The sequence below is a fragment of the Daphnia carinata genome, chromosome 8 (assembly GCF_022539665.2).
Source record: "Daphnia carinata strain CSIRO-1 chromosome 8, CSIRO_AGI_Dcar_HiC_V3, whole genome shotgun sequence".
Lineage (NCBI taxonomy): Eukaryota > Metazoa > Arthropoda > Branchiopoda > Diplostraca > Daphniidae > Daphnia > Daphnia carinata.
Genome location: NC_081338.1, coordinates 2,276,673 through 2,387,983, shown reverse-complemented (window position 1 = coordinate 2,387,983; position 111,311 = coordinate 2,276,673). Strand labels below are relative to the sequence as shown.

At 39.4% G+C, this 111,311-nt stretch overlaps 11 protein-coding genes and 1 long non-coding RNA gene across 17 annotated transcripts; 4 read left to right on the top strand and 8 right to left on the bottom strand.

The window, feature by feature from the left end:
* Nucleotides 1-3,774: 3,774 nt before the first annotated feature.
* On the bottom strand, nucleotides 3,775-25,900 carry LOC130703837 (uncharacterized). Its single transcript, XM_057525289.2, has 7 exons — nucleotides 25,472-25,900; nucleotides 14,631-14,902; nucleotides 12,067-12,208; nucleotides 11,814-11,900; nucleotides 10,742-10,866; nucleotides 7,560-7,878; nucleotides 3,775-3,965 (listed from the first exon to the last, which is right to left on the bottom strand). The coding sequence occupies exons 1-7, from the start codon at nucleotides 25,635-25,637 to the stop codon at nucleotides 3,832-3,834; spliced, it is 1,245 nt and encodes a 414-aa protein (XP_057381272.1). The 5' UTR covers nucleotides 25,638-25,900; the 3' UTR covers nucleotides 3,775-3,831.
* A 7,046-nt stretch (nucleotides 25,901-32,946) lies between these two features.
* LOC130703834 (rab proteins geranylgeranyltransferase component A 1-like) lies at nucleotides 32,947-35,316 on the bottom strand. The gene is made up of 8 exons (XM_057525287.2): nucleotides 35,157-35,316; nucleotides 34,720-35,096; nucleotides 34,395-34,638; nucleotides 34,112-34,334; nucleotides 33,855-34,052; nucleotides 33,672-33,787; nucleotides 33,351-33,583; nucleotides 32,947-33,292 (listed from the first exon to the last, which is right to left on the bottom strand). The coding sequence occupies exons 1-8, from the start codon at nucleotides 35,203-35,205 to the stop codon at nucleotides 33,116-33,118; spliced, it is 1,617 nt and encodes a 538-aa protein (XP_057381270.1). The 5' UTR covers nucleotides 35,206-35,316; the 3' UTR covers nucleotides 32,947-33,115.
* Nucleotides 35,317-35,987: 671 nt separating this feature from the next.
* LOC130703844 (DCN1-like protein 1) lies at nucleotides 35,988-37,784 on the bottom strand. Its single transcript, XM_057525293.1, has 5 exons — nucleotides 37,624-37,784; nucleotides 37,107-37,329; nucleotides 36,865-37,033; nucleotides 36,585-36,798; nucleotides 35,988-36,518 (listed from the first exon to the last, which is right to left on the bottom strand). The coding sequence occupies exons 1-5, from the start codon at nucleotides 37,624-37,626 to the stop codon at nucleotides 36,354-36,356; spliced, it is 774 nt and encodes a 257-aa protein (XP_057381276.1). The 5' UTR covers nucleotides 37,627-37,784; the 3' UTR covers nucleotides 35,988-36,353.
* A 332-nt stretch (nucleotides 37,785-38,116) lies between these two features.
* On the bottom strand, nucleotides 38,117-41,479 carry LOC130703830 (DNA replication licensing factor mcm7-like). The gene is made up of 15 exons (XM_057525281.1): nucleotides 41,329-41,479; nucleotides 41,167-41,267; nucleotides 40,841-41,100; nucleotides 40,702-40,772; nucleotides 40,522-40,631; nucleotides 40,326-40,463; nucleotides 40,084-40,266; nucleotides 39,806-40,026; nucleotides 39,633-39,709; nucleotides 39,349-39,560; nucleotides 39,111-39,292; nucleotides 38,857-39,008; nucleotides 38,693-38,793; nucleotides 38,523-38,632; nucleotides 38,117-38,457 (listed from the first exon to the last, which is right to left on the bottom strand). Exons 1-15 carry the CDS (start codon nucleotides 41,363-41,365, stop codon nucleotides 38,256-38,258), a joined length of 2,157 nt encoding a protein of 718 aa, XP_057381264.1. The 5' UTR covers nucleotides 41,366-41,479; the 3' UTR covers nucleotides 38,117-38,255.
* A 469-nt stretch (nucleotides 41,480-41,948) lies between these two features.
* Nucleotides 41,949-42,675, top strand: LOC130703847 (single-stranded DNA-binding protein, mitochondrial-like). Its single transcript, XM_057525295.2, has 3 exons — nucleotides 41,949-42,169; nucleotides 42,231-42,350; nucleotides 42,413-42,675. The coding sequence occupies exons 1-3, from the start codon at nucleotides 41,998-42,000 to the stop codon at nucleotides 42,616-42,618; spliced, it is 498 nt and encodes a 165-aa protein (XP_057381278.1). The 5' UTR covers nucleotides 41,949-41,997; the 3' UTR covers nucleotides 42,619-42,675.
* On the bottom strand, nucleotides 42,576-54,170 carry LOC130703832 (solute carrier organic anion transporter family member 74D-like). Of its 5 annotated transcripts, none has more exons than XM_057525283.2 (13): nucleotides 45,644-46,143; nucleotides 45,423-45,537; nucleotides 44,866-45,080; nucleotides 44,685-44,768; nucleotides 44,523-44,618; nucleotides 44,173-44,421; nucleotides 43,938-44,102; nucleotides 43,768-43,860; nucleotides 43,584-43,692; nucleotides 43,302-43,469; nucleotides 43,093-43,230; nucleotides 42,848-43,027; nucleotides 42,576-42,793 (listed from the first exon to the last, which is right to left on the bottom strand). In XM_057525283.2, the coding sequence occupies exons 1-13, from the start codon at nucleotides 45,912-45,914 to the stop codon at nucleotides 42,676-42,678; spliced, it is 2,001 nt and encodes a 666-aa protein (XP_057381266.1). In that variant the 5' UTR covers nucleotides 45,915-46,143; the 3' UTR covers nucleotides 42,576-42,675. The 5 variants fall into 5 exon arrangements, with proteins under 5 accessions (XP_057381266.1, XP_057381268.1, XP_059352539.1 ...); XM_057525285.2 differs by having other exon boundaries at nucleotides 45,484-45,537; nucleotides 45,644-45,719; XM_059496556.1 differs by lacking the exons at nucleotides 45,423-45,537; nucleotides 45,644-46,143 and adding an exon at nucleotides 54,116-54,170.
* LOC130703829 (multiple C2 and transmembrane domain-containing protein-like) lies at nucleotides 49,227-57,852 on the top strand. The gene is made up of 19 exons (XM_057525280.2): nucleotides 49,227-49,434; nucleotides 52,098-52,480; nucleotides 52,644-52,810; nucleotides 52,899-53,130; nucleotides 54,471-54,618; nucleotides 54,679-54,821; nucleotides 54,883-54,962; nucleotides 55,029-55,140; nucleotides 55,240-55,382; nucleotides 55,449-55,622; nucleotides 55,689-55,884; nucleotides 55,956-56,152; nucleotides 56,231-56,444; nucleotides 56,516-56,661; nucleotides 56,770-56,899; nucleotides 56,980-57,075; nucleotides 57,142-57,248; nucleotides 57,311-57,518; nucleotides 57,594-57,852. Exons 1-19 carry the CDS (start codon nucleotides 49,428-49,430, stop codon nucleotides 57,672-57,674), a joined length of 2,964 nt encoding a protein of 987 aa, XP_057381263.1. The 5' UTR covers nucleotides 49,227-49,427; the 3' UTR covers nucleotides 57,675-57,852.
* A 78-nt stretch (nucleotides 57,853-57,930) lies between these two features.
* LOC130703827 (uncharacterized) lies at nucleotides 57,931-61,956 on the bottom strand. Of its 2 annotated transcripts, none has more exons than XM_057525276.2 (9): nucleotides 61,799-61,956; nucleotides 61,585-61,655; nucleotides 61,401-61,527; nucleotides 61,216-61,342; nucleotides 59,056-61,159; nucleotides 58,816-58,993; nucleotides 58,470-58,760; nucleotides 58,279-58,405; nucleotides 57,931-58,208 (listed from the first exon to the last, which is right to left on the bottom strand). In XM_057525276.2, exons 1-9 carry the CDS (start codon nucleotides 61,831-61,833, stop codon nucleotides 58,017-58,019), a joined length of 3,252 nt encoding a protein of 1,083 aa, XP_057381259.1. In that variant the 5' UTR covers nucleotides 61,834-61,956; the 3' UTR covers nucleotides 57,931-58,016. The 2 variants fall into 2 exon arrangements, with proteins under 2 accessions (XP_057381259.1, XP_057381260.1); XM_057525277.2 differs by having other exon boundaries at nucleotides 61,401-61,524.
* Nucleotides 61,957-62,377: 421 nt separating this feature from the next.
* LOC130703848 (small ribosomal subunit protein bS18m-like) lies at nucleotides 62,378-63,156 on the top strand. Its single transcript, XM_057525296.2, has 4 exons — nucleotides 62,378-62,527; nucleotides 62,585-62,676; nucleotides 62,734-62,884; nucleotides 62,959-63,156. The coding sequence occupies exons 1-4, from the start codon at nucleotides 62,485-62,487 to the stop codon at nucleotides 63,108-63,110; spliced, it is 438 nt and encodes a 145-aa protein (XP_057381279.1). The 5' UTR covers nucleotides 62,378-62,484; the 3' UTR covers nucleotides 63,111-63,156.
* A 562-nt stretch (nucleotides 63,157-63,718) lies between these two features.
* Nucleotides 63,719-65,745, top strand: LOC130703838 (magnesium transporter NIPA2-like). Its single transcript, XM_057525290.2, is given in 11 exon segments — nucleotides 63,719-63,927; nucleotides 64,002-64,124; nucleotides 64,190-64,219; nucleotides 64,292-64,383; nucleotides 64,459-64,479; nucleotides 64,545-64,569; nucleotides 64,647-64,730; nucleotides 64,818-64,866; nucleotides 64,928-64,953; nucleotides 64,956-65,128; nucleotides 65,212-65,745. Coding segments are annotated over 11 exon segments (993 nt in total). The 5' UTR covers nucleotides 63,719-63,857; the 3' UTR covers nucleotides 65,512-65,745.
* Nucleotides 65,619-90,297, bottom strand: LOC130703828 (protein O-mannosyl-transferase TMTC2-like). Its single transcript, XM_057525278.2, has 10 exons — nucleotides 90,154-90,297; nucleotides 76,465-77,341; nucleotides 71,406-72,450; nucleotides 71,214-71,328; nucleotides 71,038-71,123; nucleotides 70,696-70,940; nucleotides 70,034-70,174; nucleotides 69,716-69,797; nucleotides 66,971-67,149; nucleotides 65,619-66,891 (listed from the first exon to the last, which is right to left on the bottom strand). Exons 1-10 carry the CDS (start codon nucleotides 90,237-90,239, stop codon nucleotides 66,700-66,702), a joined length of 3,048 nt encoding a protein of 1,015 aa, XP_057381261.1. The 5' UTR covers nucleotides 90,240-90,297; the 3' UTR covers nucleotides 65,619-66,699.
* A 14,500-nt stretch (nucleotides 90,298-104,797) lies between these two features.
* Nucleotides 104,798-105,299, bottom strand: LOC130703852 (uncharacterized). Its single transcript, XR_009004830.1, has 2 exons — nucleotides 105,102-105,299; nucleotides 104,798-105,032 (listed from the first exon to the last, which is right to left on the bottom strand). It is a non-coding gene; the product is annotated as an uncharacterized LOC130703852 (long non-coding RNA).
* Nucleotides 105,300-111,311: the final 6,012 nt, after the last annotated feature.

Here is a 111,311-nt window from a genome sequence, read left to right as displayed (position 1 = left end):
CCCCCCGCCGCCGTCCATTCACGTTGAACGAACGGCATTTTTCACAGCATCTCATCAACGTGTGTGCGTGTGTATGCGCGCTGTGTCTATACAAAGAGAAAATGCCTGTGGTGGAACATATGCCTATATAAGAAAACATAGAGCTCAGTTTAGAGGGGTGGAAACAAACGTGAAATCAAAAGGAAAAAAAAAAAAAAAAAAAATTCGGTCGGGTTCGTGCGTTCCACCATTTGTGGCATTGCGCCAACTGAAGGCAGACAGTTCCAAAACCTTCTTTTATTTTATTATTATTATTATTATTATTTTCTTTTTTTTTTTCAAATACATGTCCATATATATTTTATATGCATGTATGCAGCACTATCTCCGAGACTGGGTCAACTCACGCCAATCCTTTTACGTTCAAAAAAAAAAAAAAAAAAAAGCCGATAGCTATGGCATATACAGAAAAAAGCCCTAAAGCGAAAAAAAAAAAAATGTTTTTCTTTTTTCAAGATAAAAATATAGAAAGAGAAGGTTGTTGAATAAAGTTCAAGCCGCACCCCTTATCTTCCTTTTTAGTAGGTGATGAAATCGAGAAGAAGAAGAAGAAGAAGAAGAAAATGGTTAACTATCTATCAAGCTTCTTGGCTTCGTTTTACTCGAGTGCTGCTCTGTGAGGGACTGCGACGAGCACACGCGTCCGAATCGTGTTCCACGGCCTATGGGGAATAGTGGGAAACGCAGCTGTTTCGCCACATGTGCCTAGATGTACATGGCTGACATCAATGCATCGAACTGCATATATTTCTGTGCGTTTAATAACTACCACACCAGTTCACAACCGTCTCGCGTTCGACTTCTAACGATTCAGCAATGGGGGAAGGGGGGGGGGGGAGGAGTGAGCCTTCCATCAACATCGGTCGTTCTTTTGGAGTGGCAAATGGTTTACAGCCAAAAACATTTTTCAAGTGCTTTTGAAAAAGGAGGATTCCCCTTTATTTATTTATTTATTTATTTATTTTTCATGGACTTTCCAATTCTAGAAAATAGACCCGTGTGGCCTGTAACCGGTTCGAGCACCATTAAGCAGATCGAAAATTTTGATGGGTTCTCAACAGTTGCGACCTCTATAAAAGGTCATTGAAATGTACTGATATTCGTATGTAAAATCGTGTGTATTTCGGATGAAATGCATAAGCCAAATGGAGCCCACGTCGTCTTGATGAACGCGGCTCGTCGCTCTTGCTGCCATTTGAATGGGGAAAAAGGCCACAGATACCTGAACCTGAAAAACAGAGAAAGGAAAAATCATTACATATTCATGGCTATACGTTATACCGCACACATAGTTACTCTTACCGTGGGTATAGAATGTAGGCGAAAAAAAGAGAGAAAACGTTTCCCTCTGCTTAAGGTGAAAAACAAAAAAAGAAAAAAAAAAAAAAAAAGATCTTTTTATTCTTTTTTCTTTGGTTCTTGTTTCTCTCTCTCTCTCTCTCTCTGTTTAACTCTCGAGTCTGAGCGCATGCATGAAAATAAAAACGAATGTTTACAGCATCAGGAAACGATCAGAAAAGGGAGGGAAAAACATTCAGAGAAAGGAGGAAAACAAAAGCAACACCATCACATGGAAATCTTTTTTTTTTTTTTTTTTTCTTCTCTCTTTCTAAATGGGCCCTGCCTGGAGACTATGAATCGAACGAGATGAATCGATAAAAAAAAAAAAAACGATCGTATAGCAGGCGGACTTGTATCGGAACATTCCCAGCCTTTGCAATGGATTCGTCAATGGGCAGGACAAAACACAATCGCCTATTGAATCAATGACACTTGCCTATACATGCCCTCTATACGTTACACAGAAACTGTATTTTGTTAGGGCAAAAATGAATAGGAAAAATAGAAAGAAAGAAGAGCACAATATATATATATATATATATATATTTTTTTTTTCATTTTCAAGGGTATATACTTTTCCTTTTAAAATTGAGGTAGCAAACTCTCTTTCCCTCCCTTCTCGTTCCCATATAAACATGGGGTGGCCATTATAAGGCTCGTCACCCTCGTGTTGGTTTTCCCTAGCTGCTTATTTTTTTTTTTTTTTATTATTATTATTATTATTATTTCTTTTAATCTATTATCGAGTGAATGACCGTTTGCTTGTACATCCGCAGCAGCATTCAATTGGAAAAACAGACGGCGTGGCAGCCTGTTCGCTTTCGTGACGTTCACACAATACGCCACCCTCCCCCACCATTTCCCACCTCCCCTCCCCCTCTCCGTGTTCCACTCGATCGAACCTCGTTCCTCCTACCTTTACGCCGTATACAACATCAGCTCGTCCTTACCTAAACCTAAACACACACACACACACACGTTCTTTTGCCCAGCTCTTGCGTGAAAGCCCCACATCGCCCTTGTAGTATTAGTTACCTTTTAATCTGTTCATGATTAACGACGAGGCACAATTTTTTGAAAAGCGTTCGTCAATAAACGTCAAACCGCATTAACGACGATATTATAATCCGCCTTTGGTATATCCACTAGCCACAGTTTCCTGCACGCTAAATCGTCCTTCTCCGATAATAAAATTCACAACTCCCTGTAGAGTTAATGTGTTTGCATTTTATCTTACAATCGCATCATCGATAAGAATATATGAAAAAAAAAAAAAAAAAGAATTTTAAACAAAAGGAGAGTGGGGGGGGGGATTATTTTTGACTCGTTTATTCTTCGTCTTATGTACTTGGTTTGATCCGTTCAACTTCGATCCCATTTCGAGTTGAATTCGACATCTGATTATTGAACGACCGTGGCACAGACGGTTTGCCTGTTCCGCATAGGTACGACACACACGTCCAGCACACATCACGTTCACGCACAGACGCACATCAGTCACAAAGGGAATATGATTGTGTATAGGGGGTTGATATGGACACATTGTGACACTGAACTAATTAAACCATATACAAAACAAAGAAAGTGTTAGACAATCTTCTATGTTTTTTTTGTTTTTGTTTTTGTTTTTGTTTTTAGTTCACCATCATTTCCGGTGACGTCAAAAGATAAATGATGTCCCTTCAAAACGAAAAGGAAAATCCGCAAAAGGTTTTTTTTTTTTTTAACACAAGTTATCGATCAACGACGAAAACAATTAAAGAAGATTACAAGTTCTTCGCGCTCGACTAATGATGGCTCTCAAAATGGAAAAAGAGTTTTTTTTTTTTTTTTTTTTTTTTTTTTTTTCGTTTATTTGCCCTCCTCCCCCCCCCATTTTCCTGACGTTTCTTGCTGTGGGGGGCCTCATTCACAAGCGTCGCAATGAACGTTAAAGTATCTAGATTTCATTTTTCTTTTCAATTTAAACTATAGTACAGTCAACCTAATATACCACCCAAAAATGCAATGCAAATACGGAACCAATCTTATCCTATGGCCGAATAAAATTAGCAAAAATCACGCCGGCAATTCAAGTGCACACGCAGAACACAAAAATGAAGGGAGCCGAATCGAGTCAATGGAGTTATTGAATAATATACCTCGTCGGATGTGTGTATAGACTTGACGTGATGATGCCGACCCAGTCATTCAAATATATACGTTTTTTTTTTCTGTTTTAGATAATATAATAACACGATATTAGATAGTGTGAAAGGAACACAATACGCACACACAGACACACACGCGTTGCTTTATATATCTCACACCACGCACGCACAAACGTTTTTGATTCCCGAAGGATTTTTTTTTTCATTTCTTTCCTTCTTTCAAAAAAAAAAAAAGGACAAAAAAAAAAAAAAAAAAATATGAAAAAAAAACAAAAAAAAAACGGTACGCGCCTCTCAATCATCACGCCAGCAGGGCGGCCGGAGGGACCAGGTATCGATGAATCACACAGACACTCAAGGCGATCCAGCCGGCTAGAAGCGGATGATGGAAAGACGAGGCCGGATTCCCCCGTTGCATGGCTGCCGGCTGCTCATCTGCATTTAGACAACAAAAACCATCAAGACGTGACACTCGCATTTGACCCTCCGCGGTATACATATTCGGAAGAGAATATATATATATATATATACTACATTTATTATGCATGCTTTTTAAAGTGATGTATAAACTCCACGTGTATAGTTGTTAGTCGGCATTGTGAATTTTGACGGGCTATGTAAACGTAAGTTGGGCTATAAAAACGCGAAAAATCGCAGACGATTTTTGCATAATGCACGGGAGTCAATGAAACATTCAAACTCAGTCGAGTCAAAATGGAGGATCAACAGCAATTCACAGATTTTGCACGGTAACTTCGTCGGAGCTCATGCTCATACTTAAACTGCAGTTTGAATCATCGATCATGGCGTATGCGTAAACGAGCGCTATGCAATGGTCGTCTGAATAACGTCTATTGTTCTGCATAATTGGATAGGCCCAAATTCATGTTTAGATGTTTGCATTTCATGTACATACTATCCAATTACGTAGGCTGTAGTATTCTTGCCAGTTTGTTTCGGCAAACAAGCTGAAAGGAACGGACATATTGACATTTTTATTTTTAGTACTACCAATTTCAAAGCCAAATTTGCTATTCAGACCTATTGCTGGTCGAACAAATTCAATTGTTTCCAGACATTTTTCCTGTTAGCCTTCGACCCATTTTCTCGGCCCTCAAGGTCCACTTTTAAAACTAAAATTGCACAGTTCAAAGAATCAGGTCTTAATGCCATTTCATTCAAAGCTGCAGGACATCGGTTACGTTCAAGTTCGTGAACATCCAAACGAGTCTAGTCTTTTATTTTTTAAACAATATTGGCCACTAAACTTTTCACTTTTCGGTGCAAACTGTAAACCCTTGCCTGTTATAGATGTATGCAGGATCATGTTATTCCAAAAGTTGGCTCTCGAAGGCCTGGTACGGTAGCATGGCTAATCGACGTTGGTCTTGATTCAAGCTCAAGAAGCTGTACTTTTTTTTTTTGTTGAGTCAAATAGCTGACGTTGTCACTTTTGGCCTCGTTTTTTTTCCCCCTTTTCTCGCGAATATTCCATTCGCATTTCTCATGACTTTGTAAAACAGTCGAGAACACACGCTGTTTATATATACATCTAATTCCCCCCCCCCTTTTTTTTTTTTATTTATTCCGAATACATTACATAGATACAGTAGGGCCTTATGCCAACTTTTTTTTTTGCTAACGATCGTCGTGCGACACCCACAGTTTCAGTCGAGTATCTTCCCTTTCCCCCCTTCGAAGACATTCTTGCATCCAAACTTCAAATGATTTCAAAGTGGTGGATGTGCGCTTTGAAACCATCGTCCTTTGCTGAAACGTGCCCATCGCATTGGTCTATGTACACATGTACACGCGGCTCATCTTCAACGCAAAGTCTCTGCTGGATCGTTACTCTCCCGCGCCCGCCGCTTGAAAACCCTTTCGGTGCGTACACATCAAAAGATCCATATCCGTTCAATCACGAACGAACGTTTGAGACTTTACTGCCGCCAATGTTTGCTCCCGCGAAACTAGACCGCAAGTTGACAAACTCAAAAAAACATGCAAAGTCGTGGACGTTTAGAATCTTATCCACAAGCGTGTGCTGAATTTTTAAATGTTTTTCTTTCATCGTCCCGCCCTTACAATTTGATATGTACTCGCGAAAATAGGGACGTAAATCTTTGTTTTATCATTATGCAATTCATCCTTGCAGATGGCCAAGTTTCCCATGCGTCCCTCTTTTTGTTTCCTCACTAATTCCTTTTCACAAACTGTAGAGAAAGAATTGAAATGAGACGAGTTCTTCGCTTGCGTTTTCAATTGATAATCATTTCGTCACGCCCGTAAACGAGTTTGATGATTGTCGGCGGGATGCGCGCCTCGAAAGATTCTTTCAACTATCGCAACCAACTACTGGCATCAGACACCACCCAGCAGCGCTGGAGCCCGTTCACGGAAAAAGAAAAAAAAAAAAAAAAAAAAAAAAGGCTTTTGAGGATGCATGCACGCAGGCATAACGAGATGGGCTGGCACCGTGGGAAACGTCGCACCACACCCGGACACTTCCATCGGCACGCATCCCTGCAGAGCGGGGACGCTTATTCCGCCAGGCCGAGCCGGGCGCGTTCTCTCTCTTTTTTTTTTTTTTTTTTTTTGCAGTATAATAACGATCCAGGCGGGCTCACAGCAGACTCAACAATTCATCTCCTACAGCCTCGGCTTCGTACATACACATCAATTGTATACGGCGTCATTTATGTACAGTGCCGCGTTGTCTACGCATTTCATATGCGTATCACACGCGGCACGCAAGGCGAGTAAATCTTTACAAAATGGACTATTGGAAAAGTTATGGGGGTACGTGGCGGCGCAAGGAGAAAAAGTTCCGGAGCTCTTGGAAGCTGATTCAACCAGCTAGTTGTCCGAGCATTTAAACGGAGAGAAAAAGAAATGCAATATTATTGGCAAAAATTCCCTCGATAAGAATGGCATAAAATTTGTGTTTTTGCAATTCAATGGGACGTCTCCCTGTACGCTGATTGTTTGGCTTTTCATAGTCTATTCAACTGGTGCCGACTGTATTGATCTTCGTTGTCCGTGGCAACCCGTAAGAAGCGTTACGGTCAACTGCCCTCCCCCCCCCCCACCGTAATGTAAACCAAATCAATCGATAGCCCCCAAAAAAATGTTATTTTCATTTTTATTTATTTATTTTTACCTAGACTAATTCGTAGGGTTGCTAAAATTGGAACCAATTCCATCATCCATTCATCCCTCAAAATCATTTGCATCTATCTCGATGTATTGCAGCTATAGATCTCGATACGTTGGATACGTGCCCGTAAGTAAACGCCCTACTTATTGCACGTGCAAATATCAACAGCTCACTATTTGTCCAGCTTCTCATTCATTCATTGATTTCCAAGCGAATCACGATGTGTTTCGGCCGAACGTCACTGGCAAACACTACACGACTCTCCGTATGGCTTGTCTTTGTGTTGGCGAACGCCATACATATCTAACTTCAATCACCGCCCCTTAGGTGTCACCTTCGATTCGTAGCGAACACCACAAAGATCTCGTCTCACTTCACAACGACGCCCTAAAACATCGAAGATGCACATCAACCACTAAATGGCCGAATGGCGAGCATCTTCACATATCGGTCGACAAAACGTTTGTTTTACTCGTCTTCGCTTCCACATGTCTTCCGATTTTTTATTCGAAACCGATGTAAAGCAAAATAATAAGAAAACGTTCTAGGAAGGAGGCCCTCAATGGAGACGCAGGCGGAAAAGGGGCGACATCGGCTTAACTCTTTAATGCAAACCAAAAATCGATAGCTGATTAGCTGCGTGTCAAGTGCATTTGCCCGTTGAAGAACGACCGCTTGAAAAGGTGCACACACTTGCTACACACGCAACGAAAATATAATACACACAGTTTTCCTAATTTCAATTGCCTTGCTGTGTATAGGCCTATACACGTGTGGACCCTTCGAGACGAATTAGCTACCGCGTAAATAAAACCAAAGAGGCCGCTAATAATAAATAAATTAAAGGTAAGAAAAAGAATAAAAAACATTACCGGCTAGGATGTGCACCAATGTCCAGGTGCCGGAGGCTCCGAGGGCCGAGCAGACGTAACGACCGGAATGAAACATTTGCGCTTTGTCTACGAGCAATTGAGACATTGTAGCCGTCGATAAACTTTCCTTTTGTCTTTGATTTCTCCTCTCGGCATCCGTTTGGCCCTGATCGCTGACGACGGCCGCTTCGTTTTCGGCAGTCCCTTCCGCATTGCCTCCGCCGCGATCCACCCACAAACGCCCGTCGTAGACGTGGATCTTAGCGTCCAATTGTCCACTTCCTCCGGCTTCATTCGACTGGTATAACCAATTCAGTATCTGGCAAAACAAAACACAACTAATTAGTGTGATTGAATTTTCCTTTCTTTTTTTTTTTTGTTTTTTTTTTTAAACGCAGAGAGCACGAGGCTTTACAATATAAATGAAGGACCCCTAACAAAACACTGTATCGACAATAGACTTCTTGATACAAATATTTAGTCTGCCAATAAAATCGTTCCAAACGTCTTTGAAGAGCTTAACAAAGCCCACTTAATTAACAGAAGGAGATTTTCAAAAAAGTTTCTTTTTTCTCCTTACTTTTTTTCTTCGTCTTCTTCTTCTCCTGTTTCCTCTCACAATCGTTCAAATCGCTTGGATATAGAGTGTTTGTTTGGGCGGGGTAGGGGGGGGGTGAAGAAAACTAACAAACGAATTTGGTCTCTAATATATATATATATATATATAGATAGAAAGAATAATATATACATAGAAAGAAGAAAAAAAATCAAGATGGCTAAACAATTTAAAAGGAACGGGGCTGCCGGCTGGGGCGTTTCATTTAAATAATGCGGATGAGCAGGCACGAAAGAGAGAGAGCTAGAAGTCTTCGACAAAACCTGATGCAAATTGCACAGCAAACGGTGCAGCTTTCTACACAAGACTTTGTTGAGTGTGTGTCTGTGTGGAAGATAGAAGACGGAGTAGTAGGAAAAAAAGAAGTGCAGACGCGGGAGGAAGCATCCGCTCGGTAGAAACAGAAGAGATGGATGGGGCCAACCCAAACTTTGATGCATTCTGTTCACCTCATATCCTCTCTCAACGTGTGTGTGTGTGTCGTTTCTCGATCAAAGGCCACAATCTACCCAAACTATTCTCCATCCATTTCACTTCGTTTCGCTGTTTTATGTTTTTTTTTCTTTTCCACCTTTTCACTCCGCACAAAGTTTATGGAGAGAGGCAAACGTCTATGTCTATGCCAACATCCGAAACGTGTCAGGTGGAGGCTATAGGAGAAGAGCGGAAAGGGGTTCTTATTGACAGTCGTAGAACTTTTTTGAATGAATGCCACATGGCAAATGGAATAGATGCATCCATTTTAATCAAACGCACACATCTAAGTAAATGTTCCATCTGCTATTTGGCGTATATAGGCAGCAAGGTATATACATTACTGAATCAAACGTTGCTTCTATAGTCTTCATTGCATTGTTCTCCCTGATAGTTTTGGCATATTCACTATACGCTTTAGTGCCATTGGCTGTTGCGAGGCTTTCAGCACTTTTTATCTCTCTGTTCATCCGCAGCACATCGCACAGATATTGCGCCTGCATTTATAAGGGAAGGTGCCAGGGTACTCTGTATGTACACAGGCTATACAGTTTCCGCTGATATCCAGCCTCCCCAATTCGTGGGCAGCGTGTACACAATGTAAACTGATATCACTTTAAAAAGCGAGCCGATCGCAAAGAGGAAATCGTGAAGATGAAGAGGAATACCATCAAAGTTGGGATAGTAGTGCCTTGGTTTCCATATAATGGATATGTAAAAGCACTCGGCAAAAGGCCTCCGCTTATGAATATCTACCTATATATTGGGAAGTGGGGATGTGACCCACACTATTTAAGAAGCTATGCAGCCCACATTTTCTTTGGATTTTTGTTTTTCCCCATCGCGGGGTGTGTATAGGGGTAGAGCTAAATTAGATAATGGGCATAATGAAGCCCCTTTTGATGTAAATTTACAGTAGCGATCTTCTGTTTCTACACATTTTTTTAATATAGGATCTCGACAGGTGTTTACGTATTCCGCGCCGTCACAGACAGTTGAGTTCGTTTACGTCATCTTGCTGCGGCATAATCAAGTAGATTTGTAGAGCTAACTCGAAGTAGACAGTTAAGACAGTCTATATGGGGTGAAGGCAATGGAATTAGTTTGTCCATGCAGCCGATGGCAAAAGCGGGTCGGTTACGGAGCTCCTGTGTATTCAAATTCGGAAAGATTACGAACGAGATATGCAATGGGACATACCTCCAGTTTAATCATAGCAATATCTGCTGCCTACTTTCTATTTTACATTATTACATCGCATTCTTTACTGTAGGATTATTTTTGACTGCGTAATATCAGCCGAGGGCTTATATTGCAGTATTGAAGAATTTTCTATTCAGTCTGCGTTTTAAAAAAGAATGAATACAGCCGAGTCCCTTGAAAATGTACCGATTTACTGGGTGTACTTCTAATAAATCAATTTCGGATCGAATAATGCAGAGTAATGAAAACGTACCGAAAAACTGATAGAAGAAAGACAGGTAATCAACGGAAAATGGGAAACTCCCGCATCCGATATTTAGAATACGCGGCAGTCGAATTGAAAGCATTCAAAGTTAATTAATACTTTGTGGCGGCCTTTTATCGGGAGATGCTTTAGCAAGCCAACACACTTTGCACGGCAAAATTGAAAATCACCTGAGGCCCTCAGCCAGGCTCATTGTTGCTAATCGTTTCCCGATAATATATCGACCATCAAAAGCTTTCGTTTCCTGTTTCGGGCTCGTTCAATATTGAAGGCAATGAACATTCTGCGTCAGAGAATGGCTCCTAGAATATCCGACACTCAGAGGCCGAATTTTAAACTACGCAAAGGCTAATCAAAGTGAACTTTGCCATGAATGATGAAGGTGATCGCAGATTGGCAAACACGCTCTGATGCCAAGCATTCCGTTTGTTCGGCCACATTCGATATTCGAACATTGCACAATTAATGCATTTCAGTCAATAGAAACAAGGTCTACAGTATGTGATGTTATCATTGTTTTTGAGAGTAATTCACGTCTTTTGTTAGCTACACGAGATTCACCACACGATTTAGACGGAATAAACTAGTAGTAAATATAAGTTGAATATGAAATGACGAACTTACTTGGCCGTTACGACTCCATAAGAGGAGGGAAGCGTCAACTGCCGGCGAGATAACGCACGTCAAGTTCAACATTGATCCTTCGTGAACGTAGACTTCGGGTCCATTTAAAATCTGGATATGTGGCTCTATTGACGTCCGAGTGCAAAAAAAAATGAAGAAAGAAAAAAGAAGGGGAGTGGAGAAATTCATTATTCATATTTTTTTTTGCTTTCTCAATTCAGATTTCAATGGCAATAGAGAAAGCATTTCATTATTATCAAGAGTCATCATTGATCATTTATAATGGCTTAGATATTTGACATTAAAAACGATCGTTCCAGATCCTATTTTTTATCGGTTGCTATTCGAAAGGCATTTTCAACGATGTTAAAACTTTCGATCTGGAAATTTCAAAAAGAAACAAGAAAAACGGTTCGGAGAAAACAAGGAAAGCGTAAGAGCACGTTTCTTTATTCATAGCGCCAAACTTTTCCTAAAAATAATTGTACCGATTCGTAGAATTGTGACAGCGATGCCCCTTTGGGAAGAGACTCACAAAACTGGACAGTGCATAACAGAGATATACTTCCCCCGCCGTACAGCATGTAAAGCCTACCTATAAATAATGCTACATACACACACTCATATATAGGCCATATATGGACGTGTGTTTTCATTAAGCTCGCGTTTCTACTTGAATTCTTGAAAACGGCTAAACAAAAAGAAAGGATTCAACCGAGCATCAGCAGCCCGCTGGGCCACAAAAGCGCTCCTCAGCGGGGATTATATGCAACGTGACTCGTCCGTGCAAACGATATCGGTATAAATGTGCGTCTATACAGTATAGCGCCGCGGGAGAAGAAGGAACATCGATCGGCTTTCTTCTTTTTTGAGCCTTTGTCAGTGCTGATGGCGATTGTCGTTATGAAACGAAGAACATCTCCAAGAGGGTCATAATAGTCTGCGCCCTACACACGTGTAAGTTGAACGCTTTGAAACGCAAACGAGAAAAACGAATCGAAGAACTGATCAACTCAAAGCACGGCGGTAGTTCGGATACGATGTAAACTCTTGTGTAAATGACGGCACTTACCTATGATGTGAAGCCGAACGACGTGCGTACGTAATGGGGTGCTGCTTAATTGGCATTCGTAATTTCCCGCATCATCCAACGTCGTTGCTGCGTACAGAAAAATGACCAGAACGTTTTGAGGCTATACTAACAGTTGAATAGATTTCTAAACCTAATTTCGACATACGTATATACTACCTGGGTATTCGTTAGGTTGTAACGGACAAGAGTCGTTGAGATTCATATAATTATTAGTGGAATGTTTCATGTGTACCTTTAATTTGCAATGTCCATTCGGGTGAACTGGGCACGTGAAGTCCACGGAATCGTCGGTCGGGCGTGTACGTGTCCGTGCCGACCGTGAGGAGATTGACATTTCGGTTGTCATGCGGATGATCGGGGCCTACCCACGAAACCTGCGGGAAACGTAACCAGAATTTCATGTAAACCCCAAAAACAAAAGTAGGGCGTATATGTAGATGGAAAAGGTAAAGAAGAACGTGAATACAAGTCGTGATGAACGCTGTAAAAAAAAAATAAAAAATACGAACAGGCCGCGTGTGTGTACCTACAAACTTAAACATACACACACACACACACAGCCCAAACGCAAACGTAACATTGTTATTTGTTAGGTTCAAACAAGATTGACCTGCTCACAACTGCGCTTCACGATTTGCTGTAGCTTCACCACCATTCGTTTTCTGTTGTACACATAGGTCTACACATATCGACGACGACATGAAACGAAAGCATCATGTCAAAGGAGCTGGTCTTTTTATGTATAGTAGGTATACCTTACGGTGCATTATGCTGTGCGTTCGGTTTGTTCGACATCAAAGTGTGGCCTGTGCAAATATTATGTACTTGCAGGAAATAAAGGAAGCCAAAAAGAGATGCCACCTTCCGATCAGCGACTATAAGCCAAACGGATTTCTTTAGATCAAAATTCCCTTATGTTTATCCGTACGCTCGGTTCGCTCAAACTCGAATGGCATTAGCGAGAACTTATTCTTATTAAAATAAAGGTGAACTTCGATTGGAAACCCCACCCCACGAGTGTCGCAATTATCGTAAGTTATATTTTTCAAAATGGAGCCTAACTTGCCCGTAGTCTGTTGTAACGGCATCGTTGAACGTAATACGGTTATGCGTCACTATTAAATGCGCTCGCATGACAGTAGAGAAATTTTGCTCTTATTTGCATATCTATAGTCTCTTATATATTTGATGCGAGAGCTGCACTGCGTAAGCTGTATTCAACAAAATGCTAAATTCAAATTGAAAAAAAAAGGAATGCGCATTGCCAATAGCATAAGAAATGTCGCAGTTGTTTTTATTCGTTGTGCCTAAAAAATCGAAAGAAAATAGACTCTCTCTCTATCATAACGCATACTGTAATGTAATCGACTTTGAACTTCATGAATTGTTTCTACTTTTTTGTTGGCGGAGAAAAGTTTTTCGCCATTCCAGAACGCGAAATGCCATTCCCGATGATGTCAACCCAAGAAAGGGGGGCGCAGTCCAGCGTGAATGCGTTCCGCACCACTAAATAAACATCGAAACGTTTTAAATGGAAAACTGAAACAATAAATAGCAAAAAGCGACGTGAAGAAGTTTATGTTTCAGCATCGCAGAGCATTTGAACGCAACGTCGATATGCTGAAACAACGAAAATCGCGCGTAATAACGTCTCTCTTATAAGCAACCCTAGCGCGTATCGATGTGTGAATGACTCATCGTTTTACCTTGCATAACGCTCGTAAGGAACCTTAGAACATAAGCGACACGCAATAGAAACGCAGAAGAGTCAAGCGATCCCTAATGCATCGGGTGTGTATTAGAAATACGATCGATGCGTGCACTTCTGCGAATTGGTGCGTTATATGCAACTAACGAATGGTTAAACAGGAGACGAGACACAAAGTTTACGTTGGATTAGGTGACATTTCGATTTTTCCACAGGCATATCATTAGAGTACTTTCACCTTTTTTTCGGTATTAGAATGCGCCGGTGTCTGTATGTTCTTTACTTCTACTGGTCGCCATTACAGATTGCGATGCTGTGGATTAAGGGATACTAAATCGTAGCACGGCAGGATTCTCATACATTCAGGTACCTTTGTAACAAAGTGCGGGGGAGGGGGAAAAGGGTTATGAGGTTGAGAGAAAAGTTGTGCGGTACACGAATGAGAACGAACTATGAATCGATGTCCAAAAGAGAGGCTCATTTAAATCCAAAGCAACACTGCGATTAAGCGACGGAAGTTTGCCATTGGCAACGACGATGCGATGCAACTGTTTATCTCGGAGGTTGTTGTGCGAAGGATTGTCCTAATTTCGCAGCACTACTGGTAATCCATACCTATACATTGTAACTCGCCCGTCTTAATTGTGCTTAGCTATTAAGCCCCATACGCATCAGTGATTTCGAGACTAATTAATTGTTTAAAGAGAAGGCGGATAAACTTAATGATTTTGCTCGCACGCTTGCCATCCCCGTCTTTAAATCTACGTCGTTTCCAAGAAACCAAATCATTCGAGTGCCAACGCAAACAACTAAACACTATTTTCCAATCACGAGCGTGCAAAAGTAAGAACAAACTGATTTTTTAAAAAAGAGAGAAACCAAATCTTTCGATGCATCTTCTAAAAATGACTCCCCTGATTGCTATGCAAATTGCCAATAGTCACGTTGAAAAATGAGCCGATTTCTATTCGTGATGAATCATCTTTATTACCCCACTTCATAACTGATGTTGTACCAGTCACGACTACGCTAATAGACCATCGACGGAAAATTTAAAGCAAATAATAAAGGAATACAGGTGGACTTACCGTCCAATTTCCAGCGACGGCGACTCGGCAAACGAGGAAGGCCGTTTGGCCGACGACGACGGCCACGTCAGAAGAGGCTTCTAAGTCGAAATAGGACTCGGGCCAGCGGAAATCAGAAGGGTAATCTTCTTCCGCAGTAGCCGCAGTATCGCTTTTCGTCTTTTCTTCGGCATGTTCAGCTTGTCCAACAGCTGGCAAGTCGTCCTCTTCTTTCGCGCGGTAACGATGATGGAGTCGTCTGGGAAACGAGGACGTCCCATCGCTGCCATCAGCTGTAAATTATCAATAAGACAAACACAAAGTCAATTTTTTTTTCCTCTACAAATCTTGCACTACCCACACGCAATCTATTTTTACTTAAAGCGAAATCAATTTGCGGAACTATTGCCAATTTGTCAACGTGCTGTGTTCGACAGGGTGCGCACTAACAGCGAAAGGCCATCATCGGCTGTTCTTTTATTCACTGGGCTCTTGAAATATGCAGCCCAAATCGATTGGGCGAACACACGGGATGACAAGAACCTTACGAAGGGAATGAAAAAAAAAAAACCTCCCGCTCTTTTTTAAAGAAAAAACTTCAAGTAAAAGACTGCACAAATGCGGCATTTCTTCTTGTCCCCGACCTTTTATTTCGTTGTTATAGAATCTCAAAGGATCTACGTGACTCTAACGAGACGAGAATCGCGTCGTCGTCATCATCGTTCCGTACGTACGCAACCAACAAAGAACTGTCCTTTTTTCTTCCTCCCTTGGTTGTTGTTACTGTTCGTCTTCGCTTCGACCGCATTTTGCCAATTCTTCTTCTATATCCAGGCCATTATAAAAAAAAAAACGAGAAGGTTGTATATAAGAGCAAACGAGAACCAAAAGAACGTAACAACACAAAAAGAAAGATAACAAAAAGGGTATAAAACAAAAGGCTCTTTTTCCATAGTTCAAGTTGTCATCGCATTTGCTGAATCATTTTCTATCGATCGCAAACGGGACTATATATATATATTTTTTTTTTTTTTCAAAATAATTTATTTCTTGTATCTAATTTCTAGCCTGTCATCAGGTTTTTTTTTTTATCGTATGGAAGACGTAGAGAGAATGGCGGATGAGGGCAATCAGGTCACAAATATTGATACAGCCAGCAGTTTTTTGGAGGGGTTTCCAATGTTGCAGAGGGCGACAGAAAAGAGGAGGCATCTGCAGGGTCGAAAGAATGATGATTCATAAAGTTTGAACAGTTTTTGCCAGCCTTTTGTTTCGATATGCGTCGATTGCTTTTTTAGCTGTTGATGCCTCTCTTATTTGCTGTGCTGCTTCTGTTATTTGACACGTACAATCACAATGGACAATAAACCCCCACTCAACCACCCACCCGCCCCCAAAAATAAAGGACGAGGCAGAGCTATTTGAAGATGTCAGGCGAAATTCAATTGACCCTTGTGTTTCTATGGAAAGCGATGAATTAACATTTGTTGATTTCCAGATTGTCTCGTCCGATTTCTGCGCGTTGGCAAAAAAAATTTGGCTCTACGCTTAACTCTGTGCGTTATACCACTCGATCAATCCGTAGCTTTACCTACTCATTATGCTCAACTCAAGTAGACGGCGGAAGTTCAAACGCAAGTCACGCAGAAAGTTCTTATTCTTATTCGGAGAATCATGAAGACGGATGAGTTATACGAGAACCTGCGTGGCTTGTTTGTCAAATTTGATTACGTTGCATATCTGTTTGCATTAAAATTCACGTTTCTTCCTCTCTCTCTCTCTCTCTCTCTCTCTCTCTCTCTTCGCATTCACCGGTTAGGGCACTTCCAAAATGACGGATCTCCTTTAACGTTCGTTCCACCTCATTTGCAACGAAATCTATAGACGCTAGTGAACCGCCTACGTGTTGCGTGGCCATTCTTCTTCTCCTACCGAACCTTATTATAGAAATGCGGTACATCCCACAATATCAAAAGAGCCCCGAAAAATACGAAAACAAAAAGAACGTGCGCGGTGTAGGAGTAGTCGAAATTTTCACGGCTGGATGATCGTGACAGAATGCCAACGCAACAAAGGTTTTCGAAACTGTGTGCAAGAAGATTTTCCAGCGATGACCGTACAGGCTCAAAGTCGACCAAGTAGAACGACTTAAAGACAAACCCTTAGATGCTGCTGGTATATAGGGAAAGAAGTGAAGCGTTTCATGACAGGAAAATCTAGAGGCAAGTACGCCCCTCATTTGTATACGGTTAGAGTCTATACCTGACTCGCGTGCGGCATGTCAAGAGCTGGTGAACACGCCAGAAAAACAACGCCGGAATACACACACTTTCTTTCTTTTTTTTCCAAAACTTGGTCTTTGCAAACTTTGAGGGAGTAGGGGGGAACGCTGTCACGGCTACTGGTCGCACTACCCAGCCGGTAAACCTTTAAGGTCTCACCTTTTCCCTTGTTTGGGGGGGAGGAAATCTGCTACGAACGCGATATAGTTTTAGCCCGTGGAAGCAAAGCGTCGTATGTAAATTTGTTACGGCTCCGTGACGTATGCGTTTTGCCTAATGCGTATAGGAATGTCGGCATGAAAGATATCTGAATTTAAAATTTCCGATGTTATTTCTTTCACATGGGAATAGCTAATCCAGTGGAAAGTTTTAACTTTAAGTCGACGGCGTTTACCACTGTCCAGTTGATTCTGAGCACGGATTTATAATGCATACGGCACGTAATAGGAAACGATGTGATTCACTACCCGGTGACTGGGATTACGGATTCCATGAAAAGTGACAAAGAGATAAAGGTTAAAGGTAAGACTTTGCACTCGTTCATGCATAATTTAAAAGTATGGAGGTCGCATTTTCCGGCGTTCTACTTGTGTCTTTCATTTTGCACTTTGAGTCCATTTCTACTCGGCCATCAATTTAGGTTTCAAGTTGAGCTTTCCCACTGTCACTATACTCCAGAAAGTGAAGAGGAAACTTGACTTCTAACAGTCACACACATAGGCCTGCAGCTTTTCTAGACTTTCAATCCACTTTTACAAACCGTCGCCTTACGTTTCGTGTCCTTAACGCGACGCACCATGTCTAACGACACGCACGGCCGTCGCAGCTTCCACGACCGCGTTGCAACTCTTATTTCCAAAACTGTCACACTCTTTAGTGCAATGAAGCAACCTGCTTAGTACTTTCAGCTCAGCTGGAGCAATGACAAAAAATAATCTCCGAGTTTGCAACGCCGTCCAATCGCGATGTGAAAAATGGCGAACGGGCTTTAAATCACGGTCGATCGATCGCAAATTGACTACTGCAAAACTTACTGCAAAAGTTGCTTTGCTATTGCGATTGAATGTGTAGCACACTAGCTTACGCATTAGTTCCGTGACGTTATTGCTTTAGCATGCACCCTGTCCGTTCAAGTTGTAACACATTTCTCATCCGCCCATACGAATGGCCTCGACGCGTCCCACCTAAATAACAGTTGGAACTGTCTAGTTTTGACCATTGGCCGGCCGGCCGGTGTCTTCGACACGTCATCAACCCTCTGTCAGTTTTAACCGGCTGCTGTACATACATGCAGGAAAAAGGGCCTTCTCCGCTACCACGAGCGCGTATAGAACGCACTGAAGCCCGAGATGATGGGTTGACGGCTGTTGTGCTCGCCACACAGCCTGTTGTTGTTTTAGCGCCCCGTGTTTGAGCAGGATGGTTTGGGCACAAGTCAACAATCCAGCTGGGATGAATCTTTTCGTCGTTCGATCTATTAAGTCTTTCCCAGACACACACACACACACACACCAAATGTAAGGCAGCACCGTCAATCGTTTAGCAGACATTTATTGATGATGAGTTTCATGTTGCTTAAATTCTCTATGTTCTTCTCTCGCCCCATTTTCTTTTTACGACCGTACCCATTTCAAGCCTTTTGTTCTTTTCTTTTTTATCGTGTGTGTTCAAACAGCTCGAAAGCAGGGAATAAAAGCGATAAGTCTATACGCATAGCTTAAGAGCAACTATAGAAATCTAGGGGAATCGTTGAGTATAAGGAGCTCATTATTCACTCACGCTATACGGACGGTTCATACAAAAATATAACTAAATACATTCTATACGGTAGGCATGGCGACGTGACGGAAATGAAAACAAAAAAAAAATACAAAAATAAAATAAAGAAAACAAAGAAAACAAACGTACGGCAATCTATGGATACAAAGGTCAATAGGCTAAAAGCTTTCCGTTGTGGCCCCTCTCCTATAGGGCCCGCTCTGATTTCTTTGAGCTACGTATGGCTGGAACTGTTCTCTTACTGCATTCCGGACACTCGGATTTCCTACGTATTCTAACTGTAGGACTTGATAGGCAAACGAGCGGCCATTGGCTGTTAGTCGAGCAATCCCTTTTCCATCCATTTCGCCTTTTCTTTTTCTCGATACATCGATATAGTTGACGTATAATCTATAAAAGGATGCGCTCAGAATCGCCCTTCGTCTCCAAAAAAGCGGCAAACCGACTACGAAGTTCATTGGGAGCACAACGTACAGGACAGGGCATGACGTTGAAAAATAATAAGCACATGCATAGCTTCAATCGTGAACTACTTCAATGATGAGCACGGATCCATTTAAAGGAACACTGTTGGTACAGTCTTGTTGAATTCAAATGTTTTTACCTTTTGCCTGTATGCTGAGATCACCTCCGTGAACTCCAGTAGTCAAGGCACCACCCACTTGCAAACCAAACTTTTTGAAACCCTCGCCATCAACGAAACAAGCTCGACTTTTTTTGGTACGAAAAATCGGGTTTTAAAAATTTTCACTTGGAATTCGATGAATCCTCACCTCCGCCCACTAAAATCGAATTCTGTTTCCAAATAAAATTTTAGCTGCCACGCCAACAACGCGTTTTTTGAATAAAATGGAATCAAAGGGGCTTTCTCGCAACCACTTTCAGTTTAAATAACTCGTGAAACTGCAAATCTCAAGTCATAACAAACTTGACTTTGGATATCCTAAGTTCAATGCTAAATTTAAATCAGATATTTTTACAGCAAATAAATAAGTTTTCGAAAAAACAAAATTAAAAAATAGAAAAAAGTTGGACTTGCTTTGTCGGGCTTATTTTTTTAAGCGCACAACTGGCAATTCATCCGAAATATTTGGTTATTCCGGAATTTGGTTTTAGGATCTCAAGTAGATGGGCGGCGACAGACAAATGTCTATTTCAGCATTAGCTGGAACTCAGCCCAAGAAAAAGCAAAAAAAAAAAAAGAAAAAGGCCACCCTTTTGTTATTAATTCAGATTCATTTAATTTCGATTATCAAGAAATTTTTTTTTCTTTTGGAAAAAAACGAAACTATAGCCCCTTGGCGTTAAAGATGTTATCGTGAATATACAATATACATTATGGAGCCTAAATACGTGCGCATAACGAACTGTGCGTGTTTGCCCTCATACACATGAAATACTTAAAGCTTAACAAAATAAAGACGATTGAATCCCCGGTTGGGTTTCTCTTTCTGTGTGGCAGCAAAAAAAGGCTGATGCTTTTAGTATATTATAAAAATCAACAATGAAGAAAAAGATAAAAAGAATCCTGGAAAGGGCCGTATAGTACATTTCAAAGAGGCTTTTTCTTCAAGTTTTTTTTTTTTATCTTTACTGCAGAACAACGCCATAGTACGTCATATAGAAAAAGGGAAAAAAACTGGATCATTTAGAGGACACGGCACAAAAACGGACGTTTTCCAAATCTCCAGCTTTACAAATGGAGATCGCGTGCAGGTGTCGGGACTCTTGCCGTAGTGCGTCAAGTTTTTCTTTTTGTTTGGTTTTATTTTGACGACTACAGTCGACCAATGGCACGTTCCTCTATGTATGTAATCTAAACCGTCCGTCAGCTGTGTTTGCGCTCAAAAAGGAACGGGGGGTATTTACACCCACATATTTTGAAACGATCCCTTTTCTTCTTGATTTTCGTTCAAAGTTTCAAATTCAAAACTTATAGACAGATGATACAGACAAGACACACATCGGCAAATAGTCTCTTCCCAGTGTGAGTTTAACTGGACAGGCAAGCACTGCAGCCCCCGTTATAATGGTGCAACTCTTATCTCTCGCACACGCGTCGTATACGTCTGGATAATATACTTTTCTTACAACAGCATTTTCAATGTACACCCATTCACGGAATAAAGGGGAAGAATAGAGCACCCAGAAGACGAGCAATTGATGTGCAGTCCCTTTTTTTCACCCATCGACACATATGCAGGAAAAAAGGCCAGTAAAGAAAAGTGCACTAGATGTAGGGCCACCATACAGTACGTGTGTTGTCTCTTTTGTTCTCGGTTTTCACCGTTGTCGCGACAGTCCTTTCGTCGGGCAAGTGTTGGGGAAAAAAAATCGCTAACGATAACTATATAATAGACTAGCGACTAACTACCGTGAATAACGAGGCAGCTAACCGTTAGAAGGAAAGTTTTCAAGACGCAAGCATATAAGCAGTGCTGCATATAGTAAACTAGTCAACCGTTAAAGATAAAAGGCAAGGAAAAAATCGCCGAGAAGGATTTCATCGTTAGACGTAGATCGCGTGCTACATGTAGAGGGAAACCGACTAAAAGAAAACGATAAAACAGTGCGCTGTATTTGTTTTTCTTGCGTCCGCTTTCATGTCTAAACAACACAATGCGATGTACGCAAGTCGGACAGGTCGAGAAAGAGATTACTCTTTGACCGAAAATCCCGTGACCTTTCGCTTCTGTCGCCATCGTCTAATTAGGAGCCAAATGGAAAATAAAAGGCAAGTTTCTACCTTCAAAGATCAATACGTATAGCGACATGTCATGCTACCACACCCTGAATGTGTGTGCAGACTTCCGTTACGTCCACGTGTCCTAGGCGTATTATGAACATGATCGAAATGATGGCGATCCAATCCGCTTAACTCGGTGTCACTTGAAAATTGAAACATTCAAGCGTGCATTTTTTTTTTTCGTTTAAAAGCTTATTCGATATTCTAAACGGTTGGTTTAGAAAAACGTACGGTAATGTGCAGAGCATGAAAAATATCTTGGTGTATGTCCAACACATCAACAAAGTCAGGTGGAAATTTGTGTTTGCAATTGCGCACAAACTATAAGCCCCTCTATACTTTAAAATGCCATTTATATTCGTCCACATTGACCAAAATAGCAGAGAACAATCCATTGAAATAAAACTATGTCGCCAGTTAGCTGCTGTATAGCTCTAGCTGAAAGGTTACGTGGACCTTTCGTCTTCTATATATGGACTTGTAGTGGTGATTATATGCTGCAAACGCTGTCTAATGAACCGAGAAAGTGGATGACGAACTTTGAGCTCAAGCTCTTTGCGTCAACAGGATTTCGCCTCCATCGTGTATAGTACACCATGTGTATTATATCAAAATATTTTTTTAAAGCTATTACAGTTCAAGCGCTTTGTTTGTTTCTGCTAGCTCACCTGTACCCGTCATCGCCCGTCAGTCTCAAAGATGTAGGAGAACTTATCTAGAGCTTTCTATAATCATTATTAGCGAAAGAGAAACTTCATATCTCGTGCACGTCATTAAAGATCAAACGAATAACAGCCTTAGGGAAACAAGGCACGAGTGTATGTGTAGGCCATCCGACGCGTTACGATCCTTATATTATTTGTTTTCACTAATTTTGATGAATTATACACGTACGTGTATATATAGTTTTCTATAACTGGCAAGAAACTGCGAAGGCCTCCACTCACTAACTAACTATCCTTATGTTTCCATGGGTGGGACTCATAGCTTATAGACACCGTTAACATAATTTCAAAAAGCTATGATGTACGAGGTCATTTACTCGGCGAGGATGGCATGATATAAAGAGAGTATTACGAAACACTATTGTGAAAGTCTTACTGAATTTCAAATGACTCTTGAAATGAATTTTTAAGGGTGGCCAAGTTCTACGTTGTTTGGTGTGAGCTGCATCCAGTTTGACTATACTTTCACATGAGCCGATATTATCTGAATGTTCTACCGTCTTGCTACCATAGATCTACACCAGTCGCTCTGAAACCATAGTGTCAAATCAATCAGCCTACATCCCATCTGAAGGACCGTATATATTAATAAATACAGCGAAGGTTAGACACTCCGACTGGAGAAGGCTTTATTGGTTGCTCTGTTTCTTTCACCAATGGTAATGTGTGTGTGCCAATCTCATAATTTTACAGCCGGAACGATTTGCAACAGCAAGAAATACCTCTGCCATCCAGCTCGTGTTCACACACATACACAACAGTTGCAAATTTGAGCAAAGTAGTAAGATATACAAATGGGCTTTATATCGCGCATCGCTGATGCGAAGAAGAAAGCTGCGCTTTCATACGAGAGCTGATGGATGGATTATAGGCTCGTATGTACTCTTATTACACATCTAAACGCCATTTCCACTTTGCTGGCGAATTGGCCACCACGACCGTGTCGAGACGGGCACATGTAAGAGTCCAGGAGATCAGACGGTGCAATGTGTCTGTTATCCGAACTTGCTCCTGAAGAGGGGGATGTATTACCGGGAAACTCTGTGAAGCTTCCATGTTTGTTGCAACGCCAAATTTATAGTACGCTGTGTAGTATTAAGTTAATTGGTAGACAAGACCCTCTTGGTCTCGTCCAATTTTTCTATTTTTTTCTGCTTTACATTCTGAGATAAAAAAGGGGGAAAAAAAACAAGGCTGAACGTAAAGAGCTAGTGTATAAACCTTGTGTTGGTATTAACAAAAACTGTTGGGTATAGAAGAAACAAGGTAAATAAGTATATAAAACAGGAGATTATTCATAGTCTCATAAAAGCGTATGGCCGATCGTGCGGGTTGCGTGAGCGGCTTGGTTCTATAAAGAAGTATCGGTATGGGCGTTGAGGTTTACTGTGAAACTGTTAAACACCTCAAGACTAATAAATATACAGAAACTGTCGAATTATACGGTCAAGAAAAAGTCTTTGATTTTTCTTTTTTTGTTTTAGATCTAGCTGTTAAATCCCAAAGAGTAGAATCCCTTTCAGTTGACACGACAGGTCAGCATATATATTTCCGTCATGAAGGTGAAAGTATAAAAAAAGGCAATCAAAATGTTAACGACAGTAATTCACGAAATGACGAGCATATACACAAAGGCTACGCAAAAAACCGAGCCTCTTGAAAAGAATGTGACCGGAAAATGCCTCCCACGAAAAAAAAAGAGGGACGTTGAAGAATCATGCGCAAACATATTGTGGTGAGATATTGTGATTTAGTAGCTCCTATAATCGACGCCAACTGCGCCATGGCTTCATAGTAACGATTTTTTTTCTTTTTGATCCGTATTATATATAGCTGTATTTAATAGCATACGGACCAATACAATCATAATAACGTAAACCATTAAACGATAGACGAATGGATGGACAATTAGAAACGGAAAACAACAGTTTCTTTTGAGCTACCTTATCCGTCTCGTATAGTGCGCAAAGCAACGTTATAGTAAACTAGAAAAAGAACGGGTCGAGTTGTTTTCAAGAGGTGTTTATTCCCGTTAAGAAGTTCCAGCCAATTAGATGCAAATTTTTAAAGCGGAGGTGACAACATACTACATGTGTCCAAAATACAAGAGAAAATATTTGCTTGCCTGTGGCGCGCTTGCATGACAGGGAAAAAGGCTTCAGAAAAACCAACATCAACAGCTACATCTGCCATAGCAGCTGTCAATATTTAACGCATGCATTTGTTTTGTTATTTTTTCTTTTTTCAAAATTAGCCCAACTGGCGAACGCATAATGACTTGTAAATGCGCGTTATCCTTTTCATAAGTGCACAGTTTTTTTCTCTCCTATGTTGTCGTTTAAAAAAAATCTGCTTTTAAAAGAAATAAAGTGAGAGACGCGAGAGTGTATTACATTAGGCCTATAGGCACAGCCTTTTTCGACGTCAAAACGTCTTAAAGTTACATGCATGCATAATGGGTTCGATATAAATCGTCTACCGTGCGGCGGCTCTGTTTGAAACTCTATACCTCATTTTCCTCAGGTGGGTTATACCATCCTACATTGCATCAACATAAAAATTCGCCTATGTCCCAGTACGTGACTCCAGCAGTCTTAAATCAATGCAGTTTATCTTTTTTTTCTCGACGCGTAGCACACTAACAATATCTTGTTGAGCTCCCTGCACGTATCGACTTTGCATTTCACAACTAACAACATTCATAACTATGCGTGAATTCGGTACTTGATGTACATTCGAATTCGTTGGATTTGAATCAGCCACACAAAACCCTTTTAAATATGGGCTACTCTATGCAATTTTTGAAGATGGAGATTTATTGTAGAATAATGACGTCCAACAAACCGCTAGCGAGTCGCTATTACTGAAGAGGAAAACCACAGGAAAGAAAAGGAGAGGGATGTCATAGGATACATGCAGCCTACATTGGAAGTCGAATTCAATTACTAGCCAACCGACAGCTATATACTCCTGTACAATCTATTCAGGGGCGAGCAACGATCGAAATCCTAATGGATTAGATTGATAGCCATTCGGGGTATAGCCTCGGGCTGCCATATCAGTCGTGCACCAGCATTTTGCGACGAATGGCAAAAGCTCAAAATATTTCTGGCTAAAATTAAAAACATTTACGCAAAACCCTCAGTCAATAAAGTGCTAACTACCGCTCAAAATGGAATTGTTGCTCATTTTTTTCTTTCTAGAATATATATTTTTAAAAACCAATCAGCCCTAGTATCCATCAAACTCGATTAAACACATTACTTAAACGGAGTGGGGAACAAAACTGAATAATGTAAAAGACAAAGCAGTTTGAAATGGGAAGCAAACCTTTGATGACTTTGTTATTGGTCGTGCGATGATGGTGATTTAATTGGGCGCTGGTCGTTTTGGCACTGGCAACGAGGATTGTGCTGCTCACTAGCAAGAAAATCCAGTAACATAAGCAACAGATCCTCATTGTTTGCCCGGTACGAGCCGTCCATTTGCAAATCATTTCTCTAGAAAATTCATCACTCAGAAAAACGGTACAGCCAACAAAAACGAATATCAACGTCTAAACTAATTTTTGAATATCGCACAGGAGGCCCATTCGCAATTCAGCTTAAGTGTCCCATATATTACAACCTTTAAAGCCAACCCCCGTGTGAATGTCAATGTGTGAAAAAGGTCAATCACGAAATTGCGGTAGGCGTTGAACGCGCGGGATTGTGACCTATACAAGACACAGCAGCAAACGTGTTTCACGGTCGAGCCACTAGTGAATACTGACAGTCAGAGCAACACAAGCCACTATATAGGCGGCCATCAACTGGCGCCCTCCCATTCTGAACGTTATACTCGTCGCATTCGAAGACGAGGGAAACGCCCTAAGAAGAAAGAAGAAGAAACGGCGCAGAGACGGACGCTGAAGGCTCTGCCGGGATGATGAAAATGACGACGGAGATAACGACGGCCAGTTCTATCACCGACGTCGATGCAATAGGAAAAAGAGTGGGAAAATTATTGGGAGAGAGTTATGGGGCCACACATCTAAGCAGGGCGAGCGTGAAAATGTCTGTATACTGTATTATATAGCATCCGTACCCATAACAGTGTTGCGAATAGCTAACATAAGAGACATGGCCGTCTTCTTTTGTTTTATCGATCATTTTGATTGCGATGTGCGTTCCGAAAGTCGGGCGAGCAAAGGGCTCGGCATCCGCGGATGCAACTCACCGCCGCATTTGCGTATACAGCTCTGCGTATGAACATCGGTTATATATATATATATATATATAAATATATGTATATTGTTATTCAGTTGCTTCTGTATTTTGACTCACACACCCCATGAATACTTTAATCGGAGGTTTGGTTTTCTCTGATGCTGTTTTCAAACTGATGCGTGGATTCATCCTTTTCCCTTCACCAATAAATGATGCGTACAAGCAGACTCTTCAACGGAATACGTGATTTGCAAGAGAAGTATCCAACCTACATCGAGAACTCCACGCTAACATAAACATACTAAGGTAACAGTATCGATTCACGATTGACTATATAATCAATAACCTGTCGTTTTTTTATAGTGTATCCAAACAAACTAAAATGAATCATTTAAAAAATAGAGATGTTTCAGTTAACATTGCGCTCAATAGTTTTCCAACAGAGTTGCTAGTTTTTTGCACATGGTCAATAGACCTTTGTTTGCATTCTTAGCTTTGCATTTGGATTCTACACCGCTTCGTTTGAACAATGTATGTTCCCTAAATGCCACATACCTTGTGGTTGGAAGCGTCTAACTTTATAGAGTCCGGCACTGATTCAAACAGCAGACCATACAATTGTCAGTGCATAACGGCGATATTCCTTATTGTTGGAAGACTTTTCCTCACTTCATATCAATGCTTTCGTCCATTTAATAATTGCCAATAAGTTATGGATGAGAGATATTGCGGGCGTGCCACAGTGAAACGTCCCACGCAATCATCGACCGTCTATTCAACTCCTTTTCGTTCGCAAACAACGTACGGGCCAACGACGAATGATGATTACATCTACTAATGTCGTGTCGACCGCAGGTGCCGTTGACGTTCACATTTTTGAAGAAAATCAACAACAGAATTGAAAAGAACAACAAACCAAGATAATATAGGTGTACATGTCTTTGGTTTCGATCCCAACAAATCTGTTTTCGTTTTCGTTTGATGTGGCAAAAAAAATTTGCAGCATAGAGACCTGCCTTTTTTTTTTTTTTAACCATTTACGTGTTAAAAATATTCCCAGATACCACAAATCAATGGGATTTAATAATCGATATTCGGGTGGTGAAGAGAACGCCTACGAAGCAAAATCGTGGTATGCAAATGTATACTGCTTTCAACGTCCTTTCAACGTAAATATGTAAACGGGAAAATATAGGGAGCCATCCATTTTATTTAGTATAGACACGAATGTGTAGGGTCCTCTAAGCTAATATACAGAAACCTACACAGAACATGTCTGGTGTGCAGCAATGCACTAATACGGCATAACACCCCTCCCACCCCCCCCGTATGGGGTGTATACGTTAGGGTCTTACGTGTGTTAACAAATGATTTGTAGAAAGGAAGCCCATGGCGTTAGCTGGTGATAAATGATCGTTCGTCACCGGAATAAAACAAGAGACACCTTACAATAATTTTTTTTCTCTGTGGTCGAAGTTGTTGTCGCAAAGGGAGCCGAAGAAGGGTGTGAAGAAATAAAGGAAGAGTATATCAGTTCAGGGAATATTTTCTTTTGATGTTCGTTCTGACCTTCGATCGGCCACTCGCGTCGAACAGCAAATACAACATGCAATCTATCGCCTACTCTGTAGAGGTGGGCTGAATAAACTAAGCTAAAATGTACCCTGTGTGTGTGTGTGTAACTTCAGGGATGTACTGTACATACGCACACACTGCGGGATTGGTCTCACGCTTTGAACGTTCCGATTTTTATGTATAAGTTCCACCATAGACAGTCAGTCCGAGGGGTTGTAGCGTCAAGACAACCTTTATACGTTGAAAGACATCGTAAAAAATACAATTGTTCTGTCAACTGTAATTATAATGTAGCTCCCGTAGTCAAATAAAGAAAGAAGGGCGGTCCAGCACAACTTGAGAATTTCGTGCATAGACACGATGACTTGGAAGTCGGTAATTTCCTCTGATGCTGCAGCCCTAGTGTATAAATAGTTCCAACAATCAGCAATGCATCAAAGGTTTTGCGTTTTGTAAAGTACACACACCATCTACGTAGATACATTCATTTGCTTTCGTACTTTACCCCAAATGTTGGAATATTCATGGTTAAAACTAAAGATAATTTGCCCCTTTCAATGGGATTCTGCCGTGCTGGTGGATTCTTTTAATGTTTTATACGCTTCTACAGGGCCTACCGCTTTGATTGCACGTCGACAAAAGAACTATGGAGGGCTTATACATGGTAAAATGCTTCTCTCAACCATCTGTAATATGTCGGGTGATTATGTTATTCGGTATTCGCCACGCCAGTATGTATGGGTGGAATAGGCCCAGTTGAACTGCATGTAGATTGGTCATACGGAAGTCGCATCGTTGCTGTTTCTATTTCGGTGTTTTGATGAGATAAGAGCGCATGCTTTTCCCAGGCATGGCATAGTTTCAAATCCTTTTGTGTGATTAGCGCATAGCGGTTAAGCAGCACGCTCATCGGGTACAATGTGCGAAAAACACGACAGTGAGCCCTCCCACAGCACGCGACCTATATGTGCTGATGTTGGAAGTCGTGCGACATCAATACGATTTTGTGTCAACGAGCACGCTTCAGCCTCTTTCTAATTTGATTATGCAAAATAAGGCGACATCAGATTAGAGACGCCAACTCCCCCCTCCCATCAGACCTGCAGATGTATAGCAATTATATAGCAGAGGCCAACTAGCAGCCAGACATTTTACATATCAGCACGAATTAGCGACGGTATCACGCCAATCATTTGGCGAAACCAGAAGTATAATTCGCCATCAACTGGGCAAAGATCTATAATGAAAATGAAATTTGAACGGCGTGCTTCATTTGGTTATGTATACAGGAATTTATTCGACATCAAAAGTTAAAAGACAAAATTTAAAAGGAAGAAAAGGTGAAGTGCTACACTCAATCTTATCAGAACACTTAACATTTGTGACTGTTGCTGCGTTATATAAATAGGTTAAATGCTATACGTACAGTATATTCGACACTCCAACGAGTTGACATCTTGTATGCCGACGCTTTCACGCACGTTCAGCCTTTCACGCGATTTGTGCAGTGGCAAAAAAAGAAGGGAGATCGCCAAGAAAAGTAGTATAGAGGAAAAAGAGATATGAATCCCCAAAAGACGCATATCGTGTTATATAGTGAAGAAGAGGCGAAAAGGACGAAGAGAATTGAGACGACATATATATATACAACCAGAGGCTTGATAGCCTACGTACATACTATATATATATGGAAAATTCGATTCGACGGGCTTAGTCATCACGCAATATCGGTTGGGTCACGCTCGGACGCAGTGCAGGGACTCCTGAATCTTTTTTTGCTTCCCGCTTGGCCTTTTTCCCATTTCCTTTTTTCTTTTCTACATGTGCGTAGGAACGTTCCTTTTATACTTCGCCGTCCATGTGTTCTTTTTGCCGTACTCTTTCAAAACCAACCTCTGCTCCCAATCAGATAAGAGGTCTGGACGACAGTTTAATGTGCTAACAATCGACAAGCAGCACTGTTTTCATAGCGCATTGACATTTTTCGTACAATGAAAGGTGCACTGTTATTGACCGTTTTCATTTTGGAATCACGTGGTTGTTGCACTAATCTGTTAGCATAAATTTTTTTTTAAATAATGGAAGTAAAGTAGGCCGTGCACCAGCATTAATGCCTTAAACTGATGCTTACGAAGAGGTGGCGACGTGCAACCCACTTATACGTGTTGATTGATGACGTTAATATCGTCGGCGAGGCGGTGGATTACATGGAAGGAAAAACTTGGCCAAAAAAATGCTGTCCATCATAGAGCCTCAAATGATATCGATCAGGTCAGCCAACAACCAGGTCGTATATATATGGTAGGCGTTCTGGGCGTCCGTGTTACGATGGCAGGCAGTGAAAATGTTTTTTGCATGATTAATCGAGCATCACATTGAGTCGAATCACAATGGCTTTATAACAAAATGGGCGTGGAATCCGTTCACGAAGACTTACTGCACGTTCTACTTACTAACTGCAAGTTCAGTTCAATGGAGTGTTTCATTTTCAAGCAAATGTTACAAACACAACAAATTTTTTTTTTTTGCAAAGATAGTAACGTCTTGGTTGCAGTAAATTTAAATGCTTCTGGGCAACATGGATACAAAAATGTTTCCTTCGTTATAATTTATAGCTGTTAGCAGGTATTGATCTTCACAAGCGATGCAATCAACTGGTGGGAACTCGACTAGCAGTCTAACATACAATGTCAGCCTTTATACGCTGAATAATGATTTTGACTGAGACCAGCGCCATGCACCATTCTATGTAAGATGATCCAGCAAAAAGATTTTGAGACGAGAGAAATCACACCCGGAGAATGAGTAGAGAAAAAAAGAAACAAACGAAAAGAAAGAAAAAAAAGAAACAATCAAAATAGGAAAAAAGACAGCAATCGAAAACGAAAATGTAGACCAGCGAAAGAGACGAGACCACAGGGAAATCTTCGTTGCTTTTTTAGCAGCATCGTGTCTTCCGATAGCTCTTCGTTGAAGCAGGACTCTGAATCAGCCACAAAACTCGATATCTGCCATCTTCGTTGCGTACGTCTCGTCTTTGTTAACAATATCGAACAATACTGCCCGAACGAAGAAATTTTTTTTTTCTGACTGTATCTACTTTCCTGTGTTGAGGAATTACTATACTTGAACGTGACACTAAGGAAAACCGAAGATGACGTCAATAGCCAACAGTTTCCCACTTGATACACAGCTAGTACTCAGGAAAAAAGAAAACTGGCTGATTGAGAGTGAATCGGACAACTAATCCCACGAAAATTTTTTCTTTACATCGCGGCCGAAGGATTTTGTTGTCCTAAATTGTCGCCCAGTATCTGATCCTAGATCATCAGGTTCAGACAATTGCCATCTGGATTATTTCCTATGGTATGTTTATTTACGTTGAACACGGATCATTTCATAGTTAAAAAATTATTGTTTTCATATGTCTAGCAACATGGCTGTGAGACATAAGTCTTGTTGCCAAACTGCCGACGACGTTGCTACTTAGACACATCGCACACTTTGGAGACGAATTGGTTACGGTAGAAGGGAGGTAAACAACACGCCTGGTCACGACATGTGCCAATGGCCGAGCGCTAGGCAGCTCTTGTCCTCCTTTCGAGTCCGTCTGTGACTTATTAACACCCAGTTCCGTCCTGCAACGAAGTAACGTCAAGCCCTTGAGTGAAAGCCATACTCCAGCAAACGATGGTCGATAGTCGCTTTTTTTCCCTTCTCTTCTCCGAATTATTTTCTTTTTTTTTTTTCTGTAAAAGACTATTGCTGATAGAAGCGACTGATGTTGAATCCATCTGGTCATCCTGTCTATTGGCAAAAAGCAATCGAAGGCCAAGACCCAGGCACGTTACAGGGACCTCTCTCTTTGCAGCAACGTAACATCCTGGGCTCAGTCTATTAACCACCATTCGCCATAGAGAGAGGACAGAAAGAGATTGCCTTTATGTATCGATACATCTGCAATCTCCTACACACACTTTGAGGAGCAAAATGTAGAAGTGCACCTACCTATAGGCTGCACCTGGCGATGACTAGTGCGTGAAGTGGCATTTCTTTTGGACAGAAAAAAAATCATTTATGACTTCCTCGCTGAATAATCCAGTTATTCGTTTGACGGCAGAATGCTAAAAGTAGGTTCTCACACGTTCTCCAAATTGAAATACTATACTTCAAACGAAGATTACGGATATGCACCATGGTTTATTACGTCTTCCGTATCCCATATCATTTGGCGTCATTTTACTGCCTTTGCATGCCGGAGGATCTGCGTGACCATCTGAAGAAGGCGAGAAAAAATAAATCCACTAGTAGCAAATTAAATCACAAGATAGTCGAGATAATAAATCGGGCTTATTATTTTAGTCGGGTTAAAAAAATTTTCTGCAAAAACTGACACTCATCGGAATTGGTTGAATATTACAATATATACTCAAAATTGAGTGCTGATTCAGGAAAAATTGTTATTTTATTCATTAAGTTAATCGTTTTTGAAATACACCGCGTATTTGACGTAATGCTAGCGCGCCAGTACGCTACAGCGCTAGTGCGATGCAACAGAAAAATTCGGTGAGCGTATGTAGAGAATTATCTAGAAATCTGACCGGGACATGGCGATAGCAGTAAAACCATATATTTTTGGGGGGTAAAACGGATTGCCATAGCCCAACGTTGATGATAAAGAAAAACATACAAGAGATTTGTGCTGATACCTCCCGCGAATATGGCACCATCTATGGAGAAAAATCTAGAAAAAAGCTAGTTGAAATCCGTTTGGCCATGGGCACAAGGGAATAGTTTTGATAGAATCCCTATCGGTAAACTAATGGTCATCAACTGTTGAAAACTGTTCAACAAACGAACAAACCGTTGTTTAATACGGCCTGCATCCCCATAGAACTAAGCAGTAGTAGTAGTACAGCCGTACCGGTAGCAGCACTTTGACATTTGAATTTAATTTTTTAATCAGCGCTAAAATTAAAAGGGCTAAATATTCAAAGATCATCGGAAAATGCTATTAAAGCGAACATTTCATCGTTTAAATTTACTCTCGCATTAAAAGATAGTAAAAGGGATTCAACATAGTTGTATAAAGAACCAAAAATTGAAACGATGACTCATCTATAACGAGTGATTTTAATTGACGGTCAGTAAATTCAACCAGTGCGCGGCTAACTAACAGCAGATTAAAAGATCATTGATGAGCTTCTCGTTGTTCCAGGTCTTCTGGTGATGTCTCCATTGCAATACCTTCTAAGGAACGCTCCTGTACAATATCTTCGGAAGCACCCTCCAAAACTACGTCTTCCGGATCTGGCACTTTAGGAAGAAAATCCTCGCCAGGGTACATGGACTGAAAGATATTTCGTGCCTGAAAATTTGCGAACTTCGTGAATTACTGTCTTGGTGGGAAAATAAAATTTGTTTACTTTTATAACATGATCATCGAAATCAATTAATATATCCGGTCCGGGACAAGAATAAACATTTGAGGGCAGTTTCCCTATGGGACAGTCGTACTCATTTATATTAAAATGTAACGACCAGATAATGTTCGGTTTATCTACGGCTTTGTCCTCGCCACTGCAGAAAACGACACTAATTGCTTCTTGAAGGTCTTCAACTGCTGTCGTTACTTGACGAGTAATCAGATGAACGACATCTAGTTTAATCAGAAGAAAATATTTCGTTATCTTGTTAAGCACTTTATGGATATTGAAATTCAAAACGCTTAGAGGCGGAAAACATACGCAGGCCAGATGGACAGGCCATGGTTGAGGCTGAAAGTTCAAGAATTCTCACTGGATCTTTGCCATTAGCCGAAGGAACAGTAATGATAGCTGCTTGATCATTATTGGTTAAACTTCTACATGATGCAAAATCGCAAAATTTTACAAATACGCATTATAGTTGTATGATGGAAAATCACGTACCTATCAGTGATCAATATAGCACGGGAAATGCCGGATTTTATATTAGCTAGTGGATTAAGACAATCCTCTATCAATATAAATCTGGCCATCAACTTTTGGTTATCACTCACAATTCCAATTGCCTGACCGTCGCTGCCAATGATAATGTTCTCAGTATTACGTTTGAGGCAATAAATTCCCCCAAAAACTGCTGAACACCTGAATTCATTGGTTTAATTCGTACCATAATATTAGAGTTTTTATATGATACGTCTAACCTGCAAAAACATTGGGGTAGCTCTCCACTTCCGTATAAGGTCCATAAAAATGGCGTGTTTCCATATCGTCCAATACTTCGGACAAATTTTTGAACGTTCTTCATAGCATCTTGGAAATTTGTTGATGCGCGTGCCATGGCTACCGAGTCAACAAGATATTTTCTAATCTTGCCCTGTATTTTATGCGCATCAAGAAAATTGTTGAAGTTCCCCGATTCATATTCTGCAGCAAACACAATAAAGTAAGGAGATCTAAATAAATTACTTTGTTGAGTCTTACAACCTTTAAACTCTTCAGGCTTATTTTCATAGTCTACACACATGGCCAAGACTTTCATTAAAAGCCGCTTTTCTACCATACTGATATCTTTGGAATTAAATACGTCGGCTCTTGAGCATGGTACAGGAAGCAAACATCCATCAGCGGCGTCGAAAGTGTAAATGCCAGAGACATTTTTGAATTCAGCATAACGGCAAATTCCAGAATTTATCAGGACTTCTACCATTTCACCTCTTGAATACAATAACTAGAGTATTTCAAAATGTAGCTTTAATTTAAAAAATTTAGGGAATCACGTGGTTTTACTCTGTGATAATACATACAATACCTTAGGTGTTATGTCAAAATTAAATTTTCTTGAGTTCTTTAGCAGTTCTGATTTGGTCCAAGTGATTCTGGAAGTCTTGGCTTTGGTAGTTTCATATTCTTGGCTGTCATCGTTTTCTGTCTTGCATTCATCTGAAATAAACCATTTTTCTGTGACATTACAGACAGCACTGGAATTCAAACTGATATTAAGATCAGAAGCTCCTTTTTGAGATTGTGTGGTGTGTTCTGCAAGTTCATCAATTAAACCAAAAGTGTTTTTCAAACTGTTAAATGAAAATGCAGCCCAGCTGCTGCCATAGAAGTCTCTGTGGTCCAGATGTACAACTTGTTTTCCAATTCTAGAAGCAGCTGATGCAACAATGCTTTCGACAAGGCCTATTTGAAAGAAAAATTCCACCACTTGTTATTTGTTTAACAACATTGCTGTTTGAGTACCTGTTCCAATCACAATCAAATCACATGGCGAAGGAATATCTTCACCCATTTGTTCGTTAAACGTACAGAGCTTATTTAAAAGAAATGAAACACGATAATTTTCTCATGTGCCAATGGTTTTTAATACTCCTTATTATTCCAATTTTCCTGAACGTCAGAATACAAAAACATAGACTCCACTTCCATGGATTGCAAATGTTTTTAGCATTTTACAGACAGCAAAACTAAAACTTGGGAACAACGAAAAGGAAGTAAAACTCTGGAAATGATCTTGGAGAAAGTTCCATATGGTGTTCTAGAGTACTTTTGGAATTTCCGTTTTCCTTTACCAGGCGAAAAAAGACTCGGGAAGACATTTTTATTTTTTTCGGTATATGTTTATCAGTGGGGATTTCTTAATTTTTTTCCCCGTTCAGGTGTTCTATTGAATGAAACAATGTGAAACTTGACCTTAACGAGACGAAACCCTGCAAAGGGTAATTTTTCTTAACCTTTCTTGATTTAATGTTTACGACAAGTTATAGCCTATCTATTATAGTCCTCAATTCGAGGTCATAACCTTGTGTAATTATGAACATTGATATGGAAAATAAAAGGTAAAACTACATTTTTCAGAAAAAAACTTCAGTAGGAGCCTATTTACATAAAGTTTGATCGACCGATTCGCAAGTGAATATGTAAGCGAACCGTATTGATAAGTTAAAACATTTGATGTGGATTTCATTTTGCAGTTAGGTGCGCGAAAGTAATCCAGAAGTCTTCTCTCAATTGCTATTAAAAATGTTGGTAAAAATTTTACTCTATTGTCCGGGAAGCAGTGTATATCTTCGACGTTTTGACAAAATCTATTAGAACCAAACCAAGCAAGGATGTTGCAATCAAAAATCAGAATATAAAGACTTTTAAAGACATTAAGAGTATGGTTCCTACTTCTTACTTCAGCGCACCCATGAGAAAGGCGCAAAGATTCGTAAGACGGAATCAATAAAATTAGGGATTTTTCAATTCATTCAGGATTCATCATGTATCATAGTGATACCTTATCTAGTACTCATCACTTATTTTAATCAAAGAATTATTTAACAATTTGCAATACATTTTAAAGTTTGTACATTTGCCATTATCTTCCAAACGCCTTGCATTCGTAGCAAGTTTAACTTGATTGTTGAATTTTACACTCCTATTCAGTAAGCTAAGCTAACCCGACTGGTTTAACAACGGGCGTGCATACTCCACGAAATCATCAATAAGAACTGGCCATGCTCCTTCCTCATCGTAATTAGAAAGGTCATCGTTTATCAGCTGTGCAAAATCCAGAAGTAAGTTCCATGTATCTTTTGGTATTGAACGTTTGTAGTGTTCCTTGATATAGAACGTAAAACATGGTTTGCATAATTGGGCAAAGTCTGTGTTAAAGTTATGGCATACTTGCAAAAACGAACACCATAAATCCAGGAATTTGAACCGCCCTCGGAGAATGATGTTCCAGTACGCAATGGCCATATCCAAGTCTAACCCTTTCTGACCTTGATTTTTTGCATAATTGAAGGTAAACTGATAAACATCTTTGAATTTCATTGCATCTTGAATTTCAGCTTCTAGAGCGGGCAGTTTCATTCGTAGTTTTTCTATCGAATCACATCTACAAAGAAAATAAATTTGATAAACTGTTAAATGAAAAATTTTAAAAATTACTCCATAGTTTTACCCCATTTCAGTCATTCCATTAATGAATTCTTCTTTCGTGAATACACACTGGGTAGAGGATTTGAATTTCCACGCTAGCAACAAAACTAGTCTAGAATCAGGGCTTAAACCTAAGTCCTCAAGGAAATGCATTATGCCATCAGCAAGAATTTTATCATGTTCACTAGAGTCTACAAAATAAAACAAAAGCATAATATTTTAATTCAACTATATTTAGAAAGTTAAATTGAGATTCATCTATACCTCTGTATTGCACGAAAAGTTGTTCAATTTTTTTCCAATCAACAGGAACAGGCCTTGGTTGGGAATCTCGAAAGTAGAGCTCAGCATTTTGAAAAAATCTGTCAGATGCTATATCTAGGCGCCAGTCATGTTGGGTTAAGCAAGCAATTGCAGTTTTTTCATTTGCTTGTGTGAAGCCCATAAACTGGCGAACCTTCTCTTTTTGATTTCCCCTTAGCTTGTGCTAATCAAAACAATATTTATAAACACTGGAGAGCAATCCTAGTAAGTGTACATGTTATGGTTAATGTAACAAAACTACTAGTCATATTTTTAAGGTTTAATTTGTGAAAAGTGATTGAATTGGGTGTGATAAGCAAACCATTGTGTGGTTTTCACCTTTGGCATTTTGCCACTGGGAAAACATTGTTTGGAATCAGACTGTATTAGTAAAAAAACCACTATTTACTTCGAAGACTAGTACTACATTTTCGCAGTTGAAAATAAGCGACTAATTTCTGGTATTTGATATACTTACCATAATATAGACACGTGTATATCCTGATTGGTTATGGTTTAAACTCTAATTGATTTTGCGATGGACAATAAAAAGATGCAAATAACTTAAAACTCTTTCCTTTAACATCTACTGAGGCTAATGCTGAGGACTCGTATGTAATGTCGCACTACAACAACAAATGTTTTGAAGCGGCGCCAAGTTCAAATAACGCGAGAGGCATGTGGAATCTGCGTATTGTGGCAAGAGTTATCTCAGATTTCAGTTCTCATATTTTAAGTGCTAAGCGTGACTGAAGCTGCAATCTGCAGGTATCCTGTAAATCCAATCATCGGACGTTGTACAGTACCCTGCACGACCGCTAAAGCAGAACCACAATATCGTGCCGTCCTGTATTCCGAAGCCCGTTACAAGTTAAATCAGATGTTCCATTTTTGTCGTGTAAGTTAAATTATCTTGGTAGTTTATCTCGTTTGCTGGACAAAAGAACGTCACTCAAGCAAGAATTTCGTAATGGAATTTTTAAAAACGTGTAATTGACGAATTACATTACGAGAATTATGTAAGATAATTAATTTGGTGATTCAGAGATACACGTTAGAATTTAGAACCGCACACCGTACGACAGAGATAAGACAGCACTGATCGAATGTTCAAACAAAAGTTAATGTTGTTCTGGTCTGATTGACCTGCCAGACGTTTAGTTCCTCGTATTCTTCCACGCACTCGTCGACTTGAGCTGGTGTGAATCCCTTAGTCGTGCACCGTTCAACAACCGCCGACATTTTAACCACTTTATTTTCTCCAGCCAGATCTCGAACTAGAGCATAAATTTGATCTTTGGCGCTCGTAGGTCTGAAAAAAAAAGAGAGAAAAAATTGTAAGTACATTCTATTAATGTGCCATAAGATTCGTTTTACCTAGTTGGCCGTTGATCGTGGTGATTCAAGGAATCCTTTGACATCTCCATAAGGCGCATGGCTTCTCTAACGTCTTCTTTTTCAACTTCTTCTGCCAAGCGAAGACGGGCCTAAATTAAAATTTTATAATGAACACGGGAAACTGGCACACAATCTAACAAATAGATCACCAATGCTGTAGACAAACGCAGAATTCCCAGTAGGTTACGAGCTGACGTGAATGTCATGTCCTTATTATTTCTTGCTTCTTTACGCATTTCGACGTATGCGCCTAAGGCAGAAATGTTTTTAAATTACTGAATAAATATTAGATGGGAGATCACTGATTCCATACTGACGATATAGTCGGTCAAATGTTCTGGAACAGATGGCTGTTTTTGGCGGCAAAGTGCTATATACCGTCTCATCAACTTCATGTCAAGAGGTTGGATTCGTGTCGGCGGTTGACAATAATGTTGATGTACGTAGGTAATGTGCCGTGCCAACCTATAAGCAAAATTTAATGGCAACCGGACGGAGATGATATTAATAGAGGGAATACAGATAAAGAGCAAAAAGACAACGGCGATTTGGTAACACAATGCGCACCTCAAATCGTTTTCGCGGTCGGAGCGATCTTGGATCAACCAGAGAACGTCAAAACGAGAAAGAAGGGCTGCTGGTAATTGGATATTATGTTCTACCGATTTCTTAGGATTGTATCGACCATAAGCAGGATTGGCGGCAGCTAATATAGACACACGTGCGTTGAGAGTCGTCATAATTCCTGCCTGAATATGGAGAAGTAAAGGACTATTTTGACATTACGGCCTTGATCGATATTTACCTTAGCAATTGAAATAGTTTGCTGTTCCATGACTTCATGAATAGCCGTTCGATCAGATTCGGGCATTTTGTCGAACTCGTCGATGCAACAGACACCTTGGTCGGCCAAAACGAGTGCACCTCCTTCCAATGTCATTTCACCAGTAAGTGGATCTTTGAGTACAGCAGCAGTCAAACCAACGCCGGAAGACCCACGCCCTGTGGTGTACTGACCTAATAACGTGCAAAATTTTAAAGATAAATTATCTGTTTTTTTTTTTTAAATTTCAGGGTGCTCAGACATACTTCTCGGTGCTAGGCGGTCGATGAATTTAAGTAATTGTGATTTTGCAACACCTGGGTCACCCATTAAGCAAATATTGCTGCAAAAATCATTTTTTGAAAAAGCATAAAAAACAAAGAAAAAAATCCAATTAGAAAACAAGAGAGAATAGAAAAAACTGTACAAATTAACATACATTGTCCCACGAATTTTCATGCCATTAGGCTTCCGATCAATGCCACCAACCAATAGCAACAAGAGGGCTTTTTTGACATCTTCATGGCCGTATATCTCTGGCGCGATACTTGTTGCCAACTTCTCATAAAAATCTTCTTCGCCAATCTGTCGCAACTCCTCTTCCGACAACGTTTCCATACTCATCTCATCATCCTCTGTTTTATTTAGCCGGATAACTCTCTGTTAGCAAAAATCATTAAATTTCGAATTGAATTGGCTCTTGAAAAGAGAACTTACATGAGCTTCAACATAAGCTTCGGAAAGAAGTCCTTGCAGCTGCTGCCGAAAACCTGCACGTAACATTGGTAGGAAGATGCCTGTAATGCTTACATGATCACCAGGCTGAGATAGCCGTGTAGTTTCTCCCCGGCAATAAACAGTCAAGCAGCGCGGTACGTGCCCAACTGGGACTTGATCACTCTATAGAAAAGATATATGCCTGTGGTTTTTAGAAGATTCAAAATTATCTAATAAATTACGTGTTCCTGAATTTTAAGCTCTTGAAATTTTATGAATTTTGAGCCACGTGTTTGAAGATAAAGACGGCCACCGCTTTTATTCACTTTACAATCGTCAGTGGGACACATTAGAAGCGGCATAAAAGAAGTTGAGTTTATCTAGAAAAATAAAAACTGAAATTAGGAATTGATTAATTATCTTGAATAAATTGCATACAGGTTGGTAAGTTTCAGCACCGCATTGGTCACATGTATATGTTGCTACTTGCATCATCGGTTTAACTTCCGTGCAACGGGTCACAATACCCCGAACCGTCACGAGTTTACCTAGAGGACATATGTCACACTTAAACTGTAATAGAAAGCAAGAATACTGTAGAATTACAGCCCCACTTACCAATATGCACAGCTTTAACTTCCCTAATTGGTATAGACTTTTGTAAAGATGGGGATTTGAAATAAATTTCACTAAAAAGAAATAAAGAAAAATTAGTCAAAGAAATTAATTAGTATCTGCGAATTATTTTGTGAATTACAATCTTCTCATGAGCTCCGGTGGATACTTCTGTGCCCTGTTAGGTTCATCGTTTTGGTGCTGGCTTTCTACAATCATTCTGTGATTGATGTAGACATCCAAGGCATCCTTAGCTTCAACTTCATGTTCTTTATAGTTGGGTAGCATTTCTTGAACAACTTCTCCAAAAAGCAAAGTATATCGTCTAGCATTTTCAACAACCTGTTCAGCTAAATCACTGTCAAACTCGGCCACGTCTTCTAAATCAATAACAAGTTCAACCTATAGAAAGGTCAATTGGGTGAAAAATAAAAATAAATATATAATGTAATGCAAACAGACCCATACCTGCTCACGATGAGCTAGCTTAGTTAGTTGTGTGGCATACTTGAAGTCTTTACCATTTTTCCCAGCCTTGTGGAATTCGGCGAAAAAAGTTTTTATTTTCTCTAAGAACGAAATTGGTTGATTGAAAACTGTTGACTATATTCCAATAAGCAATTCACTTACCCTTTTGAATGTTGTAATCAACGGGATTGAGAGCCATGTTGATGACAAACTGTAGATGGACAGGAAGTTTCCGACAAATTTCTGTTAGTCAATCCTGAGACTTGTTTGGTTATTGTCTCTCAGTTGTTTGGCGCCTAATGCACCTTCCCCGGTGCCAAATCGTTTTTTTTTTTGTTCCATGAGACCATGGCACAGTAAAATCAGAGATAGCGAGATTGGACACACTACAGCAGCGACATCTTGTCATGAGTGGCGTGAACTAGAAGGAAGAAAAGGCATCAGCCACGCATAGGGGACAGCGCTAGTGCGCTACGAACCTATGATAGGGGCATGCCGCTGGCCGTATGCAGTTTATGCACTGCTTGCACGTAGATGGCGATGATCAACAAACAAACAGGATTTCGGTTCCCTCAGTTATCTCTGTGTAGTAGACAAGAAAACTGTTAAGTAATTTATACTCAAATTCACTCAGATAAAATTTAGAATTTTTCTATTGATAAAACGGCTATTCTAGTTTTAACTTTTAAGCAAAACAAAAACAAAGTGTATTCTGTTCTTCGTGCATCAAGGTTTTCTGACAACGCCGCATTATTGAATTCATAACAATTCTTTGCAGACTGAGAAAAGCAGTATTTGAGCACGTGTAAGTTTGCCCTTTAGATCTCTGAGATGTTCAGTTTGAAAACGTGTAGCGGGTTTGTTTCAAAATTTGTTAAACTTGCCCCCTCCCGACATATTTTCCTGTCCTGTCGGAAGCAACTTGATGACGAATGGAGATCGACGAACACCACCAATCAAACTGAAGACGAGAATACATCAATGGGTGTCAGTGTTGAGAAAAGTCGGTTTTTAACGGTTTTGCGAATTTCAAATGCCAGGCTTTTGACCTTTTTTCTCTGCAGCTATTAATTCGGTGACCCTATTGGGTAGGGTTGGCTCAAATCCCGTGAAACGTGGCTCTCCAGAGCATCCAGTAGTTACATTTTCATTGGCGACAAACTCAAATTATAGCTATGCTAATGGTCTGTTGCAAAAATTTTCAGTTAAAGCAATCATTTTCTTAATAATTTCAGTTTTTCTGTAGGAGATATCACCCAAAAAACAGAGTGGCACAGAATCTGTGTGTTTAAACCCTATCTAAGGGAGTCTACTTTGAAATACACAAACAAAGGACAAAGAGTGCTTATCCAAGGAAGAATCATCTATGGAGAAGTGAGAGAGCCTGAAGGCCAATTAAGGCACACATCTTCAATTGTTGCAGATGATGTAATCTTTTTTAAAAGTGGTTAAAAATGAAAACATGTACAAAGAAAAGTGCTGAAAAAATACAGAAATGTTAATTAATAATTAGGATTCAGAATTTTTGTTCTTGAACAGTAAAAGGCCTTTGACTTTAAAGTAAGTCAGAACTTCAAATGCCCCAGCTATCATAAGGCAAGCAGATGTGAGCCCATGAAGCTTGTACCTGAAAATAGGTAATATGATTAAATAGAAGTCTAAAGCTTTATTGCCGCAGTACCTGAATTCGTCGGTATTGTAAACCCAACAGCTACCCCTCTCTCCACACGAAGCTTCCCACGCTAAACATGACGAATCTATTAGACTTCCGTAGATGATAGGGTTGGGTAGAAATCCTAACAGTCCGGACATAGTAGCCAAAAACCCTAACGCCAGAGCCTTATCCCTTTCTTCAACGCATCTGAGCAATCATACCAATTTCTACCATTCATTAACTATTTAGGTAAACAGTATGCCATAGGATACCTGAGATCTATTATCAGGTTGCCTACTGCGCCTACAGAGACTACAAGTTTAATAACTGCAAGTAGCACCATATAAACGTATACATTAGAACAGGTCTCCATGCAATATCCTGGGGTTGCTAATGATACGGAGTCGCACCTGTTGCCATAAGAAGATTGATAAGTATAATTTGTTTTTATTCAAAGCTGATTTCTTTTTTTTAAACGCACATGCAGGAACCGTAGTCCACGCTTCCATTGAAAGACGACACTTCTCTGCAGCCCGCATAACATGGAGAAAAATAAGTTTGCTGGTGAGAAGTCCCTCGGAAGCATATTGGCAAAAACTGAACAGTACCGCAATTGCAACTATCGTTGCATTCTGTGTCTAATTTTAAACTGAAATTACAAAATGTAAAGTTAGTGGTTAAATTTCTTATTTAATTGTTAAGATGATAAAAATATGACATTAGTCTAGGGAAGCACAAAAAGAGTTGCATTGCTATAACGTACCTGCCATTCATCTGCAACGATCCTGGTAGGTCAGACATAAAATTGCAGTCAGACAACAGCATGATTAGCAATAAACCAAAGGCATAGACATATTTTGAAACCGCTACAACTGTGATGTGCATAAAGGTAAAATATACGGTTATGTTATAACGATATATCATATATTAAAAATAATGTAGTTTACTTGCAGCTACTTGACCCGAACTTGGATGGTACTTTTTCATTAGGTAACCACTTAGTAGGACCCCGAAAATCATGGTAACGTTACCCGACAGACCTGGACAAAAAGAGCCAGGGTGGTAGTGATTGTTTGCAACTGATACCGTATACGGTAATTTAATTAATCTCTTGTACCTGAATACATTGCTGCGTTGGACTTGCTAAGGCGGAATTCATGCTCAAAGTATTTGGGTAACCAAACAAAGTAGCCAGCAAGTCCAAGAATGGTAAAAATGCTGCTACCACATGAACAGAGAAGAATCGGATTGCGAAGTAGACGACGAAGTGCTTGTTTGAACTCTACACGAAATCAAATTTAAATGAAAGCATTGGATGCACTATTGACGCAGCAGGATAGATATGCTCGTACCTGCTAATCGATTTCCGTTTGTATATGAGCTCACGTTCGGATTCTGATGTTCGCGTAGTTCTAGTGTGGCAGTACTAGAAGTGGTCATGTCCCCTACAGCGTAACTAGACATATTCCCGGCGGCGTCGTTTCTTTTCATGACTCGAGGAAAAGATGCAAGGATCAAAGCAAACAGTGCTATAAGAACTGCGAGAATCAATGCACCAAGCCACCAAGCTCCAATCCAACGGGGATCGTCAGATTTCCAACCTGACGGGGAAAATGTGAGCGAAAGGCTTGGATTAACAGCTTTTCGTCGCTGAAAAAAAAGGCGTAAAATAAAACCATGGAGAGATATATCGAATTGCTACCTGGGCGCTTTCCGATATCGACATAAAATTTCAAACAGAACGAACTAAGTAAATAGCCAAAAACGGGTCCGATGATTCGCACTGCAATGGTGATGGCTAAAGAATGACAAGAAAACTGGCGTTTGAAATTGCCAGATTTCATCAAATCGAAAGTAATAGTACCAAAATAAAATGGAGAATCATTGTTCGGTATGCTATCATCCAAATAAGGTGCACCGATGACGTAGATAGTTGTTGCTCCTATACCTAAACGTCAGTTTAATAGAATTGTTTTCTTCGCTTTTCACCAAACGTTAATTTTTTTACAAACGAAAATTTAATTGCTATAGAACGATTGTATTACCCATGAGAGAATAAATAAAAACCCAGGCAGCAAATGCCCATCGACGAGTGACAGGGTTTATAGTGCAGAGCGTGTCATCAAACGCGGTTGCATTTTGCGTTACGTTGCTCCTGCAAAACGTTTCTGCTTTTTGGCTTCCATGTGCACTTAGGTGGCTGTTAATTTCACTGCTAATCAACGATGGTGGGGGAGGAAACAGTAAATACATCGTAAAGCTGCAGAAGAAAGCAAACTTGAATTACTACGTATATCATAATAAGATTTACTACAGAGCACATCGAGTAATTCTATTTAATGCTAGTATTTTCTCCTCATGTTTTAAGTCCGAAGAAGGTTACGATTAGATTTAAGGGGATTGAGGGTACTGTACGGATCAGTTATGCTATTTATAGATTAGTACAATTTTCTAGATGGATAAGCAGAATACAAGTGCATTGGGGATAGGAAATGTTTTACACAAACTAAAAATGGCCCTCGTCCGACAGTTATTAAAGACAGGCATTAGCAGAAAAACTTGTACATATTACTGTATGATAACATAAATTTTAAAAAAATACCAGAAAAAAAGGGAAACAGCAATCAACAGCATGCCCATTCCCATCCATAACGGCTTGTTACCTCTCGAGCCTAAATGGCTTATCCAAACAGCCGTAATTACGGGGCCTACTTCTCCTGGAAATGTTTTTTTATCGCAGTAAAGATTTATGATTCGTGTTCAAGTCAAGGGCATAATCCATAATTTATGTGGCAACTGTTTTCACTCGTCGTTTATAATTACCGAGGGTCAGTAACATTCCTATCGTTTTTCCATCGAACTGGAAATGTCTTTCAATTGAAGTCTCTATTCCAATGATGTACGTAAATATCATGCCTTGAAGAACATTCTTGATGCAGAAGCAGACAAGGAAGGAGCGAGGATTGGCAAACCTTTGCAACCACGTCGGGTAAAAATTACATAATCCGCACTTGTTACCTTCAAGGTTACTATTCTTTTCCTGGTTCAGTCGTGCCAGTGAGGCAGACGAAAGGTCATGTTGCCTGTCTTGCATTTCAATTTTCTCAGGATATTCTGAGAATACACCGTTCGTTAACGTCGGCGACAAGCACTGGCAAAAAATCAAAACGGGTGAAAAAAACTGGAGATCAGAAAACTTATGTTCTAAAAATGGGACTGAATGTAGCAAAACATTAGGAGAAACGCATTCAAAAATGGCGTAACGATTCAAATACGAGAAGCACGGACACTCGAACTGCTCAAAGTTGTATACAGAACAGCTCACGTGATATTTCCTTCGTGAATAAACAAGGACTGAGGTGAACGTGCTAGTTCGTAAGTGGAACTAGATTTCGGTCAACGTACGACTTTCATTAAAAAAAAATTCTTTTCCAACTTTCTCCTACTAGCGGCATCTTTCAGCCACCAGTGGAGGTTTAATAATAAACACCGAGTTAACTCCGGTTCCGTAAGATTTTCCAACTGCTGAGAAAGGTGGCAAGGAGTTAGGAGGAAGGAGGAAAGCATGAGCCAACAATGAAATTTGTTAATACGTCAACAAAAACCTTCAACAAACACTTCCGCCTTTGGCTTGATTCTATAGGAGCCAAAGTGGACGAAAATTCAGGGGAAATGTATGTAGCAAAATAATTGACTTATAGCAGTACAGCCATTAAATGTTTACGCTAGATAGTTCAATTTGCAAAACATTTGCAATAGAAATGCTGTGAAAGCAGAACTGGGGAAACTATAAAAGTCTAAAGGAAAAATTTTGCCAGTGTAGTTCAAAAAACGACAAGGAAAAACAGATGAGTGTAGCAAGGGATTTGGGATCCGTATAACATGGGCACTTCTTCGAGCTTAGCAGGAGTCACTTTATCCAAAAATAACATAATTCGATCCTTCTAAATTGATGAGCGCATTCTCGATTCGCGGAGAGTGTCCTTGCATGTCCTTTGTTGGCCAAGCCTTACATTTTCGATTTTCAATAAAAAAGAAGGCGGTAGTCGTCGGGTTTCTGCGGAGGTATACTTCGTCTCATGCATAAAGTTCGACCGGGGACACATTTAAAAATTTATGAAACGGGAGTTCACGCTTGAACAATTTATTCTCCGAATACCGATCTTTTTGTGGCATTAATTAGACCGATTTACCTCCGAACGATAGTTAACTTTTTAAAACGCTACGTAACACTGTGATGAAAAAAATGAATCTCAGTCCCATTAATTCGATGGCTCTATGCAAATAGGAAAGTGCGTTAGACCATCTACTAGCAAAACAATGAACCTTTAGACGTTGCGTGGGGTGGAACGGCGGTAGAAAAGTTAATTTCAAAGACGTGAAGGAAGGCTTCTCACGTAGGGATTGGTCCCGCATGGGAGCATATCAGAACGATGTCTGTGTCACGCAGGCCAACTGTAAAAAGAAACTACTTTTCGTTTGCAAAGTTCTCGGTATCCTTATGTACCAATCCGCTGTTATGTCAACGGAACTTCACCTAGCATCCAATACGGCTTTCAAAAATAATCTACTACCACAAGCTATGTGCTCCGGTAACGTTTTATTCCGGGGGGATTGGGAAGAGGCGTAGCTCCGGTTCATTACACAAGTCAGGCTTTTCGTTTTCACTCGAGAGAATCGACATTGCCTTGATATCTGTCATGGTTTTATATTCAGGTAGCAAGACTGCTACAAAGTTGTGACGCTCACGCATGCGGTACATTCAAAACGAAACCAATTCGATACTGAGTATGACGTTGAGGCGGGGAGGGGGTAATTGTGTGGTTTTGCATACAACGCTGAGTTGATGCTTCAAAGCGACTTAATCACCTTGGTTGCTGTTTGATTCTGAAATTTAGTACATCCTATATCCCTCCACCCACCCTTTTTTTTTTGGAAAGGAGAGAATTTCTGGCTACGCCCTGGCCCGCTGTCAAATGAAAATACTTTTTTCGCTTAAATAATGTAGAATCAGCATACAGCCATAACTGAAAAGAAATTGGATTTGCATTCATGGAGTTTAATGTAAGAATGCACTTCGCCATTACCTTAACATGAGGTACAAGTTCGTGGAAGGTATGCTTTTGCGCCCTCCGCTAAAAGTTGGCAAATTGTACCATATTGTTATAACCTACTACTCCTGGTATCATGTACGACATGTGCATTTGATTAATCAATAACACAGGCGGTGGTTGTATTACATTGATCCAGCAAAATTCGGTGCTCAAAAGAAAAACGGAATATGTTGTTCAACGTATTTTGTACTGAGGCAAAAATATCCTAAATTATTGTTGTCGCTGGTTGGTTTGCTGTTATTTCCCTTTTTTAAAAACAACACAAATGTGCAAGCTATATATCATAGCTTGAACTATAGCAGTTGTTATAGGTTTTGGCTCTATTTTGGAAGCCGTTCGTAAAATTGATATCGAACTCGTAAAATACAAAAAAATATATCATGCCTTGAAAAAAAAAATGCATTAACGTGTTCTGCAAAAATGCTGTGTTGACATGTTACATTATTATCGTAACAAACTAGGATTAGATAGATATCCGTATACGCACGATTATCGATTTGATCAGATCAAGTTGATTGATACCTAATATAATGTAACAATGTTGCAAAAACATTTACGGAGATATTTGATAAATCATTCCCGACTCGTAAACGTGTCATAGTCTATGATGCTCTTTTTTTTTTTTTTTTTGCTACTGTATTGATTATCGATTTCGCTCAGTTGGCCTAAGTGGTGTATGGTTCTATGCGTTTGGCTTTTATTGCTCCGAGGTTCCAAAAGACAGATCTACTGTGTAAGGATAGGCTACTGACCCGATACACAACCAGACAAACCGTGAACAGCAGCATTGGTGCTGATTAAAATGAATGAGTTTAAGAGCGAGGTCCCCAAGCACAGATTTCTTGTACTCAGTTGACACGTGAAGAAAACACTCCTTGCTTTTCACCGTGGACGGGATTCCAAAAATTCAAGGGCTCTTCAGTCTGTAAAGAAGGCACATCTCTATAGAAGTACGAGCAAATGTTGGTTGGGAGTAGCGTTGACATCCCTGTAAAGTCAACGAGTGGCGGATGAAACTACTAATGAGAGGCGAACTCACACAATGTAGTTGAGTAGGAAGTAACGTTCAGTATTGCCGGCTACAGAGCCGCGCCAAGAAAGAGAAGAAAAATGAGAAACCAAAAGAAACCGACAGACAGCATAAGCGTGTTTGTGCTGTTTGCCTTGTTCTCTGGCTTGCACGGTGTAAAACGCCAGTCGATAGTCCGCGTCGGCTGCGGTCAGACGTGTCCGTACGCGCAGTGCATATCGCGTTAAATTTTCATTAAGAAGTTGTCTATCCTTGCCTGTATGTAACGTGCGAGAGGGTATTCGCCATTTGCCCAATGCATTCTTTGTTCAAGTCTACCCGGCTAGCTGGCTCTTTTGTGTCCATAAGCATTTTGGCGTAAGTGTTCTACTTGTTTCGACTTCCTCAATGTTCAGCTTGGACAAGTGTCAGCAGTAACCAAAATCAGGATTTGACAGCAACCCAATATCGTTCATGATTCAGCATGGGAGGTAAGTTAAATACTGTCATTTCTTCGGTTTCCATTGGTCTGTCCTTTATCGTTCAACAGCTCCTTTTCATAATTTAAGTAGACATTCATATTTAAAAGGCAAGCAATAGTTTATCAGAAACCTAAATGATTGCAAGTTTTCACGAATAGTACGCCATCTACGACAGTACCAGTTACACGATGACGCAAAGGGAGACAAAAACTCATCGGTAGTTCAGTCGTCAAAAACGTCCGTCGATCGATAAAACATATCCAGTCGGCCATATACACAACGATGAAGTTATTCTGTATATCATTTTATCCTACTCTCCGCGCTACCCTTTTGTTAATCGTAGCGTGATACGGCTTAATCAGTCGTTTCATTTATTTAACTAACTCTCACTGTATTAATAGAGTGATTAAATATTTCTCCCTTTCTTTGGAAACTTGATACCCATCGTATCCAAGCAAACGACAACACATTTTTAAGGCAGCAAACTGCAACAAGACGTACCATACATTAATCATTTCAACGCTTTTACATGTATGAAAATATGCATAAAGCATATGCACACGATCGCATTTACATACGCAACAATGTAAAGAATTTGATGGCAAAAACGCTGCCTAGCTGAGAACTTGCTTCAATTAAATTTCGGTATATAGTCGTCCTATTTATATGCGGATGGACATACTTTTTTATCCTCCGAAAACCCAGACTTGCTCATGTTGCCAAGTATCCGCGACCTACGAAATAAGCAACTTGTAAGTACTTGTATAACAGACATAGTTTCTTGTTTTTAACCAAAACTTGGCCCTGAGCCTTGACTGGTTGGCCCATCACTTTCATGGGTCATCGAAGATCATTCCACGGGAATCATCTCTGAATATGTTTTGTTATCGACGGCAGTAGATTCCTTGCTGGCTTCCACCTTCGTTGCAAGCTTTTCCTGTTTCAGTAACCTTTCTCCACTCAAATGCGATCAAATGAATGCTCTATATTATGAGGGGATTCGAAAAATTAAAATTAATAGTGGAAAAAATGGGGAAAAAAAACCCGGTTTACGTGATCATATCTTCATTCAACATATCTACTGTAGTGGCGATTGAGCATTAGGTGAACTATGAAACTCCAACCGCATTACTACATAAAGCCGTGTTTATAAGCTTGAGTAGGCGTATCGAACTCAAGCAAATACTACGCCTTCAATAGCCGTTGTGAAATAATGCCGCGAGGCCTTTCAACTTCACCGAAAATAGTTGTTCTTGACAACCCCGAGAGTGCGGGCGTTATTAGAAAACTCAGTAGCAATTTCGTCAACGATAGTGCCCGTTCTAGTAAACTTTGTGGTAAAAAGCATGCCGATTAACGAGCTCCACGTATTTTTTCTATTTCTGAAATGCGCTTGCGCGCGTTATGTTATCCATCACGGAGGGTGTACGAACGGGGAATTTCTGTCTCACGGTCGCCGCGAGGCTGCTAGATGTTGTCATGTTACCAAACAATTCTTCCTCCCCCAAGGTTATTATTTTCGTATTAGTATTCAATCCTTTTGACGATTCCCCAAGTTTGAAACGGCCAAATGATTTTCGGTTTCTCCGGTACCCTTTCTCTGCTTGCTTTGCTTCAACGCTCGCCGATCAATAAAACCTCAAGTGCATCGATCGCGTTGGCCATTGTTCTTTGTATTTCCTGTTTTTTTTTTGGTGTTTTTATTTTTTTTTTTTTACTTCCCCTTGCGAAGCAGAAAGAATCGTCGCATGATATGAGTAAAAGGGTTGACATACAGAATCAGAGAGCGGTCATTGTTGTCGTGCTATCTTGTAATGGATTTCAAGATGTCGTCCGTTGGCAATACTGAAATATGGCCCAGTAACTCGCGATGATGAATGACCCTAAATGGCTCTATTTTGCCTTTTATGTGTTTCCTAAACTCTGTCCTTGTTTCGATTTGAAAGGGACGTTATCGGCGACAACGATCGGAATGCGGATGCGTCAGTTTTGTCGTCGGAAACAGGATTAGAAGAAGGTCAAGATTTTTTTTTTTTTTTAAAAGGAAAAATAAGAACTATCGCGAGCGATGGTGAAAAAAAAAGGATTTCCTATGGACGTAACTAAGAAAAAAATAAATACTTTTAATGTATAGCCAAGAATATCTCGAATCGTCGGGCCAAAGAAGATTAACGCTCTCAATCACACGTCACAGCATCGTTTTTCTCCGATTCTTAAGGGCAAAGGAAACGATGAACGAAACACGCGATTGCAAGACGAATGCGTCCTTTGTGCCTTCAGCCATCACGCATCGAGCTTTTGTCAACTACTTGGTTAAAAACTATTGATTGGATCATCAACGTCGCACTGATTCACGTCAATTCAGTCTCTTTCCCTCACTTGCACATGAAACTCCCGGTTGATATTTAGTTCTAACTAGAAAGGAAAAAAAAAATCAAGGGCAAACGGTACAACCCAACGTGGGTAACTTGCAATCAAACAGCCAGCGGCAGACTAGTAATGACGTAGGTACCGTGCTGTGCAAATGGCTTCTGTTTTTCTTATTTTTTATCGCTTCATTTGCATTTAGTATAAAAAGGGAAAAGAAAAGTATGTTCCTGAACCAGTTGATTAACGAGGATGTTCGCAGTTCGTGTCAATAATTTATAACTTACACGGTATACTTCTTCCAGAGCCGGAAGCGTGTCGCCGTCGTGAACGCCTAAGCCAATCACTATCAGCCCTTGAATTGACTCTGATTGATTTCCATGAAAATGCCGCTAGCAAATCAGCTTCTAATTTCGAAGCGACGTTGCCATCGGAAAAGGCAGCTCTACACGGCGATCTGTCCAGTTCGTTGTCACCTTCAGTCAGCACACTCAAGTCAGTTGGCCAGCAATCGAGCGCTCACAAATCGTCACCCATGCGAGCTTTCCTGACACCACCCCTCATGAGGAAACGAAAATCAACCAGCAAACATCACGATGATGATGACGGAAGTGATTCTCGGCTATCAACCGGCAATGCGTTGGCCACCAACCGTCACAAATCGTTTGGTTTCCTCAGCCTCCTCAAGGTAAGTCATTTTCATAACGACCATGAATTCAATTTTTGTATACTTTTTCTTTTCGCTTTTCGTTCACACGTTCTACTGCCATTTTAGTATGTGTTTTGCCCTGACCCATTATTTTTTTTTGTTCTCCCAACTGACTTACTCGTGGTTGTTTACGATCGATTAGTTCAAGTTTTCCGATCGAAGTGGTCGCAGTAAGCAACCAGTCGTTCAATCAACTTGTCCTGTGGTGGCTGGAGAAGAGCTAACCGATAGTCTAGGGGATAAATCGGCGTTTCAGTCCTCGTTAACCTCGTGTGTTGATCAACCCAATGTTCTTTCGTCTACTATTCCGTAAGCGAAATTGCCCTTTTTGTCGTAGGCTGACATTAATCTGCAAAAAAACAAATGTTTATTCTTCCACCCAATTCACTGAAAACAGGGAACCTGATCAATGTGAGGATCACCGTAACACAACGACAGCTGTCATCAGTCAACAAGAATCAAACGATAATCATCCGCAATTATGGGCGTCTGCCGGCTTGTCAGTGGCTGCAGCGGCTGCCGCGTCATCAGTCTTGCCTAAATTGACTATGCCTAAGAAAGTCACCATTTGTTCCAAACGCCCTTTCACGCCACACTCATCGTTGGACAATCCTGACTCAAAACATACGGTGAGTGCTTCCTGTACTGTTATTTTTCGGAAAATATTCAGGTTTAAACGCAGTTGAACAATCTTGATTGCGGTTCCTCGCTAACGATTCATCGCTTTCGGGGTCGGTTTTATCGGGTCTGCTTTCCAATCTGGATCAAGCACACGTGCAGTGATATTGTCCACGTTACCCCATTTTCGATTGATTAGGTGTGTAAGGGTTTCTGTTATCTTCAAAATCGAATTTCAGTTACCGCTTGAGGTGGCGAATCTGTTATTGCACCCTAAACGCTGATTCATTCTTATACCGCCTCGGGGTCCACGCTGTTTTGTCCCTCTAAATAATGTAACGTTTTTTCACCATTCTGTCTTTAGTTTGAATACCACGAAGCATTACATGATGTAAATTAGATGGTAATTTAAAAGCTCCTTAAACTTCAACACTAAATGATGATTTGTTTTCCCCGCTCGTGATCGCGACTTTATCCCCAAATGATCTCACTGTCTACAATTAAAAAAACAAGCGGTTCGTCAGGGTGGGGCTTAGCATTAGTGTCCTAGTTTGCCACATTTCCTGGAAATCGGTTATTAGCGCAACCGTGTTTGAGAAGTACAGGGGGGAAACATTTGGCAACGGCACTGAGCAGACTGAGTTGGGGCCAAAAAAAAAAAAAACGTTGCAGCCACCACAGATGTGAGAAACAAGGATCTCTTTCATCTTCACGCTGGACAATCGGAATGGCAGTAACGAGTAATGGATTTTCAGCTTCACTTGCTCAAAAGGGATATTCTAGCCACAACAATCAGAAACTCATTTGGTAAGCCGGGTTTGTACAAGCGGAAAAAGGGAATACCATTTAACTGTTCTGTGGTCTTGAGTAATCGCCTACACGCCTTTATGTGACGATGTGTTTACAAGCTGTAATCTCTTAAGTCGCGTTTCTTTTGCTACTCTGACATTCACATTTTACTAACAACGTTTGAAAATAGTGTCTAGCTTGACAGACTACTTGACTGAAGTTCGTGTTGCACGTCTCTTGCATTAACAATGAGGAGGAACATGTAAATTAGTAAAGAATTGTGTTTGAAACTTTTAAAGTTCCTGGGAATTCCACGAGTTAAATTTTGAAGCTTCACGTGTAATTGCGGACGCCCTAAAGCGTAACAAAGATTCTGTAGGGCAGCGAAAGTACGAGCACATCCATTTCCTAGAAATTCAAAGAAAACTTTTGTTGTTTTTATTGCAATGTTGCTTACATATGTTTTTGTAAGGTTGGTCCGGCGAGATGGTTTTGTCACGTGTGTTTTCATTCGATCAAAAAAAAAAAAAGGAAAAAGATAATCAATTTCTCCGTTTTCAAGATGGTGTCACCAATGCCTGCCATGTCCGTATCGTCTTTACCACCGCTATTGTCGTTGCAGCAATCCGGATCGATCCAGCCGGTGGGTCCTTTTCGCCTTCATGTCATTCTGAAGCAGGGACGCAATTTGGCAGCCAAGGATTCGTGTGGTAAGCAAGTGCTATGTAAATCTTTCAAATTGGACGATAAAATGCATTATCGAAATGTAGGCACGAGTGATCCCTATGTCAAATTCAAGCTGGGCAACAAAGTCATTCATCGTTCTAAAACTGTCTATCGTGATTTAAATCCCATTTGGGAAGAAGATTTCTATGCCCATTTAGATGATTTAAATACTCCATTACATATCCGGGTAATTAATCAATGAATTGAAGCTCAACAATCGAGATTTTCATTTATTTTAATTGCCAAAGGTCTTTGATTACGATTGGGGTTTGCAAGATGATTTTCTGGGAGCAGCTACATTTGACTTGAACCAGCTCGAACTAAACAAGTAAATTTACCATCCCTTTTCATTCATGTACAGACACTAACTGATGCTATTTTACTTACTAAACAGAGTAAATTTATACTCATTGGATCTCTTCGCGGATGACACTGACGGCCGTCAGGGCATCATTGATTTGTCCATAGGTCTTTATCCAAAAATCTCAGAAGACGATGGCGATCAGGTATTTTGTTGAGATTTTTTCAGTCACTGCATGAGCTACTGCATTCAGCAAAACCGATTAACACACATAGTTTGTTAATTATTTTTTTTTTCGTAATAGAGATCTCCTCCCAAAATTGGTGATCAATCTAAAAAACTAAAAGTGCAAATCTGGTCATCAATCGTTAACATACTCATCATTGAAGGACGACATTTAACTGACAAAGACGGTGAACTATTGTGCAAACCTTACCTCCGTTTGCGGTAAGATTTGAGCTTCGGTAGATTTTCCAGCGCTTGGCTCAACAAATTGCGTTACATCTTCAATAGGTTAGCAAACGAAAAATACAAGACGAAGTCAGTGACGCGGAGTTCCAACACGAGCGTCACTTGGCTTGAGCAATTCGATTTCCATCTGTACGAAGATCAGTCTCATTTCCTTGAAATAAACCTGCACGAGAAAGAATGGAAAGGTTCTCTTGGAAGAGATGAATCGATTGCGAGGTACGTCAGTTATGGGATTGAATGTTTCGCTATATAGATTGCGCTGTCATACGTTTAACCTTCCAGGGCCGTCCTCGATTTGGGGAGCATTGAAGGGGAACGAACGCATTCACTGAACTGTGAATTCCAGCACGGAGGTTCCGGAATCTTGTCGCTTTTGATCACCATCAGTGGCACTACTGCCTCAGAGACTATATCCGATTTATCGACGCATCAACTTGCTGAACATTCTAAAGAAGCGGAGATTATACAGAAACGCTATGTACGTCGTCTTTCCAAACTTACCATTTTTTCTCATGATTTAATATTTAACGTTGTAACGTCATACGATAGAGTCTCTGGAAAACGCTTCACAATTTGCGAGACGTGGGACATCTGAGCGTGAAAGTCTTCCGTGCAACTGGATTAGCATCCGCCGATATCGGTGGTAAATCCGATCCGTTTTGTGTGCTCCAGCTAGTCAATTCAAGGTTGCAGACACAAACAGAGTACAAAACTTTAAACCCTTCATGGAACAAAATATTTACTTTGTAAGTACTTGGTTGTTTTTTTTTTTTCTTATTAGCGAATTTGATTTGAATAACTATGGGAATTGCAAATGATTTCAGTAACGTAAAGGACATCAATTCTGTTTTGCAAGTCACGGTGTACGACGAAGACAGGGATCATAGATTTGAATTTCTGGGTGCTGTTGTGATACCTTTATTACGCGTAGCTAACGGACAAAAGAGGTGGTACGCCCTAAAAGACCGTAAGTTACGTGCCAGGGCCAAGGGCAACAATCCGCAAATTTTACTAGAACTCAACGTCGTCTGGAATGAAGTATATCGATGAATGATATTGCTGACGTGATCAAAATTAATGACTTCCAATTTCCTTGATTGATTCAAAAGATTCGAGCAACTATTCAAACATTGCAGCCGAAAGAAAAAAAGTATATTGAGCCAGAAGTCAAGTTCAACCGCCATACGTTCGTCCGTAATGTGATACGAGTCAAGGCCGTCGTCATGGATATCATCGAAATCGGCAAATATATCGAGTCCGTTCCTTCCCAGTATCTTTACTCTTCACTGCAAATAGAAAACTGATTTTGCCTGTAGTTGTTACCCGTTTAGTCAACATATTTCCGGATTTCATTATTTTACAGGAGCATCTGGGAATGGGAATCTAACACGCGCAGTTGCGTTGGATTTGCTGTCTTTCTAGTCGTTACGTGGCATTTCGAGCCATACGTTATCCCTTTAATGTTGCTTCTCTTTTTCCTTCGCAATTTTTTGGTAAGTTTTCTATTTTCGAATATTTTAGCACAACCAAATTCAATGCTGTTGAAACCTTTTACCTAAAATCCTGTATCTAGATCCGATCGTTTACCCATGCCTACCTTAGCGAATACCATGAGAGCGATTACGCTTCAGGTGATGAAGACGATGATGACGTCGACGAGAAGAATAAGGTATTTGATAGTTCCTAAATTTTTTTTGATGTGCGATGCTAGAAGAAAAACGCGTGGTTGTTTCAGGAGGAAAGAAAAAGCCTCAAGGAAAAACTGCAATCTATCCAGGAAGCAACTTTAACCGTCCAGAATTCTATTGGCTACTTAGCTTCGCTATTTGAAAGCGTCAAAAAGTATGCCAACAAATATCCTGTAGAAATAAAAAATACTAATTTTTTTTTTTTTTTCAATATAGCACCTTCAATTTCAGTGTTCCCTTCCTCTCCTACTTGGCTATACTTTTGTTGATAGCATCATGTGTTTTACTTTATGCCGTTCCTTTAAGATATCTCATTTTGTGCTGGGGTATTAACAAGTTCACGCGCAAGCTATTGCGTCCTCATAGCATTCCCAACAACGAAGCTATCGATTTCCTTAGCAGAGTCCCCGATGATGAGCAACTGGTATACGTTTATTTGCTACAATTGTATCGATTTTTTTATCTCACACAATTTATCTCATTTGGTTTTACAATGTAGGCGGACTATCGCGAATTGCGGTTGGATTTGCCTGCGGATAATGGTGATAAAACAAACCGCAAAGTCACAAAAAAAAAATAGGTTTTGCTTTGCTCGGTGTTTTCCTCTTTCGATTTCGACGTTCCAATATCTGTCCATTCAATCGTTCATTGTCACGTTTTTAAACCAGTTAGTTATTTATAAATGTCTTTTTTTGCCTGTTTAATTCAGTCTATAAGTGGCCTTAAAACGGAATAAATTCTCAAAGTTTCCCATTTAATCATTTCATTTTCGATAGGTATGTGGCGTTTAAATATGAAATCAGAAATTAGACGCAGAATGATTTGCATAATAAAAAAACTAGAATATGTGTATAAAAAGAATAGAAAAGGCTTATGTGCATAACGAAACATTTCCAGCGCGTAAACATATAATCTGCCACATTTAGAAGGCATCCCCTTTAAGTGAAATGGTTATAGTTTGCCCATGTTGTCCAACATCAAGCAAAACGCTTCCTGAATGAAAACCAATTTTGGTTGGATGGAACTGTATGGGTAAACGAGTGAAATAGCCTCCCGGGACGGCGTTGCGGGTATGCTTCATTATGAAAGGTCCACTAATCTCCTTTACTCGGACCTTCAGTTAAAATAGATTACGTACACAGCGATTCAAAACTATGCTTCAAAAATCAAAAGGATTAAGATACCTCTTGTTTGATTCCACTCCAGTTCTGAAGAGGGATCTTCTGTGAAGAAATAGTGCCAACTTTGGTGGAAGGAAACGTTAGTTCAGTGACCGCAGCTGAGACTGCCATATCCGATGACATTTTGCCACTAGATGGAGAAACGTAAAATGAAAATAATAATTCATAACAGTGGCTGAGGTGTATAACAAAACCTGACGGCGTTGGTGAGACGTCTCTCGGAAAGCATCGTGTCGTTCACAGACGATGATTCAAGAACCGTTGCAGGTTCTACTGCCAACGTTACAAAATGTGAATCTTGGCCACGGTCTGGAATTACGACCTTAATCTCATCCACTGCAACGTTTTTAAAGAACAATGTCGTATCCTCATCGCCAACAGGTGGATTTGTTGATTTGTCATTAGACTCTAACTGCAGCAATCTAGTCCAATCAAACCCAACAATCTCCGATGCAGGTTTCAGCGGTGATCCATTAGCGATGCACCTGATTTTACAACAAGTATGATCATCTCACTCAAATATTTGGCTGAATGGTTTACCTCATCCAACGCAGTCGCAGCGGTTCGTCACCCCATACCACTCGTAACTTGAATGGTGCCAACTTTCCGTCTTCAGTTGGATGGATAAAAATGTTAATTTCTTTGAAATCACCGGCATTCAAAGAGAAGGATTGAGGCATGATGATGCACTGACAGGCTTCCATCACCTTTCCATTTTCTGTTCAATTGTTTCGTTATATAATAAGAAAAAAGTGCGGATCATTTGTGCATATGATTTACCTTGCAATGGCTGAATGAAAGCGAATCCTGCAACATTTCCTCGATTTTTCAGAACAAGCTGGCAATTCCAGTGAGCTCCTTTAGTCTTCGGGACAAGCGTACGTTCCGAGTCACCAGCATTGGGAGTTAACTGTTGAATAATGCTAGAGCCACCGTAGCCGAAAAGATCCACAGTATACTTGACTTTTTTAGCTGATTGGCATCGTGGATACAGGTTCAGCTTCGAAGCTAACGGGCCAAGATTTTTGGGTTGAAAAACCAGATCGAGACAACATTCTTGACGCGGCTCTAATCGATAGTTGCAACTAGACACCAAAGAACGATCTTCGTTTAGCATGTAGAAGTCATCTGAATCTTTTATACGTAATTCCAGTTCCAGTGCTTGTTCAAAAGAAGAGTTTCGAACTACAACGTTTTGCTTTTGCGTTTGTCGAATTTTTGCTCCTCCAAAATAAACCTGCGACTTGCTGCACTTGATTAGCGGCGCTTGAAGAGACTGTTGAATGTTAGCTGAAATCATTTTAGGTTGGCTAGTAGACGATGAAGATCTTACACCATTTGTTGCAGGAATCGCTTTTATTGCTGTGGAAGTGAGACGGACGTAGTCGATATGGTTGAAATCATTTTTGGCTAACCCATCTACAGGGGTTAGTAGTGCGGGTTTTATTCCATCGCGTGGTGGCATAGCGGATAAGGTGTGGCGGGTCTTCAAAAATTTATCTTCGATTTTAGCAGCTGGTGGAGGTATAGCAACAGGGTTGGGCGGATACTGACTTGATTCTGCAGCACTGTGCTGGGAGGGATTCATATTGCTAGACGATGCCCGAGAAGAAAGATCTTTTTCGTGAGCTAGTGATGGATGGATGGAATTTGTTGCAGTCTTGTTCGATGGGAGAGCAGATGCACTTTCAATTCGACTTTCTGTTATTTCAAAACCACTGCCGCCAATGCCGCTCGATTCAGAAGGTAACAGACCTGAACTCATCCCTCGACCGTTCATGCGAAGAACATGTTCTTTAATTTTGTTCATCAATAGCGGCGTTGATAGGCAAGATGTGTTTGAAAAGACAGCTACCCATGATTCTGGGCTGAATCCATTAGAATCATGTTGAGTCAGTTCACGTTCAATGCGTTCCCACTCTAAATTTAAATTTTTTGATTCGGTTTCTGCATCAGCTCCATCTTTCAAAACCGAAGACCTTGCATTTTTTACTTCTTGCTCTTGGTTCACAATAGAATTGCCGTTCTGGCTAAGGTTTGCCAGTATACGCATAACATGTTCAGATGCTTTGGCTGTGGGTGTCATGGCTGTGGAACAGAGATTTGGTTTGGAAGACACTTCTAGAATCGACCCCAGATGTAGGTTTTGCTTCTCAATTGATGTACGACTAATTTGGGAATGTAAGGAATCAGCTTGGAAATGCACCCGTTTCTCCGTTGAGCTTACGTCATTGAAGTCGTCAGTTATCTCACGCGTTGAACTTAACTGCGGCTCTGAAATCAGCGATTCGCACCGAGGGAAATCCGTATTTTCACGAATCGTGCTAGCAGGCGAAGAACTCCGACTTGATGCGGCGATTTCGCTAGGTCGTCGACTTCCATCAGGTTCGTGAGACAACGACTCGACATGCCCAGCAACATAAGAATGGCAATTGCTTATGGCTCCTCTCATAAGTGATGGTTCCAGGTGAGAATAGCCACCATCAATAAGCGATTCATTGTGGGGCTTCCAATACAGGGACGGAAGTTCACTTGTTTCACAGGGTTGATGTTGCGACATACAGATCGCTGGCTCTACAGGTTCAAGTATTGGTGCACCGGAGATGCTAGATTCCTTCACGCGAACACTGGCTTCAGATTTTTCAACAATATCTACCATACTGTTTTGACTTGCAGACTTGTTTGTGCCAATTAACCAATTTTCACTGCTATCAGGACTTTTTGATGGTATTTCTAGATTTTCAGAACTCGATAATGAGCTTAATGATTTCTTTTTCATCCAAGAAGGCTCTTGGCTGAAGTCTGGATTAAACTCAGCTACCCCTGATTCGCTTTTTTCACTGTGTGGAGACAGAGAAATTTTTTCTTGGAAGCTGAAATAAGGCTATAAAAGGAGTTAACTAAATTTTTTTTAGTTAAAGTTTTAAGATGATTACTTACTCTTTCTTTAGATGAAGTTGATTCACCCAATTCCGGACCCATTGGTTCAGACTTGTATGCAATGTACTGGCTCATTGTAAGCTTCTGATTAATAAGATCACTGTCTCCACTGTCAGCCATAAAAGACCTGTACATAAAATACATCAAGAATGGGTCAAAAAGTAACATTTGCCTTGACAAGATACCTTATCGTAATTCCTGAAGCCATAGCATTGCTCTTTTCTGTTTGATGACTTTGATCTGATCTTACAGATGAAGACGATTGATACATTTTTTCTTCTTTATCAAAAAAGGCCTTTAGTTCTTCACCTACTTTCAACATAAAACACCATCACTTTCATGACAAAACTAAAAAACAAAGGTTAATACCAACAAACTGCTCATCACTTTCCAAATCGCATGGAATAACATTTCCACTAATACCAAAGGGATTTTCCCAGCTGCGAAGCAATATAAAAAAAATTAATTTAGTAACATGAAAAAAATCTGTCAATTACGGAAATTCTCCCCCCATCCCAACTACAGAAACTATTTTTTCAACGACAACTTCCACGTATGGTTTAAAAAACAAATTTTGTCTAACCTCGAATTAGAGAGCGATTGACTCAAATTATCCATCCTCTCTCTTTGAGACAGCAAATATTTTCCAGTTTTTTAATTTGGCAGGAGAATTTGCTAAATGGATGGCAAAACCTTAAAGACTAATAAGAGTACTCAAATTTGAACCATCTAAATATCTAATTAATACCGTCAACGGCAAATGCAGCGTTGCCAGTTACTGAAATTCTTAAAGAGAACCAGCGCCCCGTGTCCCGACTTAGAAGTTGCCCCCCTACCACACTACGAAACTGGGGACACCGCATGCATTCCTAGTAATAAGGAAGACCGGGTAGGCTCAATGTGAGGAATTCTTGTGTGGCGTGGGTACAAGGCTTGATCCAGGTGCTGCACAGAGCACCGGCACCATCTTCCAAAACTGCGGCTGATGTGGCGCTTAAATGAAAAAACCAGAGTCTTAGTTGTCTTATCAGAGACCTTGTCACCTTCTAGGTAAACCAGAATCACGTGAATCGTGATCATCATCGGACCTGGCATCAAGTACCGAAGCCCCCCCACAAAAAAAAAAAATTGTCCTGCACCGAATCGAAGAAAAAGCTCCTCGATCTGGTGGAGCTGAGCCTTATACCCGACCCGAGAGTTGGAAACCGGAATATTACTGCGCAGACGACAGGAAAATCAAAAATCAAAACTGAACATTTTGCATTCACAATGTCAATACTACGAAAGGTTTTTTCCGACTTTCACGTATCGAGTAATCATCTTTAGAATTTGTTTTTTTAAATCAGATATTTATGATCTTTTTTATTAGATTTTTATAGAATCACGGGGTCTAAATTATTACCCGTAAGAGTAGGCTATTCAACAACCTCCAGTACAAGTAGTCAGCCCAAAGACGATCTAGTAAACTAAAATTTATTGGTTGTAATAAATATTAGATACGTTTAATTATGTCTTTAGCCAGCAGAAAACCTAACTAATCCATATCAAAAAGAAAAACGCCGCTGTGTTTTGTGCAAGTATAATGTGAAAGTTGACTACAAAAATGCACGCCTGCTATCTCAGTTCCTGTCTCCCTTTACTGGCAAAGTTTATGAAAGAAATATAACTGGTGATGTGTGATGTTTACTTTTTATTTCAGCATAACACATAACTAATGTATTAATATTACCTTTTTTTCTGTAGGACTGTGCAAAGCCAAACAGAGGTCTGTTGAAAGGGAAATCATCAAGTCACAAAATGCAGGCTATTTAGCTGTTATGCTGAAAAAAGTAGAATATATAAGAGATCCAAAGTTGTGTGACCCAAATAGACCAGTAAGACCTCATCGCTATTAAATTGTGATTTTGTATTAGAAGATTACCAATACAACTTTAAAATATATGTTTGATTGCCATGCCATATTTGCACCAGTTAATAGCTTGTACCATGGTATCTGCATGTCTCATAAGAATGGTTGTTTATTCTAGTAAAGGCGGGGGGAATGGGTATTTCCTAAAAATTGTTCATTACCTGCCTGTTCTTTCCAAAATTCTAGAAGAAATTAAATAGAAAGCCTCTGGTTCTTTTAGCATTTCGTTGGACAGCATTATCTCACGAGATACAATCTAAAGCTAGGCAACTCCGATACGTGTGGTAAGTTATACGCAAGGTGTGAAGAATTTTTTCATTGATTTTAAAAAGTTGAAATAAGGAAAGCTTTCCACATCCACAGGACTTTGGAGCACGGAGGACAGAAGATGTCAGATATCGTATAATCCTATAGTGCTCAAATAGGAAAAATAAGATGGATGGGGGATAGGTGTAGGACTAGCTACCTACGGCTGCGACGACCTTAATTCCACGTCTAATTTAGAGCCACTGCACATTTTCAGCAGTTATCCTAATTTCGAAATTTGTTTTGACTAGCAATGGGAAAATCAATGCTAGTGTTGACCTGCCGAGTTGTTAACTTCTTATCTTTGTCCTTGTTTAAATTGTGGACTTGTGGCGGCTGTAGGCTTATTGTTGACTCTCAGCGAGAAATGTGAAATTTCCTTGAAGAGCATTTCCCAATTCAAAATAGAACTAACAACCTATAGTACATGATGGAGACTAGCACCAAAGATTTCGTGATTGGCTTAAGTTTAGCGATCGCATCTTGTTTTTTTATTGGTAGGCTTACACTGTACTACATTTACATACTGCCAATATCGCCACGCCTTAATTGTTTATTGTGCAACGTCCAGGCTCTAGTTTCATTATAAAAAAACTTGGATTACTCAGACTTCGTGGTTCATCTTCAATATCCGCTGCTGATGGAGGCTTTGGGTATCTACGTGATTGGGTTTGGTGGACAGGACTTATTACAAGTATGCATGCATTTTTTTGTTGATCAGAAGAGGTAAGATCATGTTTCTTTTTATTTGCATGGCAGTGGGACTTGGAGAAGCTAGTAACTTTGCAGGTATGGACTATGGGGGATAATTTTATTCACTTTATTTGGTATGTATTGGCTATTCATAACCATTTATATTAGCTTATGCTTTTGCCCCTGCTGCGCTTGTTACCCCTCTTGGAGCCCTTTCCATTCTCGTCTCTGCCGTATTAGCTCCAAAATTTCTCAATGAGGTAGGAAACAACTATACCATACTTACAAGTCAAAATTTTTAAAATTTAACAATTAAAACCTTTTCTTGAGGGCAGAAGTTAAACCTTCTAGGCAAAGTAAGACTTCCACATGTTCGTTCATCATTCTAAAAAAATAACTACTTTGTATGTTTGTTTTGCAGATAGGATGTATGCTTTGCATGTTGGGTTTGTAGCATTTAATATTCTATATAATTTGATGGAAAAAAGTAGCCCCAAATTTCTTCTAATACTATTACTAACAGGTGCTTGTATAATTGTAATTCATGCTCCCAAAGAAGGTGATGTAAAATCATTACAAGACCTGAACAAAAAAATCTTTGAATCAGGTAAAAATTTCTAAAGCAATTGCTACATTGTAAAGTATATTGGTTAGTGTGTACAATTTCATATTCCTTTTTTTTTTGTCGCATTAGGTTTCGTATATTACATAATAGTCGTGGGGGCCCTTACAGTGTTTTCTATGTAACGTTTTATTTTGTATTTCATTTTCAAACGTATATCGACCTAAACGTTTGTCTAATAGCAAATGTATCGTGCCACGCTACGGGAAACAAATGTTGCTGTATACATATTCATTTGCTCCAGCATAGGATCGTTGTCAGTAATGTGCTGCAAGGGTCTAGGCCTGAGCATCCGCGAAAGTATATCAGACAGCGAGAAATCATTTTTTAACAAATCGTTTTTGATGTTCACGTTGGCACTCCTAATTTGTATCACAGTTCAGGTTATTGTACAAGTCATTTTACTTTAGTTATTGACATGTTTTGTGATAGAAAGTTTACTAAACAGTCTTTTTTTACTCCATAGATGAATTACCTAAATAAGGCGTTGGATTCCTTCAGCTCGAATTTAGTCAATCCCGTTCACTACATATTCTTTACCAGTTTTGTCATCTTAGCGTCTTCAATCTTGTTTGAAGAGTGGCGTTCTATTGCTTCGCTAGATGTGTTCGCTACGTTAGTTGGCCTCAGCGTAGTCGTCATCGCCTTGTTCCTCATTAGCGCTTTCAATGATTTACAAATAACCCTAAATGAATTATGGCCCTCGCCCACGAAAAAATACTTGAATAAGCCAATGACTTTTGTACAACGCAAAGATCTACCTTGAAACATAGCCACTCCCGAATCAAAATTGTTGCCTCGTATTTTGTTCTTTATTTAGCGTTCTAACAAACGTGCGCAATTTGAATGACAGACAGACGCCGACAATTATAACTCTTTTGAAAAGTGTATTTTATTTTGATTCTCGTTCCAAAAACGTAAACATATTCTTATTATCCACTGGTTTGACAATAAAATTATGAAGGACTGCATTTGGGAAAGTAATGCGGGCTTAGTTCTATATGTGAATCAAGTTTTCTGAATAAGGCTGCTACGCTGTTATACACAAAATTTCTTTTCTTTTTTTTTTTTTTTATGTGTGTGTCAGCGGGAATATGGGATGCCATGTTTGTTTATTTTTATTTTGTTTTTCTTTGGTTCTTTTGTCGTAAAATCTTAGAAATTTTCCCCAGGACACACACTTGGTCGCCAATGTCAACACAAACAATTTTTTTTTTAAATAACGTGAACGACAAAGAAAGGAAGGGGGGAGGGGAACAGGATGACAGACTACATTTGGGTTTACGTACATTTTGATTTTGTTTGTTTTTTTGTGTTTTTTTTTCTTGTTTTGTTTGGTTTTTATTAATTTTTTTTTGTTTAATCAAATTTTTGCTTTATAGATTCAACCATTAATCGGGCTTATAACATTAAAAAAATGGAAACGATTCCAAAGTGAATGAGAGAAAAAAAAATTGCTATATGATTATCCAGAATTTCCCCATTAGCGATTTTTCTTATAAAGGCAAATCAGTGGCGCTTAAATCCTTTTTGGTAAAGCGTTTCATGATACACGAATAAATACTACAGAAGGCAGGAAACTAAAAATCAGAACAGTCATCGACAGTACCGGGTTTCTCGCATTCTTTTCAATGGGGGAGGGGAAGAAAAAAAAAAAGAAATGCTCTAAAAAATAAGTTGTGGTTTAAATTGTTTACGTATCATCAGCATACGTGACGGGAGAATTAATGCACTACACATCATATAACGTTCTATCACAGGTTCGATTGGTTCGACTCTCCTCATGCCTTGTCATGTGATGGGTATACAACGATTGGGCCATCGGCCAAGGAAAACAGAATCCACAGTACCCGTACTGGGGATACAAGACAATGGACGATGCACACAGCCATCGCCCCCCTATTTTTTATCGTTTCATCTTCAATCAGAAATGATGCGCGCCTTCTAGGCACTTTCACTGGGAGGAATGGACCGACGAGGAGGCCATACCTTTCTTTATTAATAGGTGACGTAACTTCTGCAAGTTCATCCGGGTAATATGATCGTCTGGTTTCAGTCGTAAAGCTTCAAGGTAGCTCTGCTCGGCCTCTATCAACTTGCCATTGACGTGGAGCATGGCACCCAAGTTCATGTGACTTGTCGCTTCCTAGAAAAAATTAGGAAATGTTCAATTTTTCAAATTCAAAATACAAAAAAAAAAAAAAAAAAAAGAAATGGGCGTATACCAAGGGCCGGATTTTCACGGCAGATCTGTAATACTGTTCAGCCTCAGAGTGCCTGCCTGCCTGACGAAGTGTGTTGGCTGCGTTGAATACGATTTCGTACTCGGTAGGTGCTAGCGAAGCAGCACGGACGTATTGTTCCGCCGCCTCGGCATGTCTTTCACATTCCGACAAGTATTGACCTGCATTTATTCAAAAAATAGAATGAAATAAAAACATTTTTTAAAAATGTTATGCATCACAAGAAACCGTCTGTCGCTGGTGTAATTCAAATTAAAAAAAAAAAAAAAAAAAAAAGAAAAGGTTGAACTATCCAAAACAATTGAAACGTGAATGTGAAACTGTGACAAAATAGTGTGGAGCTGCTGCGGCTGTGTTTGTTACGTAACACGATACACGAGGCAATAAATATGTTTAGTGTAACATTATGAGGGATCTTAATCTGAAACACTTGGTGGAATTTATTTAAAAGAGGGCTCTCTTTTTGGGAGGAGGAGAAGCAAGGAGGGGGGGGGGGTACGCCGGAGAATATTAAAATGTAGGACTGGCTTTCCGTATATTCCCGTAATTGCTTGGCCATATAATAACAACATTCGTACAGTTTCGGCCAAGGGTTAGAAAACAACGCGTTTTAGGCTCTAAAAACATGTTACTTCGGATGTTGGGAGAAAAAAAAAAAAAAAAAAAAAAAAAAATTATATAACCGAGGGTTTTATTTTTTTTAATTTTTATTTTTACTTTTCTCATGGGTCGTGGTGGGATATAACTTGGAGCGATGGTGGGCTGGGTGGAAGCAATTTGTGAGGCGCCAGGGCTGTGCTTTTGGAAAAAAGAAAAACTTTTTCCAGCTCACCATGCTCGCCTCAAGACCCGAGTCTCACGTTATGCTCCTCTAATGAGCATCACTCGTCTGTCATTAAGTCGAACAGTCACGTTTTTTTTTTTTCTTCTTTTTCTGCCGCTGTTTTTTTTTTTTTTTTTGTTGTTGTTGTTGTTTCGTTCTATTCATCTTTTCTCTCTTCTCACTTGCTTTTATTATTTTTTTCTTTCTCTGTCTCTCTCTCTCTCTCTCTTTCTTCCTACCTTTTTTTTTTTTTTTTCCCTATCCTCATTTCTCACCTCACATCGACTTGCTGCCGCATTTTCGACTAGGGCACTGATAGCCTTGCCTTGGGTTACATCTGGAGCTTCCCTTAAAAAGGCAACTTTATGCCTTCGGTGGGTGTGAGTCGAGCTAAATTATTTTTCGTCACGAATTCCTGCACGATGATATGATTCATCTTGTCACTACCGAATCAGCAACTGACAAAACCCCGTGGAACTCATCCAATTTGCAGTTACCGTTGTTCAAACAATTCAATTCAGCAGGGCACGTCTGTTAACGTCCGATGATTGCGTTGAATCTTTTCACTTGTTATGCAATCACACGCAATTTACTGCATTGCTTTTAATAACACATTAACGGCGTTGATCAGTTCAACGACGATGTATTGGATTGCCATTGAAAAAAAAATAAAAAAACCAAGTGGCTTTTCTTGATCGTTCGTAAATTTTCTAGGGTCACGCAGCCGCAGTTAAACGAGAGGGTTTTCTAATGTAAAAAAAAAAAAAAAAATGTTTTGGGAGTTGTAACAGAGACCGCCACGGTCGTTCGCTAGCCGCAGGTCCATCTAGCCGCGTTTTTTTTTTTATTTGTCATAACATTGGGAATTCGATTACACATCAGCGCCCATGAGAAGAAGAAAAATGTATGGCTTATTTTTAGTCTTTGGACTGCCTCGTACATAAATGCGCCTTGTTTCGTAAATAATAAAAAAAAAATAATAATAAATATTTTTTTAAAAATAGGAAAATTGAGGGTTTGATGGAATACGAAAAAAAGGTTTGGTTCGGAAAATAAAATAGTTCAAATCGAGTTTTAATTAGTTATCTGAAAAAAAAAATAATAATAAAATAAGTACGAGAAATAAATGCTTTTGGCTAACTATAAATAAAACGTGTCTGCAGATCGTAGTGAATTACTATGAAAAAAAAAAAATTTAATGATTACTGAAAATCGTGGCAAAGGCAAAAATGCCGTGGTCCATTGCAATAGAATTCCAAACTGTTAACGCTCATAACGATAGGACGTCAAAAAAAGAAAAAAAAAACGAAAGAAAAGGCAGTATCCTTCATCAGTTGTTGAGTCAATGCGTTTGCATAATGGAAGTCGACATGCGATTAGTTACAGTAGACGTCGATGATGCTGCTACTGGACTGTGCGTAAGGGTCTAATTGAGCCCCCTGACGAATTAGAGGATTGCGTGTATAACTATGCTACCTATCTCATACGAGTATTTCTCTCGTGTTTTTTTTTTTTTAGCCTCTTGCCTCCACTGTCAGTGAAGTGAATAAAAAACTATAATTCACTTGAGAAAAAAAAAAAAAAAAAAAAAAAAAGATGAATGTCCCTTAAGCTACTCGAATGTTTGTGCAGCCTAAAGGGAAAGGAAGAAGAAAAAAAAAAGGAGCCATCCTTTTGTGGCAACCAGAAGGCACTCGCTGCCGCTGGTATTCTTCAAAACTCGAATTAACATTCGATGCTACGAATGTGAATAGTTGGGGCCGCAAACTCTACGTCCAATACAATCGAACGACGGGTATTTAAAAAAACAAACAAACAAACATTGTGTTTTGGAATGATGTCTGTAGTTCCTGTCCTCAACCCGACCCATTTGCCACGTGAAAAGCCGTTGAAAAATCACTCACCGTAATGTTGATAGACGGTCGAATCTTTGGGCGACAGCGATTTCGCACGCAGGAACATCTCGTCAGCTTCGTGCAGGCGATTCTGTAACGCATCAATGATGATTGAATGTGTTATCAATGAATTTCTATTGAACGACAAAGGCATAAAAAAAAAAAAAAAACGGAAGCGCATTGGGAAAAAAAAAAATCCCGTCCGAAAGAAGAAAATGATCCGATAACAATTGCAAAACTAGTCCCGAAAAGAAAAGCAGGTGGCGCATTGATTTGCACCTCGAGCATCAATTTAAGGTAATAATCACTCTAAATAATTAGCCTTACCATCTTTGTGAGAAGTTTGCCGTAGGTAAGATGAGCCGGGACGTGATCGGCTTTAGCGCGAAGAGCTTCGCGGTACCAATGTTCAGCGTCCTTCAGTCGATCCAGCTTAAAATAAGCTTCCCCCAGCATGTTGTACAGAGACTGTTTTTGTTTGTTTCAGATCAACACATAAAAGAAACAAAAAAAAAAAAAAAAAATTATTTTGTTTTCAACGCGGAAAATCCCGGTACAAGTTCGTGAGAAAAAGATCTTAAAAAAAAACAAAAAACAAAAAAACTGACACAGCCAACATGAAACGAGCCCAAATTATATCTTTAACGTATCTACCTATATGAAATGCTTCCGTCTGACAAAGTCAGGCAATTGGGCCGTAATTATTATGGAAAACAATGACCGTGTGTAAACTGGAATCAATTTAGACTGTTAAACGTGTGCAAGCTCGCAAGCCGAACGTCCTATATATATATATATATACTGTATATATATAAATAACCGAAACGGAGGTAGCTAAACTAGACGTGCATAACAACAGTGCAAGAAGCTTTAACGATCGCACACGTACATAGCGAGCGCAATTCTCTTCTGCCGGGAAAAAAAAAAAAAAAAAAAAAGAGGGGGAGCTACTCACATAAATACGATTTACAAGGTATACGTTACGTCACCTGAGGCTGATAATGTGTCGGCATGCGTTGAATAGCCTCATTATAGACGTCGATGGCCTTCGTGTACTGGCCATCATCAGCGTAAAGACGTCCTAGATTGAAAAGGGCTGAAATCTTGGTGGTCTCGTGTGTGCGTGGGTCCTTCAGGCCCGACCCGTCCAGCTGCGAGCAACGTCTGTACACCTCGATTGCCTCTTCCTTCATGCCCATTAAAGCAAGGACTAGACCCATGTTCAAGTGAGCCACTGCATTTCGTGAAATGTGATTTTTAATATTTTTGGTTTTTATTTTTCTTTTTCTTTTTCAATTGAATTGAAGTATTATAATATAACGACAACGTACTGGCCATGCGAGGTCGATAATGAACCGCCGATCGATACGACTGAATTGCCTCTTCGTAACGTTTCTGCTCCTGGTACAATATACCCCTATGATTGCAAAAAATGAGTTTAAGATATGAAGATATCGCTTGTGGTTCTTGTACGTAAAAAACGTAAATAAAGAGCAAATGGATTTACAAATTATAGTGGACATCTGCCATGTTGTTGCGATAACTCAGGGCCTTCTTGTAAGCCTGCTCAGCTTCGTCCTTGCGCCCAGTGGAGCTGAGTATGTTTGCTAGATTGCCATAAGCTAAAAAAAAAAAAAAACGGCAATTAAAAACTACAAATATATTTACAATTAACGGAAAAGGTAAAAACAAAACAAACCTTTCGGGGGATTCACGCTGATTCCAGACCGATACAGAGTTTCTTCCGTCAGCCAATCTTGATTGCGCTGGATCGTTCGAGCCGAATAGACGACGAGCAATGCGAAAAATCCCCACCGAAACGCGAAGCGCAACGAGTAAACGTTAGCATTGCCTTGTTTCCACCTGTGCCTGTCCTTCTGCTGTTTGACGCGCAATTCTTTTTGGCCGAGGCAGTCGTCGATCAAATGGAAACCGAGGGCCACCAGTAGGCAATATCCCATGGATGGGATGTAGAGGACTCGTTCGGCGACGACGAATCCGACGTAGAAGAAGAGATTGGTGGCAGGTATGAATGGCAACACGAGCATTGACAAGGCTATCACAGTCAAATCCCCTCCACTGTTTCTGGCCGCCGCGTTGCCGTCCACGTCGGCCAAACTGTTCGACGACCATCTGGTCCTCTCTGATCGCAACGATGAGCTACTACTGAGACTACCACTCGTACTGGCGCCGCCGTAACCGGCGCAACCAATCACCGACGACGAATAGCAATGGAGGACGGCGTCGGCCACCGACGGAAGGCACCCGTTCGCGCCAGAACGTGCCGCCAACGAAGATGGATCACCCAAAAGGGACGAAGAGATCAAGTTGCCGTTGAAAACCGAAGCCGGAACGGGCGATGATGAAGCTGAACGCGCGTCTCCATTCGTCTCGTCCGATTCCCGCTTTCTGAACAGAGCGTTCCATCCGAGATAGGCCAACGTCAGGTAGAAGGTGGCAGTCGTCAAATTGCGGGCGTCCGACAGACTGTGAATCAGCGGAATGGCTTCCATGGACCAGTCAAAACTGAGGACAGACGGTTGGACGAGCAGCCACAAATTGAATGCCGGCAAGTAAAGGAAGGTCAGAGTGCGCGTCAGACGAGACGAGCAGTCGGCCGACGGGTTGTCAGCGGGCGCGAACTCGGGCGCTTTTGAACCCATCAGTTGAAGACGGACGGCCACCATCAAAAGTGTACCCATAAACAGAGTCGTCAAACCTTCAACTAGTCCTCGATGTTTTTCCTAAACATAAAACAAAAAAAAAAAGAAAACATAAATTTTTTTTTTCTAATCAACTGCTTATAACGATGCATTTACCAGATGCGTTCTTGTTTTCATGGTAATTTTATTATTATTTTTTTTTAAACATATACAATATATGCTCTGCTTTTTTTTTGTTGTTGTTGTTGTTTCTCTTTGGCGTGAGTGCACGCCCGATTGCTTTGTTGATTTTTTAACTGCAGCACTTTGACGTATGATAGACGCTGATTAGATTGAATGTATCGTTCAACTGGCAATACCCACCGCCAAGCATATATAGCCAACTACCATTTTCTTTCGTCTTCTTGTTTTTTTTTGTTTCATCCACTTGACGGGAGGTGCTTCAAAATTGCGAAAATTTCGGGAGGCAAAGAAAAAAAAAAAAAATTTTTTTCACTTGAAAAAGAAAAGGCAGGAGGGCATTGCCCTTGGCACTATCTAAAATTACGCAGCCACTCAAAAACACGCACCGTGAAATTATCTCGCAGTTAGTGTAAGACAGGGTCGTTTCAAAAAGGAAGAAAAAAAAAATAAAATCTATCTGTTCTTTTTTTTTTTTTGTTTTCAGTTCAAACTTTTGCCTGCCATTTGATGCACACATGCAACTCACGAAACTAACGGCTAAAATGGAGGCGCTGTCACGTCAACGTGCAGTCGTCCGTATCAAAAAGTAGTTAGGCATTTGAAACCTTACAATTCTCTTTACCTCCTATTTTCAGAGAGAGAGAGAGAGAGAGGGGGGGGGATAAGATTGTGGGCACCAGCTATTCTATGGCTTTTTTAAGATTTCAAAAATGCGATCTGACTTTCTTTGCATTTGAAAAGGTTGCACGGTTAAGGTCGAGTTTGTGGTGAACCGTCTTGTGGTCGATTGACCTCTGCCATTCACGACCAACATTTGTCGCACATGTGTCTCACGACATCCAATTGAAAAAGGACAACCTGTGGACACGTAGGTTAAAATTTCTTGCTAAATGAACGTCATTTTAGTTCGACGATGGACTAGGAACTGTGCCAATCACTCAATTTCAGGACTGAATAGGATGAGCTTAAGAATCGAAGAAAACAAAGCAAAATTACGCAGTTTACACTCGACAGCCAATGACAAATTCAGACTTGTTGTTCATCGTGAAATCGAGGTTGCCAAATGAATGAATGTTTACTCGACTACCATTTTTATGCTGGTCTTGGACTAGAAAACAATCCTCGTTGTGTGAAAAGCGTTCAAAATAAAATTTTGCTTTCATTTTTTACGTCTAGAAAAAAGTGGGGGGAAGGATGTCAATAAATTCTTATCCATTTTCAACTCCTCGTGACTCATTCAGAATGATCGCTGACTTGTATCGCTATGGCAACCGATCGAACGAAACATTTGCAATTGTGCGTCTACAACCACCTGATACGCAACAACGTGTTAAGTAAATAAGATTTGACGAGTCATGGACTTTTTGCTTTGAAACAAGACCTACCTAAAAAAAAAAAAAAGCGTTCAAAACTGGTAGGAAGGAGAAAACTAAATAAAGAAACAAATAGCAGCAGACTAGAAAACAAAAACAAAAAAAAAATAACAGTAGACCATTTGACGTTAGTTTACGAGTATAGCCTGGCAAAAGCAAATTATCACGCCAATTGTGTTTATTGAAAAGTACCGTATTTTTTTTTTTTCCGGCTTTTTCTCTTTTTTGGACTATTGGGGGTGGGTGTGGGGAGGGGGGGTTGAGGAACAGGAGGTAGAAAGCTATTGGCTCAAGCTGGGAATATGGAAATGAGGAGGAAAGCAACCGTGACTAGTATATAATACGCTGAGTGAATTAAACAAAAGGAAAAGCCTTCGGCTTTTTCTTTGCCCTCCACTTGCCTCTCTACCCCGACTCACCACATTCAGCCAGGTCCGAAAGCACACGAGTAATAAAGAAAACAAAACAAAATATATATATATATACATACATACATATACACAGCATATATATATATATATATATATATATAAGAGGAACTTTTTGCTGCGGCTGCTGTTGGAAGGAAATCGTTCCAGACAGAACTAGGGGCTACCGCAAATTAGAGTTAATAGGGAGAGGCCTGAGATACATCCGTCAGCTCTCTCTTTCTCTCTCTCTTTCTTCGACTCGGCACACCTGATATTTTCATTTTCCACAAAACATACCATATGGCATTCGCTTATATCCTCTAACACTGGAAAAATAGTTTTTCTTTTTTTTTTTTTTTTTAACCGCTAACATGATGAAGGGGGGGGGGAATGCTTTATTTTATTTTTTTTTTTTTTTTACCTCAATTAACCATTTGTTATGATCAGTCACCACTTCTTTTTCTTTTTTTTTTTTACAATCCCGGATTTATCATCGCACGGGAAAACGCTGTGCCGAAAAACTGTTTTTTTTTTTGTTTTTTTTAACGACGTTGCGGCAAAAAAAGGAAAAAAAAAGAGGGGGGGGGAGCATTTTCTGCTTCGTTAAAAATGAATTCCCTTTAATAAAGCATGTTTTCGTTTGCAGCAGTCAGGATTATCAGTTTCATGGGGTTTTTAAAAGAGAAACAACAACAACAACAACAACAACAACAAATAATCCAATAGGCGTGGCTTTGGTGTCACGTTCGTGCACGGGCTATCATATACTAACTATCGTTCTTTTTCCCCTTCATTTCTGCGCTCAGGTTTTCTTTTTTTTATATATATATATGTCATCCGTAGTGAATCTCTTCTTCTTGTTCGGACGATGATTGGGAGGAACAGCAGAACTCGTTTGAAAAAAAAAAATAAAAAATAAAAAATACCCCTGTGAATTTTGAACGTAGCGCTACACCGAGTGCACACACGTTTTAATCGGCCGGTTGATTGTAGCCTTCGCTGTGTCTACACAACGTCAACGATCGCAAGTGATTGCCCTTCGATGATGTAGGCCTATCGTCTTTTTGAAAGAGAAAAGAAAAAACAAAAAAAAAACGAGGAAAATAGAAAGACACTATTGAAAGGGGAAGCTCAAGGTGATTGACCGTACAATAAATATTTGTTGAACGCCGTGATAGAGCTAGACATCTGGTGTTGGTCATCGATCATTGGGAAAATTCTTTCGGATGGCCACCGAAGAAAGAAGAAAAGTGGGGTGGGCTTCGTTACGTCCGTCTATTTCGTCAGGTGGCAATGATGATGAATCTGTAAGAGCATTTCCTTTTTTTTTTTTTCTTGTGCGTCTCTGCCTTGGGCAAAAAGAGGAACAACTCCCTCCGTCCACGTATAGCATATTTGACTCACCAACATGTAGGGCCTTAAATTTATTTATTGTTTCTTTTTTTTTAAATCAATCAAACGACACGGATTCAATTTTTTTCTTTTTCGATTATTCCAGTTCGTGAATAATTCAAAACACGTTGACGGCGAATTTATCTGCTTTGTAATGATGTCAAGTATCAAAACCAGTGCGACCAGTTTTCCTTCGAAAAAAAAACAACAAAACAAAACAAAACAAAACAAAACAAAACAAACAAACGTCTGCGGTCAGCCGATCAGATTTTTTTTTTTTTTGCCGTTTTGGGCTTCTTGACTTTGAAGAAAATCTCTTTGCCAGATTACACAAGTGAACTGCCTCATTCGTCTTTCTACCCCTCAAACGGTAATTGGTTTTCCTTGTGAACTGGCTATTTTCACTTATTGAGCATTTTTCGTGTTTTTAATGGAAACGGACGGTGCGGCCAACTTGGCATGCCACTGATTGGGCCACTTCTCTACACGGCCAGCCAAAACTCGTTTGCCCCTTTTGCTGTCACTCGAAAAAAAAAAAAAAAAAAAAAAAAAAATCGGGTCCCGTCCACCTCGGTTTTATTACTGACATTCCTTGACTACTTTCAAGACGACAAGTTGAAACCATAAAGCTTAATGAGCCAAAAGCTCTCGCCTTGCAACCGCATGTTCTACTTGCCCCCCCCCCCCCCGACCCAAAAAAAAAAAAAAAATAAAATAGAAATCTCTCAATTTCTTACCTGGAAGATGACTGACGAGAAGATATCCTTAGGCCTTAGTCGCGAACGGACAAAGACATCGTAGACGGCACAGACGGCCAGGACGGTGATGCCGTGTTCTTTGGTCAGCATGGAGCAGGCGGCGAAGAAGAGCGTCACCAATAGCCAGAACCACTTGCTGATGACCAGAAGCGTTGCGGCGTTCGGTCGGCGTTTCGGCAGCGCGTTTTGGCCGCCACCGCCGCCGCCGCTCCGTAACAAGGCGGCACTACTAGCACTAGCGTCGCCATCACCGCCATTCCATTTGATCAACGTAAAGATAGCGGCCGTCAAGAAGGAGCGGAATGGAGGCAATGAAGTGGCCGTCGAATGGACGACGCTACCGTGGCTATTATTATTGCTACATTTATTGCTGGCCACGGGCCGCACGCTTGTCGTCGAGTGCTGCGTTCGCATGAGCTGATGGCGACGCAGGTGGCTCAGCTTCGATCGGGCCGTCGTGTAGCGCCGGTAGGAGAGGAAGGCTAGAATGAAGAAGACGGCGGCCCCGACATCCGCCCGTCCGACAATTCCGGCAACGGCTTCCGTGTGAATGGGATGAGCGGCAAAAAGGCAGCCGGCGACGGCAGTGGCCAACTCAGCTTTGGGGGGTAAAAGGGAGCGCGCCAGGAGGGTGAAAAGGGCCGTCGCCGCGCAGTGGAGCAGCACATTGAACAAATGATATCCAGCTGGTTGTAGCTCGTGCAGCCAATGGTTGAATCGGAAGGAGAGAACACAGAGAGGACGGTAAGATTTGTGAGAACCCGAATGCGTCAACGGCGTCCCCCAAAAGTCATTGAACATCAAATTCGTCCATGGTGTCGATGGGTTCACGTCCGGATTGGTTTTAATGGCGCGACTGTCGGTGAAAAGAAAATCAAAGAAAAAAAAAATCAATCGGTTAATTGAGTATACAATTTGTTTTGAATCATCTAGATTTGAATTTTTTTTCCTTTTTCTTCAGATAATAGCGTTCGAATCGGAAGAGCGGATGGGCGGAAACCGACGAGTCGGCACTATTTGTTGAGGTAGCCAAGCAAATAGGCGTTTCCATCAAAGTTTTTTTGTTTTTTTTTTTTCATTTTTTATTTGAAGGACGATATTCAATTGCATCAGCTTTTACATTCTCTATTTTTTTATTTAATTTTTTTTTTTTACATTTTTAAATACTTGAAAACTTGTTTCAAACTCTCCTAAATCAATTCCTTAAAGGCAGCATTTTCAACGCTGTCTGTTTCTTTTTTTTTTTTTTTTTTTTTTTTTTGCTACGTATCTCGCAATTGTTTGTGTTACATTTTTTCTCTGCGATGTATTTTCCTACCTAAGTGTTTACTCATTATGCATTCTGCGTGCACGCGGACGCCTATGCCATGCTTCGTACTATGAATGAGCTTTGCTACACAGGCGTCAAGATAGCTCAGCCAAAGGTTTACCGAATTTGAAACAAAACAAAACAAAAAACAAAGCCAGACAAACAAACAATCACACGAGGCCAATATTTTATAGCTTTTTTTTCTGTTTTCGTTTGCCAGCGGTGCTAAATAGAACAACTCTACGGATTGAGGGACCTACAAGTGATAGCGTGGCAATAAGTGCTTTCAACATATTCACAACACTTTGCATATCAGCGGAGCAAGTCTTCAGTCCGGTTTTTTTTTTTTTTTTTTTTTTTTTTTGTCCTTTCCTTTTCTCTTTTTCACCTTTGTTGAAACAAAAAAAAAAAAAAAAAAAAAACGAACGCGTCATCAGAAAGCCGCTCAAGTGCCAAAAATACCGTACACGATTTTCATTTTAATCTGAAGTCGGCTTTATCGAGCCAACAAATGCCTCGATTGCAGCGCGTTGTACATATATATATATATATATATATATAACTCTTAAAAAGGAGAGACAATGAACATCTCGATCGGGGGAGGGGGGGGGGGCTGCCTTCGACATTTCGATGAATTACATCGCGATGAAAATGTGCGATGATGCATTGCCCCGCTGGACATCAACCGTCCGAGCTTTCTTGGCTACTGTGTACCTACGTGTCTTTCTCTCTCTGCGTGTGATGTACACACACTTTTCAAACTGAAAAATATTTGAACAATTTTTTTTTTTTTTTTTTTTTTTTTTTTTTTTTTTTTTTTGGAAGGGGAAAAGCCGCGAGGGCATTGAGTTTTTTTTTTTTTTTTTTTAAACTCTATTTCTAAGAAACATCGACTATGTAAAAATTGTTGGTATAATTTCAAAAAAAAAAAAGAAAAGAAACGGTAGTTCTCGTTTTTTTTTTTTTTTCGTTTCATTTTTTTTTTTGTGTGTGTGGGAATTTTATTCGCGTTGGTTATTTGACGTAAAGCGATTGGAAATTGAAGTCGTTTAGATGGCCGAATTTTTTTCTTGTTGCCTTTTTATCAGCAGTCAAACTGGAGCCACTCGTTTCGATATTTGTGAGAAGAAAAACAAAACAAAAAAAAACAAAACAAAATAAATAAATAAATACAAATAATGTAGCGAATTGGTCACAGTCCATGATCATTTCCATATGCCAATGCAAAACAGCCCCAACGTTGGCGTTCGGTCGGTTTGGTCTTTTTTTTTTTTTTTTTTAATGAAAAGCCGGATTTTTACGAGATGGGATTCCTGTGTTTTCTATTCTTTAGAACACTTTTATTCGGTACTGGTTTTTTTTTTTTTTTTTTTTCCTGTGTACACTCACAGTTTTTTTTTTTTTTTTTTTTTTCTTTCTCGTCGACCCAATGGGTCATTTTGTAGGCAGTCATAAACCCAAGACACCCACATATATTAAACAATTATAATAATGGTGAGGAAAACCGGGTAAATTGAATCTCAGGCAACAGTGGCTCTCGCTTTTCTTTCTTTTTTTTTTTTTTTTCTCTACTCTTTCTCTCTTTTATGATTACAGGACGGTTTTTTTTTTTTTTTTTTTCTTTCTTCTTTTTCTTCTTCTTTCCCTTTCTAGCGAGTTCGTGGAAAACATATAACGTCAAAATAAAACGTTGACCGTAGGAATGTGTGTACACGAATTTTCAGCCCGCAAGCTGATGGAACTATCAAAGCCCCTGCGATGAATCGGAAACGCAACCCAATCCAACGACGACCCCTACACCGTTCCATTGCGCGTTCAGTTCTATACATTTATATATATTGAAATCGAACATTTTTTCTAAAGTTAATCAACACGAGGATTGCACGGCTGAAGTAGAGAATCCTGTTTCGGGGCAGCAGGTATACAATAGTTTTTTTTTTTTTTTTCTTTTTTTTTTTTCTTTTTTTTTTTTTCTGTGTGTTTGTGTGTGTGAGACTCGAGAAAGAGGAGTTGAGAAAAGAGAGAGGAAGGAGGGGAGACGGAGGAGGGCGTGTGTATGTGTGTGTGTGTGTGTGTGTGTCTGTACGCGGGCCAGGTGAAAGAAAGAAAACCCACAGACGTGCTGAAGCAGAAGAAGAAAGATGGGGTGGGGATGAATGCCGAAGCAAGGAAGAGAGAGAGAGAGAGAGAGAGAGAAGAGGAAGAAGAAGAAGAGGAGAAAAGAGTCTGGCCCCGTTGCGGAGCTTGGGACCGGCTCCCCTGTAATTAGCGTCGATGAACGGTCAAGCCCCCGGCGCTATCCACTCTTATTTTATTTTATTTTTTTTTTCTTTTCTTCCATTTCCCCTCTCTGTTCTGCTCGATTCTCTTCTCTTTTTTTTTTTTACCTTCGTCTCACCTTTTCTCTACTTGAATTTTCTTCTAATATTTTTTTTTTCTTTTTTTTTTTTTCTTTCTGCTTTTCTTCACATTTTTTTTTTTTTTCACTCGGTTGGGTAAAACAATACAAAAGCAAAACAAAAACAAAATAAAAATAAAATCCAACTGACTCGAACGCAAAAATAAATAAATTTTACACCCCCCCCCCCCGTTCCAAAAAAAAAAAAAAAAAAAAAAAAAAAAAATAGAAATGCGGTGAGTCTCTTGTATAAGTTCCCGATGCAAACGAAAAATGTGCCGTTTAGGGTATAACTGCTTCGACAGCTCGGGTCATCGAGATCTTTTATATATATACATATATATAAATATATCAACGTGTGCGTAAAGCATTTCTTGACTTGGACAACAAAAGGCAAATGGTGTGTGTGTGTGTGTGTGTGTGTGTGCACGGTGCCTTCACGCTTCCGGGCATCCGTCAAAGAGGCGCGCCGCTGTGAGCATGTCGACCATTTTATTGAAGCTTTTGATGCTTGCAGCGCATTTTTATATCAAAGCTCTTTTTATTTTCTTTTTTCTTATTATTATTTTTTTTATTTTTTTTTTTCACGGCTCTCAGCGCAGGTGTGAACCATTCCGGAGCTCTTCCCCATTTTATTGGGCATTTTCTCCTACGTTTATTACTTTATTATTCTAGATTTATTTCACTACGTGATCGTGTTTTGTTTCTTGTCTTTTTTTTTTTTTCCTCCCCTCCCCCCCCCCCCCCCCCCCCCTTCTTTCCTTCTTTTCCTTCTATATATTGCCTGATTGCCTGGACATCAAAACCCCATTTTGAGATAATCCTCAACAAATGATCGCCTTCTTATTTTATGTTTCTATTTGTATTGATTTTGCTTTTTTTTTTTTTTTTTTTTTTAAATCCCTACAGGTGACATTTAAATTGTAAAAATGTAATGCAAATGTAGTCTGGTAAGTATTTTTCGAATCAAATTGTGTTTTTTTTTTCCTGGGCTATTTGTTGTTACCATACAATTCAACTCTAGAATTTCTTTGTTGTTGATTGCATTTCCGAAATAAGCAAACTGCCGTTGCACAACGTTGACAATTCAATTGACATTCCGAAAAAGGGACCGAAACCGAGTTCCCCCCCCCCTTTTTGTGCGGGCAAGTGATTTTTTTTTCAATCGAATCTGATTGCTGTCTTGTACATAAATTACAAAGACGATGACAGGTATGACACGACCTTAAAGCGCATATCGGATTGATTCAGCCAACAAAATATTTTTATTGGCGTTTGACATGTTTTTTCTTTTTTCTTTTTTCTTTCTAGTTAGCCCCCCCCCCCCCCCCCAACACCAAAACATTCTTTCTCTTTTGAAAAGTTGGTGGGAGAGGATCAACGGCGGCCCTCTTTCACCTCGTTGGTTTTTTTTTTTTTTTTTTCTCACCAAAACGCTTCGCTTCGGGTTGCTTGTAGTCTTAAGAGCGAGGGAGATAATTTTTTTTTTTAAATTCATTTTTTAAAAGTGTAAGATACCAACAGGTATAGGCCACACCGCTAAGATGTCGCCTATTCCATTTGTTTTTGTCTTGAAAGGAAATCAAGGTGAAAAACAAAAACAAAACCCTTCAATTTTAACCGAAATGTTTCTTTTCACCCACTTTGTTTCAGCTAACTCGAAATTGCAACGCACGTCCCTCAACACTCGGAATCGCAAACGCTGAAACTGACCAATGAATTCGTCCAGCTTTTTTTTTTGTTTTTGTTTTGTTTTGTTCTGACTTTACAGGCACGCAGACCATAATCTGTCAACGTCTCAATCAAGCGTAGAAAACGCTTATATACTACCTGTGTCGTGTGTTATAATAACACGGACAAGAGGGTGGGGGAAAAGAAGGTGGAAAACATTTTTTTTTTTTTTTGGGAGGGGGGGGGGGGTTTGTGGCCGACATAATTTTGTCAAAAAAAAAAAAAAAAAAAAAAAAGGAAAAAGAAAAGAGGGAAGTCACCATATAGAAATGGGAACGTTTTGATAAGAGAATATCACAGGACATCAATAATACAAGGTCCGGTTGGCGTCACATGCTTTTCACACCCCATTTGAATCGTTGATGAGCAGCGTAGACAAGAGGGGAGGCGAGATGGTAGAAAATGGTGCGCATGAATAACAACCATCAAGCCCAACACGTTATACACACACACAAACAGAGAAGAGGGGGGGGGGGGCGCACACACACACACACACACACGAAAGAGGATGAAAAAGAGAGAGAGAGAGAGAGAGAATGCTGCTGGACGTATCTATTATTTCTCTGTGTCCAACGCCACCAGACCGCGAGACTCAATCGAAAAAAGAAACAAAAAAAAAAAACAAAAAAAAAAAAACAGAAAACAAAAACAAAAGAACGCTGCCATTATAGGAGCTTTAAGTGCTTTTACGTGTCAACTTCACCGGATAAACATTTCAATTTATTACTCCTTCAGTTTTTTTTTTTTTTTTTTTTTCATTCTCTTTTTAGTTCCTATCTTTTCCTCCCTTTTCTTTTTGTGTGTCTCTCTGCTCTTGCCAGAGATATGTAACTCGGTTCTCCTGATGTCCACGTCTGTTTGCCACACTTGAACTTGTATAAGAAACCATTCCAAGTAACAGATTGTCGCCGCTCGTATAAGCCTTTTACGTATTTCCTCGACTAGCTAAGCTCTCTACAGTCGATTACTTAAAACATAAACTATAGAAAAGAAAAAAAAAAAAAAAAAAAAAAAGACAAGAGGCTATTTCACGTTTGGAAATTAGGCCGTCGTTTGGATTCATTCAAAGCGATAAAAAAAAAACCAAAAAAAAACAAATGCCGAACGGATGAAAACGTCGAGTAAGACGTTCAGGCGAAAGCCAAAACAATTCGTCTAGGTTGAATGCATTTAAGAAGACATTGGTTGTTGTTGACGTGTGCGCGTACGTATTTCGTGGTTGTAACACGGACGCAAGAATTTCGGCTCGGTTGGGAAAACAGAGTTGTTGCGTTTATTAACATCGACGCGCCAACGGAAAAAAAAAAAAAAAAAAAAACGAAGGAATTTAGCACCAGCGCTACATAGCGACTGTTTAACACAGCGATGACCAAACACAGTCTCAAGCTTTGCCCAAATCAAGTTCTCCCTTTCGGATCCTCCTTTTCGAAATCCACAATTTTTTCAAAAACAATTCCTGACATCATCATTTGCAGCAGTTCATTCTAAATGTGTAGCTCGTTTTTTTTTTTTTTGTTTTTTTTTTTTTAGTTTGTTGCTCATTTTCAAAATCTTCTTCATCCTGTGCGAGCTTCATTTGTTTGGTTTTTAAACATTTGAAAATCAATTTTTCTCGTTCCCAATGTTGGATGTTGGATGCGCACAGTCTTTTTATTCAATCAAAACGATGCGTTAACCGAATAAAGAAATGAGTCGGCGTAGTACCGTTATTCTTTTGCCCCAAAAGGGAGACGCAATTTTTCATCCCAAAGGCGGGGAATATTGAAAAGAAAAAAGAAAAAAAAAAAAAAAAAAGAACAAACCAAGGTGAGACATTGCCTCCCTTTCTTCGTCATATTTATTATTATTTTTTTTTTTCATTCTACACCACCTGTCCTTTAGCATAATTCCGTACCTGCTGAACCCACGTTCTTTCATTGCCCTGTTCGTTGTTCGTAATCCTTTAACTGCTTGCCCGAAAAAAGAAAAAAAATAAATAAATAAATAAATTCAATTGTGAACACAGTCAACTGAAGAGTTTCGAATTCACGTTTCGTTTCTGTTATTATTAGGCCCTGCTCGTAAAATCAGTATGTGGCCTAATCAAAAATGAGGAGACACAAGCCATTTGTTTTGTGCCGTTAACGTCTTCGTTTCGCTTTCGAGAAAAGTTCGAAATCTTGTACGTTAAAATCATGACGTTGATCTCGTCCTGTTCTAAAAGCTGTCCATTTCAACGGCCGTCGTCTGTCTCTGCATCTTTGTCGTTCATTTGCAGTCGACACTGAATGAATTCAAACAAAAAAAGCTGCGTTATGACGTAACGTAGAAGGTACAATTGTTTTCAAACTATTGAATATCATCCGTTGAAATCAACGGATTTTTTTTTTTTTTTTTTCGTTTGAAATGTTTATTTCGAAAACTTGCGCGGGAAACGGATGCACTTTCTGCACATGCGGTCGGATTACCGCGATCACGCAGATGAGTTTCGAATCGTTTCCACTTTGGCCAACGTGAAAAAAAAAAAAAAAGAGACAAAAGACACCGAACGTAATTCTGCACCCGAATTGCGGGACCGCATTTCCGTCTGGCGAGAAAACAAAGAGCGGCTTGTGGCCGCAGGAAGCAGCTGGTGGGGGTTGGATCTTAAGTTGCTATACATAACCTTTTTTTTTTTATTCCATTATATATATATATATACATATATATTAACTTGAATAAATAGGGATAAAGCTCGCGGTTTTTTTTTTGTTTTTTTTTCCCGGGGTTGCATCTCCCTCTGCATCGATTTTCTGACTGAAAAGGGCGTCCCTTTTCAACGTCCACTTAATCAAGACCGATGGTGGCCCTCTCTCCCTCAAGGCCCACTTCTACCTCACAGGTCTCATCACCTCCGGCCCGACACACTATGACCTATCCGTGCATTCAAATTACACTCTTGTGTGTACTTCTCCAAGGCCATTTTCCCCCAATTTTTCCGATATTGAACAATGCACGTGTGTTTTGACGTTATCAATAGGGAGTTTTCAAAATATTTGAAAAGAAAAAAAAAAAAAAAAACCAAATCCACGCTGGCCATCGTCTGTTGCGGACTCTCTTTTTCTTCCTTTCTTACACTAAACAGGAAACTTGAATATTCAATAAGGGCATGGCCACAAATGCTAAATGGTTAACAGAAGCATGGGATACCACACGACGTTTCTATGCGATGCCAATGCATAAGTAGCTAATTGAAAAAGAACTAAAAAAAACAAGTTTATCCACCAGTCATATAAATCATTTGGAACCCCGGTCTGCCAAGTTTTTCTTTTTCCCCGACGGGGAAAGTCTTCAACGGAAGGGACTTTTGAATCACTCGAGAAGCGACCAACTTCAAGTAAAAAAAAAACCACTCACATTAGCCCATCAATTATTTCGAATTCCTTCCCATTTTTTTTTTTTTTTTTTTTTTGTGACCCTTTCAATTGATTATCTAATTAATAACGCGTGCGCTGATTTTTCCAAAACTTGACCCAATCAATAAAATTGAAAAAAAAAACAAAAACGGAACGTGTGAATATGACGGGGCAGCAAAAGACTCTCTATAAGAAGGAGGCCCGCAGCCCAAAGTTGCCGGTAGCCGTCCGCAGCTGGAGATCACGGTAAGGGGGCGGGATCGATGAAAAAGAAAAAAAAGGCAAGCGGCTCTTTTAGAAAAAAAAAAAGAAAAAAGAAAAAAAAAAAAAAAAAGGGAAAAGAAGGTGAGTGAATAAAGACGGTTGCTGCTTGGTTGCGTCGTTTGGAGTCAAGCTGTGCTGCTCTGCCATGTGTGGCGTATATATTGCGTGAAAAGCTTCTATTCGACTTCTCTTTCGGTTCAACGCATTGGTGTACAGAACAAAATAAAAGGTGATGCTTTGATGGTGTGTCCATCGAGACTCCGCCCTCCACTCCGCCTTCTTTCCAACGGACGTCTTCAACGTCCGCGAATGACACTTCTTTCTTTCGTTCACTCAATCACTCGGGCTGTCGTTGCTGAAAGCCCTTTAACTATATCTCCCCCCCCCCCCCCCAACCCACTAGCACTTTGAAATATCCGTTCGGGGATGGTTCGTATCAGTTTTACGTCCATGTTTTTTTTTTTTGTTTTTGTTTTCTTTTCTTTTCTATTTTTGTTTTCGACTTAATGGAATTCTGGCCACCTTTTATTTGACATCGCTTTTTCTCGACGTGGGGCCAAAACAAATGTTCGTGCAACAATTTTTCACCTTTGGCCAATCAATCAAGTTACGCGCATCGACAAATTCTCAATCGTTAAAAGCTATTGCCACTTTGTTTTTCTTCTTGTCACACGAAAATCAACGACCCAGTTGAAACTATTTTCTTTTTCCACAGTTTTGAATTTCGCGAAAAAAAAATAAAAAATAAAAAATAAAATGAAAAAAAGATCAAAGGAAGCGAGCGAGAAAAAAAGGTGGATATGTTTGATGCTCGTGTGAACCATGTTCTCGTTTAAAAAAAAAAAAAAAAAAAAAAGCGAAAACTGAGACTGCTTTTTCTAAATAAAAAAAAATAAAAAATAAATAAATAAAAGCCGTCGGATAAACGGTGTAGCTTTTCTGACGGTGATTGGCTGCGACAAGAGTGGCAAACAATATGTGCTTCACTGGATTGCAACCGGTGAAAGCATATATCGGATATCAAGCAGCCCAGAGCAGCCGTTTTTACTCTTTGGCGGGGTGGATTTCCCTCTTCCCATTCACCTGTCGAACTGGAAGTGCTGGGCAAGTTGAAACACACCTCACCCAAAACAATACAAAAACCGTTCCCTATTTTTTTTTTTTTAAAAAGGGCTTTACGAAGAACAAAAGAACATATCGATTGTGCATCTAGTTACAAAAGAATGTTACAAATCGAAAACTTCGGCTTCGTTGAGCATCACATATTTTCTTGGTCTACGGCCTGGAAGAATGTTGCCCACCCAACTGTTTTTTTTTTTTTTTTTCTTTTTTTTTTTTTTCGTTTACGGGTTTCGTCTCTCACGTCAAAGGCTTTGGGACGAAAAAAAAAAAAATAAATAAAATGGGTTGAATATATAGATAGATTTAATTTGTAATACATCTTTGACGAGCCAAGACTTTCTATCGTGTTCATAGCGAAAACAACTTGCGCAATTAACAGCTCAACGTATGCGCCAAAATGACGACATTTTGAAATCATGTTTGCCCAGCATTTCGTTGTTTAGATGTACAACACAGCTGGACAAGCTCGTCATACTTGTTATGAGAGGTGATGATGTATAGAACACACACACACACATTAGAATTTAAAAAAAAAAACAAAAAAAAACAGGGGGAATGATTTCAAGAGAAGGGCAACGGTTAACTGTCGTGACAGTCATGCCGTGAATGTGTTCAAGCGTGAGGGTAAAACTTCGTCGAACGGTAAGCCAGTTTTTTTGTTTTGTTTTCGTTGGCCCCGTCAGTTGATATCAACGCTGAACAGACAATGCCACCCATCGTGACGGCTTCGTATATCATTTCGAGGTTTCTTTGCACAAAGTTGGCACTCCGTGCAGCAAAGACAAATGAAACAACTGTCGCATTATTTTTGCACTGCAACGCGAATACATATCGCCCTGCAGTTTCACGCATGCTTGTGAATGGAATCCAAAATAAAAATGGCTGTGCATGAACACTTTTCTTTTCTTTTTTTTTTTTTTTTTTTTTTTTTTTTCAAATACGGGCAGTTGACTCGATTTGATTTGATTTGATATTTTTTTTTTGGGGGACTAAATTGATCGATGAACGAATGCCGAAATTTCAGGGCAGACGGCGGATCGAAAATGAAGACGTGCGATTAGATGGAGACGTTTTTAAAAACGTTTTGACAGGCCAAGACATTTCGTCACGCATACGTGTTGTATCTGGTAAGACACACAAAGGGGGACCTTTCTTTATGTACACACGTGTATAAAAATCGACTAACACATTACATTGTGGCAGCTTTTTCGGGAAATAGCCGATTCTTGTATCGATAAACGAAAGACTTATCGGAATGACGCGAAAATGTCTGGCCTAAAGATAATCGCTCAGCCTCGAAGTTTTTAACAAAAATGGGATAAAAAAAAAAGGGGGGGGGGGGGGAAGAAGAACAAAATGAAGCCACAGGAGTTATGAAAAAAAAAAAAAAAAAAAAAAAAAAAACGGAACGATTTCTTATAGAGTGCGAGGGGCTGTGAGTGTAAGCAGCTTCTCTTCAAGAGGAAGGCGAACAGACGAGCATCAACAACGCATCCTAAACTGGTGACTATAGGAAAAGAGAAGAGAGGTGACGTGTGACCCTTAAAATACTCTACAAAAAGCTCCAACTCTCGCATTAGAGGACACGAGCAATTAATCTGATAGTGGGGAGAGGGGAAGATACTTTTCTTTTATTCTCTAGGAGAAGAAGAAGAAGAAAATGTTGAAAGAAAAGAGAGAAAATATTCAGAGAGGAAGAGAGAAAAAGAGAGAGAGAGAGAGAGCGCGAGACAGAACGAGAAGGCGCTAGCTAGTACACACCTATAAAACCCTCGCGAGCCGCTCATGGCCTTAGGTGAGGAATGTATTCGTCTCTCCTTTTTTTTTTTTCTCTCTTCAAAAAAAAAAAAAAAAAGCTCGTCGAGTTTCTCCTTTCTCTTTAAAGTGACACAAACTTCTTCCTTGTGTACAGATTTGTTTTTTGTTTTTCAGCGAAACAGCTCCGTTTGATTCGTAGACAATCTTTATCAACACCAGACCAACATCAGAGGAAAAGAAATAAAATTAAAAAAAAAAAAAAAAGCGATAGGAAAACACAAACGAGAAACAATTGACGATTCATCGACGTGTTATATAGGCTCTTCGGTCATTTCAAATTATAAAGAAGGATAGAGTACTGAAAACAACGGGAATGAAAGTGGAGGATTTCCCTAGTAGACGATGAACGTCGTTTAAAATCGAGTTGGCAGTGGGACGATTATCACGAAATATACGGCTTCGAAACAATTTGCCATGTCCAACGTGACGTCTTATAGCCTTTTACGTTGTCAGATGACATATCGAGGTATTTAATCAGTCGGCCCAAGAATTTATGTCTACACTCTCCACTCGAAAATAAAAAATTCTGTAGGCCTTGTCCTGTTGGGACCACACCAATTCATTTACATCCTTTCGACAAAAAGGCAAAAAAAAAAAAAAAAAAAAAAACAAACAAAAAAAACAAGCAATCTGAGTCTGTCTGTCTTTAAAATGAAAATAAAAACGAAAATAAATGAATACACGTGAACCGTGGTTACGTGGGGTCCTGCTTCGCTTCGGCAAAACCCCCCCCCCCCCAAAAAAAAAACAAAAATGAAGTACATTTTAATTGTTTTCTTTTAGACCAATCAAGAACAGCAATGTAAAGCTTTAAGTGCAGAAAAATGAACAAGACAGAAGGAAAGCGAGTGACAGCCTGTTGTTATATTAACGGTAGTAACTTCAATTTTATTTATTTATTTAGTTTTTCTTTCTTTCTTTCCCTTTCGCTCCTTGTGGAGAGCCCATCGTTTTGTAGGGGAGAGACGAACGCACCGAAAAGGTGCTCCTGTTGCTGCTGCTGCTAAGACACAAGTGTTAAGTGCTGTGAATTTTGTCAGCTTCTCAGCGGGTGCGCACAGATTGAAGGGGAAAAGCGGAAAGGCCCTTTAGTGTGCACTGCCGCGTTTCACAAAACGGTCCGACGGTGGCGGCGGCTTTTTTCCTTTTCATGCCGTTTTTTTTTTTTTTTTTTTTTTTTTTTGTTTTACGCTCTCATCAATTTAATCAGTAATACTCAATTTGGCTGAGCGAAGCATCAACAGACGTACATTAAAAAGACTTCTTTTTTTTTTTTTTTTAATTTTTGACGGCCCGTTATGATTCGCTTCCTTTTTTTTTTAATGGCAACAACTTAGAGACAAGCAGCGATTTTCAAAATGAATTCATCCATTGGTCGCCTATCACATTGGCATATTGGAAATAATTTTTTTTTAAGCGAAAATGAACACGATCTTATCAAAATAAGACCTGTCGTGACAGCTTCACTGCTGGCTAAATCACGACGGACTACGCAACTTCGATCGATTTTTTTTTTTTTTTTTTTTGCAACACGGCAACCGATTGTTTGGTGAAAAAACAAACAAACAAACAAACAAAAAAAAACTACGTCTAATAGAAATGAAAAAGAAAGGATTGTGGTGTTGTTGTTTTTGATTTGTTTTTGTCTTTACCTGTCATCGTAGGCGAAATCGGCGTGCAACGTATTGTAGTAGAGGAGGAAGGCCGCCAAAGTACAGAGCACCACTGTTTGATCCATAAGAGGAGGGCCATGCTCACCGCTGGAGCGAGGCGGCCAAACTGAGCTCGAGAAGCTCCATACCTCGACACCACCAGACATTCTCCTCCTCCCCTCTTCCCCTCCCCTTAGTTCACCGCGTCGTCGCCACTTTTTACCTGCGTTAGTCTGCTTGCTAGCCAGCTTGCTAGCACTAGCAGCCAGGCCAGCTTGACAGCGCTACAAGTCTACGGGTCGTGTGTTAGTGGCTCGCTTGATTTTGGCCTTTTGCTTTCTCGAACGCCTTGCCTCTTATAAACAACAACCTCTCCCTCTTCATCACTATACAAACGCAATCGGCACGGTTTGCCTTCTTTTCACTCCATCCGGCAACACTGCTGCTCTGCTGTATCTTTTTAACACGCAAACCAAAAGCACCAATGACCCCCCTTCCTTCAAAGAAGAAAAAAAAAAAAAGAAAAAAAAAGAAAGAAAGAAAAAGGATGAAACACTCCTCCTACCTTCGCTCTTTCGCCCTATCTATCCGTATAGACTTTTTGATAGTGTGGAGACACATTAGAGACTGGGGAGAGAAAAAAAAAGAAAAAGAAAAAGTTAACTTACTTATTTTTGTGTGGTATATACAAATAGATGTAGTTTACACATATCTCTCGACGTGTGTCTCACAACAGCGGATGTACCCATAGCTTTTAAGACTTGAGCCATTGGCACCTCTTGCAAACCAGTAATAAATTTCGCGTGAAGTGGATTGAAATTGAAAAAAAAAAAATAAAGGAAAGGACCTCCCAGAAAGATGTGCTATGTTTTTTTTTGTATTAAAAAGAAACACACTGTTGGGTTATCTGAGAGTAATGTTGATTTCTATAGTCGTATTTACTCTGCTTGGGTAATTATGTAGCCCCATTGATGGCAGTCCGAGTTTTGTTCTGTTTCCGTCAAACACCAAATTTTCTTTTGATTTTTAGGAAAAACTTCCTCTTCGATGAAAATCGAATGCAATCTGCTATGCGCTAGCACTGCCAAATGGGGCCGTAGTTTTATTTCACCTCAAGTATCAATAACGTTTTTTGATGGCTTTGCATAATGACGCTGTAACACGATGTTCGAATCAAACGATGTTTGCGATCAGCCATTAAATTCTTTTCGACTGCGATGTCCATTCCGTCGTTTTCGCATCCTGGACAACATTTTGCTGAGTCTGAAATTTCTCATTGGTGTCACGCCAAAGCGGCAAATGGTGTTGAAACTAAAAAAAAAAAAAAACGAAAAATGAATGTGTAACCACCTAACAACGAAATAAACATGAAAAAACCCGAAAAAAAAAATCCCTTTCGGTGGGTGTCAATGGCGGTAGCCAAAACCATTTTTATACCACGACTCTCTAGCCAAGTTTTACGATCGTTAATCGTCGTATTTATTGCGTCCACCTAACCGTGCCAGTCCAGATCTTCTTTTTTTTTTTTTTTTTTTTTTTTTTTCTAATCGAGTCGTTGTTTCTTTATTGTTTGTATACGTTAAAACAAAAAGGATATAGATATAAAACTATATATAATGGCGCTGCCATTGTCCTATAGATCGACCCAAACAAATCATTTTTTTTTTTTTGATAGATGGATTCAGAAAACAAAGTGTTTTACCGATATGTGACGATAAAGCAAATTTAAATGTTTTTGTGTCACGCCTATATCGTGCATGTGTGACGTTAACGTTAACATTTTTGCCATTCCTCTTGCCAATCAAAGCAAATCTTGACGCATTGTTGGATATTTGCTGTGTTAAAGCTGCTTTGACCGTTTGATCTCTCTAATCGTTTGCAAATTGAGTTACTTCTTTTGGTTTTATTTTTTTTAAGTTTCTATTCCCCTTTAAGATGATTAACACACACGTCAGTTCTGACTGCGAATGATTATAGCTGTCCAGTCTTTATAAATCAATTACAATGCATTCAGTTGTGTTTATTTGCGTTTACCTGCGCGTGAACAATACCACATGTCTGTCTTAATGGCTGTTCTTGCACAAAGATGCAACTTGCCGTATCCGGTAATGTAAGGTTTGAATGCACAGGAAATACCGACGGCTTTCTGGTTAAGCAGTTATTTTCTTTTGCGTTTAAGTAGCCGTTTAGCAACATTTTAATTAAATATCCTGTTTCTCTGAAAGGTCCAGAATAACATTCGAAACAAAATGTGGGCGGTAAAAAGTTGAACTTTGCTTCTCTTCCGCGTTCAATTTTCAAGTTGCAGCACTTCAACACCACCATACGATAGGCCTTCCTTTATATCAACGTACGTGACTTACATGATAATTTCATCGAAATTTTCTTATAGCGGTTCGTGCGCTTCAAGTTGCTTGAGCGGATCATGTAATTTGCAACGTGGATTTCGTTAACTTTAATCTACTGTTTATTTTTATTTTTCTTATTATGATTTTGCTATTTCAGTATGAACAGACAACAGTCGTACCACTCCAATTTGATTTCAGCTACTTTAACGCATATGTTATACATGTTTTGGAACAGTTGCATTATCTGTCACCCCGTCATTGTAGGAAATTCGAAGAATCCAGCAGTGTGAAAAAGAATAAAAATTGACGAACATAATTGAGATTGCGTGACCGTGATGACGGAATTGCTTTTGATCCTGCTAAAGGCATCAGAAAAAGAAAAATAAAAAATAGAAAAACATATTTTTAGTTTTTTTGATTCTACCGTGTTACGCGTTGTTGCACCTCTTCACTCAGTTGTTTCCCCCCGCAACCAAAACCAATTGGCCTCCTCTCTCGGGGCTCAATGAGACTCCAAGGGCGCCGCCTTTTTGCTGTTTCCTCTCGGAAATACAATCATCCTCAATTTCTTTTCGAGGACATGCAGAGGGAAGAAAAAAAAAAAAAAAAAGAGAGAAACACGGAGGAGCGATTGAGGTCGACTCTTGTCTCTGAACTGAAGCGGCCTCTCAGTTGTCAGCTCGTTTCCCAAGCCCTCGCCTGTTCTCACCTAATATTTTGTTGTTTTCCCTTGCTATTTTCACTGGTTACTGTAGAAAGTTAACAACAAATGCGTCTGTTTTCATTTAAGAATTTGAGCTACAGCTATGAAGTATTGTTTTTTTTTTTTCACTGGACATTCTCGGATATTGTGCTTTCCAACTGAGGGCCACCACGAATTTTCAATAACGATTTACAAGAGATTGATCTGATTGTTTTTTTCCTCTCCTTTAAGAAAATAGACCTCCTTGAGATATCTTAAATGTGCTACGTTCAAATTCGTATTGAATTGGCAGGCCTATCACAATTTCGATAGGAAAAATCGGCAACGTGTCAAACATGAATAGCTACTTCATCGAATCAACGCCCGTTAGCAGTCGTTTGATTTTCAAACGTCGGTCTTTCCGAACAACGCTCGCAAGATACCGTCTCAAAACTTCACCTCTAAGAAGAACAAATACTTACCATAAGTACATACCATGGGAATTTGATTAATTATAAATGTATGGAATTCAGACAGATAGGAAGCGTTCCAGGTTTCACTGATAAAGCTGTCTAGTACACGAGTGCTGGTAAGACATAAGAAAAAATAAAAAGAAGATACTTGAATCGTAAGCAACCCCCTCATTTACGTTGCGTCATTTCTGGTTCAGATCGACTCTGGCTATGCAAAAAAATCGATAACACATTTCGTGGGCAGCGTTTGAATTGATTTTCTTAGCGCTCGTTTAAAGAATAATGTGGACACGAAAAGCTTTTTCCGCAATGAATTCGTGACACGCACACAATCTCTATGCAGTTTGAATTGAGTTTTGACACATTTGTTGTAGTTTTTAACATATAACCTACGTTCAGTTAATGTTTTCAGACACAACGCATAGGCTACTTAATTGATCGTTAATTAGCAGGCGTTAGCGGGGAATTCTCCTCGTTAGGGAGCCTAACTACAAGAATGGCGTTATTGGTCAAAGTGGCTTGTTGAATCCCCATTTTTCTTCCAAAAATCCTTGTGCTGTATCATGTAGATTACGTTTAAAAACCAGACACTCTCTCTGCCCGAACCCCCCTTTTAAAAATCAAAGGACAAAAGCGAATGAACAAAAGGAAAAAGAAAAAGACAAAACGGGAAAACAAAACCGGAATAAACACAACAAAAAACCACTTACGTTTTTAACATTATTTTTTTACGTGTAAAGTAAATATAAGAAGGAGGGGAAAAAGAAAATGCACCGAAATGAGTTACGCGTAGAGCTTACAGCTGTGCTAATGAATACTTTTCGAAAATAACACTCGTTTTTTCTTTTGGAGTTAAGTCTAACAATCCTTTTTTCGCCGTGAAGTTTTGTAATAATACCATGATTTTTCTTCACGGCAACGTTGGACTTCTCACGGCTATAGACGGTGTATCATAAAAACATATCGCCGCGTATAGACGACAACAGCAAATGTTTTAGTGGTGTAGACTAAACGAACTATATACAGTACATACATATATATATACATATATATATATATAAGCATATAATATACGATGCAGTCATGCAGGCAATACTTTCCGGTTCTCTGGAAAGTTACAGTCATTGATCGTTTCTTTCCTCAAGCTCTTCTATCCAGATGGACAAGCGAATTCAAAATTCGCACTCAGGTTTTTAACAAAAATAAAAGCGTTGATATCGGTAGAGTTCTTTTTACAGGTGAAAACAAAACAAAACAAAAAAAAAATAATGAATGTCTAGACTGTTAAAGTTGCAGCTGGTTTCACCACTTAACTCATGCAATTATTATCGCAAAGAAAAATAGATATTTTTTATAGCAACCTCCAAGCAGGTTTTTTTTTTTTTCGATGTCATTTCTTTTTATGAAAGTTGGGCTACATACAGCAGCGACGAGAGGAAGGGTGAAATAACAATCCCACTTTCAGTTGCGCCCCCTCCTTTTCCCATCGCGTAGCAGGCTCACCTAAAGTTTTGTTTAGCGATTCGTTGCTATTAGTCACCAGCAGACTCTTTAAAGAAGGACAATAATGAAAATAAAGATTCAAAATAATACGTTTGTTGTTTCACACTGACGAAATCATTTTTGAACTGTATAGGCTACGCACTTCAAAAGTCACAACTATAGCGTATTCCAATTACTGTTGCGGTTACTCGCAAGAGATAAGTTTAGCTAGAAACTATTTAAATGCGGATACCGACAGTTAAAGCAAGGTGAGTAATAGCAACTAAGTAAGTTAAATCAATTGACAGTGCAAGCACATCTAGCAGACAACTCTTCAGTGCAAAACGAGAACGTTCCAAAACTAATGTTTTGCCCTAGGACTTTTACATGGGGGCAGGTCACGTTGCATAACTTTAAGTTACGAAAAGAAAACATAGCTCAAATGATGACGTTTATTAAAGCCCCATAAACGATTGTTACGCACATGAAATGTCATGTCCGAAAATTTACAGTATACGTGAAAGTTTGTAAGTCGTGAAGTTTCTAATGCACTTGACAGTTTTTCTTTCGATGGCATCAGACTAAAGTGTGAACCGTTATAGCATAACCTTCAGATGGTGTCGAAGTAATGTTATTCAGATTATAAACGAATAAAACGATTTTAGCGTCACGATGTTAAGTATGGACTTCACAACGGAACCAAACGCAAACGGGAAAAAAAAAAAGAAATTCCCAGGATTTCGATAATCCCCAACGGTCTGTTTTATCCTTGGACACATCATCATCGTCACCATTTGATAGAATATTCTATCGGAGGTTATATGGCAAGCTACATTTTGTCTTTTTTTTGATTGCGTTTCCTTGTTAAGCCGTCATCTGTGCCTTATCCGAGTGATTGCATTATATATATAAAGCAAGCCATTAACTTTTCAAATGATCAACCAGGTCACTAATGGAACCAAAACCATTGTTTAAATCGAAAGGCAGTTTGAACTTTCAACGCATCCCTTGATGCGTCAACGAACAAACTAATGTGGAATTAAGATTGAAGTAAAACGTGGCAATTAACTGACGTAATCGCTTAACTTTTGAAAGAGGATGGCTATTGATATAATAGTGCAGGGCTTATGTATGGCCAATTTCGCTGAGAAATCGATTGGTATGGGAGCACTAATCAGTCGTTTAAGTTAAGAAATCCGGTTGAGAATACCAAATAACGTCATCCCCGCCTCATTAGGTCTATAGCTAAAAAACAACAACAACAAAAGGATATTGAAAACTGGTGCGACGAATAAGCAAAGAAAAAAAGAAAGTACGTTTAAAATGGAAGAATTCGTCAAACACCTATGTTCCTTAGACAAATTGTGACTTGGCGGACTCGAAACATCCTAAAGTCAGCTCCAAGACACAGCGATTATGATTGTAGACCTTGCAGATGTGTTACCTAAAATTATTGGAGAGCTTTGCTAAAGATTTATCACAGAAATGATTAAACGTTAATTTGGCAGCAAACAGAACTATATTTGTTAACAGCAGGACAGTTGCTTCATCGCTGTCAGTTATGTTTGCGATTATCACATTTGTGATTTGAAATTTGTCTTTTAATCAAACCAACCTCATTTATTTTGTATGCTGATTGATTGGTTTTGGGAAACGCTGAAACCGTCACTGCATACGTAACGTTGAATCGTACAAGTAAAAACACTAATGGTATATAACATTTCTCTTCAATCCTTTTTGTCATTCGGCAGCGTTGTTTAACGGGAAGTTTTCAAAAAGGTTGATAACGATATTAGCAACATAAAGAATATACGCTAAAACGTTTTCTATCTGCACTTTGAAATGGACTACACGGAAGCCCTTTTTTTTGAAATAGTAATTCGTCTAATCAAAGTTAGATTACTGAATGCGTATTCCTCAGAACGATCAGCAAAAAGAACTGCGCTAGACGTTTAAACTCTCCACACAGCACTTGTGTCATTACATTTTCAACTTTAGCATTTCAGACATGGATAAGAAGTTAAACGGCATGAGAGATTATAGACCTACGATCCTGGCCGTAGATTGTGGGGGGGAGGAAGCCGCGGAAGGATGGTATATACCTAGAAATTAGTTTGCTCTTATTCTCATAGAAAACCGCACACGTAGTTTAAAAAACAATTACCTGCCAATTTTTGTTCGGCGCATTCATGTCTGGCAGTTGGTCTCCCTGACTGTTCTGTATATACTGATGTAGGCCTGTTTCCAAATAATAATCAGCTTATATACAGGAGTCGCTATAACTACTGCCACAAACAAAATTATAGTCATCGAGTATGAAGCTCTGATTGCACTTCTAGCAACAACGGATTTCCGCAAAGGTCTGAGAAAACACCGTTTCGCGATATCGTCGTAGACGAGACCTTTCTTTTATGAATAAAGCTTTACTGTGATAATTTGTCTATTGCAATTATTTTTAGGAATAATTTTTGACTACAGTGGCTTATAGTTTCTTGCCTGAATTCCGTTTCAGGCAATGTTTGCTACAACGGTTAACTTTACTTTAACTAAGTTTCATGCGTACATTATAACTGTGTGCCTTTGAGATCTGATTACACTTCCATCTCCACATGCGCTAACGAGCAAAGAAAGGCCGTGACTAGAAGAAGGCCGCAGATTGGTTGTAGTCTGACGTGCATAATAACCCACTGCCAGCCAATTAAAAGCTACCTGGACTACTCAGTTTAACGGATAAATCTGTTCCTAGAATGAAGAGATCGTCGGCTAATCATTAATTTAATTCCCAGCTCAATCTATGAAATGGCATTAAGTGTAACACTGTGATGTTACAAATGTGCTACATCAAATTGCAAATTGCTCCAGTTTAATTTAAACTTGTGCTTTGCCTCTGCCGAAGTTATACGAATTTCGTAAACATTGTAGCTACAGTTTTAGGAAGCCGATGTTTTTATAAAGAACTCGGAAACCCCGTGCAACGTCATTTTTTTGCCATTTGTGTGTAGACTACATTTGAAAATCTCAGCTGCATAACCATGATCATCGTCTATATTTCTCTTCCCAGATACATCAAGCTCTTTCTCTTCATTCCCGTTTAAACATGCGATAACACGGAAAGCTAATGGTGTAGCTCATTACGCAATCACAGAGTATAGGCTAGACCATGTTAACGATGAATTGTATATTGAGCCTGTTCTTTTGGTGGACAGACCGGGCCTATATAACAGGATGAAAAGTATACATAATGCGTCGGTTAATTACGACATTATACTATGAAAGTCCTGTAGATTGGACTAACCTAACCGGTACGCATATTAAATTTCCCGTAGACACATTGTGGTTTAGCGCTTTGTCGTGTAGGATTTACCATAAAAGGAATTTTTGGCCACAAGACCGGAATCGGGATCAAAACTAGTTTCATCAAAGCGAACGGTAGCTTCGTATATAGTGGTTCAGTATAGGCGATCGTCTATCTACATATATTAGATAGCGCGTTACTTAAGAGTCTAAGTGATCCAGTTTTTATGTTGGGAATCTACGTTTTTATTTCACGAAGGATTTAACTTGCTATTCGCTTTTTTGCCTTTCCTTTCAAGGACTTTTTTTTGCCCCGCTTATGTAGCAATTATGCAAATCAAGAATTGGAATTCTTTGGTTAAATTTTTCTGTTGAGTGCTGCGCTGACTGACGAGTATAAACTTCTTTGGCGAAGCTGATGCGCTGTTGACATTATCCTGATCAGATTTTAAAATTGGAGCTTTCATCTCAAAGAGAAGGTACAAGTTGAACCTGTTGGTCAGAATCAATCAGTAGTGGTTCGCCTACTTTCCTAAATACAGGTAATGACGTGACATGGGTAATGTATGCATATTTCGAATGCAGTCATATTATTGGTAGATATAAGTCATTTGCGTTTAATCGAAGCTCAATATCTAGAATTTTAATGTATTGCAGGCGAGCGTGAGATATTAGAGCAATCATAGATAACTTAAAAAGTCAGCGATTTTGTTAAACGTGTTAATCTTCATCTAATCGTAGAATGTTTTCAATAAAAGTTACACAGGTGTGGCTGAAGACTGTCAACTAGTACCTCTAAATTAAAATGAATTGTACTATACACAGTGCCCGCGTAATTAAACATCACCGTAATTGGCATTGCTTTAACGAATCAGCTTCTGCATATCGCAATTGAAATCGACAAAGCAACAACATCTCGGATGACGTAAAAAAGCCAAAGGAACTTGTGAATAGCGTAACTTTAAGCCTTTAAGCAAACTACAATTATATAATAATAATTCTAAGAAATCGATAGACTCTTTTCTTAGTATTTTGAAGCCAAAGGAAGCTCGTTATTTGCGCAACGAGTAGTCTAGACGCTTTTGCCCGCCTCTTTCATATACAGATGGGAAATTCTCTTTTTTTTTTGTCCAGTGTATATTTTATTCGTGGATCCAACACGCGATACGCATAGCTCTAGATTCATGTTATTTCTATATCAATATATGCGTCCGCATTGGTCAATTTCCGTTAATAAGAGCAGTGCATATGATTGGGGGCCTAAGGTGAATTTCAGATGTTGAGCCAGCGAACAGTAAGTAGCCCGGGCTCCACCACCAACATAAAAAAAAGCTTTAGTGCTAACGCTTAAGCGATAATAAATTGCGCTCGGTCACGGAAATCACAGCGGAATAGCTACGTACGCACACATGCCACTATCTCATTCATGCGTATAAGTGAAATATAAAGATGGCTTGCTGCTGCTGCTGGAATAGGCCGGCGGAAAGCTCATGCCTGACGGGAGCCATTGAGAATGTTTACCCGTTGCTAGTTATGATTGGCAGTTGAGAAATGATGAGGAGTTACCACTGGAGGAAATGAGCACGCATGCAACGGCTTGATCTCTTCGCCGACTCCGCCAGTGGGAGTCAAAATTTTGATTCGAGGGTGGTGCTGCTGTTGAGCTTTGCTCGACTTGCTGGCTCCAAGTTTCTCTCCGAATGGGAAATCCGAGTTTCTTTTTTATTGTCGAATACTACCAGACAAGCGTCTAAGAGCATGATGCGGTTGCTCCTGGGATGACATGATGAGCTTCGATAAACCCGGCGGCAACATTTCCCTATACTTTTGACATCATTAAAAGTAGACACAAAAGTAAACTCTCCCCCCGAAGAAGGCGTGGTAGTGCCAATGCCCAGAAGCTCACGGTAGTTCGTCATTCGTACACCTTTCAATCACAAAGAAAGTTCGAATGGCGTAAGGCACCTAACGTAAATAAAATGGCCGACACATTTAATCTATAGAACTGTTGGAATCATCACATATATCTTTTTTTATTTGACAGAAATTTTGCTTACCGCTTCCTGTACAAATGCGATGTTTTGACATGTTAAGCGATTACAGACGACAATGGCTCATCTATAGATGAGCAACATATAGAGAGCCAACATCAGAATATATTCTGATGTTAGCGTTTTTATAGTAGGGCATTATTGATATTGGTATTATTGGGAGTATTATCGATATAGTAACAAATGAACGAGCGATTTTGAACTGCAAGTTTAATTTTCTTCTGGCTTTTCATTTTTAATTAAATCCAGGTGAATGTATGAAAATAGTCTGTGAAGTGGAAAACTCTAATGGGGATTGAAAGTTAAAATTCAAATGTTATTCTTGGCCGAGTGTATACTGCGAGACTCCATTGCCAATCGTGTCTTGAATTAGGCATCAGCGGTCCTAAGTTTGAAAGTCAAATGCAAACATTTTGAAATCATGTTGCAGCAGCTTTAAGCTATGCAGGTAAATTTTTTCGTAGAAATATTGCAGAATAAAATACATGAGCACATGCAATAATGTGCAATTTTGTTGACAGGCTTCTATAGTTTTCTTCAAACGAACGTGGCCTAAAATGTTTGCTTGGTGCATAATAATGTGTGCCATATTTCTCGTTTAGTTTTCGTTACAATTGGATTATAGTTTTCGGGTTAACGTTTGTGTGATGAATCATGTGAATGCAATAACTGGGAGGAATGTTTAATGTAATTGGACGAATGGTTGCAATTAAGTTGATACCACAGAACTATTAACCAGGTAAAAAAATATTCAATTGAATAGTTCTTAAGAAGTATTGAAAAATTCTATTCTGAGGTTGGATGGCAGTTAAACACCTAATTTGATTTTTCGATGTGATGCCCTCTTCCAGTATTCAATACAAATTTTCTTTCCAGTTGCATTCATCTGAACTCTCATCATTACCTCAATTGAATTTTAATTTGGATTACAAAAAAAAAATATCCTAATATTTGTCGTTTTCGGAAGACTGTACATAGAAACTGTGTTTTCAAAAATATTTAACGTTGATTTTAGCTTCTAGTACTTCTTGACGCTTTCCCTCGTTAGTTTTGACGGAATGGGCGAACCATGCCAGTGCGTTATCCCTGTAAAACACTCTCGTCAGTTGTGATCATAAGACAAATAATGTGATGGCGTAGAGGGCGAAGGCGTGTGGTGATGATATAATATAGTATGTTGCCATCAACATCGATAGAGTTTTGCCCTAATTAATTCTCTTTCCGACAAAGCCATCTTAACGGGGAGTTCTTTTCATTTTCCAACCTCTATAGCTTATGGCTAAGTTTTGATAATATACAAAATGATTATTCTTGACAACTACTTTAATCTTATGAATTCCTTACCTCAAGGGCGTATCCAACATACCCATGTCATAATCGGCCAGCAGAAAATGAAAATTTAATTTGATTTCAAGGAAATGTGTAAATAGGTTTGAATTGTTGCGGGGAGTCTAAAACTCAAAAGAATCTTGTACGCTTGAACAAGAATTAAAACAAGAATCACATGTTTTTTCTGAAAGATTACAAAAATTACGGTTTGCACGAAGAATTATATAGTTTTGGCAGGAAGATCATGATTATTTAATCCAAGAATCACAATAGAATCACGTTTGGATTATAGAATCTCGTACACCTTGCTAAAGAGTTTAACTTCCTCCGAATCATTGTTCTTATACATCAAATCGTGAGTCATAAGGATGTACGATTGCGTTTACAGGATTACAGCACATAAAGTTCGCGTTCCATAGCACGTTGTGTGCATCTGTTTCACTTCGAATTTACTACATCCAGCCATTTGAAGTGTCAAGCTGTACACCACGAAATCAATTTTGTCATTAAATTTTTTTTTTATTGTGCCATCATGATGACTCAGGATATTGAGTTTCTACTTTTAGTGGTTTACAGTAAACTTAATTTTGATGTGTAATCAAGGATTTCCATTCGGGTGGCAAGTTTCCCTCCTTTTTTTTCTTTTTAAATTGTTCTTAGAAGTCTGCATTTTTAGTTTGGATGAAGTCTAACCAAAAGGCTTCTTCGTTTCACAACTTTAGGGTAGTGGCTTGATCAAATGATTTGATTCTAAAGGCAACGAGTTTTGTTTACAGTCAACATTGTTACTTTCAGAATATTTAAGATTATTGTAAAATTACCCGAGCTAGAAATATTTTGCCATTGGTCTGAGAGAGTTAATAGATATGAGAGATGCCTTCATATATGAGCTTCTGGAAAGCTGATGATGAAATGCTGCAACTCAACCCTATTATCTATAATCAAGTTAAGTTAGTTCAAACAAAATTTGGTGTTTTTTTTTTTTTTTTTTTTTTCATTGTCAGTATAGTTTTTATTCTGCAATTGCCCAGCTGATGGCATGTTGCCAATGTAATAATAATAATAATAATCATGATGAAGGCTGAAACTACGGAGTTCACAGACAGTTGGGGTTTCCCCGGTGGGCTATTCGAGTGCTCGGTGTCTTATTTGTCCTTGCGAACTGGTGGTTCCCAAATGGGAGCGCGAATGTGGACAAACAATAAAATTTTAAGTCATCGTAATTGATCTTGATGAACTATCAGGAGTTGAAAGAATTTGTAGGCTTTTATCGGAATGCAACGCTATCATGTGCTTAGTCGTGCATATTCGATTTATGAATTAAGAAAACGAGGTTTGATGACAACCACATGAGGAACGACGTAGCGCTGGAAAACGAGTACACATTTGGCTGCCATAAAAGCGCGACGCACGATGATGTCAATTACGTTGGTATTTTTTTTGGAAGCCCTATGTATTGATATTTATCTCAACAGCGATCCTTTATGAACGTGAAAAATCAGCTAGCAGAAAATCGATAGAAAATTTAACTTTTCGCAAGTTGGTTAATATATATGATAACATAACGAAACCCAAAATAGACCTGGATGTCAAATCGGTGACCTTATCTCTTGATAGCTCAACTGAAAATTAATGACTAGATTTCTTTGTTGTGGCGGTGGCAGACTTGTCGCGATCGCGATCAAGATAACCATAAAATATGATCGGCTATCCGATCATTTGAGATTGATCTTGATTGGGTCGGCAATATAAAAAAATTATCGGATCAAAAAATTTTTGTGATGAAACTTTTTGCCATCTAACGGAAGAATTTGTAGTCGCGTATGAGTATTTCACCATTATTGCAGTCGAACTGTCAAACGCGCTCAACCTATTCTCAGCTAGCGACATAGCCTATGTTAAGCCGTCAACACGTACTAACTAGGCAGTTCGTGTATCGAGCTACAATACCCTCCACAAGAATTCGAACAGTAATTTGAATTTGAAACAGCAATTTATTGGTGAAGGAAGAAGATTTTTTAAAGATTTTCTTGAAGAGATAGGCTGTCCAGGTTGCAGAACCCCGACAGACAAGGTTCGCTAATATCCTAGATTTCTTATTTTTGTCATGAAATAGAAAGCAGTAAAATCATTCTTTAAATTTGTGTCTAGGATTCTGTACACGGAACCAAATCCTAGGCGCTACAGTTACAAACTGCTATTTACCGCGGAACGGGTATAGAGGCTTCTCACTGCACAGTGCCGTAGAATCTTTTCCCGTCGTATGCGGAACTTAAATAAAATTGAATACATTTTTGAATATATGATATGATGAAATAAATTAATTTAAAATTAATTTGTTGCCTTACTCCTGGTATGGGCCCTGTGTTGACGCTGCCTTTAACATGCGGAAAGTTCTGCACGTGGCAGGAAAATATGATGCGGCACTGCGCACTGCGCTGTCAGAAATCATTATATCAGCGTAGATGTGACGATCAGCCCTGCGTCAATTGGATAGCTGTTCTGGCGATCGATCTATCGGTTCATTTTGATATTCGGTGCTGTTTTTCCGGATCGCAGATCTTCCTTTTTCAACCCATGGGTAAATAGATTAAAGCCGGGACAAGACAAAATTAGGACCCAGATCCGAGATCCAGTTCCTAGACCCGGTTCTACTTCTCTGGTTCTAACTGTTCCTAGTTCCAAAATCCGGTTACACCACTTCTTACCCCGTTTACCCTGGCTTCTACTGCGCCTTTTACCCAAAAATGGGCAACTGCATTTCGTTCAGCTGCCTTGACAATACTAGCAAAAATACGATAGAAAAGCCTAGTGGTTAGCATTTAAAAAACCCAAATATTTGTCTCATAAGTACAGTTCAGTACTATTTTAACAGTTTCGATTGTCATGCCAATACCTTCCGCTTTTTATATACGCTCCAGAGCTGTAATTAGTAAGATGAAATTTTGCTTTACGCGGGTTGAACTAGGTGTACCGGGAGATCTGTTAGATCCGGAAAATCAGTGTATTTCGATGTGAGTAGATGAATTATGGTTAAGTCAGACAAAGTAAACGGATTAGGAGGATAGCCCATTCAAGGAGGGAGTCGTCGATTGCTGACACGGACAACGAGGAAGAGTCTGAAAGCGAATCCTCTGGTCGTTTAAACGTTTCCTAGTCCATGTCACCGTTAACAATGGCACAGCGACCGCCCGGACTCCAGTTAAAGTATCGACCGCCTCTAATTTTTTATGAGAAAAAGGTGAGTTGGTGCGTTATGAGAGTCCCGCTCATTACAACCGATGGATACCCGAAGAAAAGGTGGAAAATTTCGGGATGCATCTAGTAGGAACGGTCCGGAAATGATTTCACTGTTCGAGAGCATCAGTTGAATGGCAAGATATGCCAGCAGTAACCACAGCGCCCGGGGTAGCCACAGTTCCTCCTTCTTCTAAAGAAAATCGAGGAAAAAACATACACTCGTACCTATATTTGAACTCGGAACTACTTTAACAGAAACGGTGCCAATAACCACTGCGCTACGAAAAACTTGATTTAAAAGGAGCTTGCCGTCATAAGATTATTGTTAATGATTATCGATCCAAATCCGATAAACTACAACCACAATCATTTGCGCAGTGCTAGTTTTGCCCGTGATATGGCGTTATCAGATATCTTTTCGATAATTGAATCGTTTTTTAAAGTGGACGTGGAAAATTTGTATCTAACAGAACAAGATAATCGCCAATACTATTGCCTTTTAACACCTGGCGGTCAATTAAAAAAGAGGTGCAGGCAACACAAAAACGATGTGCTATTGGTTGCCGTTTTTGCTTAGGCCATTAAATATGTTTCATCTACCCAATAACTCCGTTTAGCTGCGTCCTATTGTTTTCTCCTATTGTTGGTTCCTTTACGATTATCAAACGCGTTTCCTACCAAAATTTGCGACTTGCATTTTTGTTTTTCCTGGTTTATTTATTATTATATATTTTTTCTTCGTGTTTCACTATAAAATTCCAATTTATTGCGCTTATCTTCTACATTATTTTCAAGTGCTGCAAGTTTTGTAGCTCTTGCTCCTCGATGGATAATAATAATCTATACGTTGGCTGTGAGGTGTTCCAGGTGTTTGGCACATTTATTAATTTTTTTCCCTCTGCTGACCCATTTGTTTTTATCTCTCGTGATTAAGCGAAACGTTATAAGAAACATATGGATTGGCCGAACATTGTTAATATTTTGATCTGTCTTGGTGGCAAAAGTTGGTATACAAAAGTACCGAAATTATAATTTTCCCATAATCGTTCCATAACATGAACAAATGCCTATAAAGCAAAAATTGAAGGAGTTGTTACCAATTGTCTGGTTGCAGAGCTTTCCCAGGACTGCATAAAACGAGTGGGTGTAAGAATGGCGAATAAGTAAATGGGCAATCAAATGGCAATCATTTTTATACCCTAAAAGGAAGTGGTACATAAGTAAAAACCTCTTTTTTTAACAAGTCGGAAAAATTCCGCGCAAAAGGAAGGAAAGCGTGTTATCAGTTTATGTGATGTATGAATGAAATGATGCTTAGAATAGGAGTTTCACCTAAACTCAGAAACATTTTCCTGTTGCAAGAAGCACCCATAAAGGAACTGTGTTACCGTTGGACTGTTCTAGCAAAACGAATATTTTAATTGGACGAGTCAATTACAGTTTTTTGCCTCTTTTTTTAGACGTTTCATTTCGTACTTAATTTGCTGACGGATTAAGAGACACCAGTGCTGAAAGTCAGTTTCAATTTTCTCTTGTTACGGAGAAGAATAAAACAAGCTATTGCTAATAAGGAATTGTTATAGTTTTTCGGTCCATGCCTGAAGAAGTACAGCTGTAAGTACTCGGACGACATAATAGAGATATAGAAGAGCACGCCATTGTTGCTGACGTTTCGTTCATAGTTTTCTCTGTCGGGTCAATTAAAGCTCTACTCGCTGCGCGGTTTTCATTTTGAGGGAAAGTTACACTTGTTTTTCCCACGGCCATTGAGGATATCCACTTGACTTGTTAAATTAGTTACCAAAGGAAATTGAAACGGCTTTACCATGGCATTGAGATAATTGACGTGGTCTGTTAACATTCATTATTTTTTTAACGAGAAATTCCAAGTCGAAATTTTTGTTACTGAACAGTGATTTCTAGTAGCACAGCTGGTCCTGGCGACGTCCAATGGACTTAGGTCTGTCCCAGCTACGCCTGCCGTTTTTGATACGGTCATGGATATCCCTGGGACGTAATATTTAGAACGTCGTTCGAACCAGGGCAATGGAAAATCCTAGTTACGTCCGGCAGAGGACATGAAAGGGACCCTAGTAGCACAACGCGTCATGAGGATGTCCTATGACGTCCCAGCTACATCAGCCGTTTTTCGAGGCGATCTGGATGTCCCAAATATAGGTTAAACTAGATCCGCCACCGCCTCTAGTGATCGATGGGAGAGCCCTCTGGTTTCCCATCGGGTGATTCCCCTACCGATCAAAATCGGTAACAACGTAGTTGGGAAACAGAAAGCCACGGAACCTCGGAAGTAATTATATAATGTACAGTATGTTCCAAAAAAATCCGACTACCTCCCTTTAAAAAAAATGCCCCCTATCAACATGTAGCTAAGTTACTTAGTAGTTTAGGTGGGTTATGTTAGTATATGGGAAAATGCGGGAAAAAATGCCCGTTTAGAAAAACATGAATGAGCTCGTGTCTCGAATCACTAAGGGGTGACACAAATGCCGTTATCAACGTATTTTTGCACTAAGTTACTTAGTAGTTTAATGAATCATGTACGCGTTTATCTTTGTTCTTATGAAATTAGTATAAAACGGGGGTTGGAAAAATCTGATACTGTTCATAAAAATGTTTCGCGAAAATCACGCAAAACAATCAATTTCGTGAAATTTGATTTACTGAGTAGTAGCCTAGCCGTTAGCCTACCCGGCTAGGCCTAACGATATCACAGACGTTCTTTCCGCAACAGCTAATTGTTTCGCGCTATTTTCGTGAAATATTTTTATAAACTGTATCAGTTTTATAATCCAACCCCCGTTTTATACTAATTTAACGCATAAGAACAACCATTTTGAAAAAGGCGCGTATGCCATGATTCATTAAATTAGTTACCATGGAGACGAGACTTCCCATCCCGAAGTCTGTCTCTCGTAGCCTAGTGCAAAAACAATTTTCCAGTAGATTTGTAAAAATTTTTGGCTTTGCCTGACGGCAATTTGTCTAACCCCTTAGCGATGTAAGGACACGAGCTTATTTATGTCTCGTATCCGTGGTAACGTTTACCGCATTTTTTCCCGCATTTTCCCATATACTAACATAACCCACCTAAACTACTAAGTAACTTAGCTACATGTTGATAGGGGGCATTTTTTTTAAAGGGAGGTAGTCGGATTTTTTTGGAACATACTGTACATATATGTTGTAATAGTACATATAATTAGTAAGTCTTGCAAAAGCAGTGTATTGCGACACAGGGATAATGTGGAACTTAATTTACAGAATGGTTTAATAGAGAGCAGACAAAAAATACCCATTTTCAGGAATGCTGATAGGTATGCGAATGGCCTTACACATAACATCAACAATGGGAAATGATTCTAATATCGGAGACAAATTTGATGCCAGAATTTCGTTTAACAACATTGATGATAGTGGACAATCATACATTTCTTCCATTTTTAAAAACCTTCGGCCCAACACATAAACCTGCTCATCTAATTTCAGAAAGTTTTCTACTACTACAATTTGATTTGGAGGACTTTTCCAAAAAAAATGTAGCTATCGGAAGTTTTAATGGTTAAAACGGATTCTTTGAAGGGGCATTTTTTGTATTGTTCACCTTTCATGTTGTTCATTAAGGGACCCGAGGAGTCTAATTCTTGTAATGGGAAAACATTGCTAATATAACTTTTACTAAAACATGCCTTATTAATGTCATCCATACGCCTAATAATAGCGCTACATCCACCCTCCTACCTACCAGCATGCGGCCTTTTAAAATGATGCCAATCCCAAAAAGGAAATGGAGCAATATTACTTGTTTAACTCCTAGGTCTGTCTGTTTTTGCCAAAATTAAACTGAGATACTTCCTACATTTATCGAGGCTAAAAAAATTCACCGGATTTTTTTCCCTGACTACTTCCCCCACCTTTGCCAGCCCATATCGTAAGGCTAAGCCGCGGTTATGGAAAGCCTATGTGGGCTGTTTTAGGGGTTAAAGGGGTGGTACCCCTTTATGCTTTGAAAAGCTGGGTAATAAAAAAAGTCAAAACAAGGTTCACGTCGAATCACCAATTAGCGTACAATTTAGTTTTTTTATTTGGCCATTGATTTTACTTTTTAATGGTAAACAGATCCTTTTTAGATTTCAACTTATATAAGGACAATCAAGTTGTAATTTTTAAAATTAATTCTAATTATTTATGATTAAATTAAAAGTATGGAAACGTATTTTAAATTACCGGGAAACACTAGCACAATAATAGTGATAATTTACTCCAATTGTTACGAAAATGAATAGTCGATTAGATATATATTATTCTATAAAATTGAAAAAGGTGTAATACAAATAAAATGCATTTTATTCAATAAACATAAAGATTGCCGGAGAAATAAAACCTGGAGAAATAGGACCCGGACCTCAAATTAGGACCTGGAAAATTAGGACCCGAAGAATTAGGACCATTTTTCCAACCATTTTTCTTTGGGTCCTATTTCTCCAGCATGGACGTCCTATTTCTCAGGAAGAATGAACTATTTCTACATTGTGCGAGAATTATTTGTCCACTATTTACGAAGAAAAACAGAACGGCTTATGTGGGTTTCTATACTTCAAACAGTGTTATCAATAGCACCCCATCATCGTCACCCCATAATAACTTTTTTGCTTGAATCAAAATTGGTAATGTTTTTGCATTATTATATATGCTTTATCTATTGTTTTATACAGCTCATTTAGTAGAAAAGTAATTGTCTTACACAATATTTTGATTTTTGCACGTGACATTTTTTACTGATGTTTTCAGGCCAAGCATCGTCGGTAGAATCTATTGCAACGAAATATTTCGGTGCAATAACATAAGTTTTCCCCTATTGTACCGAAAGATAAAAATTCGTATACTACTAAAATACTATATTAAAATTGATTATTGCTAATTAATATTTATATTATAGCTAATGTGAAAGAGCCAAAAATATAAAGCATGCATGCGTATGTATGCAATAACAGCACCCGACTGAAAAGCCTTCTGCTAGCTAGGAAAAATAACTATAGTCTCGTGGTGTAGACATACAGGCGTGTTAGGTTATTTGTCGCGTGTTAATTGCCGGAATTTAAATATTTATTCGTTTGTTTCAGTGTATAGTAGCAGTGTTATGTTGTGTTTAGTTGTGTCTGGAAAAAGCTGATTTTTAAAGGTATGCCATCGTGGGGCATGTTTTTTTCTCTTTTTTTTGTGGCGGGCCATTTTTGTCCGCCAGACTATGCCTTCGTCGGACTATGACATCATGGAGCATCTTTTTTTTCGGCGAAAGATCGCAATATTTAGCAAGCAAATATTTAGACAGCTTTGTGTATTGTTTCTTCCCTTAGTATTTATACACAATTTGCAAATATACCCCTTAGCTTTAGGGACAACCCTTAAACCATCACATTTCCAGTGAACCCATTCTAAAGAACAAGAACAAATAACAGTGCCAACCTCCAAAATAACTTTCGTACAACTATTGCAAGAATATTTGGATTTCTTCTTCTTGATAAGCCTTTTCTTCTCCGTAACTGAAAAACAAACAATTTTTAGTATTAATTTATTAAGAACTTTAAATTAGAGATTATTAATAGGAACAACATTTACCTAAGCTTGTTACTCCTAGTCATGCATCCTCGTCCAAATAGATCTTGAATCTCCCCAAATCTCATATTTCCTCCTCTAGGATTGCGGTTGACAAGTCCTGTGGAAATGTCAAAACCATCTCTTCGGTGACCAGAGATGATTCATTTAATACTTTGTTGGCCGCATCGCTCCCACCTGCCAGCAACTTTGTCAACACAACTACAAGAAATTTTTTTTGTCAGTACCAATTATAACTGCAGTGATAATGTGTAACCTAAATCGAGCTAGGGTAGGAAGCGATACTTTGATGAAGTATCGCGGTATCGTGGTACCGATACTCAAATTTTCGAAAAAATATCGCGATAGCGGTACTATCGTGATACTAATTTCAAGTATCGCACGCGTTACCGATACCGATACTTTTACTTTCTAAACGCCATCTAGGAGTAAAATTTATTGCAAAAATTTTTTTTGATATATGGCGTTAATGAAAATTTCAGATATCACAGTTTTATTGGAACTATGTTTTATCAGTTGATTAACAATAAAACTACAGTAATAGTAAATTTTTGCATTTTTCATTTTATTGTTTTTTTCTCTTTTAAATTTTTTTTCAAAATTTGTATAGGAAAGACGATTCTTC

Coding starts and splice junctions, on each gene's coding strand:
- LOC130703832 (XM_057525283.2), bottom strand. CDS start 45,914: ATGCAAGACAGGCAACATGACCTTTCGTCTGCCTCACTGGCACGACTG. Junction 43,861..43,937: donor CAACGCAGCAATGTATTCAG/GTACAAGAGATT, acceptor CTTTTTGTCCAG/GTCTGTCGGGTAACGTTACC. Junction 43,470..43,583: donor TCGTTGCAGATGAATGGCAG/GTACGTTATAGC, acceptor TTGTAATTTCAG/TTTAAAATTAGACACAGAAT.
- LOC130703830 (XM_057525281.1), bottom strand. CDS start 41,365: ATGGCTCTCAATCCCGTTGATTACAACATTCAAAAGG. Junction 40,773..40,840: donor CCGGAGCTCATGAGAAGATT/GTAATTCACAAA, acceptor ATTTCTTTTTAG/TGAAATTTATTTCAAATCCC. Junction 40,464..40,521: donor GTGCTGAAACTTACCAACCT/GTATGCAATTTA, acceptor TTATTTTTCTAG/ATAAACTCAACTTCTTTTAT.
- LOC130703834 (XM_057525287.2), bottom strand. CDS start 35,205: ATGGGTGAAGATATTCCTTCGCCATGTGATTTGATTGTGATTGGAACA. Junction 34,335..34,394: donor TAAGCCTGAAGAGTTTAAAG/GTTGTAAGACTC, acceptor TGTTTGCTGCAG/AATATGAATCGGGGAACTTC. Junction 34,053..34,111: donor CTACCCCAATGTTTTTGCAG/GTTAGACGTATC, acceptor CAATGAATTCAG/GTGTTCAGCAGTTTTTGGGG.
- LOC130703844 (XM_057525293.1), bottom strand. Junction 37,034..37,106: donor ACTTTTCGTGCAATACAGAG/GTATAGATGAAT, acceptor TTTATTTTGTAG/ACTCTAGTGAACATGATAAA. Junction 36,799..36,864: donor AATGGAATGACTGAAATGGG/GTAAAACTATGG, acceptor TTTTCTTTGTAG/ATGTGATTCGATAGAAAAAC.
- LOC130703829 (XM_057525280.2), top strand. Junction 54,963..55,028: donor AACCAGCTCGAACTAAACAA/GTAAATTTACCA, acceptor CTTACTAAACAG/AGTAAATTTATACTCATTGG. Junction 55,623..55,688: donor AGAGATGAATCGATTGCGAG/GTACGTCAGTTA, acceptor TTAACCTTCCAG/GGCCGTCCTCGATTTGGGGA.
- LOC130703828 (XM_057525278.2), bottom strand. CDS start 90,239: ATGGATCAAACAGTGGTGCTCTGTACTTTGGCGGCCTTCCTCCTCTAC. Junction 71,329..71,405: donor CAGCGTGAATCCCCCGAAAG/GTTTGTTTTGTT, acceptor TTTTTTTTTTAG/CTTATGGCAATCTAGCAAAC. Junction 67,150..69,715: donor GACCGTCTATCAACATTACG/GTGAGTGATTTT, acceptor GAATAAATGCAG/GTCAATACTTGTCGGAATGT.
- LOC130703847 (XM_057525295.2), top strand. CDS start 41,998: ATGTTCAGTTTGAAAACGTGTAGCGGGTTTGTTTCAAAATTTGTTAAA. Junction 42,170..42,230: donor GGGTGTCAGTGTTGAGAAAA/GTCGGTTTTTAA, acceptor TTTTCTCTGCAG/CTATTAATTCGGTGACCCTA. Junction 42,351..42,412: donor AAATTATAGCTATGCTAATG/GTCTGTTGCAAA, acceptor GTTTTTCTGTAG/GAGATATCACCCAAAAAACA.
- LOC130703827 (XM_057525276.2), bottom strand. CDS start 61,833: ATGGATAATTTGAGTCAATCGCTCTCTAATTCGAG. Junction 61,528..61,584: donor AAGTGATGAGCAGTTTGTTG/GTATTAACCTTT, acceptor TTATGTTGAAAG/TAGGTGAAGAACTAAAGGCC. Junction 61,160..61,215: donor CAACTTCATCTAAAGAAAGA/GTAAGTAATCAT, acceptor CTCCTTTTATAG/CCTTATTTCAGCTTCCAAGA.
- LOC130703837 (XM_057525289.2), bottom strand. CDS start 25,637: ATGATTTGCAAATGGACGGCTCGTACCGGGCAAACAATGAGGATCTGT. Junction 12,209..14,630: donor CCGTCGCTGGAAATTGGACG/GTAAGTCCACCT, acceptor CGTTTCCCGCAG/GTTTCGTGGGTAGGCCCCGA. Junction 10,867..11,813: donor CGTTCGGCTTCACATCATAG/GTAAGTGCCGTC, acceptor GGACGTCAATAG/AGCCACATATCCAGATTTTA.
- LOC130703848 (XM_057525296.2), top strand. CDS start 62,485: ATGTCAATACTACGAAAGGTTTTTTCCGACTTTCACGTATCGA. Junction 62,677..62,733: donor GTCAGCCCAAAGACGATCTA/GTAAACTAAAAT, acceptor TTATGTCTTTAG/CCAGCAGAAAACCTAACTAA. Junction 62,885..62,958: donor TTATGAAAGAAATATAACTG/GTGATGTGTGAT, acceptor TTTTTTCTGTAG/GACTGTGCAAAGCCAAACAG.